Here is a 111,744-nt window from a genome sequence, read left to right as displayed (position 1 = left end):
GATAACTACACAGACAGCAGTGGAGGAGAAAGAGGCAGAAATATGCAATAATTGGGTTTGAGTGGTGGCCAGAGACAAAGCGCTGCATCCTTACTACATTACTACAACAAGGAGTGGACGATTTCTGGGCCTCTCCCCGTGCAACGCAGATGGTTAGCCACTGGGTCAGGTGCAGACATGGGAATACCGAATTAGACCCCCTGAATTAATTACTGTCCACACAGCAAAAAAGGTTGAGAAAAGGGCTACATATCTAGCTTTTATCCAGTTAAGCCAAATGATCCGTTATCCTAAGGCTCTTTTCTAACAGAAAGACATTAGCAGTGATTTTATTTTATTATTTTTTTTGCTTCCCTACTTGCATTACTCTCAAAGTGTCCCCTCATAGAGGAGTTCCCAGCCCCTTCTCTCTCTCTGTCCTTCTCTCTCTCTGTCTCTCTCTCTTTTCCTCTCTCTGCACACCTCCTGCTGCTCCCTCCCATGTGCCTGACTGTATGGTAAGTGCTCGCTGAGACATGCTGTTTGGACTCATCTATAATGTATCCCCTGCCCCGGGACATCATGTGTGACAAATGACCTATTTTTTGCGCAGACCCCCACAGGGCCTTGACCCGGGGGGTTGCGAGGTGCAAGTGTGCATAAATTACTGCAGGTTTGTTTATTTGTGCGTGCATTTAGAGCTTCCATTCCTGTAAGGAAGTGAGAGATATCTTCCTTTTTTTGTCGTTACAGAACTGATTTTGTACAATCTATCAATTTTGATGGCGTGAACAGGGCTGCTGAGGTCTTCCCTTTCCTCTCCTCTTCTTAGGTGACCTTGAGGAATCCTCAGATGTCTCTCGGTTTGAAGAATAATGTAAAAAGAAAATTGTTTGCATTATTGATGCTGGCCACTTGCCCTCAATTGATCCCAGGATCCATATTGGTGTATAAAGAGCGAGAAATCAAGTAACTCGCAGTCCAGGCCTCCAAAGGTTTTCCTGCCTGTCCATCTATTTTACTGTCCTGCAGCTCTTTTCCAGCAAGCTTCTGAACATAGGCTCTGTCTGATATTTTACATAATTGCCTTACATAAGTAGCAAGCTTGGCTCAGAGCTTGGATGATATTAGTGAAGATGAATATTGCATGAGGAAAGCACTCGTTAAGCGTTAATAAGAGGATAGAGATGGAGCCCCACTGTCAGTCTGTCTTAACCCCGCCCCCACCGTTCTCTGACAAGCAGTGACTCAACTCAGCCTTGGATGCGTTGGAGCCCTTGAGTCAGTTTGCTAGCGAGGGAGGACAAGTGTGTTGTCCATGTGTGGAAGCACACACGTATGTGCCCTTGTGTGCATGTGTGTATGTGTGTGTGTGGTTCTTGTCAGCATCCTTGGCTGTCGGTGAGGAGATGGAGAGATTCACTCATTAGGTGCTTGTGTTTTTTCCCTTTTTGTGAGCTGAATGAAAGCGGCTCTTGTCACACAAAAGCAACCAGGTCTGTCAACTGACTGCAGTTCCACTTACAGTTCACACTTAATGTGAATAAATGGGCTTAATTGTGGCCTCTCATTAAAGCCCCTGTTTGTAGCATGGCAGCTGAATCCTCCATGTGGGTAAGAGGGCATTTAAAGCATCTATTGTATGTCACTGAATCATGGATCAAGCATTAGTTTTGCTTAAAAGCTTTTTTTGTCTGTTAGTCTACTGATTATCTTCTTGTAGTTGAGGGTTTCTCTAGTAATGGTGGTCAGGAATCTTGAAGAAGTGGCCCTTTTCTTTTAGCATATTGTGGAATGCACATTAGTAGAGTATTTTAAAATGAATAAACTCAAAAATCCTTTAATCTTAAAAATATTTCATTGGGATTATATGTAATCAACCAACACATAGTAAGACATAATTTTTTTCATGGAAGGAAAACAGTAGATAGGCAATTTTTTTTTCCAGAAATCAACATGTGAATACAGTAGCATGCATTTGCATTCAGCCCCCTTTACTCTGATACCCCTTTTAAAAAATCCAGCGCAATTAATTGGTTTTAAGAGTTTGTGAATTTGTAAATATTGTCCATCTGCATTTGATCAAGTCTCTTTAATCAAAATGTTACATGTTGTGGAAAACAAAGGGTGCACTTTACCTAAACATAAAAATAACATAATGGTTCTTCAGAAGTGACCTATAGACTGAAACCAAGATTCAGCTTTTTCAGGATAGTGACACTAAAAGCATCACCAGAGTTAGAATCTAATGGTTAAGATCAAAGCATCTGAACTTTGATTTAAGTCAAGGTCCAGACTTAGATCCAATTCAGAATCTATGGCAGCTCCTGAAAGCTAATGCTCACAGATGCACACCTAATTTGACAGAGAATGAGCAAACATGCAGGCTTTGTACATGTGTAAAACCTCACAGAGACATACAACAAAAGGCTTGGAGTAAAACGTTCTTCCACAAAGTATTGGCTCAGGGGATCCAAATACAAATGTGTGCCACTGCTTTTTTAGATTTTCCTTCCACATAGCAATTATGCTGTAGTTTGTGTTGGTCTGTCACATAAAATGTAAACAATGTATACATTGATGTTTGTCATACAATCTCAAATGTACTGTAAATAAAACAAAGAGGTAGAAAACATTTATGTCATTAAATTGTATATATTTTTTTTAAAATACCACTTGGTGAAACTCAATATTCAGTATGTGTAGGAAAGAAATTCCTGCTAAAGCTCTAAAATATCAGAATTCCTTCCCTGTTCCTCATTATTATTTCATCAAAATGACTGCCTGTTGCCATTGCCCTGCGGTAAGGTGGAGGCTTTGTCCACGCATGGGAAGAAGGGAGAGGGAGAGAGACGAGCAGAGTGAGCGAGTGACACTGTGACAGTGGATCTGGGGGATGGGAAAGATGATTCAGCCTCTGGTCTGGTTAATTCAAGGGTCTCTCTCGACCAGGCCTGGCTCAAGGCATCTCTGAGTTTTTATTGTGTGGCAGCAGCAGTGAACAAGGAAGGAATCCAAAAATAAATTAGCCTGTTTTGTTTGTTTTTTTTTTTTTCTTAAAGGGAAATTTGTTGACAGTGGCATCTGGCCTATTTCAACCCTTTTATGTTTTACTTGGCAATATTCTGGTGATCTCCCTCATGGGTTCACTCGCACTTTTTCCTCTGTCTCTATGTCTCCTTCTCTCCCTCTGTCTGTCTGGATTCATTGTCTCTGGGCTATTATTAGAGTAGACAGGCTGGTGGGAGGAAATCTCTGAAGTAGACGCTCTTGTCATTTTTTTTTATTTATGTATGATATTCTGCTGGATAATTCTCCGCGTAAGCTAGGTGTTTTTGTTTGCATGTATTCAATGTTGAACAAAAAGACGTGCAAACAAATCGGCAATCTTGTCGTTTGTTTCCTCTTCTTTGGTGGTATTCTCATTAATTTCTGTATACATGATCTTGTTGTTCTGGGTTTTGATTAAACAGAGCAAACCCCCTTCACTGAAAACACCTTTTACTGTAAACCTTTTAAATATAAAGCCATGCTTATTAATCTTTCATCTTGTCCTGTCTGAGTTGGTGTCAAGGGAGAAACCTTAAACACACTTTGGCTCTTTGACATTCTCTTTGTTTTTCCCTTTTCCTTATTTTACTCTCTTCCTTTTCTATCAAAACATGTGGACACAAAAGCAGTTAGAGGAGGCACAGGTAATCTTGCTTTGTTGGGTTTGGCCCCAGTCGCTGAGTAACTGCCTCGATTTAATGAAAAGTAAATAAGACGGGGCACATTTTGTGCCTCAGCCTCAATTTTCCTTCTTGTTCTTTCATGTGGAAGTTTATGTATTTATTTGACTGTGTGAAGCAGATTGTTAGAGAGATAATGCAGGCTTGCTGTGTGGAATATTTTAGTGTTTCATAGAAGAGCTTGCTGCTGTAGCTGTTTGTTTCCATTTTCTTCCCTGCTTCACTCACCCTTCCTCCTCTCCCTTTTCACTCTCTTGCTTTTAGTCCCTGTGGTCCAGCTCTCTACCGTCATGGCCTTTTCCACCCTCCTCCCCTCTCCAGTAATAGGAGGCCTGAAATCAATAGCACATTAGTCTTCCCGGAAACTCTAGCAGAATTAAATATGAATGACTGAGATTGCAGCTTTACCTGCTGCTGAGAGAGAGAGACAGGGAGAGAGAGAGAGAGAGAGAGAGAGGCATCATCGCTCCTGGGAATCTGATTTTCTTTTTTTTTTATTGATTTCTTGAAGTAAACAGCCTGATCATTTTGTGATTTCTGACTGCTTTCTAGATTACTGAGCTACTTAGTTTGTGGTTATTAAGCAGCGATGTGGACTTTCCCCGAAAGCATGGCCTGATTGAGCAAATGGGATCACAGACGTCACAAAGCCGCGACAGCTGAGGAGGCAAAAAGAATCAGTCAGCCACACCCATCCTCCAAAGAACAGCAGCTATAGCATTTGAATATGAAAGAGCATTTTGGTTATTACCAGACTGCATCTTTCTCATTTTTCTCCCTCCTCCCCCTTGTATTTTCTCCACAGGCGTCATTAGCATTTATTACGCTTTCAGGTTTCCGCTTTAGTACCTTCATTTTGGAAGTTTTTACATGTAAAATGTTTTTTGTTTGCCTGCACATCCCCTTAGTTCCATTTTCATTAAGTGCCTCACTGTGTAAAGTGGAACAATTTCTTTTAACATGCTGCTTGGCTTAAAAGCGTAATTTGTGAGCTGGATGGAGAGTGCTGGCTGGTGGGAGGAAGGTAATATGATACAAAAAGCTTCTGCATGTACGCTTCGGGGAATTGGTAAAGACTTGGGCACTGGTAAGCTAATACACATAGATGATATGGAAGAATATATCTCTGGAAGCTATATTTCACTCCATCAGAGATGAAACGGTTTGTGACAGATGGAGTGATATTGTTCCCCTGTACAGCCCATAAGTGAGGCCCCTCCTTCTTCTCCTCCCTGGCAGATGTAGCAGGAGGACCACAGTGCACTCTTTTTTCTTCTTCTTCTTCTTTCTTTCAATTGATTTGGGTGCTCAAACCCTCAGGGATCAGAGGATGATGGTTTGACAGGATTGTGGGGGTCTAGGTAATGTGCTGTAGGGGGTTAACTTGTTTCCTGTAGATCAAAAAAAGTCTCAATATGGCAAAGAACGCAGAAACTCGTTATGTGCATATGAAGTGCCGGTAAGCTGTATGTATAATAATCTTGGGCTATTATCGATGTATTTGAATCAATCTTTGTCCAAGATGGACTAAAGACACAAAATATCATTCAATGTTTTTTAAAGCAAAAATTAAGTCCCTGAGTTTGAATTTAATAAAAATGTTGCCTTATCCCCGCAGGCTTAAAATATGCATATGGTCTCAAATACACACACTCACTCAAAATGACATACTTTTGTAACCATCAGCATCCAGGCAGAATTCCTACTGGATGTTTGACCACTTTTCTTCACAGAAATGGTTCATTTAAATGTTTTGGTTTCCTGGCATGGACCTACCTGAGTTTTAAACAGTTGCCACATTTTGAATAGTTTTGGAGTCAGTGTTTTCTTGGAGTCGATGTTGGTCTGTTGTGTATATTAAAAACTAGTTTTGATTTGTGTTTTGGGTCATTGTCCCCATTGGAATATCCAGTTGTGTCCAAGTTTTAACCCATCTAATTATAGAATTTGGAGGTTGTCTTTATTATTCCACTTTGGGACTATATTCAAAGACCAGAACCACTAAACCTGAATCAGGCCTTCAGTGTGATGCTTCACAGTTGGTACAGTGCTCTAGCTTTGTGTGCCTTACATTGAGAAAAACAAATCAGTGGTGAAGTAAATTTAGCATAATTGAATCTGTGAAATCAACAATAAAACTTCAAGTTAGTATCTTTACCCAAGTTTATGTATTGAGGTCAAAACTATTTGTTCAAGATACAAGACAATGTATTTTTCTTTCAGAAAATAAATTGTTTAAGTAATAAGAGACTATCTTTTTTAAGTTCATTCACACAACAAAAAACAATCTGGCTATCTTTACTGTGTTTCATTCAGTATTTCAAAACACCAAATAAACCATCATCGAGTCACTGTGGCCAAAAAGCTTAATCTTCGTCTTCTTTGACCGTAAAGTCTTTGCTATTAAAAGTTTTTTGCTTGTTCTTGTGGGAAGACGCAAATTTCAAGGTGCTAAATAATTAAAGTTGTTGACTTTTTGTCATCACTTCAGGATGGAAATTCACGTTTGTCCTCCAACATTTTCCAGTGTGGGAATGTTTTACGCATGAGTCTGTAGGTTGTTCCTGAAGATCCTAACCAATTTTCTTTCATCTGAGGGTTACAGTTTTGGTCAAATGGTTGAAACTCGGAGACCTTCTGGTGTTCCAACAGGATGATGGATTATAAAAGATATTAATATCAGTTTTGAGGGCTTGCATTAGGCATCCTCAAAGCCCTGACCTCAGCCCTATTAAATGTTTACACATTATGAATAAAAGCCAGATCAATGTCATGGAGTTAATCAAGCAAAATAAGTCACTTCTGCTTAGAAGAATTGTCACGTTTTGGAACTTGGACCTGGAACCTGCTCCAAGCAACAAGTTTCATTCCAACTCTCTTAAAGACATTTAGCCAAATAGCTACGAGGTTAGAAAGACAGTATGTATTTGAGCCTTTGTGTGCAATTTTGAGATAGTGTGTGAATAAAATTCCCAAATGGTTAAAATATATGCTGAAAACTTCAAATTAAGAATAGATTAGGCCTGTGTAAGTAAACATCTGTACATGCACATTTTAACAAATGTGATTGTACAAGTAACGCTGCATTTTGTGCAACGTATCGTCTAGAGCTGGAGGATCCATTACCATAAATCTTGATCAGTGTGTGACAGCATATCTTATATCCATGGATGTAATGGAGACAGAGGAGAAACTGTGGCTGCTCATACTAATCAACGTTCATTCTACTGATTCACTCTAGTTTATTTGTGAATACACAAAGAACTACATTAGCCAAATGAACTATTTGGCTTCTACCAAGAGGGCTGGCTTGTCTTCTGGTGTATTTCAAGGAAAGTAGGGTGAGTGATTCAGCAACGATTACTTTAAACTCTCATTCCAACCCCGACTGTTGGATCATCATTAGGAGGCTTAACAGCTGTCTTGTAGCAGATGTGCCCTGTTGCTTAGGCACGCTCCCCGTCCCTGGAGGGGAAAGGTCAAGACACTGGGTGGAGGTTGGAGCAAATATTCTCCTAAAAAAGACGCATGTTGATGCTTTTAGAAAATTAAACAAATGAGCATCTGCCTTCCCAGTGTTGTAGGACACTAATTTGGAATGGAGATTAATGTGAGCATTATTTTGCGTTTGCAATTTATTCTTTTAATAGATTTTCTTTTCTACAGTTGAAGGCAGATCTTTACGTGAACGGCATAAAATGCACATATCCCTTTTTTTTTTTCTAACTGTTCCGTTAAAAGTGTGAGGCTTACCAAAATCAATTTGATTTGCTCTCCCAGGTTTGAGAGTGAGACAACAAGAATCTTGACATCATAAGAGTTTGTTTTGGTGTGAATATTGAATAGGGCCACTCAGTGAGGAAATGTCACTACTTCAAAAGCAATATTAAATGCTATATTAACGTTTAGATGCATGCATTCAGGGTTAAAGACTTAGATTGTCATCCTATGGCCTGAGGAAATAAAAATTGAGTGTTTGACCACAAGGACCATGGTCACACTCGTAGTATGTGGTTGTTTTGCTGCAGGAGGGACTGGCGCACTTCATAAATTAGATGGCATCATTAGGAAGGCAAACTATGTGGAAATATTGAAGCGACATCATACAGACATCCTCCAGAAAGTTAAAGCTTGGACACAAATGGGACTTCCACATGTACAATGGTGCAAAACATACAGCTACATTATAAAGTGGCTGAAGAACAACAAAATCATTGTTTTGGAGTGGCCATCACAATGCTCTGAGAGGAGTTCTATAGAAAGATGTGCATATGTGAGACAGTTATACCTTTTCTTTAAGGAGGAACTGGCTAAGATGAAAGCAAATTGTCAAAAGCCTGTAAAACATCTGACACTTCGCATGGCTCAAAAGGTAAATATGCCAAATACTAAAAATATGTATTCTTTATTTTGAATTTGTGAAATATAAATAATATTGGTGATCCCAGCTGACCTAAAACAGGAACATTTTAATATGATAATTTCAAACTGAAAAAAAACAACAACAATGTATTATATTTTTTATGTACAACTGTACCAACAAAGCGTAAGTTTGCCTGTTAAATTTTACATTTTCTTGGTAATAATGAAAAAAATGGTCAATGGATTTTAACAGGACTCCCTGGTGGGACAGAATAGCGAGGGGACGTGCCCTGGCCATGGGCGCGTGGCGGAGGAGCAGGTGGATGACGGGCAGCTGAGACGTGGACTCCGAGGGGGAGTAGGGGGGCTCCATTTTGGAGGACTCTTGGGGTTGAGAGAAGCCCTGAAAAAAAGGCAACCCCATCTGGAACTGAGGTGGGGGCTCTGGTGTGAAAGAGATCTAGTGGGTGGTGTCTGACACTCACTCTTTTGTTCTTCGGCTACACAGCAGTGATGGTGATGGTGATGGTGGTGGAGGTGGTGGGGCTCTCACTGCCGTGGGGGCTGGGCATTCGAACAATAGTGCCGATCTAGGATTTGAAAGCCTTCGATGAACAGAGGCAAGAAAGCAAGCGAGGAAGGTGTGGACAGAGAGAGAAGCAGGCGTTAGCTCACCCTTGTTTTCAGCACGGCAATGATGCTTCAGTCTCATTCAAAAACACAGCATGTCGTTTAAGTGAATTCATTATGAAAACATTAGTGTTGACTGTGATTTTCTGGTATGCATTGTATGTGCTCTACATATAGTATTCTTATATTGTATAAATCATGCATAAAAATTGTGCTGTAGATTATAGATTGGCTGAATGTGAGAAGAAGATGAAGAAAGATGAGTTTTGTTATTGTGATGGAAGCGTGCCTATGCTGGGAGGAGATCGAGAGCATGAGCTTCATTTATTTTCATCAGTGGCATCTGCGGTCCAGACTGTTAGCCCTGATGCAGCTCTGAGCGCTATTCCACTCATAAACATATATCCCAGAGACGCCTGTCCTTGCTCAACTCGAGCCAAACCTCTGTCATGCAAGGTTATCTTTTCTTCTTCTCCCCAACTATATACCCTCTCACCATTTTTCACATCTCCCCTACACAATTCCCGCCATTCATCAGCCAAGTCACAAAGGACAGCTGAGTACCTGCAGCAGCTCTCCAGGGTGCTGAATAGGGCGACTGCGAGGTGCAGGATGAGGGGGTGGAAGGTTTGGGCTTCAACACTGTGAGTAGCTACAGGATATTCCTCAGAGGACACATGGGGGTTTAGAGTGATTGCCAGGGAAGATTGAGACCTTCCATTACCATAAACTGACAAGTCCTCTATTAAAGGGAAGAATCACTGACAATGTCTTTCCGTATTTTCTCAAACAGGACAGAGAGAAAGCCTGTAAATGCACAAGCTCTGACATACCTCCTGCATCCCTTTACATGTATTTGTTTTTTTATATCACTCATGCATTATTGAGCTCCCCTGTAGGATTTCTTGTCACTATGCATAACGACACTGTATATAAACTTTTTTTTTCTTTTTCTTGGAAAATGACTTGTGTAGCCCAGGGAGAATTTTGCAAACTAATTATTTCTACCTATTACTGATGAGACCAGTCATTTTCCAATCGTGGTGAATAGCTCCATCTGTTGGCGGGGTCGTGGTATGGTCACACTTTTATTAATTATAGAAAAAATAACAATGAGGTGAGCATTCTATGAGAGTTTTTGCATGCTGGTTTTACACAATTTGATTGCGAATGGAACTAAAAAAAAAAAAGCACAAGACTTAGTTAAATTACAGTAACCATCGAACACGGTATTTCACTTCTCTTTTGATTCAACAATAAGTGAAAGTGCCAAAGTCAGGTTTCCAGTGAGAGGGATTGGCTTGGAAACTTTATCTAGTTTACTTCCTATATTTTAAACAGAACTGAAACCAAAGAAATCTAAAACTGCGAGGCGTAAGCGCCATTGTCAGGTCGACATTTAAACCGGTCGGGTGAGATTTGGGCCGGTGGGATGGGTAAGGTAGCCTACTACAGAAGCCGCTTGATAGTCAAGTTTCCGTAAAAAGAACAAAAAAAGAAAAAAAAAGAAAACCGGATGTGAGGAGCAGAAAGTAAGCTCGTCATGACGACGTCATGAAATATTAAAATAAAAGTAAATAAAACCTTGCACAGTGCCTACAAATGCAGTTTGATAAATTATAATACCATTGAAAATTTTACTTATTCCTGGAATAGAACATTTGTTTTATACGAGAAAATATTTGTTAATTTTTATGATATCTGAAATTGTCCACCCGGATATTGATTTACAAAAGAGACACAAAAAGAATTTTTCTCTGCAAAGAGAACTTTAACCCAAGTAACACTCCAGTCATTTTTTTCTTCATAGTTTATGAGGGAATCATAATAATTATGGGTAATTATTACACCCATAATAATAATTATGGGTAGTGTTAACACGGCTGTTAATCAGCCGTGTTAACCAGAGACATTGGCATTGTCAGGTTCAGGAGTGACTCAGCACAAGGAATGAGACAGGCGTATGTTTTTTTCTGGTGTTTCTTGAAGTGCTGACTCCAATTTTGCCTCAAAATCCTTCCAAATATGCAGTCATTCCTGTTTCTTGTGCAAACCAAACCCTTTTTCCTTCTACTAAACTTTCTATTAATATGATTCTGCACAGCAGTCACCAACAAGTATAAGCTAGCTGATTGTTCAGGCCATATTTTTTGTATTAACATGTTCTTTTTGTTATTTGACTTATGTAATATTTTCACTTTTCTTATATGCCGAGTTTTGGGTTCTAATTTCATCACCAAAATGATCAGAAATAAATGTTGGAAAAGTAACAGTCCATTTGCATCTGATTTATACATGAGGTGTACTTTTTGAATTACATGATTTAAATAACTTAAGTCATGAGATAATATCTCAGATAACGTTTATACTGCAGTGCTTCGGTGTCAATTCAAGATGTCAGCGTTCATAAACAAGAGTGGTATTTTTATTTTGAAGGGTAACCGGATGTGGTATTGGTGTTGTACGTCAGCTTGGTGCTGACGGCCGCCTCGGCTCCCGGCCACTAGGAGGAACAAGGAGGGCTCCTTGTCTGGTCCTGGTGTGGAGAAGGAAGAGGTCCGCATCCCAACACAGGACGGGGCAAACCCAAGCCGCCACGGGAGGAGAACACTTTTACTTTGACTTTCGAAGACTTTCTTTACATGGAGGGCAAGAAATGACATCGTCAGCGTGCGAAAGGAGGGCGTTTGCTCATAAAATCAACCGGTGAGGCTGAAACAAGTTATTTTTTAACAGCGACAGTGAATAGTGTGACCTGCTGGACCGAGTGCACACATAGCAACTATGCTAGGACTCGCAATGTATCACATAATATTATCAGCTTAGCTTAAATATGTAACTTCCCTAATTCAATTTAAAAAAAAAAAGAACAATTAACTAGATTCGCTCCCAAATACTTTACAGGCTTTAACAACCTGTTTGACAGGCGGTGTCGTAGCACGGTAGCAGCGTTGTCAAGAGCCACTTCGGTGAAGCAGAGTTACTGGGCTGAAAGAGCTTCTCTGCTGCTGCTGTGTGTCAAACTGGGAGTATTATAATGTTGTAAAACAGAGAGAAGTGCCGTGATAAGTACAAATCTACCCTTTCTCACTACACTTATTAACTGATCAGGATTCCAGGAGGAAATAAAGCTTCACAGCCATGTAAATGACAACTCATTTTTGTGTGCAAATAACTTATGTTAGAGTCTGATTATGTACTTTAACCTTATGCTTGTATTTGACCTGGATTCACAAGTATTTGCATTGTCTTAGTACATAAACCAGATAGTTCCTCCACATATCAGAAAACAAACAAGAACATGGATTCTTATAATTAAGTTCAGTAACGGCAAGTGTAAAGTAGCTACTTTAAGCCGCATCAGACCGTGAATTATAAAAGTGTACCATTGCATTTTTCGGATTGTGTCTCCTGTAATAGGTCTAACACTATTGTTTTGTCCCGGATGCAGGAAAGGGTGGGAAGCCCGTTCTGGCTCTGCCTCTGCAGCCCTTAGCTTTCCTTTTTCCTGTTTTTAAATTGATTTGTCAATTGTCCATGTCTTAAAAATGACACAGAGCTGCTAAATAAGTGTGAAATAAAAAGTCTTACACTTAAAAAAAAACAAAAAAGGAAAAGTTGAGATCCTGGTATTAAGGGAAGGGTTTGTTTTTTTTAGCTTTTATATGTGAGAAGCAGACAGTTTGCACATCAAAAGCAGCAGCTGTTTGTTGTCTCTGAGAGGATTGGGGTTTTCTCCTGCTTTGTCTTTAAGCTGGCCATTTGCTGTAAGTTCTTAGCAGCCAGAAACAGAGATCTGGCCCTGTTCCCGGGATCCAACCCGTTGCTGCTCTGTGAGGTTTGAGTCATTAGGTGCAACAGCTGCTGTCCTTCAATTACAAATAGTTTATAGATGATGTCTCTGAAACCTTTATGCTTAACTATAGAGGAACAGATTAAGGTGTTACTTCTCTAAAAAGAGCTTAAATAAGGCAAGTGATGAAAAATGTCCTGTCAAGCATGCATATGTTGACATTGAAATTCAGGACAAATACAAAACATTTATTCCTTGCACACATTCACTAATAAAAGTTCAATTATTTTGCCTCTTTTAAGACGGGGCCAGGAGACAACAGTATGTGATTTTTATAGTATCATAATAGATAAATGCAGTAGATAATTTGACTTTGAAACATTGACTTTAGCAGAAGTATAGAGTAACAATGTGGAATATTCGAAGTGCTTAATGTGCAGAATGTTCTACATTTTTTCTTTTCTGCTCTGTAAAGAGAACAATCAGCTGATATTTGAACTTGCCAGGTTTGAAACCCTAACTTTTTACAATCTCGTACCTCCCTAACATTAACTGACCCCTGTCATCTCCAGGTGCCATATTATTATTATTATTATTTTTTTTTTTTGCAGGACGATTGCAGCGGAGGTCAGAAAACAAGTGACCAGAGACTATGGCTCACCTCAGCTGTCTAAGAAAAGAGGAGGAGCTCATCAACCTGTAAGTAAGCCTGTAATTAACATGCCAGTTTAACAAGCTGGCATTTTTAAACAACCTGTAAAACTGTTAGATATTTTTGGTTTTGAATTACTTTTTACATGTAAATAAAGTAAAGATTGGGTCTGTGGGAAGTTTGTTTTGGGAATAATTACCTTTTGAATCTCAAGGATGCTTCTTTAGATTTCTGCGGATGCACAAGGAAAGCATTGCTTCTTTAATTTTTGAAATCTTTATGAGAGCTGCTCAAAGATAATTGTCCTATTGTAGCATTGGTTAAAAAGCAAATAAGATTCATTTAAATTATGTAATTGCCCAGACAATTAAATTCTGTTAACACAGACAGAACCTACACATTTCCACACAAAAACAAGGCGTTGATCAATTAAAATGTTTTCAATTTCTGGTCTAAAAGTATCCCCGAACATTTATTCAGGGGAAAATGTATCAGACAAACAATGTGTCCAACTTATATTGCACCCTGGAGCTGAAGAAAACTTTTGATGACTTTGTTTTGTTTCTTTGTCTGCTCATTCATACGCTCAAACATCGATCTTGTGCTGCTACTGTATGCAAATAGTCCTTATAAAGAGTCCACACTTTCCTTTTTTTAATCATTTTTGGTCATTGAAGTACTCCCATACTCCTTAGATTATTAAAAACATTTGTTACAAAGTATTTATCCCTTTAAAGATTTGATCTGCTTTGATTTGAAGTCACTCTTAAGTCTTTTAGATCATCAAAGACATTCTAATGTTGTGTAAAGATATTCAGAGTAACTCCACAATCCTGTTTTTGAATGATATTTTATTTGTTAAAGGAAAAAACGATCTTGATTAGATATATTTTTTTACTCCTAATTATTAAAATCAACATTTGAAAAGGACATTATTGTATTTACTGTGATTGTCTTATTTTAAAATGTGCTTGATCTGAGAGATTTTTGACAAGAAAAAGTATAAAAGGAAGAACACTATAAGGGGGAAATCCTTTTTTCACTGCGACGTATTTGTTTTTTCAAAACTCCAGCTTGAACGAAGTCGGCCAATGACTGGAGTCAATCTCTGCTGACGTAGGCTCTACACACACAGTGCCTGCAAAACACAGCCAGAGGCTCCTCCTCACACACAGAACATCAGCAGAAAAAAATAACTGTTAAACATGCATTCATAAAGATTATTCAAGAATGGATTATAATAGTTAACCAATTGAGATTTCTTTTGATGGCTCTAAAATATATAGGAATGATCTTCCTTGTTTTTTTTTTTTACATTTAATTGGGGAACAATATTAGTGTATTACTAACTTATGTACATTTTAAGTTTAGTCAGAAATGTTCTAAACCTCCCCCCTAACAAGATAAGACATCCAAATGAAGAGTACTGTTTTGTCTTGATGGTGATGTCTTAGCGATGGTTAAGTAACCATGGCCTGATGTTCTCTGACAGTTACCCCTGACGGAGGTGGTTGAACCAGTGGACTTTGAAGAATATGTGAGCAGTCATGCTCCAGGGGTTGAGGCCGGCCCCCTCAGACAGCTGATGGAGTTTCCCCAGGATGACCTGGAGCTCCTCCCGCTGGACAAAGAGTGCACTACACTGGAGCCACCTCTGCCTGAGGAGGAGGAGGAGTAAGTCAGAGGGTCTGCTTCGACTTCACAGCTCATTATATTATCTACAAATCCTCTTCTGAACTATACATTACTGCACAAGCAGCAGCATCGAGTTTACTGTAATGGGAGACAGGCATTACTAGAGAGAAGAACAAAGCCTTTCTCTTTAACACTATGTGAACATAAATAATAAAGGCATGCGTTGCTCAATTATTCAAGTGTTTTTCTATGCAGCTCACTAGATCCCAGAGTGAGAGATGCCCTGGCTGTCTACACAGATGACTGGCTTGTCATACATAGAAAGTAAGTGTCAGTTTCATCGACTGCCGTCACTGGCGCGCTATCACCATTTCAACGTTTTGATTTTCTCCTCCAGATTTCAACACTACAGCACCACTTACACCCCTCAAAACTCTGAGCGACAGAGAGAGAGGCAGCGAGGGCTGGTCAAACAGACCTTTGAACTGGACGAGGCTGCTGTGCACGATCGCCAGGACGACCAGGTAGTTGGTTGTGTTGAAAGCATTTACTGTTTTAAACACTCAGATGCAATTTCAGTCAGTTTTAGGGTCATAAGTGAGGTTAAGGGTTGCTGGAAGTTTAAGAGGAAGCTTTAGTTCTTCTTAAACTTCCATCATCTCATCCCTGGACGAGGAGATTAACATGATAGTCTGCCATTATAAATGGCTAAGGGCAATGTAAGCTGTTTACAACTCAGCATCCATAATGGATAAGTGGCTCTAGCTGTTTCCTTATCAATTACTCATGCTTCTTAGAAATTCAAATATTTGGGTGACCTAGCAAGTGGAGTCTTTAGTGTTACTGCACAGCTGTTCTGATGAGGGAAGGGGGAACTAATGTCCCCTCCTGCGTGTGTGTTCCTCAGGATGACTCGAAGCGGAGGTCGGTTAGCCTCGATGAGACCCCCCGAGGCAGCTGGGCCTCCAGCATCTTTGACCTGAAGAACTCCTCCCCGGATGCGTTGCTCCCGTCCGTGCTGGAGCGGACAGCTGCAGAGGATATGGACCGGAACAACATGGAGGCACGCTCTCAGGAGCGCCACAGTGACCTGCTGGGCCTCTACCCTCCCCCTGATGAGGTTTGTGTGAAAATAGCTGCTAACATTTAACTGTATTAATCACCTACACATAATGTATAGCGTTTTATCAAGTACAAGGTTTATCTTTTTGGGATGCGCTCAACTCAAACAAAATTGATGCTTTTATCAATTGGAGATGATAAATATAAGCTAGTTGGCCTTTTCTTTCCTCAATATTTGATTGCTTTTTTGTCCTTTTTCTCTCTCGATCCATGTCTCTTTATGTCTGCGTACAGATCGCTGTTTGTCTGCCATGGCATTACCACAATGTCTGTTTAAATGTTATCTTGGTCTGTGGATTTGTTTTTTGTTCTTTGTGTGGCAGGATGAAGCAGTGGAGAGATGTCCTCTACCTGAGGTGCCCAAAGAGCACTGCGGCCAGAGGATTATGGTCAAGTGTTTGTCACTAAAGTAAGAAACATAATCCCTCATGTTTATGACCTCATTCTTTCTATTAGTGGCCAAATTGGATCAAAACTTCCTTAGTGTGATTTTTATGTGACAGTAAGTGCATATTATAATTTTTTTTTCAGATTTGAGATTGAAATTGAGCCAATATTTGGATCACTTGCTCTTTATGACGTTAAGGAAAAGAAAAAGGTAAATGTTTTTTTCTTTGTTTTTTTTTTGTGATTGTTTCCACAGTCAATAAAGCTGAGTAAGGCCACTTAGTAATTCTGAGCTCATATTTGACTAATTGAGTTTCCCTTCCGTCTAAAAGGTTTAAGTGTGTTTTATTTTGTTAAGATCACTTGGGCAAAACTCAATTAAATTCCTCTGACATAGATTTCCATTATCATTTCTCCATGCCCTTTCCTTTCCTGTTCCCCATTTCTTTTCCTCTGACAGATCTCAGAGAATTTTTACTTCGACCTTAACTCAGATCAGATGAAAGGACTGCTGAAACCTCACACACCTCACATAGTTATATCCACGCTGGCTCGTTCCGCCATTTTCTCCATCACATATCCTTCTCCAGATATCTTCTTGGTCATTAAGGTACATAAAATTCATTTCAATCAAATTAAAATGTCTTAATTAGAGCACCCCATGTACCTTTTGCACATTTAATAATATTTTTTGACAATCCAAAAATACTTCCAGTCATTTAGCCTGTTAATGTTTATGTAAAATGTCATCTTGAACAACAATTTCTGGTGAATTGACATTTATTTATTCCCATTTTAGCTATCTTTGTGAGGTGCCCTAATTTTTGTGAAATGTGGAAAAATAATGGTTCTTTTGTTAACAACCCTGCATATAAAATTTGTTTCAGCTTGAAAAAGTTCTTCAGCAGGGAGACATTGGTGAATGCTGTGAACCCTACATGGTCATGAAAGAATCGGACTCCTCAAAGGTAACGGAGTCAAAGTGCGTCGCTGTTGCAATGTTCTGCATTGGACGTTATGAAAGTTGAGCCACAAATATTACTCAATTCCGTCTGGTTGATTTTGCAGTTTCCACTGTCATATTTAGTTTGCTAAATCTTTGGCTGTTGCAGAAATGTCTTGACAGTTCAGTGCCCTTTGAGCTCAATTTGATCTCTTGTTGCTCCACCGCAGCACAAGGAAAAGCTGGAGAAGCTCCGCCTCCAGGCAGAGCAGGCGTGCTCTCGTCTTGGACGTTTCCGCATGCCTTTTGCCTGGACAGCCATTCACCTCCTCAACATCGTCAGCAGCGTTGGTGGTCTCGATCGGTCTGACCCAGACTCTGACTCTGGTACTGAGTGCCCCTCCATCCCCAGTTCCACCTCTAATTCCTGCATGTGCACCTTTAGCATTCTACAAATATTTTTAGATATTTACGTGTTTTGTAAATCACTTTTGGCAGAACGAAAGAGCCACGGGACCTGGAATGAGAGAAAGAAGAAGGGGTTTGAGAGAATGAGTGTTGGGGAGGAGATGTGTAACTTTGGCACTTTCCGCCCAGCAACGCTCACCGTCACCAACTTCTTTAAACAGGTCAGACTCAATGCAACAGTATTATCTGAGGCTGGTAAAAACCTACAGGCTGACATTTAAATACACTACATATGAGCCCAAAAGTATTCACACCCCTGGCAGATTTAAATTAATAATTATTCCCATTCAGCCCAGGTGGAAATTTCTCAAAACATCGGAAAGCAAAGTAAAAGAAAGTTTCATTTTAATTGAAAAAATGATCATTACAGCTATTGAACACTTCTTATAACTGCTAACTCACCGTTTTTAGCATTCCCGCTCCTTTAGGCAATTTATCTTTGGAGACGAGGTCCAAGTTTTTAAGAAGGGAAGGCCTCCTTGCCATAACCCTAATCTTTATCTTGCTCCACAAATTTACTATCAGAATCAAGTCAGGACTCTAACAGGGCCAGACCAAAGCATTGTTATTCCAATTTTTTTGTAAGAAGGAACACGTTGATAGAAATGAAAGATTAGCTAGAACTTCAGTCTTAATAATTTTACAAAAATCTTGTTTTCTCTATTCTTCTGGTCTATCTCTTTATTTCTATCCCTTTTTGTGTAGTTTGGCTCATTAAAAGCATGGAATCATAAAACAACAAAGATTCTCTAGATTATTTTGAAAGATCCTAAAACCATAACTTGACAATATTATGATTTGATTCATTTGATAAAATATTGGATTAACATTTGTTTAACCCTCCTGTTATTTTCGTTTCTGAGGAACAGCAATAATGTTCGTGGGTCAATTTGACCCAGGGAGTGTTTGTATCTGATTATTAACTCCAATACTAACCATTTCAATCAATATTTGTTCAATGATATTTTTTTATTTCTCACAAATAAAGGATCAATGATGACAACTTACTCATTTGGAATGGAATTCCAAAAATAAAAAAATGGAATTTACATTTTTTATGTGCACTGAAAAAACCTACAAACAAAAAAAACAATAATTTCCTTGAAATTGATCTTTTGTAAAAAAAATTTATATTACATTTTGATTTTTTTTCTATGGGTGATCTTTATAATTGAACTTGAGACACGTATACTGTTCAGGGTCAAATTGACCTGCTGATTAAAATCAAGACAAATGACTCATGCAGATAGTATTTATATTTCCCTCCACTTCTGCTGAGTGTCCACTCAGTGTGGATGGAGTTTGCCCATGGGAACGGAAAAGATTCCCGTCAAAAGTTGTATGAACACCTGCTTTCTTGCAGTTTCCTAGTGAAATAAAGAGAATAGTGAGAAAGTGGGCACGTGTGGAGTGTGTGTGTGGTGAAATATGGTTCATAGCTGCAAGGAAACATATAGAATTGGACATTTTAAAAATCTTTTTTACCCTTTAACTTGACTGCAGGGTCAAATTGACCCAAACAGTATCTACGTAAAAAGTAGACGCACGGGGGGTTGTAAATGTGCAAAATGATTAAGTTTTCAATTTATATGTAGAGTGCACCTATTAAGATAAATAGAAAAAGTTTTATGCAAAAAAAAGTACTTCCAAGTATGTTTTAAAAAATGTTAAACTTTAAAATGGGTCAATTTGACCCACAACATATTGGGGTTAATCTGTGCTGTGATGGGTCACCAGATGGGTCACCAGATGAACTATGATAAATAGTTCAGTTTTTGTTTGCACAACAAACAGAAACTGAACTATTTATCATAGTTCATCTTGAACTATAATACATCATGGATTAATACTTGACTTTGAACTTGTTTTGTTAAAAGTATTATTTGTGTTAAAAAAAATCTGCTGTAACATTAATTTCTCCATATTCAAATTGAAATTGTATTTATGAAAAAACTGGATGAAGAAACCTCTTTTTTTTACTATCATTTTTTTTGTTAAAGGTGCAGCATCATTCTGCTGCTAGAGTGAAATGAAGAAGCTCTTCCATTTCTTCCATTTCACTACTCATATTTATTAACTTATTGTCATCCCCCTCTTTCTTCCCTCCTGTGTCAGTGTGCTGCATTAGCAATACTGAGGGCTAGATAACATGTTGCGGCAGTAAAAAAAACAAATGTTGCTTCTATAAAATAAAGAGGCAGCTTTAAATACTTTTTTGGACTTTTGAGGAAATAATTTTATATTCTGAATTTAAAACCTGATTGTAACCCTATTATCCTATTTTTCTCTGTGTGTTCTTACCAAGGAGGGGGATAGACTGAGTGATGAGGACCTCTACAAGTTTTTGGCAGACATGCGCCGGCCGTCCTCTGTTCTGCGAAGACTGAGACCTGTCACTGGTAACTCTGATGTACTCTAATGTGCCAGTTTGCATAAAAAGATTTAAGAGAGTTTTTTTTTTTTTTTAATTCTTCTTATTATTATTCATTTGATGTCTTGTTGTGCTTCGTGTGTCCCTCAGCTCAGTTGAAAATTGACATCTCTCCAGCACCGGACTCACCACATTACTGCCTCTCACCAGAACTCCTTCACGTGATACCTTATCCGGACCTGCGCGTCCGGCCCACCAAAGAGGTGCTGGAGTTCCCTGCTCGTAATGTGTACACGCCGCACACCACATACAGGTGGGCGTTTACTATTAAAGACATGCCCGCAAGCGGTGGCTTGACCTCTTGTATTGAACAAGCACAAGTTCAGCCACTCATTGCATGCATGCTTCTTCCTGAGTGATTATTGATTGATTTGACTTTTTTCTTTTTTGGATGTTTTTCTTTTCTTTTTTTGTTTTACGCAAAAAGATAAAAAAAGTTTCACCCTATATGGTCAAAACTTAGAAAAATTCACAAAAAAAGAACCAGGATTTTTTAGGGTTTTAGTATTTATTTACAAATAACAAAGAAATGTGTATAATTTAACTTCATTTTTAACTTAATTTCTATTAAAAAAGTTGTTAACATGAACTAATATCCATATATAGGAATGATGGAGTGCAGTAACGATGAGGAGTTGATGGATTTTTTCTTATTCAATGAACTGATGAGTCTTGAATGAGCTATGGCATAGCTTCACTCTGAAAGAAACACAGAAACAAACAACATTTTTAATTGAAATAAACAAATAGAGTAAGTTCTGCATGTGAAATGTGTTGAACCAGCAAGTTACCATCTTTTGCAGTTTGGAAAGCTGCTCATCCTGAGTCTCAATATCCTTTTTCTGGATCTTGTTCCAGGTCTGTAAACCTTTCAAGATTTGGAGATGTGCCTCCGCTTTATTCTTAAGAAACAAAAAGCAATATAGATGTTTAAATGTGATGAAAATAAGGAAATAACATTTAATTTACAGTTTGACAGTGAATGAGTTAAGTTTTCAGATTTACCTGCAGCTCCTTGAGGCTGTTTGGTACAGTGTTGTTGATGTACATCTCCAGCTGTTGAACTTTTGCCTTTAGTTCCTCCTCATCCTTCTCTATGCTGTTCAGCCAGTTTTTTGTGATATGGGTCTGAGCCTGTTGTTTTGCCATTTGTTCCTGTGAAAATAAGGATTTAGCCTTATTATTCTCTTTAACAGCAGTTTCTATATAAACTAGATCCACCTTACTAAGAGTCTAAATTTAATTTTTCTATAAGTCACTGAATAAAATAGGTGCTTTACCTTGCTTTAACTGTAACTCTTTTAGTCTTCCCTAGCTTCTGTATGTTATATCTACATAATCTGAACTGTAATCGTGCGACTATTCAGCTTCACAAATGGAATCCAGTGTTTACGTTTATCCCTGCTCCTACCTGCAGCAGCTGGACGACTACTTTTATCTGTTGCTCCACTTCTGCAGCCTGTTCAGTCTGCTGCCCCAGCTGTTGGAGGGTCTCTTCACGACTCTTCAGAGTCTTGCTGATTCTCTCCATCTTTGCCTCAGTGGTTTCAAAGACGTAGTTGAGCGACTCGCTCAGCTGTATGACTCCAAACGTGAGCACATTGACTTCCTCCTGAGGCGCAGCTTTGCCCTCCATGCTGCCCGTCTTCCTGATGGGGCCGGCAAGAACCGCTCCGAAACCCCCAACTAAACACACGAGACACAGGCTCCAGATCATTTTCATAGGGACTTTCGTTTTTCTTAAACCCACTTCCTCCAAAATATTTACATTTAAGTTAAAAGACGAAAACTGTAGGAGGAGGATATGTATCTCCTTTTCATCCAGAATTTCATCATCTACAGCTGAATCTTCAGGCCTGCTGCTGCACCTTTTATAGGGACTGGACACGCCGCACTGTGGTGAAACATTAGCTCGTTTGTGGTTCGATCCTAAGTTTAGTTTCACAACCTTGGTCTCGGTGACCTTCTCTTAAAGCTTAACCATGGAGAGTCTAATTTTGTCATTTAGGTCATGCACTATTGCACCATGCATATGATGTATGGAAGAGATGTACTTGAAGCTATAAATGCAAACATTTGCAGCATTAAAATAAGTGCAGCAGTATTACTTTTATACTGTGGTAATCTTTCTCCTAACGCAATTTACATCAGATATTTCAAAATATGAACAGTAGTAACCTGTGTGTGTTTAACTTGGAAAGAAGTTGGTGACATGAGTGAGAATACGGTGATGGGTCAATCGTCTCTCACGTACGCACAGGACTCTCATTCTCTAAGAGGAACATACTTTCTGAATCTTGTAAAGAATTTGTAGGTTGTAAAATACCTTGTAGATATATTCATGTTTGATGTCGCATTGAAATCACAATCTTTAATGTATTTTATCTGAATTTTAGAGCTAGACTGAATGGGCCTGAGAACGTTATATTCACAGATGTTCCCAACCAAAGGGACTGAGCTGATCTGGACTCATCCCAAGACTTAAAGATGGAATTGTAGCAAAAGGTTCATTCTCCCAGTGGCATAAATACAAACAAAATGTATACCACTCTTTTAAGTTCTAAGACATATAGAAAAATTATAAATCTTTTTACTTTCACTTCACAGTGGCTCACTGCTTTGTGTTGGTTTGTCACAAAATCCCAATATGACAACCCGAAGTTTATGATTCGGGTTGTCATATTATAACATGACAAAATGTAAAAAAGAAAAGTTCATTAGGTTTGAATACCTTTAGAAGACAATCTGTATGCTTTTCCTAATGACAATATAACAAAAGCGAGGAACTTTATTTCACTTTTACCTTCACAGATTTTTTTCTGTATTAAATTGTTCTAGTGTTGTCTCCCTCTGCTTGTTCCTTACGTCTCAGGAACTTGCTCTATGTGTACCCGCAAAGTCTGAACTTCAGCAGCCGCCAGGGCTCAGTCAGGAACATTGCTGTGAAAGTTCAGTTTATGGCAGGAGAAGATCCCAGCCAAGCTTTACCGGTGAGTCCCGTTCAAAGACGAACATAATTGTTGTATCCTAAAAAAAATGTATTTGAAAAAATTGCTCAAGGCAGAGATATCCACTTAAAACTAGTTTTTAGTTGGCTGTCTAATTTATTGGCAACAAGAACATTGAATTATAATAGAGTTTATTCTAGGTTTGCTTGCTTGTTCTCTTAAGTGGATCTTTGACGTGAGTGCAGCAAATTAAATAGCTTCTTCTATAAACCTGCATGCAACAATAGCTGGTTATTTAGAACGAGTGCTCCATCTTAGTGGTTGAAAATGACCTTCACACTGGGCCTTTTTGACCAGGTCATCTTCGGAAAGTCAAGTTGTGCCGAGTTCATGAAAGAGGCATACACTCCCATCATCTATCATAACAAGTAAGGCTCTTTCGCTCTTTTACCCTCTCGCTGTTTAGCTCTCTTGAACATTAACTCTTGCTCATAAGGTCCCCTGAGTTCTATGAGGAGACGAAGATGAAGATTCCTGCCAATCTGACAGACAACCATCATCTGCTGTTCACCTTCTACCACATCAGCTGCCAACCCAAGCAGAACACTCCTCTGGAGACCCCCGTGGGCTACACTGTGAGTGTGCTCTTGGCTCAGGTTTAACACTTTCACCCACATGTTAACTTGTTTGGCAGCTCTTTTTGTACTCTCGCCATTTGGGAGAGATCACATGTCTTTCCGCCCGCAGTGGATACCTTTGATGCAGCACGGCCGACTGCGCACCGGCTCCTTCAGTCTTCCTGTGTCTGTGGAAAAGCCTCCACCCAGCTACTCGGTGCTCACCCCCGATGTAAGTGATGTACACAAGACTGTGTGGATATCAGTTCGTCTGCCAACAGCAATTCCTTTGTGATGTCATGGTGCGCTGTTTAATGAGTCGAATTTCAATGCGTGGCAGGTTCAGCTTCCAGGCATGAAGTGGGTGGATAATCACAAAGGAGTTTTCAATGTCGAGGTGACAGCAACCTCCTCTGTTCACACTCAGGTACATAAAAATGCTTATTTAACTGAGGGTTAAGCTTACCAGTTTGCTTTTCTCTCAGACTCATAAAATCTTTAATGTAGGGCTGAAACGATTAATCACCATGAATCGAATATTGAAATAATTGTCAACTTAGTAATCGATTGATCGTAACTAGAGTATACAGACTCAAAAAAATGCCATTTGGTGAAAGAACAACACACTCTGAGCAGTAATTAAGCCAAAGCTAGAAAAAAATAAGTACATTTTCCACTTAAGATAAAGAAATAATAAACTTTTTCTGTAAATATGTTCTACCCAGACCTGCTAGTAACCTAATTTTAGCTTTCCCTGGTTCAAATTTGGTAAAAAAAAAAAAAGAAAAATAAACCTCCTCTAAGCATCTTTTGCTATCCAATTATTAATTGGGTAATCCAAAAAATGTAAAAATTCCTCAGGAACTTTTACATTTGTGTTTAGGGCTGCGAACGCCTGTAATTTAATTCTTATATGGATTTAAAAAGACAAAATATTGCCTTAAATGTCTGCTGGATTTCTGTGTTTATTCTAACAAAGATAAATCTGTGTTTTATTGGCTCTACCTTTCAGGACGCACACCTGGATAAGTTCTTCACTCTGGTGTATGTTCTCGAGGAGTACTCCTTCCCGTTCCGACTGAAGGATGTGATTATTACCGAAGCAAACATGGAAGGCGAGCTGAAGGCCAGCATCTCAGCGCTGAGAGGGTCTCAGCTGGATACTTGTGTCAGATTTTTGCATCAGCTTTTCAACAAACTCATTCAGCTAATCGTGTACCCGCCAGTCATTGCAGGCCAAATTGGTGAGTGTTTTTTTAATTAGTTCTAATCCAGTAGAAAACGTGTGGATTATTTTTTAGTAAATTCCCATGTGTCATTTAAATCTGCTTGCCTCCTAGATCCATTGTTTTGTGCTCTGTAGTGTTTTAAATTGGTGTTAGTCAATAGCATTGAGGGGTTTTTTTTGGTTTGAAGATTTTAAAAGATTGACCAAAGACTCTTTAAACTTTAAACAGTTTTTCACTTTTTTACCTGTCCAGTCACTATACTCACCACGACAGCAAGACAAACTCACACTTAAAGACAGCATAGATTTGTCTGTCAGGTAACAAATAAACACCAAATCATTCCTCTGTTTACCAGATTCTCATTTATGAAGCATTATTATGAAGCAAACCTGAATAAAGTTTAATAAAGTAGTGACTCTTACAACCTATCAAACGTAGTTTTCTGACTGATCTCTGATCTACAAAAAGCCTGGCTCCCCAAGTCCAATTTTTACCGACCTAACATATGCATACGGACAGAAACAATTCTCTCAGTCATAGTTTACTGTTATATTATCAGTTGCATATATTAACACTTTCTTTACATTGTAGAGAGACCCAAACATCTCCACAGGCTGTTTTCACTTTCAGAGTTTCAAACATGTAATTATTCAGTTATAAAACAAAAAAGAAATCTGTACAGTTTTAGAGTTTAGCACATTTATCCAAATTTAAAGTTAGAGATTATTTAAAATCTTTCTGATTTTCTAAATTATCATCAAGATTATTTCTACAAAGGACTTTGACATATTTTGACAAGAATTCAGATAAAACATCTTTATTTTGACCACTCGTGCATATGAGATTATTTTGGCCAGACCTAAAAGGACCAGCTTGGATATTTTAAAGAGACCTGGAGAAAAGCAGCTCTTCTAGGTGATAAGGTCATTTGATGTGTTGATGTGCTCTACATTTAAAAGCTCTTTTATAAAATCAGCCTTTTTTTAAAATTAAAAATAGAGTTTAACATTTCCCAGCTTGTATTATAGATAAAATTTTCTCAGGAAATTTAGGGGAGAGACAGTAAAATTTTCGGTTTAAAATGAATATATTATTATTACTTACTGACTTGTATATTATGTTTTAACAAACAAACTGGTTTATCTATTGAGTTTAAGAACATTTTATGGCTGTATGATTTGTGTTTCAGAGTTATGTGGCGCAAAACTCAAAAAAGAACATATCTTTCTTTAAAAAGAATGAAAATCATTTCAATAGAAAAGTCTTGATTCTTGTCATTTATACCTGTGTTTTAATTTGCTTTTTTTTTTTTTTGACCTGTAGTGAACCTCGGCCGGGCTGCTTTTGAAGCTATGGCGCTGTTGGTTAACCAGATCCACAAAAACCTGGAGGGAAACCAAGATCAGCACGGTCGCAACAACCTGCTGGCATCTTATGTCCATTACGTTTTCCGCCTGCCCACCGCTGAACCCGTCATGCCTCCAGCAGGTGAGCGACCAGTCAGAACTGACTGTTTATGCGACTTTGCAAAAGCCCTTTCAGCCATTAGTATGTTTCATTTCTTTGTGCGTTTAATCTTCCTCCTAAAACGCAGGCACCCATCCCTATGAGATGCCGGTGCAGTATGCTACCTTATCCAGGGCGACAGGCCGCCCGAGCAGCCTGCATCTGTCCCGTTCAAAGAGCATCAGCAACTCCAACCCCGACCTGGCCACCACGCCGATTTCCCCGGATGAGGAAGTCCAAAGGATCATAGGAAGCAAGGTGAGTTAATATTCTCCATATTGTGCTGAGAGTCTTTATTTTATGTTTTTATTAGAACCACTGTGCTGTTCTTCACATTTTTCATAATTTTATGTTGATTTAATTATAGTGTCTTAACTCTTCACAGCAGATTCATTAAAGTCAAGTCGACTAAGAACTGTTCCAGTAATTAATCACTGCTTAATTTTTACAATTGTGCTTCTTACTTTTCTCTTTTGTTTCTGTTGGCTCCTTCAGTTTTTCTTCCCTCCCTGCTTTTCCCCTTTATTGCCCCTTTGAGCTTATTTTTTGTTTCTTCCTGATTTTCAACCTGAAATAAAATCCTGTGTGATAATTAGCCTCCCTTTGCTCACTGTGTCCTTGCCTCTTGCCACTCTGTGTGTGTTTGTGTGTGTGTTTCTTCGGGTGCTTATGGCAGGGCATTGACCGCTCCCACTCCTGGGTAAACTCTGCTTATGCCCCTGGGGGCTCCAGATCTGTGCTACGCCGGAACCCCAACTCCAGCTGCGAGCTCAAGCAGGTGCCAAATCCTTCCTTCCTCCTCCTCTTCTACACCTTCATCGCTCACAGCCCCCGATCAGCTCCTCGTTTTGTTTTTCTTATCCAGTTTCTCAGAGGTTGCTTTTGTCTCTGCATGGAATCATTCTCTGCAAATCTCATCCTACCTCTTTTTTTTTTCTTTTTAAACTACATTTCCTCGATCATTTCCAAAACATTTTCTCCCCTCTGTCCTAACAAGCACCTAATTGACAGAAGCTCATCCTGGAGCTCGTTAGATTTCCTTTCAGCCTCATCAGAGTTCTTAAAAAGAACTCCCTCCACCAGCTCGTTCTCATTCACCCATTTTCACGTCGCTGTCCTCATGTCTGTGTTCACTTCACCACCACCTCATGTCAGGCAAGCGACCACAGCTGCAATCGCATGTCTGCCTTTCTGGACAGTGTGGCCTTGTTAACTGTTCCCACCAGACCGATTACGAAGAAGGTAAAACAAAAGTGGCATCTAATGTAAACAAAACATTCACATTCTTCCCTAATGCATACCCACATTTTTTGTATTTTTAAAATGTAAGCTTTTTAGAGCACACATTGTTTTTTCTTCTTATTTGTGTTTTAGATGTAGTTGCATTTACAAAATATTCATATCTGACAGAAAAGTGAAAGCGACATCTCATTGTTTCCTCCTGTGAGCTAAAACCTGCTGTGTTGGTTCACGTCTAGTTGCTCCACGAGGAGCTGGCGCTGCAGTGGGTGGTCAGCACCAGCGCAGTGAGGGAAGCAACGCTGCAGCAGGCTTGGTTCTTCTTCCAATTGATGGTCAGTCTTTCTGTGAATTTTATTGGGCCATATAATTCTCGTGCATCCAAAGCAAACGCAGTCAAAACACAAGTTTTAAATCAGGAAAAAGCTGCTTTTGTTTAAGAGTTTATTTTCTTTCCTTTCTTCAGACCAAGAGCATGGCTCATCACTTATTCCTGACTTCTAAATTGGATTCTCCCAGGCGACAGCGCTACCCAGACCGCTTCGTTGACGACATTGCAGCACTCGTGTGTGCCATCAGTGCAGACATTGCAAGCAGACATCACAAGGTAAATGTGTGCAACAAAGATATAACAATCTGCTGTCTAGGTTTTTAATAACACTAAGTTAAAGTGCGTGGGGTGAATTCTAGGTGGGGGAAGAGCTGAATTCTGGAATATTAATGTAAGGGGAAAAGAATATGCAAAAGCAAGAGGAATTGCTGCAAGTTTAAAAAGATTGTGAAGCAAATAATTTTAAAGGAGGGAGATCAGAGAGGGATGAGCCAACACACACAGGCATATCCAGACTTGGGGCTAAAACTGCAACTTGACTTATGGTAAGCCACTTCCGAACCAGAGATAACACCAAGGCGACTTTACTGATATGTAGAACTCCTCTTTTCAAATCAAAGTACATATATCATTTAATTCAGAAATGAAGGTTCCTGAGTCTGAAGGAAGAGTGGAAAGGTACATAATTCTAGTTGCTTGAGGTCCAATGAGAAGTCACCACAGTCAGGAATAGTTTTGGGAGATTTGGGTTTTGTTTTATATAAAGTCTATGGGCACCACATTTTTCTGACAGAACATTTTACATCATTTCATGCTCCATTATCTTCCTCAGCACAGTCAAAAATAAGATCACACCAAACATTCAACACCTGTCGCCACACCTTACTGTTGCAGTATTTCAGGCCCAACCACACAGTGTATAAACTGTACAGGAGGCTTAAAATTCTATAATAAAATCCTTTTTATCGGTCCTATAAAACATATTTACATTTTCTGAGAAAGGGATTTTTGGATTTTTTGTTGCTATAAGCCACATTCATCCAAAGTAAGCATCAAATGTCTCACTCCATTTTTAATCTAAAGGATTACTTCCAGCTTTTCAATTGAATTACTGAAATAAATGAAGCTGAAATTTGTTGAAGCTCACATTTATTGAAATGCACCTGAAAACTCTCTTCTTGTTATTGATCCTCCCTCTCCCTGTGAAATCCCTCCCACCCTCTCAGGATGTGGAGGTTGTGGAGAGGCTGAACAACAGTCTGGCCTTCTTCCTTAATGATCTGCTGTCTCTGGTGGACCGGGGTTTTGTCTTCAACCTCATTCGCTCCTATTACAAACAGGTTTCTATTGATCTCATCATTTCCCCGTAGCTTCAGACGACCCAGTTCTGCTCTCGCTTTTCAACTTCTTGCGCTCAATGATTCTGTGTGTTTAACAGATCGCTAACAAGCTCCACACGACGCAGAATCCCAGCTCTCTGAATGCCTTGAGGATGGACTTTATGCGTATTGTCTGCAGCCATGAGCATTATGTCATCCTCAACTTGCCCTGCTCAACTCTGAGCCCTCCAGCGTCCCCCTCCCCTTCTACCTCATCCACCACTTCACAGGTACTCAAGTAGGCTCCAAAGTGACGATCTTTTTTGTACTTTTACATTTATGAATCTCAGTTTTCAAGGCTTTTCTATTTACAAAATTGTATTCACAGAGTTTATATTATCTTATTAATATCTGTTTTGTTTGGCAGAGCTCAGCATTTTCAAGCATGGTTCAAGACCAGTGTGTGGCCACCATGTTTGAGCTGTCGGTCCCTTTCCGCCAGCAGCACTTCCTGTCTGGCCTGCTGCTCACTGAACTCGCTCTCATTCTTGATCCTGATGGTGAAGGGTAGGTCCTTAATATTTTCTATATACAGTGCCTTTCAAAAGTATTAATCCTCATGAACATGTTCACATTTGTCACATTGCAACCTTGCACTTTTGTTGAGATTTGTATTTTTATTCAGTCCCAGTGGCGCCACTTTCAGTGAGGACTGAAACAGAGGTGGTTCATAAACTCTTGTCGCCTGCAGGGTTTTCTTCCTTCATAAAAAGGCCATCAGTGCCATTCACTCGCTGCTGTGCAGCCATGATGCGGACCCTCGTTACCAGGACCCTCAGGTTAGGGCGCATGTCGCTCAGCTCTACCTGCCCCTGCTACCCATTGTCATGGAGTCGCTGCATCAGCTCCATGATTTCTGTGGTCAGTGGAATGTTTTGTGCGCCATTTAAAAAAAGAAAAAAATCTTTTATTTCAGAAACACGACATACCTAAGAGTCCTTTTTGTCTTTTAGATTCCTTGCTTTCTCGCGCTCGCCTTTCCTCTGCCTACTTTGAAGACACTGACCCAGACAGTGGCAACATTATCAGCCAGTCTGTTGCCATGGCGATCGCTGGCTCCCCTTTACCGCATGCCAAAGCTAACCCATTTGCTCTCCCCTCTGTGGTAAGTGATAATGGCAAGGGTCAGCCTGCTCTCCTGGGCCGTACAGACTTACGGGTCGCAGGTTGGCTGATGCGTAGAAAGTCAGCTCCTTCATGCTCTATTTTTGTCCTTTTTCTTCTTTTCTGAAGCGGATCCCAAGCTTTGCTCTTGAGTTTCTGTTTTTGTCCGTTCTCCACCAGGCCGGGCGCCAGAGCAGCTCTCTGTCTGCCGAGTGCAGCCGGACTCTGCTGGTGTGCTTCCTGTGGGTGCTGAAGAACGCAGACGCATCTCTCCTGGAGCGCTGGGTGTCGGACTTATCTGTCTTGCAGATCAACCGCTTATTGGATCTACTTCATCTGTGTGTGTCCTGTTTTGAATACAAGGTAAAGTAACGAGGATAGATAACCTACTGCTGTGTATAAGCATTTCTTTACTATTCATTTAACACACAGAAATGGAAATCTAATATATTTCTGCACCTGTTATCTGAACCCTCGCTGTCATAAATACTTACATCCAATTTAAATACTTTTGGATAAGATGGTAGTGTTTATGCATTGGGCTGTCTTATTTATTGCAGAATTAAAAACATGACATATAGCTACTTTCTTATTTATAAAACTGTACATGGTAAGATTTCCAGCTAAACATTTGCTTGAAAAACAATATTAGAGCTTAGCTTAGCTTAGAGGCACAACATGGGCAACTTCAACTTCAACTTCCTTATGGTAGCCAGAAAGTTTGGAATCAAAATTCATAAACTCTGTTTTCTTGTTGACACATTCAGATTGGTGTGTAGGACTATAAAGTGGTTTGTTTTTGACTGTGCATTAATATAATCGTGATGCTAATTTATCCAAAAAAACAAATTGTAAATGTCATTTTTATTAGGCTTATCTTACTTTTTTTTCCAAATCTTTCATGGATTGTTATTTTTGCCAGTTTTATGTACTCTAAATATATTTTGTTTAATGTCCTTTTAGTGTGCTGGTGACATTTTCTGACAAAACTTTTCTTGCAGGGGAGGAAAACACTTGAAAGAATAAACAGCCTGACATTTAAAAAGTCTCAGGACATGAAAGCCCGACTGGAGGAAGCCATTCTGGGAACTATAGGGGCTCGTCAAGAGATGGTCCGCCGCTGCAGAGGTGAGGAGCGTGAGAACATGATGGTTCATGATTTGTCTACAACTGTTAAAATCTCACATATTCACTTTTTTTTTGTTACGTTAACAGAAAGGAGTCCTTATGGTAGCCAGGAAAATGTCAGGTGGAAAAAGAATGTCACTCACTGGAGACAAAATACAGACAGAGTCGACAAGTATGTTAATTGCAGTGTTGAAATTGGTAATGAGTAAGCTTCTCTGATGCTTTCCTATGTGATACACTGATGAACACTGAATAAACTTACAGGAGTAAGGCTGAGATGGAGCAGGAATCTGTGGTGGATGGAAACTTAGCTACTGAGGTGTCCCTCATAGTACTTGACACACTGGAAATTATAGTAAAGGTAACACTAAACGTTTTCTTTATCTGTCATATTTAGCTGCCTTTTTATTTTTTTTAAGTTTCAGCATGTCGTGTCTTTTTCCTCCTTCAGACTGTGGTTGCCTCTGAACTGAAGGAGAGTGTTCTCGGTGGAGTCCTGAGAGTGATTCTTCACAGCATGGCAGGCAACCAGAGCGCCCTCTTTCTGCAGCATTGCTTTACTACACAGAGAGCACTGGTTTTCAAGGTGAGAAACCAGTGTCGTCCTTTTTAGGAATTAAACTACTTCAGCAGAACACAAACGCATTCCTGCTTTTTTTTTTTTATTTAATCATTTATTTTTAAGCGCTTTAGATCATTTTCAATGCTTCAGCTGACACCTCAGTGTAAATACAGTAGTAAATTGAGTTAACTGTATTCGTATTTTTGAGCAGTTTCCAGAGATGCTATTTGAAGAGGACACTGAGCTTTGCGCAGACCTTTGTTTGCGTCTCCTCCGTCACTGCAGCAGCAGCGTCGGCTCCGTCAGGAGCCAGGCCTCCGCCTCTCTTTATCTCCTCATGAGGCAGAACTTTGAGATCGGAAATGTAAGTTTAGCACCGTTTTAATTTATTCCCTCAAATGCCTTTCATTGTTCCTGTACCAACATCTCAGTTAAACAGAAATACATATGCATTGCATGTGGAATATAATGTTGTTATTTACAACTTGCCTCTTTCTCTCTGGTCTTGCATCAGAACTTTGCGCGAGTAAAGATGCAGGTCACCATGTCTCTGTCCTCTTTGGTGGGAACGTCACAGAACTTCAACGAAGAGCATCTTCGTCGGTCACTAAAGACGATTTTGACATATGCTGAGGAGGACCTAGAGCTGCGTGAAACGCCTTTCCCAGAGCAGGTAGTTCACACGTAACCCTCTTTTTAAAGCAGTCTTCAAATTGAAAGGGTGTGATAATGAATGTCGGTGGATGTTTTTCTTTTTTCAAAACTACAGGTTCAGGATCTGGTGTTCAACCTGCACATGATTCTTACCGACACTGTGAAAATGAAAGAGCATCAGGAGGATCCTGAAATGCTCATTGACCTGATGTACAGGTATTGGGAAAACCAAGAATGAGTTAAAAATGGGGAAGAAAAACAGAAGAAGAAAAATCTTATCTTTGTTTTCTGTTTTAGGATCGCCAAAGGCTACCAGAACTCGCCTGACCTGCGCCTCACGTGGCTGCAGAACATGGCCGGAAAACACTCTGAGAGAGGGAACCACGCCGAGGCGGCCCACTGCCTCGTTCACAGCGCAGCGCTGGTGGCAGAGTACCTCAACATGCTGGAGGACTGCCGCTACCTGCCCATCGGTTGTGTAACATTTCAGGTGATCAGTTATGCTCTTTATAATGTACAGACCCTGATTCAAGCTTTTATATCTCTGGGTGTTTGTTGTATTACAACAGCAAAATCTAATGTATCTTATTGGGCTTTAATTTTTTTAGACCAACACAAAACACACATAATTATAAAGTTAAAGGCAAATGATCATGGATTTCAAAATTTCCTACAGATAAAAATCTGAAATGTGGTGCCTGTTTGGACTAGTTTATACTGAGTTTATACTTGGTTGAACCAACTTCTGCTATATTTGCTCTTTGACGTGTTTTGGTGTCTTTCCTTACCAGACTTGTATACCTTTAGATTTGTCTGTTTTTGTTTGCAGGAGAGCTCAAACTCATGTTGGTTGGGGAGCATCTGTAAACATATATTTTCAAGCATCGTATCAGATTCTAACCTGGACTTTGGTCTAGATTTTGATTGAGCCATTCTAACACATTTATAGGCTTATATCTAAGGTTATCCTTCCATCTCTTACTGTATGTTTAAGTTTCTCTCTCCTGCTGGAAGGTGTCTCAAGTCTTTAGCAGCTTCTAACAGGTTTTCTTCCAGGACTGCCATGTATTTAGTTCCAGGTCCTTTCATCCTTTGTCATCTCTGACAGACTGTAAAAGAAAAGCATCCCATTTGTTTCTGTAGGGATGATTTGTAAAGGATAATGTACAGTAATAGTCATCATTTATCCTAAGATTTAATCAAACACAAACTCTATTTACTAGTGTCTTCCAAAGGCAACTGAATTTCTGATGTGACCCTTTTATATTTTCTCACAGAATATCTCATCCAACGTGTTAGAGGAGTCGGCAGTTTCAGATGACGTTCTGTCCCCTGAGGAGGAAGGCATTTGTGCTGGGAAGTATTTCAGTGAGGTCGGCCTGGTGGGCCTCCTGGAGCAAGCAGCTGCCTCTTTTAACATGGTACGACTCACATTCTCTGGCTCCATGACGACAGACTGCATGGGGTCAGACAGCTCAAGGTTACAGCACTGTATATTGAAATAAACATAGTTGATTAAAATGTATTAGTAGATGCTGTGATGCATTATCTTCAAACCACAGGCTGCCATGTATGAAGCTATAAACGAAGTGTACAAGATTCTGTTGCCCATCCACGAAGCCAACAGAGACTTCAAAAAGCTGGCGACTGTCCACGGGAAGCTGCAGGAGGCCTTCAACAAAGTCTACAACCAAGTTAGTTGACTTTCAGATAAAAAAAATAAATCCTCTAGCCGATAAAAATGCACCTGAATCCTGTATCTTATGTTGTTTTCTTTTTCACTTTTCAATGTTTCTAGAGTTCAGGATGGGAGGTAACAAATTAATTTCAGTAATTAAATACAGTAATTTAAATATTAAACACGTAATTTTAAGTTTTTACACTAATAATCTTTTCCTTTTTCTTATAATTTGTTTTTGTGCTCCTGTGTGGATGCCACATTACTGGTGAGTGTGAGAAAACTTTCATTATTTAACTTAGTTGAACTCCGCCTTTATCAGCTTTCAGATTGCATTCCTTTGTGCTTCATGGCCCTATCTCAAATGTCACGTCACTGCCTCTTCAGTTTCATTTTGTTATTTTGCCTCTCTGTTTCTAAATTAATTGAATTATCTTAATGTTTTTTTGTATCCTGTCTGCAGTCTACAGAGAATGTTTGGGACCTATTTCCGAGTTGGTTTCTATGGCTGCCACTTTGGAGATTTGGATGAGCAGGAGTTTGTCTACAAGGAACCTTCAATCACCAAATTAGCTGAAATCTCCCACAGGCTTGAGGCAAGTTGATTTATCACTATCCTAATAAAAGTGTCACTAGAGATTTATGAGAAACTTCAAGATGAAACTCTTTGTTGTGTAGGAGTTCTACTCAGAAAGGTTTGAGGATGACGTGGTTGAAATTATCAAGGACTCTAGTCCAGTCGACAAAAGTAAACTGGATCCCAACAAGGTAACCTAATATGTTATAAATAAAAAAGTAGATGTTTTTGAAAAAAATGAACTAATTCATAGTTTTGCTTTTCCAGGCCTACCTCCAGATCACCTACGTCGAGCCTTACTTTGACACATACGAGTTGAAAGAAAGAATCACCTATTTTGACAAGAACTACAACCTGCGAACCTTCATGTACTGCACTCCCTTCACTCTGGACGGCCGGGCACACGGCGACCTGCATGAGCAGTACAAACGCAAAACGATCCTGACAACGTCTCATGCCTTCCCTTACATAAAGACACGCGTCAACGTCATCCACAAGGAGGAGGTAGATATCTGCAGGATAACGGAGCAGATGCTGCATTTTGCAACAACTGCTTCAATTAAGGTTTTTTGTTGTTATTTCTCCAGATTATCCTTGTTCCAATGGAGGTGGCGATTGAAGACATGCAGAAGAAGACGCAGGAGCTCGCCTTTGCCACGAATCAAGACCCGGCGGACCCTAAGATGCTTCAAATGGTGCTGCAGGGGTGTGTGGGAACCACTGTCAACCAGGTGCCTGACTTTAAAAAAAAGATTTCTAACTGTATTATGTTTAAAATGTCACAAAGCCAACCTCTTCTGAAGTATTAAGTCGCTTTAAATCTGGCCTAAAGTCTGGTTCAGTCTTTAGACATTCCTCTGCCGATATGTAACGGTTTCTCCCCCTCACAGGGTCCCCTTGAGGTGGCGCAGGTCTTTCTCTCCGACATTCCAGAGGACCCAAAGCTGTTTCGCCATCACAACAAACTGCGGCTTTGCTTTAAAGACTTCACCAAGAGGTGACGACACGCTCCACACCTCAGACTCCAGACCGCTGTGTAACCAAGAAAAATAAATCCCGGCCGTCGGCCTCTCCTCTGCTATTTGTGATGCAGGTGTGAGGACGCCCTGAGGAAGAATAAGAGCCTGATTGGGCCAGACCAGAGAGAGTACCACCGAGAGCTGGAGAGGAACTACCACAAACTAAAAGAAGCTCTGGGTCCTCTCATCACCCGCAAAATCCCCCAGCTGTACAGACCCCTGCCCGTGCAGACTGTGCAAACACAACGGTAATTTGAGATGTTAACAGATGCGCGGGGGTTCACAGAATGAGCTCATGCTGCTTCTTAAACTGTAGCAATGGAGCAACATGAAACCACGTTTCATCACAATTACAATGGCTTTGACTTTTTCACATTATTTTGTGCTACATTCACAAACGTTCCTGTATGTTATTAGGATTTTATGTGTTAGACAAATACAAAGCAATGGAAGCAATGTTGTGAAGTAAAGAAATATATATATTTCTAAGATAATGTTGTGGTCAACTGTGTCAAAAGCAGCACTGAGATCTAACAAAATCAGAATAGATACCAGTCCATTATCTGAGGTCAAGAGAATATAATTTGTAACTTTCTCCGGGGCTATTTCAGTCCCCTGATGAACTCTGAAATCAGACTGAAACTCCTTAAACAGATTTTTACGCACTTGATTAGCAGAGTTTTCTCAAGAATTTTAGATATGAAAGATTAGATACAGATCTGTAATTTAAATCATCCTGACTGAGAGAAGGTTGTTTTTTTTAAATAAAGTTTCATTACAGCAATTTTAAAGGCCTGTGGTATGCATCTGTTTACTAAGGATAAGATTTTTTAAATACTTTGGTTGGGATTGTATCCAACATTCAAGTTAAAAGATTAGAAGAATCTAATACTTTCTAACTCAAAAAGCTCAACTAAATCAAAACGCTCCAAATGAAAAGCAAGCTATACATTTATCTCCAATGCTACCTCACTTATAGAGGAAGAAGTAATTACATTTGGGAATATGCTAATGATTTAATTGATAAAAGAATCAATTTAATTTGTTTTATTTATTCTCTTCTGTTAATGATGAAAAAATGCTGTTCTGTCTTTGCACAGAGTATTTTCATACAAGTTAAACAAAATTGAAACTGGTGGTTGTAACGTGAAGCTTTCAAAAGGTGTAAATATTGTTTCAAGAATTCATAGATTTTTATGAAGGTGGCACAAAGATTTTTTTTAAAAAAGAGAAAAGGATAAAATGAAGCCCAAACTGAGTCAATTTCATTGGATGTGAAATAAAGATAAAAGTAGGCAGCTGAAAACATTTATACAGCATTATCTTTGTTTAAATTGTTTAAATGAGACCAAAATTACTTGAAGACTGTTAAATAAACGTTTGCCTCCTTTTAGCCTAATATCAGTGTCACTCTCTTCGTTGTCTGTGTTTCAGGAATTCCTATGGCAGATCGAGTTTTCGCAAAATTGAGGCGTAGAAAACTGGACAGCAACTCAAAGCAACAAGCTGTAGAAACTAGCACCATCCCCTCCCATCTGTCCTTTCCCCCCCCCATCCTATTGTGCACCAACTGTCACCATCACACTCTCACACACACACACACACACCCCATCATTCCTCATCTTGGTCGTTATTTTATCCCCATCCAAATGCTCATTCCTTAACCCTCTTTTCCCAGCATAACCACTACTGCTACCATACACACACTGATAGATGTTACCTCTTTTTTTCTTTCTGAACCATACCCCCGTCCACCATCACTACAGGCTCACACCACTGTAGGAAAAAATCTCATCTGTTTATACTTGAAGCTTATCTGCTTAGTAAACATTGTCATTTGGTGTGAGGTTCTTTAAGAGGTCTGCTTTTAAAGAAAGTTGTCTAAAGTAATCTCCCAAACCCAAAGTAATCTGTCTGAGCTGATCTGGCTCTAGTGGTTTTACCAAACATTACGTTTCTGAGTTGCTTAAGGTTTATCGGTTTTGCTTTAGAGAGACTGTCGGTGGCCTGTTTTTTGTCAGGCTTTTTTAAAAAATTTGTTAGGTTATTCTAAACCAACTCTGTTGGTAGTCACTGCCAAAGTTTTAAACAAAAAAAAAGTCACCTCACTGTGAGTTTTCTTTTGTTGTATGTGGACCAAATTACATTCCTTAGTCCTCAAGTTGTCACTTATATTAGCTCATCTCTTTCTAAGAATTTAATATAGAGACTTGCTGGGCACGTTCCATGCAAGCTCACGTCTCACTTGTAAAAAAAAAAGTCCAAACGTGATCTTTTTCTTTTTCTTTTAACTGTGAATTCCTCTCTACTGCAGCCGTATGCGATGTTTTATCACAGAAGCTCTGCCTCTAGTGGAATCATCTCCTTTATCTACACAAATATGTTCAGACTGTTGCATCTACTGTCAAACTGCAGTGTGATAACTGAATAAGCTTTACCTGTGTGGGCAAGCCCCCTTTAGACTTTGGGATCTGCTGTTAGAAAGCACTCTGTGCTCTTATGCATTCATCATTACTTGTTAAATATGTTTTTTTATTATTATTATTATTTTGTAGACATTTATTAACTACTGTATCTTTAAAATTGCACTATTGTAAACAACCTGTGGCACATAAACTGTTATAACCAAACAAGCTGTGCTTTTATTTACAACTGCTTTTTTTTTTTACCGGGTAGTTTTGTATTTATTTAGTCTGTATTCTATTAAATATTTCTTTCTTCAAACCGTTTAGCATTTCCTTTTGGGGTTGGGGAGGTGGGTTGAACAATTTGGGGCTCATAAATATTTTTGATCAATTAAATATTTACCAGTGAATACGACTTTTTATAATGTGTCCTGTCCTAGCAGCTCAGAAACAGTGTGGTGGGTCAGGTTCCTATACAGTGTCAGAGGGACACTTCAAAAGGGGAGAAAGTATTTTTTATTTATTTATTATTTTTTCCCATTTTGTTTAATTATCAGGTTCTGGTTTCAAACTGCACCGGCTATGGCAAAGAATATGGAGAGAGAAAGGAAAAAAATAGTGGGATAAACACTGGACATTACACCAACAATGACAAAAATAAGAAGCCAAAAAGACAGTAAAGGAGACTTCTACCATTTTAAAACAGCCTTAATAATGTAATTGTACTAAGTGTAATTTAAAAATATATATAATGAAGAGAGCCGCTTTGCATTTTGATTGTTTCCACTTTTTTTGGACTTGTTCTGAAGAGCTTCCTCTATGGTCTCTGGGTTAGCCATACATGGCACCTATGTGAGTCAAAATGGTTTTCCAGCTTCTTCTTTTTATTTTATTCATTCATTTATTTATTTATTGTTGCCATGCAATAGTTTTAATAGTTGTGTGACGTGTAATTCTGTAAACTGTTATTTCTACCCTCAATGTTTATTTTTGTTTTAAATAAATTTAAAAGGAGCAGTATTATGTATTTTCCAGGCATATGGATTGGAGTAACTATTATCTTCACTCTTTATGAAAAAAGCCATATATGTCAAACATGACATAAAGCATATTTGATGTAATTCCTTGAAATTAGACCTCTGTCTCTTTAAAACCTTTTGAAACGCCACCTTCAGGAAGTCATGACATCGGTCTTCTATTAACTATTTTACAATGTTTTTTTTCCAGCATTGCACTGAGAAATAGCCGGTCTAATGAGCTCAGCAGATGCCAGTTCCATCAGGTGTTTGCTAATTGTTGCTGGCTAGTCTGAAGGAGCTGAGAGGGGGTGTCTTGGGGAAGGGCTGCCCTGCCAGGGAATGCCGGAAGCTGCTGCTCTGAGGAGCCTCAAAGGTGGCGCTTGGTCCCCCAAGGCGTTTTACAACAGCTGCATGGCTGCCACCAATTAAATTCTCAAACTAGCAAGAAAGAACCAACATTGCAGGTATGTTTTTGATTAGGCGATAACATTATAGCATAATTTAACGCTCAAAATAGTCGATTTTACATCGTTTGAAGCTGTTGAATGTGTTTGTATCGTTTTATTTCATATTTCAAACCTGTCAGATCTGTCCTACTGTAAATGACCAAAGCCTGCGCCTGTCCTGGGGGCTGCTGGCCCTTTAAGAGGAGCAGCAGGGAGGGAGGAGGGTCGGAGCATCTTGGCTGCAGTGTTTTTGTCTCTCAGTGAGCGCTCCTGGGCCGAGAAGATTGAAAGGATTTCCAGAGAGGGGCCAGGTAAGCGCTGTGAATAAGTTTCATTTCCTCTGTTGGAATCATTTCTTCGCGTCTCTTTTCCGAAACGGTTTGAGGCACTTCAGACAACGCGCCTTTTGGAGACTTTCTTTGTGAAGCGTCGGCTCTGCCCATTCCGCCGGGGTCTTTTCTATGAAGTAACGGGCTATAAATGTACTAAAACGCCCGTAAATGCAATGCTACGTTTGTATTAATTTGCAGAATTGAGACAAGGTGGGTTTTTATCATTTCGCATCTTCGTTTCTGTCTTACATTTAGAGGAATTTGAGACGGAGCCTCGGAGTCGTTTGCCCCGTTTTTTGTTTGTTTGGAGCATTATCTGACGCGCCGCAAAATTTAGCCAAAAATATGTTTAATTATCCCCATTTCACCGAAAAATGAAATGCACTTAGGAGTGCGTCTGTCATTTTGTAGAGAGAATGATGCATTTAATTTAGTTAAATTTTCTATTGCGTTTTTCTACAGCAGCCCAAATTCATGGTCTGTTTAGATATTTTGGATGAAGGCTCATTTAGCAAGGACTTTTTCTCACAGCCCTAACCTCCGCTTAATTGACTAAAGCTGTTTCAAACGTTGTGAAAACGAAATAATAAAGAAACTTGACGCCTGTATATTTGACAATATTTTACATCTCCAGCCAGTTTTCTGTTTCACAGTAGAGAAAAGATAGAAACCATCAGGATTGCAAAACTTTTCTCTTGCCAAAAGCCAGTGAAGGATTTCAAAATTTTAAATTCATTAGGAGATTAAAACCAGTCAATTGTCTGGAGTACTCTGGGGAGAGGGTGGGTCCAGGCATCCCTCGACTTCTCATTACTTCCAGATGTGTGTGTGTGTGTTTTTTTCCCCTCGCCTTACTTTTTGCTCTCAGATTTGCTGGTCGGTAGACTCTGCCACTGGGATGAGGTTTTATGGATGAAGCAGGACAGGTGGAGCGTAAAACACCCCAACTTGACTGCATTTATATGAATATAGTTCAGATTTTTCTCATGAAGCACTCTGGTGACTCGACTTATCAAGTAACTACTATCAGCTTGACAGATATAATTAACAATTTCCTAGGGAAATCCTCAAATAGTAAATGATTGTATTATTTCCAAAGCTGTTTACTTCCTGGCCCTTACATGACATGACACTTCAGAGTAGAAGCTGTGTGGCATTTTGTTCAGATTAGTCAGAAAATACGTCAGATGTTGTTGTGGAGGACATGAAGGTCTTGGCAGGATGTGGGGGAGTACTCATTGGCCTGTTACACTTCATCACAGTACTCCACTGTTCCACTGTTGTATAATGACTTACTGACTGTATGTAATCATATAACAGGGAATAGCTTGTGGCAGCTGCATGGCATTTAGACTTGGGCTCTGACTTCACTTTTGGCTTGTCACATGGAAAGAGAAGTTGTGTAGGTCTTACTAGTGAACCTCATTAAGCCGATTTCATGTTGCTTCTCAGTGAAGGCAGGAAATTCTGCTGATCTTGAAAGCCGGAGAAAAGTTTTCTATCCCTGACTTGTTAATCTGAGAATGTTTTGGTCAGGTCCGGAGTTTCCCTCACCAGGTTTTGGAATGTGGCTGTCTCATTACAGCGTTCGGGCCCAGGGGTGCTGCGGTGGAATGCAGAGCTGTAAACCCCATTTGCACACCAGGCCACACGCCGGGCATTTAAATGCTTTGCTGAGACTAATGAAATTACAACTCCTGGGCGGGTTTGTCACTGTCTTCTGGCTTTATTACAGATTAACTTCTCTAAGTTTTATGGAATGCCCTGCTTTTTAATGTTTTGTTTCAGTCTGTAGTTTTGTTTGTGTTAAATTAACCTACAAAGGCCAACTTTTCTGGAAAACTTCAAGCTTTTCTCTAAATTAAGTAGAAGCTCAGTTGACGATGTTGATTTGAGCCACTCTAACGACTTTCTTTCTTTCTCCAAGATCAAAATACAAAATTGCACATTTATATGTTCTATTCATCTAGTGTGCTGTTTTCCAACAGGAGCTTTTCTTCCTAAGTTTGAAGACTGATGGATAAGGACTGGATTGTTTATAAACTAAGGGAAACTCATGCAACTCTGTAAAACCGGCTGCAGAAACGACAGCAAAGATAATGCGCCAGCACAACATAGATGATTAACGATTCCGGTGGAGAGATGCTCATTGTGAACATATGGTCTAAATCTTGGTTTTGGGTCCTGGAAAAAGTAATTTATTATCTTCCCAAATAATCTGTCTGATCTCACCTAATACCTTGATGACTCAGAAAAGCCAGCTTTTCTGAGCTGGCTTTTCATCTTTAAGCCAGTAAATGGCTTAAAGATGTTGGTATAATTGGCATAGAGGGTGTTTTGCTGTCCTTCTTGCAGAGCATTTTCATCAGCATTTCTTCTGAAACCAGGAAGTAATTGATGAGATTCATGAGAGGAAACGACTTAACCAAACCGCAGTAGCATTACATCTTATTTTGCTACAACACACCGACATGATCTTTTAACCCTAACTTTGCTCTGACCCTCTCTCCACCTCGTCTCATTTCCGTCTGGAGTTTGTCGTTCTCCACCTCCAAAAGACCTCCGCAATCTTCTTCACTGGCCCCCTCCCCACCTCTGCAACTTGCTCAGGAATCTTCTCCAAAAAGATTTTTTTTTTCTTTTAGTGTGTATCTTTTTTCCGGTGCTGTTCCTTGCCTCTCGGCCCCACCCTTGCGCAGTTTCCTGTTGGAGGTCAGCACAATGACCAATAAGCTAGACCGGCGGGTATTTATTCTGCTCCTGTTCCAGGAGTAATGTGAGCTGGATAGCCCCTCCTTTTGGCTTTGCTCTATAGCCGCCACCAGACGACTTCAGCCCCAGTTACTGTCTGCTCCTCCACATCACTGTTTAATGTGAAAAACAGGCCTTTAAGTTTTTTGGGTTTTTTTTTTTCTAAATGGACATCCCTTTAGGTTAGGATTTCACTGTCCCAAATTTCAAGGCTGCAGTAGAGAGCATGTCCCTCCAAAAGGAGTGGAACACACTGTATTACCACCATAATATGAGCTCATCTGGCTTCAGCGCAGTTTGGCAAAGGCGCTTTGTGTCAGGCAGTGACGTACTCATTTTAGCCACGTTTTTATGCAGTGACAGATTTGTTGCAATTTGTTTCAGTTTTTTTTTTGTTTTGTTTTTTTTTAGCCTCGAGACAAATCTCTTCAGCTTTTAGTTTTATCTCTGGAGCAGAGCCATTTTTATTGGCTTTTGTGTAACTTTTTGTGAATATCTGAGATGGGTGTCTTTCTGGGGGTTTTTTTTAAGTCTGCAGAAATGCAGGTTGTTTTTTTTTTTTGGTTTGTTTTTTGTTGCATGTTGGGTTGCCCTGTCGTCAGTCTATTTTGGGTGGGTAGAACATGTAAATGATGGTATTCTTCTAGGCGTAACCTTTAAAGACAATGAGAAAAGTTTGTTTATGCTTTGTGAGGAGCCGTTTTAGTCCTTTTGTGATCTTTCTGATGTTTTTTTTTTTTCTAAATTAAATGCAGCAGAAGTTCAGCTGGGATTCATTCTGGAGGAGAACTCTCATTTTCCTCTGACTTAAGAAGATTTCTTCCTTTACTTACTTCCTTAACATTCCCACTTTTCTCTCCCCTCACATGCTGCTCTGCTCTAAGCACATTTCTCCCTCTCTTGCTTTGTGTGTTTTTTTTTCCTTTTTGCTCATTTTTGCTCTCCTTCTTGTTACTCTTTCTCCTGGGCTGGGAGGAAGTGACTGGGTTGTTTTTGTGTCCTTGGGGAATACAAAGATGAAAACCCCCTTCCTGTAACCCGTTTCTTCATCAGATTTCAACCCATTATCTCTATTTTGCAACATAAATTAGCTTGCAATGATGACACCAGGACATAAACTGATAAGAGGCCTTTTTTTTTTTTTTACTTGGCTGACCTAATGAATGAAAAATGTGCCCTTTTCTCAGCAGCCTGTTGCTGATGTTTTCTCAGTGAATTAAAAACAGCTAAATCATTTGGTTTTTGTATAATTAATGCGCCTTACCTGAATAAATCAACTTAATAGCTACAGCTGTTGGGCGATATGTGGGAGTTTCGGGCCTCAGACAGCGCTGATGTGTTGGCGGATCTGTGTGTTTTCATGGGAGGCGTGGGAGGTTTGTCAGTCTCTTCTGTAACAGTTTGCATTTGTTATTGTTCCAATGCTGGCTTTCTAACAAAATCATCTCCACACAGTAGTCTGTTGTTGATTTCGTAGTGGGAAAAATTTAAAAATGCTTTTTGGACATGACCAAATCAGTTCCGGACGTCTGTCCCCTCGGTGCCGGTTGTTTGTTTCTTTTATTTCCACTTACTTTCAGCGTGTGGCTTTTGTAGCAGCAGTTCGTCAACTGTTTGTTTGTTTTGAGGCAAATTTCCTTGCCGCATGCTCATGCACATACAGTTTCTCTCAGCCTCTCTGTCTCTGAGATGCCCCTCCTTGCTTTCTATTAGAACCAGCTGTGGAACTAGCAGCCGAATGAATGGCTCTTTGTGATTTGGCCGTCGTTCCGGGTCTGAAACGATCTGTTTCTCCCACTACCTTCCCACCCCCCCTTTCCTGCACCTCTCACTGGTACTGGCATGACAACACTATTAAACAATGGACTGAACAACCAGGGCCTCTGTTATGATATTATGCAAAGGTCACCCTTTGGTAATTCTGAGGCCCTGCAGACAAAATGTCCGGCCTGAATCGTAGCTGAGAATCTGCAGGCACTATCATGTAGCTTATCCACTGAACGCTCATGCAGTGGTTAAGTCTACATAATGAGGAATGCAGTAAAACCCTCATGAAATCAGTTTGGGTTGCATAGGTGATGGCTGTTCCCACCAAACTTGGAGGGTGTGTGTCCGTGCCGTGGGATTTAGGAGTGTTAGTCACAAGAAAACAGAACACATTGCCTAATCACATGGGAAGGCAACTCCCGCATGTAGCCTTGAATTGATTAGTGTACCCAGAGCAGAAGTGTGGAACAGGGTGGGGAAAGAGGAGCGCTTAAACACGGACCACAAGGTCTGAGCAGCTCATCCTATAGGGGTGTATTCTTTGCATCTGAGTTGTCAGTCAAACCACTGGAATGTTTATGGATGCTTTTATTTTTCCCAACCTGTTTTAAGTGTTGCGGTGCGGTGTGTCTGTACACCATTTAATGGTGTGCAGACAAAAGCTTATGTTTCCTGATGACTTAGTCAAGATATTGCCCTTATTTTTGGTTTTCCAGTCTTCAGACTGCTACAGTAGAGCGTACACAGATAAAGTTCAGGTTTCCTTTGCTCATATTTCCCACAGGTGTTGACTGTTGAGGGAAAGAGAAGGGAGGAAGAGCGAGGATCCTAGGGAGGAGACATCCCATCCTCACAGTGCAAGCAGCTGGTATGGAGCACAAGAAAAACCTTTTTTTTTTTTCCTAAGTCAAAACCCACTTCCAAACCTTCAGCAAAATAGACATCATAATAAAACCCAAGAGTCGTAATGCAATGAAAAAATCCATAATCTTTAGTCCAGAGGTAATTCTTTGGCAACAGTGCCACTTTTTAATCTTTTGCAATAGCAATAATATTAATAAAATGACTATTAGTCTGTTAAACTTAGTAGAGCTGACTTCAAAATGTGGCCTGGTATGTTAAATGACTCCTGAGGGTGGTCTCAGTCCTCTGACACACCAAAGAGACAAGAGTGTTTATGCATGCTGTAAATCAAAGCCAGTCTTCAAATTCCCAGATGGGATGCAAGAGTTTAGTTTTAAAAAATAAATCTGAAGCACAAAACGGTTTGCACAGGAGGGTGATGAAGTCGCAGCGGTTAGTCTCGTGACATCTTACAGGACATGCCACAGACATGTAATTTGTGCTGGATGACCTGCATCTTACCCCCTGAGGCCAAGCTTAATCTTAATGGCAGAGAATGGAGGGAGTAGACCGGGCAGTGAGAGCTTCCTTTGGTATGGATTTAATGGGGGGAAGAGTCAGGATGGTCAGGGAGAGGCATCTGAAGAATGGTAGTAGCTTGAGAGCTGAAAATGGTAAGAAGGTCAGTAGTGCTACGACGCTTATGGGAATACGTATACACACATGGAGACGCAGCTGAATCGCCCCCATTCACCACTGATGTAAAAACAGATGTGGAGGCCTAGTGGTGTGGGCACTCGGGGAGGATGATGTGGGAGGAAGAGCTTCCAGAGAAGGAGTGAAGGGAGACTTTGAAGCAGAGAGTAGCTTGAAGGATAGAGGGGGAGAAAAAGGGTTTTGGAATCGGGACAAATTTAGCGGACGTCAGCCTTTGTGTCTGGATGGGATGTTTGGTGGCTAAACTGCCGGCTCTAATTATATCTCATCAACTTTTCCCTTTCTGTCCTCCGCCCTCCTGCCCACAAACTCTCACACTCTGTCACAGTCACTGTGTCGCTTTCTCACACATTTGGCCATACTGACACCACACTACAAGTGCAGCAGATAATCAGTTTCACACTTACGCTGGAGATAAACAGACCTAAAATAAATCCTCAAGGAGGCAGGTCAAATTTTTCTTCTTTTTCTATCTTTATATAATTTAAGATTACCAATCCATCTTTTTTTTCTCTCCATAGACTCCCACAGTATGAGGAATGTTCATGTAAGGCTAAGTAACATTTTTTTATCAAGGATTAAGAATCGGCTACTAAGAGATTTTTAAGGGTTTAAATGTTTTTGAAAAACAGAAAAGCAGGGCAATGCTGCTGTAATGTATTCTCCTTATCTGGTGAACTTTAACTCCCTGTTTAAAGGTAGAGCCATGAATGAACAGCTGACACAGAAAACAGTTTCTAAGATATACTAACAGCTTTTGAGCATTCTCTGGCATGTTTTAAAACCGCACCAATACTGAAATACCCAACTTTCCCTCTTCTTTCCTCTATGAAAATGTCCACAACAGTAAAATTGCAAATGGACAGAACTTACATAGTGCATTGTTGACCTGTTTGAGATAATGTATAGTGCATTCACAGACCAGAAATAAGATTTATGTATTTATTTTTACGTTTCTGACTTCATCAAAACTGTCAACTCCTGTTTTTCTGTTCTTCTCTTTACAAAGTAACAATCTGATATTCGTTGGTTAACGAGCTTGACTACCTGCTCAAATTCAGTTTACAGTGGGCTGCTTATCAGACATGTGGGTTGCTCCTGGACAACAACGGTTTTAAAACAGCAGTATCCTAATGAGAGTGTTGACTGGTTCCCCTTTGATTTCCTATTAAGCCTCTAAACATAGCAAATTATGCTGGATTATAAATTGCCCCAGCAATTATTGAGATAAATGATAATATTGTTGATCTGAGACCATTTTCTAGTAATAAATTGGTAACGGTATTACAATGCCATTTTCACCCCCTCCAACATCAATAAACTTACATTTTGTAAAGAACGTTCCACTGTGGAACTGGAAGATATTTTAAATATCCAAAATAAAACACAGCAACCAAAACTAAAAACTAAAACAGAAATAAAAACCACTTGCAACCAAAACCATAAATAAAATGTATTATGATGTCTCTTTAAACAAAATTACCCTTTGAAAGTATTTATCATCAAACTGGAAATTATCAAGCTCATTTTAATTTAACAAGCGATTTGCTGATTAGATACTTTTGCGACACTTTTATTTTGAAGTCATGCATATTTTGACCAATTATATTTCCAAATAGCCTGGTTGTTTTTCCTTTAAGTCTGGGGGAAAAGTGCTAGTGATGAAGCATCACCACTTTATACAGGCAGAGAAAACTCATGTCTAGCTCTTCTTCTAGCAACTTATAAAAAAAAAAAAACACTTTTAATTGTAGGGCCAGTATTTTAAATTTGAGCAGTTTTCAAACCATAGCTTCAAAAACCTTGATGACCAGCCCATGTCCATCTGGGGCATTTAATAATTTAACTTTTTAGATACTAAATGTTGGTTCTTGATGCACATTCCAGTTTACTGATTCTTACAGCAGTCTGATAAGGAGGGCTTTCAAATATCACATTGCTGCTGTGTGCATGAATGCATACCATACTGTAACAAATCCATGGTATGTGGCCATTTCAGAATGTATGTGATGAAGGAGCACAGATGAGGAGAATAACGCAGAGGAAATTTAAGTGAACACAGCACTTCAAAAATACCAAGTCTGCTCAGTCAGTGTTTCCAAGTGTCCTACTTTTCACAAACGAGCAAGCACCAGTTATGGTCACAAGACAGACAAAGGGAGGGAAGAGAAACAACCCAGTGCTGAATCAAATTGACTATGCCTTAAGAAATAAAGCAGAGTTTGTTTTGTTTTCGCTAAAATGTTTGATCTTAGCTTCTTAGAGCTGCAGTAATAAAATTAAGTTGAACTTTTCTGTGGCTGACTTAGGAGTACCCGTTCCCACAAAGTGATGACCTAGAAAGTTAATCTTTTCCAAGAAGATACAAACTCTAAATGACTGGCATGAGGGGGACTCGGTGCTGCCTCTGCCAGCACGATAAAGGCAAAAAGGAAATCTTTTGCTTTTTCAGAAATCAAATACATCACCTCTGAAATAACAGAAACATTCAAGTAGATTTGAGGAATAGTGGAGAAAAGCAAGAAAGTGAGCAATCCCAAGAACCCCTGATCATCAGCTGACACCAAGCAAGCGAGACAGAAAAGAACTGATGTGGAAGATTAAAGGGAAAAAAAAGTAAGAGTGAGAAGGAGCAGAGACTGGGAGGCAAACCTTAATTTGAGAGACAAAGTTGGTGTGCGCAGATGATTCCTAATAAGGCTGCAACTGGCAAATCTCCGTGCTGGATTCAGCTGCCAGGAAAGTTTCGCCCTGTAGCTCTTCTCAGGCTGCTAAGAACAGAAGCAAATACACAATCAGCTGTATTTCAGAGAATAAACGAGTAAAATTAGAGGCTGAGAAAGCCGTGCAATGTAAGAAAGAAAAAAAAAACCTACACTGTTTGTGTTGTGCAGCTCATTCATTGTAAACAGATCATTTAAATAATTACTTCAACTCTGTACTATTGTTAGTGCAGGAGACATCCAGTCTGCTCATTATTAATTGAAAGCTGTGTGTCTTCTCACAGGTGAGAGTTTGTGTGTGACTGAAAAGCAGCTGCTGGTTCGTCATGGCTCAGGTGCTGCACATGGACCCCGGCTTTCCAGGTTGGTTTTATATTTACTGATAATAATAACAATAATGACTAAATGAATGCTACTACATTAAATCTTTATTTAAAAAACCCAGAAAAACTACACCCATGCAAGAGTTTATATCGCTGTTTAAAAAATAATCATATTTTTAAAAGAATTCTTCAAAACGATAGTTTTATCATTTCATCTTTCCTGGTGCCACATAGATCACTGAGTAATAGTAGCTGATAAAAGTTTCGCTTTGTCTGAATTAGACCAACAACAATGCTATAAATGGGTTTTGGCAGACACCAGAGCTAATTTAACCCCTTACTGACTTGTCTGATTTAGTTAAAGGACGACACCCAACTATCTGGAGTGAATGTAAGACTTTAAAAATTATGGTTAGATTTTTATTTTAACTTGCATATTTGTATTTACTTTGAGGATTTATTGCGTTTCCATATAGTTCATTTTATATGTATTAACCTTAGCATTTCAGAACTTTAGGTTTTTGGAGGATCATAGTCTAATAATAAATGCTCTGAAAAAAAGTTTTAAAAATGTCACAGTTTATTTGTGTCATCATGCCTGTTTGTTTAATTTAACATTTTATTTTTAATCTTTTTTTTTTTATTATTTATTTAGGCACTTCTTTTTTACAGGCACATGCTTGCTAACTGAATATTTTCTGTGTTATTTACTATTTTGTGTTTTCCTAAAATTATTTAATAATGTTAAATTTATTGTTTGAGTTAAATTGTCTAAAACTCGTTGTATTTGCTGGTTCAATAATTACTTCATTGACTCATTTAATCATCTTTTTTTTTTTTTGTCAGATATTTTGGACCATATGTGCACTTCGTCTTAAAGTGAGATTAGATTTAACAACAATCGCTTTGGTGTCTAATTAGTGGAATTTTACAGAGTGCATTACACAGGACTCCAGAGATTATTCCAGTTTTTAAAGTCTGAGCCCAAGATTAGACAAAGATTTCCGTTTGTTTAACGTTGATTTCCTTCCCCTGCAGGGAAACTCAACTCGCCTGCTCCTCCGACACTGCACACCAAAGAACAGGAGGCGCCCTACTCAGTGGAGACCCCCTATGGCTACCGTCTGGACCTGGACTTCCTCAAATATGTTAACGACATAGAAAAGGGTAACACTATTAAAAAGGTGCCTATACAGCGCCGGCCGCGCTATGGCTCCCTGCCTCGGGGGTACGGCTACACCGGCTCCTGGTGGACCTCCACAGAGTCTCTGTGCTCCAATACGAGCGTGGAGAGCAGGCATTCCTCTTATTCCTACTGTGCCCCAGGCTATCACACATTACAGAGACCCAGCTTTAGCACAGCTCGGGTGGAGAAGACCCTTTTAGATGCTCGCAGGAAGCTGGAGGAGGAGAAAGAAGGGAGGAGATTCTCAAACCTCGGCAGCATGAACAACAGTATGGCAGGGTCTAACACCTCTCTTAGCAGTGCGCACAGCTTCAACCGGGCACACGGTGGAGGTGGGACTTTCACTCCTATGAGCTCAGGCCTGTCCACACCAGTGACTCCGACCCCTGCGCATTTGCAACATGTCAGAGAGCAGATGGCCGCAGCCCTGAGGAAGATAAAGGAGCTGGAGGAGCAGGTGAAGACCATCCCTGTGCTGCAAGTTAAAATCTCTGTGTTGCAGGAGGAGAAAAGGCAGCTCAGCGTTCAGCTCAAAAGCCAAAAGTTTCTTGGACACACTCTGGGTTTTAGCCGAGGTCGAAACCGTGGGGAGCTGTACATCGACATTCCTGAGGAGGAGGTAGGCACGGGAGCTAAAAGCACCAACAAGACAACAGAGTCATTGTCTCCGACTGAAGTCTCTAAGCAGGATTCAGGCTGTGAAATCGAGGACACAGTGATTGTGGGTGGAGCCCGACCAGATGCTAAGAGAGAAGTTCGCACCATTGGAGTTGGACCAGAGGGGTCTAGAGGCAGTCGTGATGTGGGGGTCTGGGTTCGAGAGAAGGATCTGGGTCTTCGCCCAGAGGCTGAGGTGCTCAAAGATCAAGTTGGTCAGCTTGAGGGGAAGCTAACGAGGACTCTGCAAGAACTGCAGGCTGCACAGCTGCAAAAGGCTCCACAGGCAGAGCATCCGGTAATGGAAACCAGCATTGGGTGGCAGGAACCACAAGGCAGCAGTCTGCACACTCTGGTCAGCTTCACACAGCAGCCACAGCAGAGGGAACAGAGAACTGTGGGGATCCAGGTGTACACACTGGAGAAACCTACAGTAGTGGAGGTGGGCACGCTGCTCCGAGCAGAAACCTGCAGCTCTCCCTCACTTCAGCCAGCGGGTGGAGTTACAGAAGGTCACCACAAAGGCCAAACTGAAGGTTTGTGTTAAACTGATGACGTAGGGAGAAAAAGTGAGGGGCTTTCCACCAAAGTAGAGACAGTGCTCTGTTAATAACATTAATAAACTTAAAACTATCAGCTCCAGCCCTGGCGCTAACTTAACATTTACCCTTTGCTGTTGTAGGTTTGAGTTCTTTTAGAACAAATTTACACCAGCCCAGTTTAGTTCGCTTTAATTGAACTATAGTTGGTTTGCCTAGAAATTCTGGCTCATTTAGAGAGATGTGAATGTGCAACCAAACACTAATGTGGACCAAACGTTGGTTCACCTAAAAGTTTTGGTTCGGTTGAAGTGAATTCTGGTGTGGTTTGATAGCATATATGAAAGGCAAGCAGGCCGGAGATAACTCCAAAAGCTGTTCTACCTGACTATGTGTGTAAGTGTGCCCTTACAATGAGGGCTTGTGGTAAATTTAATTATGACCAAACAGACCTAATATAGAGACCTCCATGTTAAAACCATTCAAAGTTAAAGTTGCCTAATTCATGAAAACATGACCTTGCTGTTTTTCATTTTCCTGCAGTTTCATGTAAATTCTACCGTTGCCGCACAATTCTGCATACAGTCATCATATTTCAACTGAACGTATAAACACAATTTACAACTTTGTTTATAAATATCGAGTCTTATTATTGCCATCTGGCATTTATCAATCTGCTCAACTATGAATTGTAAGGATTCCTTTAAACTGAACGTTCATGAGTAATGCTAAGAAGTCGGATATGCTGGTTTGCATTGTGAATAATTTCAGCAAACAGAGTGTTTGTCTTAGTCATAATTTATCCACCTTCTTACAGGAATAAAAAGACAAACCTTGTCATATGTATAGCTGATTCACTGCAGCACTACGAAGATTGATTGAAAACATCACTGGGAGGAGGAAACAAGAGAGTTGAAGTGCAAAGTGACAAAATGACATGATTCTTCAAAAAATGAAGCCAATTTTTAGCTGTTTGTTTAGAACCATTTAACGACTTTCTCTTGAAGAAACGTGAAAACTACTTTGGTCCAATTAGGGCTTAAGTTCCCAGTTTCTAATCTTTAAAAAGCCAAAAGTTTCTTGGACACACTCTGGGTTTTAGCCGAGGTCGAAACCGTGGGGAGCTGTACATCAACATTCCTGAGGAGGAGGTAGGGACGGGAGCTAAAAGCACCAACAAGACAACAGAGTCATTGTCTCCGACTGAAGTCTCTAAGCAGGATTCAGGCTGTGAAATCGAGGACACAGTGATTGTGGGTGGAGCCCGACCAGGTGGTAGCATTTACTTATAGAAAAATTTTCTGAAAGTTGTAAGCATTTTCCACACAAAAAGCTGGATAGTAAAACTAAAACAGATTGGGCAGAATCAAATCTTATTAGGATGGATGTTCAGTACTGTTTTTTTTTTTCTTGTAATCTTTAACTTATTGAAGTTTCTCCCATGTCTCAAAAGTTCCCGTTGAGTTGCCAATTGCAGTCAGCTCCAAGCAGGTCCGTGACGTCCTGAAAAGTGGGCTATCCACATCTGTACCTGTCAGTAATCCTGCCATCGTTGTAGCATCTGGTGATCAGATTGGCTTGGTGCAAACCAAAGAAGAGTCTCCCGAGGTCTTTTCTAAATCAGGTCTGTCGATTGAGTTAAGTAAAGTGTGCTTGCTTTGTTCTCCAAGCATCATGTTTTCACTTTAACTTTGATTGATGGTTTCTTTTTTTAGCCTCATCTCCCCAGTCCTCGCTGAGATCAATTATGAAGCGGAAAGCAGAAGGTGAACCAGGCTCCCCCTCTACAAAGAAAAACCTGCAGTTCATTGGAGTCAATGGAGGGTAAGTGGCTATTACATAAAAGCAGCACTGAGCCATTTTTATCCACTTAGCACTGCGATCATTAGAGCCAAAGCGATGCTGTAAATGGAACTAAAGCAGACATAACTTTATTACTTTTCATGAACTTTGTAATAATACAGTATTTCAGCGGTCTAAAAGATGCATTGTCTCCCAGGTACGAGTCCACCTCTTCAGATGACAGCAGCAGTGAGAGTTCAGACGATGGGAGCGACTCCAGTGAATATCATGAAGCAAGAGAAAAACTTCCAGACTCCACCAATCAGCTCCAGCGTATAACTGTTAATAAAACTTCCCAACCCCAAGAAGAAAGCACCAGTGTACCTCAACAAACTGCCATAAAAATGCCAGCTATAACCCATTTAGAGGACACAAAACTGCCGGAAAATGCTCATCATTCACCAGCGACTGACTCTGTTGAGCGAAAATGTGCCTCCCACACATCGACGATAAACTCCACCTTAACACCTCAAGCCAAGGATTCTGCCTCCTCTGTGGACCAAATAGCAGATAAGCACACTGTTACCCAGGAGATCACTTCCACATCACCCAACACTGAATCTGCACCAATCACCATTAAGTGTTCTTCAATATGCATCACTAAATCTGCAGAGGTAAACGCTCTGTCACAAATGTCTACCACCTCCTGTCAGCCAGAGTCCAAAGCAGCACCTGAGAGCGTTAAACAGGAGTCCTCTAAACCAGTCAGGTAAATGTACACACACTTTAAGGAGAATCTGTCAGCGAGAATTCTCTCTGATTTGTCTGTTTTGTCTGTGCAGGCTGGAGCTGAGTGAAAGCTTGATGTCAGCTCTCTATACTCTGCAGAAAGCCCTGGGGGACCCCAATGCTTTCAGCCAACAAGCAGCAGTATGTCTCCACACTAATTCACTCATTAACTATGTCTTAGAAATCCAAGAAACTAATGATAGCTTCTCTTTCTTGAAACAATAGGATCATATGCTTTGTGAGATTTGATCTGCAGTGTTTTGCAAAAGCATTCATTCCAATTGAGATTTTTTTTCTTAACATCTTACATTACAACCACACATTTTAATGTATTTTAGAATTCTAATGTGATGGAACACAAAGTAGAACTGTAGAGTAAAAGGAAAATTATGCTTCTTTCACTAATAAAAAATAAATAAAAATTAACACTGGTTTCTAGTGGTATTCATCCCCAGGAAATCTGTATTTGTAGAACAGACGATTCTCAGTCATACTGGACTGATATGTCATATGACTTTTTTTTTAAGTCTTCTCAAAGATTCTCAATTGGATTTAGGTCTACCAGTTCGTATACATGAAAATGTTTCGACCTTAATCATTGCATTTGGCTTTAAGAGGGAGAGAGCTTTGTTTGATTTTTCAAGGAGGAGTGTCCTCCTGCAGCCTTTAAGAGGTTTTTGCAGGATTGCCTTGTACTTATCTTGACGCATCATCCCATCAACTCAGACTAGCATCCCTTAATCAGTGACAGATTTCTGCCAGATCGATCTTTACATTTAGGCCAACATGTTCAGATTTGATTTAATCTGACCAAAGCAGCTTTTCTACACGCTTGCTGAAAATTGAACTTGTAAACATTTCCATAAAAGGTTTTCCTTTTTCTACTCATCTAAAAGAGCCAAATTGGATTGGTGTGATTCATGATTATTAGTTGTCCTCAACGTCTTGTCCCACCTGAGCGGTGGATCTCTGCAGCTTCTCCAAAGTTAATCTGGAGCTCTTGGATGTTAAAATGGATTGAACAAAGCTCTGGGAGTTACTTTACTTATTTTTATTTTTTATTGAACCTGACCCTGTTTTAAGGCTGTTGGTCAACTTTACTTCTAATGGCAAATGGTTACACTTCATTGCATTTAGGGGTATCGGTGAAAAGGGGTTCTACAACAAATGGATATTATTGGATTTTGTCGATTTAAAACATATCAGAATTTGTGACAGTAATGTGACAAAATATAAAAAAGCTCAAGAATGGATCATTTTGCAAAGTGCTCTGTATTTAGCTAAACAGCTAAGCATCTGTATTATATTTATTGTTTTCTGCAACTAAAATCTCAAAGAATGCCTTTTGCTTTCACTGTTGAGTTCATTACCCAGTCATGTCTTTGTACTCAGCAGTCCGTTAAATGATTTTCTGCCTTAAGCGTCCTCATTGTGTCTGCTCACAGAGGACGGCCTACACCATCGTCCTACAGGAGTGGCTGCGTGTGTCCTGTCACAAGGCAGCCAACACAGCGGACGTCAAGACCTACATGGACACCTTCGCCTCCATCTCCCTTCAGCTGCTGGAATTTGTGATCAACATGGCAGATGGCAATGGGAACACGGCGCTGCACTACACTGTCTCACACTCCAACTTCCCTGTGGTCAAACTTCTGCTGGACACTGGTGAGAGTTGAGATATAATGCGACCACAGATCCTGACTCTTTTATTTATTTATTTATTTATATACAGTGTGTGTATATATATATATATATATATATATATAGATCAGTGTTTGAAATGGGGTAATGTGACTTTGTGTGCGCAAAAGTGTTTCAGATATTACTGTGACGTTGTTTCATATTGGCGTGACAGCTCTGTAGCATAAGAGCTAGCTGGGAAGTTTTGAACAGTTTGGAATTTACATTAAGTATTTTTCAGGTCTGGAAAAGTATAAAAAAAGATTATGGGCAAATATCCACATTTCCAGGCTTTATCGTCTCCTTTACTTCCTTGTTTCCTTCCTTATTCCATTCTTCTATGACTTTGCTTTGTTTCCTTTCATGGTACCTAGTATTCTTCATTCTTTCATTCTGTCCATCTTTGTTTCATCTCTTCATACTCTTTCCATCTTTCTTGTGTTCTTCCTTCACTGTTATTTTTCCTTCCTCCTTGCCTTATGTTATTCCTTCCTCACTTTCTATCTTGTATTTTACCCTTTCTTCCTTCCCACCTTGTGCCCTCGCAAAAATATCTGCCCAGCTATATGTTAAATTGATTAAATGAGCTAAAGAATATGGGACTGGACAAATACTGAATATGTAAGCAAAAATGTGTTTAAGCCCAAATAACAGCACAATAAGAGTAGAAAATTCATATTACGGTATTAATCTACTCTAATGATGACTAAGAGAGATGATGTGTCTTGCATCTCAATGATTAGCCTGTCTTTAACATGTTGTATGATGGGGGTTTTTCTGCTGCTGCTCTGCCTTCTGCCCCACTGATTGCCCTCTCTACCTGACAGGCCTGTGCAATGCTGACAAGCAGAACAAGGCCGGCTACACAGCCATCATGTTGACGGCTCTGGCTGCCTTTCACTCTGACAGCGACCTCCAAACTGTCCTGCAGCTGCTGCGCACTGGGGACGTCAACGCTAGAGCCAGCCAGGTGCGCCCTCTGCTGCTGCTTACGTTCTACTGCACCTTGATGCCTGCAAAAACTCCAATCCGAGTCAAATATTCTTTATGAATAACTTTCAATAGTTTGACTGTCACAGTCTTAGTGTTCGGATCCACATGTGTGTTTGCAGGCTGGTCAGACAGCGCTGATGCTTGCCGTGAGTCACGGGCGAGGGGATATGGTCCGGGCGCTGTTGTCCTGCGGAGCTCAAGTCAACATCCGTGATGATGATGGCTCCACTGCCCTCATGTGTGCCTGTGAGCATGGTCATGTGGACATTGTTCGTCAGCTACTCTCTGTCCCAGGCTGTGATGCGACACTCACCGATAACGTAAGCAAACCTGGTCCACCTCTCACTGTTCCCCAGTGTTTACTACCATCTAGTTTTCATCTCATTGTGTCATGCAGGACGGCAGCACTGCTCTGTCCATCGCCCTGGAGGCCAGCCAAAACGACATTGCTGTACTTCTGTATGCCCACCTTAACTTTGCCAAGCCTCCTTCACCTGTGAGTACTGAATTAAGCTGGTAAAATATTATTATAAAGCTATGACTTCCTATTTTTCAATGGTTCCAAATGAAGGTCAATGTCGAAGTACAAAATGTTTTAAATTGTTTGCCTTGGAAATTCGCTTGTGGGTAGGAATGTGCCAGGCTCAGGTAAATTAGAAAACCCCCAAATATTGTACTGGTGTACTCTTCAGCCTAGTATGTTAGCATGTTAAATGTTCATTTTCAGGAAGGTAAAGACAAAGGAGGACTGAACAAGAATAGCTTGTAGGAAAAATGTGCTTCACTTAAAATATGGCACCGCAGCTTAAATTGCTGTGAAAAGGTTTTCCTTACATCTGTTTTTGCTTAGTTGTTGTTTTTTTTTAATTAAGGTTCAGGTTGGTTGGAATAACATTTTTCCTTAAAAATGAAATAATCTATTAAAAGAAGTTGTTTTTTTTCGCATCCAAAAGTAACAAAAAAGTTAAAAACAGAAGAAATCTATACAGAAGCAAAAGCTTGTTTGCAACACTTTACATTTCCAATGGTACATCTGAATAAATCAAAATGTCTCAGGAGAAATGGAAACATCAGGAAAAAAATACAAAGTCCCATCTTTGTAAAAAAAAAAATAATAATAATAATCAGCAGATACATCAAACACAAACTGTCAGACAGGGTGGAAGAGGAATGATGATTTGTTGGCCACAGGACCAACGTGCTTCAAGGTCACTGTCGACTCATTGACTGCTGGACGCCTGGGTCTTGAGCTGGAGATGCAATAAAATAAGAAGGATGAACCCCATTGGACTAATTCTGTCCAAGTCTTTTATTATTCCTCTTTGTATATTAAGAAAAGCTTAAATCTGGATATTCACATTTATTTATATTAGAAGTGGCATACAATTTATTACTTCAGATGTTGCACATCTACTGTAAATGTATGTTTTAAGGACACCTAGCTTCTTGCATGTGCACAGAAAATATAAAAGTTCTCTACTTCTGTTTATGTGTTGACTGATTTTTAGTTATTTATTATTTGCTCTTTCTAGGTGTCACCTATGTCTCCTCTCTTGGGTTCCTCTCCTCCATCTGGTGAACCAAAATAAACTCGTCTCCTGCAGCTCGCAGCAGCTTCCACTCATGTTTCTCCATCCACGTAATTTAGAAAAAACAGTGTGTCTGTTCATGCGTTTGTTTCACTCTGAAAGTTTTAGGTACATTGCATTGTGCATATAATAATAACATGACAGCTTAAAACATTGTCATATGTTAGTTTTGTTCTGTCTTTGTCATTTAGTCTCATCAGTCTGACATTGTAACGTTTCAGTTCTTTACACTGTTTTTTTTTTTGGTGGCACTTAAAAGTCAAAACTGTTAACAAATTTCATTATCCTGATTATGTTGAGTCATTTCTCATTTTATTCATAATCTGTCTCATTTGAGATTCTATTAGGGGAAAAATCTGTTCTGCAGTATCATCATTATGTGTGATCATTACTGCCATTTGGAATAACAAAAGCCAGTCCTCTCATAAGTGTCCTTGCATCAACTAGCTCACTGGTGCTACTAAATAATAAAACAAAAGACGCCACCTCCACATTCTGTCGATATTTATACACAGGATTTATTTACAGAGTATTTTTCTATCTTTTTTTTTATTATTCTTTTTCAGGACCTCTGATTCTAATCTTGTTTCCCACGCAGTGGGAAATGTCTAACTAGACGATGAATAAAAATTTTATGCATTGGCAAATTATACCAAAAGATTTGTCTCTTCCCTCAACTTTAAGACTGTGTGTAATACACAGTCTTTTTTTAATTTATAGTCAGGAAGGTATCTTCAGCAGTGGTAAGAAGAGATTAGATTGTATCTGTTTATGCAACGTGTTTTTGTAAGATTAACTGGGTTGATCAGTGACTGAAGGCGTTAGAGAAGCTTGTAGGTCTCGTCAGGGAAACGGCAAGTGAGTGCTGAGTTTTAAGTGTGTCTTGTGTAAGATATAAATACTGAAATAATATATGTCAACGCAAACTCAGAATGGTAATGCCTAAAGACTAACGCAACAAAAGTGCATAGGCTGTTGATGTCAAAATGTCTTTTACTTTTTAAAAGTTTTTTCCGCTTTTTTCATATCCTCTTTTTAGTGGAGAATTTTTGATAAACTTTGGAGTTTTTAATTTAAGTATCTATCTTTTTTATACATATCGAGTTTTTAACCTCACTCCAATTGTATGTAATAGCACAATTCTGTTTTTTCTCTGCTGGTTTCTGTAAATTATAGACTCTGTCCTCTGTAATATGTGCGTTTTGAAAAACTACTTAATAAATGTGGAACACGTGCTTGTCTTCTGTTCATTCAAGATTCAGGGTGTCTGTGCATCCTTCAATTTGTACGTCTGAAATTGAGGCCTTAAAATGTTTGAAATTCATTGAAAAACTAGTTACCTGGAAGCCTGACATTTCAACACAAAAAAAAACAATGCTTAATATAATATATCTCTGAATAGTCTGATTTAAAATATTTAATCTGTATCCGGATTTTAGACAGGTCCCCACCAAAATAACGTATACTTTAGGGGTTAGATGACTGCGTCCATTTGACCCCTTTTCTCAAACAACAATGAAGTCATCTTTGATAAATTTACACGAGTTGTAATCTTTGAGAAAAACTCTGGCAGCAGCAGCTGTTGGCTCTAGACAGCTGCTTGTCATTGGGAGGAGCTGATAAGATAACACACTACTGGATCCATAGCAAGTGAGTTTACATCACTTGAAGTTTGAAACAAAAAAACTAAAAGTCAGCAAAATGAGTGAGCTAATATTTGTATTCATTCTGTCTTGTTAAAAGCACAGTTACTGCCCATCCTTATTTTTATTTATTTTTTGTTTTTTTGCTTCTTCAGAGCTTTACTCCTCTTCTACAAGAACCCAGGTAAAGTATATACATTTTTTAAAAATGGTTATTTTGCCTAATTAAAGACAAATGGAATCACATGTCCATTTGTCTTGTTTTGGTGTAACATCTACAGTACTTTACTTGTGTAAAATGAGTTGACCTATGCCTTTGCTCTGTGTTTAAAATGGTCAGTCTTCTTTAAAAAGTTTATTATTGTATCTAGGGTCGTTATTTGATTTTTTTGATAAAACCTAAATCAATTTTATTCGAATCATTTTATAAACAATTTCAATAAAAGGTTATGTAATGTCAAATAAATGTTGTTTTATTCAAGGGAAGATCATTTTATATGGTATAGCTTGCCATTATTATTTTTTGTAATAAAGAGGTGTCCACCCTCTTTCACAGGCTTATAAGCCCTGGGATCTCGATTCAGCACGGTACTCAAAACTCCCAAAATGACTAGCCTTACTGCCAAGGACAAGGACACTGTCGAAGCCTTCTGGGGAAAAATTTCTCCCAAGGCAGCAGCCATTGGAGCAGATGCTGTTCACAGGTAAATGTGACAAAAATCTTCAAATTCCAGCCTCTCACTGTTTTAAATTTGCCCACCCACTTTTTTTGTTTTCTGACCTTTTAGGATGCTAGTGGTGTAACCACAAACCAAGACCTACTTTGCCCACTGGAAGGACCTGAACCCCGGATCTGCTCCTGTGGCAAAGCATGGAGCTACAGTGATGGGTGGAGTTGCTGAAGCTGTGGCTAAAATCGACAGTCTGACTACAGGTCTGCTCAACCTGAGCGAGCTGCATGCCTTCACTCTGAGAGTGGATCCTGCCATCTTCAAGGTCAAGACTCAGAGCTTTGAATACAACCTTATTGTCTCCTTCTGTCACATCAGACGGGGGTTAAGTTTACTTAGATAAACTATAACTTGTTATGTTTACCTTGCAGGTTCTCGCCCACAACATCCTTCTGGTTTTGGCCATCAGCTTCCCCAACGACTTCACCCTTGAGGTCCATGTGGCCATGGATAAGTTCCTGTCTGCCTTGGCTCTGGCTCTGTCCAAGAAGTACAGATGAACACCTGGAGAGGAAGTGAACCTACATCAGTTCATTCTTGATGTGATAAATAAATGCAATGAAAAAAAAATGGTTATCTGGTTCTTTTTGCTCTGTGTGCAAAATCCTTCATGTCGGTTTGAAAATTCACACATTCATAGTCATATCAGATAAAATGAATTATTAATACTTGGTTTAGTCAGCCTTCAGATCTGTAAAATTGGGATAAAGACTGTAGATTTGCGTTTAAAATGTTTTGCATCTTGTTTTTACAATTATGCCTATGAACTGTTTGCGTTAATGGTACAGTGAAGGTGTTTGTCTGTGTAGTATAGCACTGGACTCAAATAATAAATGAAAACATTACAAAATTTCCCAGTGTGTTTTGATTAGTCAATTGGTTCAATAAATTATCCTCCTCAGTGAAATCTTGATAACAATAGTTAGTCATAATCAGAGCCGCAACTTTTAAAAATACTTTGTTTGTAATTGAGGCCATTTACATTAACAGAACAGGTAAATCTCAATCAGTATCAAATGTAATTGAAAATGGATTTAATTCTAGTATTTCAATCACACAAAAAAGAAAAGCTTCATATTAAATGAATTCATTACAAACATGTTGAACAATGTCTTGCAAAAGTATTCACATGGTTTAAATGTTTTCCCAGATTTGATGTAATAACAAAAGCTGCGATGTATTTGAATGGAATTTTATGCTATTGACCGCATACTAAAATTAAGCTGCAAATGTGAATGATTCTTTCTGTAATGTACTGAAGCCAGTTTTCCAAGCTGCAAGTGTAAAATCATTACATATTTCTTTAAACAAGATGCAAATGAGAGAAAATTAGAAAATGAAAACCTTTAATTCTAACAGTAAAATTCCCATTTTCTAACTATCCTGACCATCCACACCTTTATTTTTTTGTGTTATTTTTAAATATTTTATCGAGTAAGTTTGAATAATATTTTGTAATTCAAAGAAATTTCAGAGACACTGAAAGATTTTATCTCACAGAAACCGTTGATCAGGATTACTCAGACCACCTCTTGTGGGCCGTTTCAGGGGAGGTGCTGCTGGGTGTTTCCTCTGCTGCCTCTCAGACAAATAGCCCTCGCACTTAGTTTGTTAGTTAGTCGGTTATTGAAACAGCCAAAATGACTAGTCTTACTGCCAAGGACAAGGACACCGTCAAGGCCTTCTGGGGAAAGATTTCTCCCAAGGCAGGAGCCATTGGAGCAGATGCTCTTGGCAGGTAAATGAGACCTGAAACCTTTGAATTTCAACAACTTTTTGCTTAAAATTTTACCCACCCATTCTACTCTTCCATTCAGGATGCTGGTGGTTTACCCACAGACCAAGACCTACTTCTCCCACTGGAAGGACATGAGTCCCGGCTCTGGTCCAGTGAAGAAGCACGGAGCTACGGTGATGGCTGGAGTTGCTGACGCTGTGGCTAAAATCGACGATCTGACTGCAGGTCTGCTCACCCTGAGCGAGCTGCATGCCTTCAAGCTGAGAGTGGACCCCGCCAACTTTAAGGTGAAGATTCAGAGCTAAGAGTGTGCTTTAAGCTGTGCATTGGTCCTTTTTTTCTGCTTGTATGAAGTCTAAGTGTCGTCTCATCACTTGTCTTTCATAGATTCTTGCCCACAACCTCCTTCTGGTTTTGGCCATCAGCTTCCCCAACGACTTCACCCCTGAGGTCCATGTGGCCATGGATAAGTTCCTGTCTGCCTTGGCTCTGGCTCTGTCCGAGAAGTACAGATGAACACCTGGAGAGGAGATCCAGACATATGAATTCACCTTGTGTGATCAATAAATGCATGGCTGAAAAAACGCAAAATGTTGACTTCTGGTTCTTTACTGGAGATTTCTGTTCTGTTTTCACAGTAAAATACATTTTTAAAAAAAAGAACGGTTGCAATATCTTGGTCTTGTGTGAAAAGGAAATTACTCATGATCTTAAATCATAAATTAACTCTGATTAATTATGTTTTTGTGTTTCTTAACAACTAGGCTAAGAGATTTCATAAAGGAAGATCAAATAAAATATCAAATACAACCTCCAACATCTATCGGTTTGGGGAGGCCTTATTAATAAAACAGAAACGAAGGAGCATAGGGGATGATTTCCAAGAAAAAAAACGTATTAGTGATCTTCAATATTTTGGGGAAAATATTTCTTAAATATGAACTTCCTGTACGGTGCGTGTCTCATTACACTGAGACAACCAGCGTTTAAAATGAAATCAGAAATATATTTCCATCTAAACAATTCTCTGGTGAGTTCTGGGTTAAAACAAACTTATTCTTCATTCATTGAAGTTCCTCTCGGTAGATCGAGCAGCCAGGAATTTTACTCAAGTAAGAATAACGTTACTTCATAATTATATTACTCAAGAAAAAGTAAAGTAAACAGTGCTCCAAAACTGCTCCTAAAAGTAACCTACTTTTTTCACAATATTATTAAAGTAAATGTAACTGAGCCGCCGAGTTTAACACGAAGATTTTAACAACTGCCGCCCTGGACTCGTCTTTTATGGCTTTTGATGCGTCAACTCTATAGTTTTTTCACATGATTTGTGAGTTATTTGAGATGCACATTCAAAGAATTTCATACTTTGTTTATATATTGAAAAAGATAAACAGTAACTGCAATCAGAAGTTTTGCTTTTCTACGTGTATCCGCGTTTTATTGTATAATTGAAGCCTCTCTGAGGCCGTTTGGTACTTTGGCGCTCTCCAAGGTGCTGCTCTTCCTGTCGCTTGTTTACTGAATTTCAGCCAGCAACTAGAAGAGCTCCAGAGCGCACGGTGTTAAATGACTACCAATGTAAAAGTCTTTCAACTGGCTCATGTGTGTCTCGTTTTTCTTTTCACAGCCATGAAAAAGATCAAATGTATCTTTAGATTTTTATCCTACTTATCATGAAAATGCTTGTTTGAAACAGAGGAAGTAAAGCCTGCAAAATCTCTTTATAATCCGTGTAAAATGTTTTGATTATTTCCGTCATGTTTATTACCACCGCATGTACTCAGCAGCAAGTTTTAGACGTGGAGCATTTCAACCAATTCATGTGTAGCATTAAGATCCAGTCCAGCGTCGTTTTAATATTTCCAGCAGAGGGCGCCCTAGCATCATTCAACTTAACTAATAGGATTCTTGGTTTAACCCCTGCGACGGGTTTCTAACCTGCTGGGTCCCGTCTCTCACCCAATGGCTCCTGGAAATAAGCACTAGCAAGGAAAAGTAGATTTAGGTAACGAATGGAATGGATGTTTTCTTATTTTTAATTTTTTTAAAATCAACTAAGAGTAAGAAAAGGGTTAAAAGAAAAGCCTCAATTAGACACAACTTTGTTGCTACTTGTTAACTATTCAATAGGTTCAACATTTGAAAGACAGATTCTACTTGTTTCTTTCTTGTTTTTAAATGTAATCCCCTTTACCTTTGCTCCTTTACTTCTCTGTAAAGCACTTTCAATATCCCTTGCTCACAAATGGCCTATATTGTGCTCAGGTCCCGAATTTGAGTGATTGCAAAATCATACAACTTTAATTATTGAGTCAAAAAAGGTAATCAACAAAGCAGAAAAGTTAGGCACTTTTGAAGAATGAATAGGGGATTATATGATAATATTTTTGTCTAAAATACACACTTACTGACACCATGAAGTAGATCCTCACTCAGTTTAATTCAAAAACTGAAAAAGTAATGGATGACCTGAAATGCCACTACATTTTTGTCTGTATTTACTCTATATTTTTACACATAAACAAAGCAAAACCGTTATGTATTGACTTTTAAGCTGCAAAATGACAGAAGAGCAACATTTATGTGTGTGTTTAGGACCTATTGTGTTTCTGGTAATGAAACTGACTGGAATAGCCTGTTTGCTTATTTGTTTATTTAAGGATTCCCATTAATCTTTACCTTAGTAGAGACTCTTCTAGCCTGTTGCCAAACTAAATTAACTGAACCCAGTTAAGAAGACAGAGAAAACACCATCCAGACAAATCTAAAAAGAATTTAACATTAAATAGCAGATTTTGACTTGGTTAGTAAGTTTGTCTGAAATACAGAGGCATCAAACAAAAATGGAAGGTGCCCCTGACTTAAACCTATGTAGTAATCGCACATTAATTAAATAATAATAAACGGAGATGTTAGCATGAAGGTGGGGATGTTTTTCTCTGGCAGGAGCTTAGAAATGGAAATAGATAAACATAAACTGGTTCTCATGTTTTTGTCCTGTAGAAACAGTATAATTTCTTTCTATCATTTATTTACATTTTAGCAATTAAAGATCCAGGTTCACTTCTGAAACAGATTCTTCTTGCTAAGGAACTCTTTGTTTGTGTCAGTGGTGTCCAGACATTTTACCATGGGGGTAGAAAATATCATGTTGAAAATATTCAGGAGCCACAAAATTGTAATTCTAATTTGCTTTTAATGAAAATTGAAGAAGATATTTAAATCTATGCTGAACATAATTAGAGTTAATAGGGGAAAAATATAAAAACAGGATATGGCTCATACAGACTTTATCTCACAAGCTTGGCAAATTGGCACATCCAGTTTGCGCTTTAGTAAAAGTCTGTGGGTGTTTGTAGTCATATTTAATAAAAATAAAAGCATTAGCATCACTGATAAAAGAGCAATGTTTTGTGTTGTGCCTTACATCTTCAAAATATTTAAATTTTCTGTATCCTTTTTTTAAAGACCTCACATCGATTAAAATGGCACTCTAACATATTTCATTTAAATGTGTATCTGCATCTACCGCCTTTCTGGCAAACCAAGCAAAGGTTTTGAATTGTGATGGAGGCAGAAATTGTTTGGCAGACCCCCAGACTGGACACCACTGGAAATAAATGTTTGTTCAAAGCTTAAATTATTCCCAAAGTCTGAAAACCCATCGTGCTGCTTGAGTATTTATTTATTTATTTATTATAAATATTATTTTTAAATGAATAGAAAATGAAAATGTCTGCCTTTATTAATTACTAAAGTCATTCGAACTGTGATGCGCTTTTCCCCATGTGCATTTCAGTGCAGTTTGCACTTTGCCTTTTCCAACAAAGTTTGTGCAAATACCTTGAACTCTGCAGTTGCAGACCCAACCAATTTTACTATGACAAAAAATATATATATCACACAAATCGGAAAGAACAGCAGAAAACAAAAACTGAGAATTGGACATCCTCGGATGTATTTTTTTTTATTGAACGTGTCTCCACATGTCTGAAAGAGTGTTGAGGATGTGGGAGGGTAAAACTCCTTGTTCACACAATCAGTGCGTCTTTAGCGGTACTTCTCAGACAGAGCCAAGGCCACGTTCTGCAGGAACTTTTCCACGGAAAGGTGAACCTCAGGAGTGAAGTCACCAGGGAAGTACATGGCCAAGACCACAACGATGCTGTGGCCCAGGATCTGAGGATTACGCACACCCAAAAAAAAAAATTATTTAATATAATTGAGCAGAAACTAAATGCACACATGATCATGATTATGTGAGTAAAATTCAGAAGAGATTTGAAGTATACCTTGAAATTGGCAGGATCCACCCGGAGTTTGAAGGCATGAAGCTCACTGAGGGCGGCCAGAGTGCCAGGGAGATCGTCGATGCCCTTCACAGCTTTTCCCAAGGCACCCATGATGGTGGCACCATGCTTCTTCACTTTGGGGGACTGGGGGCTCAGATCTCCCCAGTGAGAGAAGTAGGTCTTAGTTTGCGGGTAGGCAACAAGCATCCTATAAGTAACATAGAAATAGGATTAAAACAAACAGCAACGACACATTTTGAAAGGGTTTTGTATAACTTGATGTTTACCTGCCCAATGCTTCACCTCCCAGTTCGCCGGCCTTCCCTTCGGCTTTGGCCCAGAGGGCCTTCACCCTGGACTTGTCTTTGTCGGAAAGACTCATTGCTGCCTTTAGTTTCTCAGCGAGAAAATATGAAGATCAAAAAAGCTGCTTTGATGAATTTGTCACTGCGTCTTTATATCAAGCCTAAATGCACCACGCCTCAGAATCAATCCATGCCAAAACCTTGATAACAAAACTGCCAAATAACCCCCTGCCAATGTGGCTCGATAAAAGCTATCACTCCTCAAATTTCACGTAATCCCTACGTAAATGCTGGATGGTTACAGGAATTACACCAAGGCGCTGCTCTGGATAACGCTTCTGTTTTTTTCTACTTATCTAACTGACTTCTTGAGTTAATACACAAGATTCACTTAACAAAATGTTAAAATCTTTGTACTTGTTTTCTTTATTATTCACCAACGTGCTTTTTTTTTTTTTTTTTTTTTTTTTTTGCAAGTAGAGCTTTTTGCAAAAATAAAACAAATAAAAATAAAATATTGAACCAATATTAAATATTACACACTCCCGATTTTAAGTATATTGAACTTGATTCTACAAACTGGTCATGAGTTTGTAGAACTCATGACTCAAGAAGTCATGTTAACTCAAGAAACGGTAACGGACTCTGTTAACGTTTCAGTGTTAAAACAATCTTAACAAAAGAAAGGGTTGACGATAAAGTAAGAAAATGCATATCATTTTAGATAGATGACGCAACATTTATTGGCATTAATTGGTGCCAAACATGACGGACGTCATTTTATTGGCAAGTGCACCTCGTCCAATCACAGCCCGTCTTGTCTGGGGGACGGATCATTGGGCTGTGAATAAATGCAGGGCTCGTAAACATATTCACACAGTCTTACACCTTTGATCACCAAACTCGTTTTTTTTTGCGAAAAGTCAGAGGAGGCTTTCACATCGTCATCATGGTCGAGTGGACAGACGCCGAGCGCACCGCCATCTCCACCCTGTGGTCAAACATTGATGTGGGTGAAATTGGTCCCCAGGCCCTGTCCAGGTAACCTTGAGAACAAATTTCATTCCGCGGAATGATGATCTCTTACATCCTGAGGATCGGGATTTCTCATTGTCACTTTTGTGTTTTCAGGCTTCTGGTCGTGTTCCCATGGACCCAGAGGTACTTCCCTACCTTCGGTGACCTTTCCACCCCCGCAGCCATCGCCGCAAATCCCAAAGTGGCTCAGCACGGAAAAACTGTGATGGGCGGCCTTGAAACTGCTGTGAAGAACATGGACAACATCAAGAACGCCTACGCCAAACTGAGCGTCATGCACTCCGAGAAGCTCCATGTGGATCCCGACAACTTCAGGGTATGTCATCCCTCACACCAAGACGCAATTACTTGTTTTTTTTTTTAAAATTCGTGTCAGTTTATTCATTCTTGTTGTATTCTGTCTTACGGTTGCAGGTGCTTGCTGAGTGCATCACTGTGGTCGTGGCCGCCAAGTTTGGACCCAGCGTCTTTACCGCTGGTTTCCAAGAGGCCTGGCAGAAGTTCCTGGCCGTGGTGGTCTCCGCCCTGGGCAGACAGTACCACTAAGCGTCTGAAGTGGCCGACCACTGAAGAGGTGCAGCGAGACATCAGTTTCTGAGCAATTAAATGCTGCCAAAAATACATCAATAAAAAAACTCAAATCATATACAAGTGTCCTCTGTAATTATTCACCCTGTTTTTAAATAAGATATCAAATGGATATATATATATATATATATATCTTTGGTTTCCATTACAGTGAAATAAATAATGTATACATATATATATATATATAATAAATAATGACCAGTGGGGAAAAAAAGTTGAATAAAGTGAATTCCCATCCGAATGTTGCGTCTGTAAATTACCCGAAACACCAGCGGGAGAAACAGAATTAAAACAGCAAAACAATAATAGTATTTTTTTTTAAAGTTCTCTGAAAAAGACTGCAAACTGCAACGCTAAAAAAATATACAATTACGCAACAATATTCATGTTCAGATTTTAACTTTACACCCATCTTTCTTCTCTTTAACTTGATCAAAAATAATTTGCTCATCGTCATCTTTTTTAAAATGTAATTTAAAATTTAGATCTGACCAGCTATGACTGAACATATTAACCAAGCATATAAACTCCTCTTCATAACACTGGCATCATTTTTATTTGGGCGTGGCTGGCCTGATTATAAAGATTATTAACGTATATGGTTTAATCTGCTGCGAGCAGCTGGTGAAAACTTGCTACGACCATCGGAGGCGGACAGAAGAGAGAATTTATGCTTGCAAGCATTTTAGTGTTGGTGTCAGGTCATCCATCATGTCATCAAATCTTTTGTCAAACTGACAGTTTATTGATTGCATGGCGTCATGGTGAAATGGACGGAAGAGGAGCGCCGCATCGTCAGAGGAGTTTGGGAAAAAGTTGATATTGATGAGATCGGAGCAGAGCTTTGGGCAAGGTAGAGTTAGATTTTAGTTCAAACCGAGGCTTAGCAAGTCTTGTTTGGGTAAAGCTAAATATATACATATATGTATATATTCCCTGTAAGGTCCATATTTAGTGTGATGATGTAAAATTTCCCTCGAATAGAAGCGATTATTGTTTTGGTTGAGAGACAATACAGAAATTGAGGTGACTTTTTTGCATGTTGGTTCATCTGCATGCTATGTTTCAGCACCAGTCGCTGTCCGTCTATTGCTGTTGACTCTTGTTTTTGAAAATTACTTCCAAGTTGAGGATATTCTTAGAAATGACATGTCAAGAATAGTTTTCAGCTTTCCATGTGACGGTTTACCCATTTGTATAAAATCGAAAATAGTGTGCATAACCGGCATCATGTTTCTCACATCGACAGAGCTTTGATTGTTTACCCATGGATCGAGCGGTATTTCGGCTCTTTTGGCGACATCTTCACCACCACAGCAATTTTAAACAACCCCAAATTGGCCGCCCTGGGAAAGGTCGTGCTATCGGCTCTGGACACAGCCGTGAAGAACATAGACCACTTCAAAGCGATGTACGCTTCCCTGAGCAGGCAGCACTACGAGAAAATTAAAGTGGATCCGGATAACTTCAGAGTAAGCTACTATCCTGACGTTTAAGCCGCAAATAATTCATGTTGGGAAAGCCGTTTGAGAAGTTTATTAGATAGGCTATAAAGAACGGTTCGCCGTTTTTGTGAAGTTTGAGATCAGCTCGTGATACTTCAGTGTCTTGAGGTTTGGTTCAGTGGTCCATTTGTAAATAAATAAATCAAATACAAAAATTCAGCCAATGACAAGTGACACCAAAGGTACAAGTAGGGCTGTTTGTTCTAGTGACTCGATACGTTTTACTAATGTAGAGAAATGCATCTCGGTTATTGTTCCCGAAATTTATGATTGCTTTTTTTCCCTCCAGCTTTTGGCCGAATGCATCACAATTACCATCGCCTGCAAACTCAGAGCTGAGCTGAACCCTCAGGTCCAGGCCACCTGGCAGAAATTTCTGTCTGCTGTGGTGGAGGCTATGAGCAGTCAGTACAAATAATAATAAAAAAAAGCAGACCCAATCAAGCATGGAGATAAATTTTCCATTGAATAAAACTCGCTTTTTCAAAAGCTCTTATGTGCTTGTCAACATGTGGAAAAACAGAGCAAGTGCTTGAAGATTTGCAGAAGCTGTGTACCATGGTAGTGTCGTGTGTGTAAGTTGAATTTTTACGACCCCTGGAGGCAATAAAGTATATAACATCACTATGAAATTAGTGTTGATTCTTTAAATGTTTACGGATGGAGAAATTAACAAAGGTGGATAGAGTGCCCAAAAGTTGCACTCAAGCAAGAGTAGCATTACTTCAACATTATTTTTATTTTTTATTATTTATTTTGATCATAATGTATGATTTAATATTTAAAAACAATGTTATTTGGCAGGCAGAACAAAATAGTGATAAACAAATTCTGACATTTTGAATATACACACACACGCCCACACGCACACACATTATATATATATATATATATATATATATATATATATATATATATATATATATATATATATATATATATATATATATATATATAGTTGTTATATGAAAACAAATAATTACAGAATAATTCCAGGTTGCTGAAACACCTTTCTCCATCAAAATTTTCAACATAAAACTTATTAAACCAATACGTTTATACATTAGGACAGTCCATAGTACGTCTTGTGTCAATATCTATTGTTTACTATATCTTCTTCAGCTAAAACAGGTTCAGCAAATAAAATAACAAAGCTTATGTAGAAACAAGAAGTCTCACTTCAAGATAAATATGCGTCTGTCTCATAAGGTTTTGGTTATAACAATTATTCTTCAAGTCATAGTGACTTGCAGAAGTTAGGGTATCCAAAAGTTTTACTAAAGTAAAATACTTCATAATAATATTACTCAAGTAGACATGAAAAATACAGTAGAGTTACTCCTGAAAGTAATTTTGCGTCCTTAAAACATTACTCCAGTAAGTGTAACAACACCTCTGGATATTAAATTGAATTGAAAATCTTCTGAGAGGCTATAATCCCATCAAGAACCATAAAAAATGTTAAGGCTTTACCCAAAAATATTTAGGTTTGACATTTCAAGTCTTATTTTCCTTAGTCAGCATGAACAAGAAAATAAAATAGTTTTTTTTGTGTGAAAATGCAACAATCAGTTAGTAACAACAATAGGTTATATAGGAAAGGACAGTAGGAACAAACAAAAATAAATAACTAACATAAATGAACTAAGATGTTCGTAATTGCTCTTCATCTTTAAAATCTTTATTAATTTTTCCACTTTTTTTGGTTGTTGAAAGTCTATTTAAGCTTCTAAGTGAAAAACCTCTCATGACAGGAGTCACCCAAAAAAAAAAATCAGCTATCAAATTTCTAAATCTTTTAATGTTTGCTGGTTCTTCCACAAGAGGGCGCTAAAACGCCGTTGCAGAATTTAAAATATGTCTCACAGACTGAGTTTTGAATATACATTTTTGCTCCAAAACTATCTGTATTCAAAATACCTGTTGCCATGGCGTTTTTAAAAAATGTCTTATATTGATATTTTAAAATAAATATATTTTGTACTTATTCACTGGCCATAAACTGCAATTCCTAAAAAAATAAAAAAAAATAGTATGGAAACAATAATCTAGTTAATTTAACGTTATTTAATTTAACTTAATTAAAATTTTAACATATATGGATGATAACTATTAAAGAAGTTGGGAAAATAACGTTTGACCTCCAAATATCATTATCTATCTTGATACAACCATTTATCGTTGTTTTATTGTAATACATAATTGTAATAATAATTACTACTATTACTAATACTACTAGTAATAAATATAATTATAATAATAACTTTTGTATTTACAATCACTACTACTGGCAGTAGTATTTTTAAATGAAGTTCCAAATAAGACAAACTGGGGACTAAGCAGTTAGACATTGTGAAATACCATCAACAAACAGCAGAAAATCTACCTTCACCAAAAAGTCATTAAAACTCTGCCTGTATGCATTAGACAGGCAGAGTTTGATAAAAAGCCTGAGATTGATAAAAAAAAAAAAATCCTTGATGTAATCAAATGAAACAGGCAGGAAGTGAAATGTTTAACTGAAGCTTGAGCAGCGGTCAGTGAGGCCTCTGCTTGCCTATCTGCCTCCTTTCTGCGGCTCTGCCCCTTTAAAGTTCAGATAAGCAAAGAAGCATATTTGGTGGTAGCAACTTATACCGCATCAGAAAATATATTGCAACCCACTGATAACCAGGAATGAATTAAAAAATGGTCAAGATTTTAAATCAGTACCACAGGACTGTCCTTGATAAGACACTATAGATTTATCATCTATCATTTATGAACCAAATCCCATTAATACGTCCAGGCTCTCTGGTTTTGTGTGTTTGGGTTTTCTGTTGTCATTAGTTTATTTTGACCTTGTAAAAATGTATTTATGACCCTTCAAACTAGATTACATAACTTGTGATGTCAATGATTTTTTCTTTTTAGTTGTATGTGTTTTCCAAAGTACTAAAAACCATGTGTATTTAAAGTCAACAACATGCATAAAAGACACACTTAACTAAATGATGATACAATTTTAAAACAATCATTTAACTTGTTTAAATTTTCAACTTGATCACAGTGAAGAAAAAAAGAAGTACTCTTTCACGTTTAATGAAAAGTTCAAAGTGAAGCCTCTGTATTTTCTAGAGGTTACAGTGAGCTGCTCCTCAGAGCCCCGTCTCTCGATCTTGTTTACAGCTTATCTCATCTAAGTTGCAACACTTTGCTTGGAAGGCGTCCAATCAGAGATAACTCGGAGGTGTCCCTGCCATGCCCAAGCCCCATTTGTTTCCTATAAATACCCCCACCACTTGCCTCTGATCGCGGCATTCAACCCAAACAATCAACCAAGAAGATGAGTCTCACTGCCAAGGACAAGGAAACAGTCAAAGCCTTCTGGGCTAAAGTGGCCCCCAAGGCTGAAGACATTGGCCAGGATGCTCTGTCCAGGTAACAAAGACCTCTATGTCACTGATGTTACCTGAACTGTATTTTTCTGGGTTTATTTATACACTCACATTCCTTTAGGATGCTGGCGGTTTACCCACAGACCAAGACCTACTTCTCCCACTGGAAGGACATGAGTGCCGGCTCTGCTCCAGTGAAGAAGCACGGAGCTACGGTGATGGGTGGAGTAGCTGATGCTGTGACCAAAATCGATGATCTGACCTCAGGTCTCCTGAGCCTGAGCGAGCTGCATGCTTTCACTCTTAGAGTGGACCCTGCCAACTTCAAGGTACAGCTAGTGATCAACAGTTGGGACTGTAAAGACATCCTGCGAGCTATTTCGATGAATTTAACGCAGCGACTTTGGAATAAAACAATAAAGTTCCTGATATACTAAATTGTAGATTTAATTTTAAAAAAAAGTGACCTCAGTGGTGTTTTAAGACTCCACTGATACTTACATTTGTGGGTCCAATAAAATATTAAAATAATTTACATGAACAGAAATCAATTGAATTTTAGCATGAACTATTAAATTTTCATGTGAAGTTTCAATTAGTTTACTTGCCGTTTTCTCAAATTTTTCCTTTTCATGATTTTCTGTAATGATCATTACTTGAACATTTCGTTTATTTTGAAATGAATAAATATGTGCTAAATCTTTATGCGCTATTATTTGAATTTTATTATTTTGATATTATTTTGATACTTTTTTTATTTTGATATTCGTTTATTTTAAAATGAAAACTAGAATAGTTACTATTTTTATACTAAACTTATAGTACTGTATTTCAAGATAGACTCCGTGGCTGTTTAATTTAATTTAATTTAATTTAATTTAATTTAATTTAATTTAATTTAATTTAATTTATACTTTTTACGATTTATTTTTAGTTTTTTATGCCATTTATGCAATACGTATGTAGGAATGTAAAATATTCTTTCTCTCCTCCTTCCTTTATTTGTGCTTTCTTTCCTTCTTTCTCTGTTTCTTTATTTTTTGCGTTCTTTGTTTCTTTCTCTTTTTCTTTTTTTCTTTTTTTTTTGCAAAACAAAATTGCGATTATTTTTAAATAATCAACTTTTCACAGATCCTGGCACACAACATCCTTGTGGTCTTCGCCATCAAGTTTCCCTCCGACTTCACCCCTGAGGTCCATGTGTCTGTGGACAAGTTCTTGGCTGCTCTGGCCCGAGCCCTCTCCGAGAAGTACAGATAAACTGCACACCTGGAGAAGATAAAAGACATGATACTACAGCTTCTAACAGTCTGAATATGAATAAAAGACCAAAAGCATTTAAAGTGTCATTTATTTCTGGGTTTTGTGTGAGTTTGTGTGTCTCAGTATATCTCTAGTTTTTTTTGCTGGAGCTTAAGTTTTTTTAGTACATCTACATTTTTTTTTTTTTTCAAATCAAACAGATGATACACATGGGGTACTCTAAACCAGAGGTTCCCAAATCTTTCTGCTTCCAATCTAAACAAAAATAATTGTTATGGTGTTTATGTTTTGATGTAAAGTGAAAAACTGATGGAGGAGCCTTAATCAGCCAGTACAATGCTAAAACTTTTGCTGCAGATCTGCATTGAGTTTATATGCATTTCAGGGAAGATTTCTAGCTGTTGCTTCTTTACTGAAAGACTTGGTGTCTTAAAGTTTCTTTTTTTATACTTAAACCTATAAATGTGCTTTCTGTATAAAGGCCCCCATGCTCATTTGATATTTCTTCCATTTTCCAGTAATTGCTTACATGAACAGAAGGGGGATTTAAGGTGTGTTAATGTAGTTCAATTATTAAAAACTATGATAAGAAAATGCTCACTTGTATTGTTTGCAATTAAACTGAATACAAATTACTTCCAATTGCAATTTGAATCAAAACCAACAAAGACATTTACAAAACAGTGCTGATATTTTACTGGTGAGGGTCAACAGTTCAGAGAAAAAAATTAACTCTTCTTTGCTTCTCTCTGAGTTAATGTTGGGACTTTCAAATGAATGAAGATGAATGTTATTAATTTCTTTGATGAAATATCTTACTCAGTGTGCCCGTGGAATGAAACCACACTTTCTTGAAATCTAATTCTTTGAGTGACGTAAATATTCAGATCTGACTCTCTATTAACAGTCAGACTGACCTAAATTCAGCAAAGGGCCTGATTATGATACTTTCCACTTTCATATTTTGATGTCTGTCTTACCAAGTAGGTCACCTCCTCAGGCCACTAGTGACTTGTGAGCATAGCTTGTTCAGAGTTCTTCTGATAGCGAACTTACAAGTGATCCTGTTTGTCATTGTCATATTTAATCATAATGTGTTTCAAAAGCACACTGAAATTTAGATTAAAAATTCAATAACTTGGTTTGAAGTCAAATTTTTTATTCAAGTTCAGTGATATTGTCTCAACTTTAGTGCCTCATGTCCTACTCTTTCTTTGGTAGCCCCTTAATTTACTATTATGGATTATTAATATTTTTTACACCACTAAAAATATTCAGCTTTGTTTAGAACAAAGCAGACGGGTCTTCACAGACAAGAACTCACATTTTTTCCGATACTACAGCGCAAGTCAACTGTCTTTTTTTTTTCTTTTTTATTTGTTTTTCAGTTCCTAAAAGAAACTAAGCATTTATGTTTCGGTTTATTGAGGAATTATTTCCAGCTTCTTCTTCTTTTCTTGTTGTTGTAATTTTACTAATCAACATAAATGTTTAATCTGTTTTCATCAACTTAAATAAGTCTTACTGATTGGGATTTATCCATGTAGACAAAGTCAGACAAGTCTATATTTTAATGAGTGAAGATCATGGAGCAGTCTTTCCGTTTTGAGAACAATTAGCTTAATCAGATATAAATTACCCAATTATATATTATTTAGCATTTAAATAAGGAAGCAATTTATTGAACATCAAAATATTCAGTGTATTTCAGTATTTCTTCATGACCAGCTACATCTGATTTAGATTTCATTTACGTACTACATAAGAAAGTTATAAACATGATAATGAGTAATAAAGACAGAGACAACAAAATAATTTGTTAAATGTGCTAATTTATGTATCTAATCATTCATAGACCCCTCCTTCTAAAAATGAGGAGAAACAGATCTTGAGAGCATCCTGGCTGAGACTCTCTAGTGGTACTGCTTCCTCAGAGAGGCCACCACCACGGCCAGGAACTTCTGGAAAGCTCCATGGACTTCAGGGGTGAAGGCTGCCCCCATCTGACCAGCTACAACAATGGTCAGGCAGTCTGCCAGGAGCTGCAACAGAACACAACATGGGTCAGAAAGCAGCAACAGCATTAATACCCGTGGTGTAATGACAAAAAGAAAACAGCTTTACGTTGAAGTTGTCGGGGTCCACTTGCAGTTTCTCAGAGTGCAGCACGCTCAGGTCTTTGTATGTGGTCTTAATGTCGTCCATGTTCTTCACAGCTTTCTCCAGACCTGCCATGATGACCTTTCCGTGAGCCGCCACTTTGGGGTTTGATGTTATGGCCGCAGCGTTGTAGAGGTTTCCAAAGCCGCCAAAGTACCTCTGAGTCCAGGGGTAGACAATCAGACACCTGAAGAGACAAAAAGATCATTAAAGAGAATAAAACCTCAAATTAATACATTTTTGGGTAAAGAAAATAGATTTTTTTTTACCTGGAGAGAGCTGCACAGCCAACAACATCATAATTGATCTTGGAGAAGATGTCCTGGATGGCGGCACGCTCGAAGTCTGACCATTTGACCATTTTGGAGTTTTGGTTTGGTTGTTTCCTTTGTCTGGTGTGGGTCTTCAGGCCCAAGAGATCCAACTTATAGACAGCCAAGTTCTGCTCCTCCCAGAATTATCAGATGGGTGGAGCTGAGCAGAGAGCTGATTTATTGATCTTCTAAAATTATAGAGATTAAATAAACTGTGGGGTAAATTCTGCTTGATGCCTGAGAAAAGCTCACTGGATTGATGGAATGTTGTTGGCTGGTGTGCTTAAAAAGAAAAATCTGGGGAAATAACAACATACTAGTGTCATGAAATGTATATAATGTTTAAAATTACACATCAGTTTGTATTCAAAATAGCAATTTTGATAGATTTTATTTAACCAAATTCAATTCAGTTGAAACCTTTCTACTTTTAAGTATTGAAAAATTAACTAAAAGAACAAAACTTAAATTGATATTTAACTTTAGCTTTATGTTATTTGTAAAAGCCTTATTGTTTCTGAGAGTGAAGCTCTGCAACATGTTAACAATGTAATATAAACAAAATTAACTAAGCTGGTAATGAGCAGATTCAACCCTGAGAGTGTTGCAAATTAAGTTCAGAGTAAAACGTTCTTGTTATTTTCATGAACATGATAGATTAAGCTCCATTGTGGGTTACTTACTTTTAAAGAATAAATGTTTTCTAATTTTTTTAAGCTTGACTAGAATAATAGGACTTACTTTCATTCATATTTGTGAAGGATTACATTATTTGATTCTCTTAAATTAAAACCAGAGAGCTATATCTCTCTCTGGGCGTTTTCAGCATTGAGATTGAAACGTTTTTCCTGCCCTGCTGTTCGAATCTGATAAAGACATCAGGTGGGGGGAAAAGGTAACAGACAGTTTGGGTTTGTCTAACTTCTTCTGGATAGTAAAAAGGAGGAGGGGGAGACTGGACCAAATTCAAAAGAATGCAGGTTTCCTTCCACACACAGCAAAAATAAATGCAAATAATTAAAGACCCACAACTGCTTTTAATAAATGAAAATTTTATGGAAATAATTATGGGAATTGCTTTTTTTCCCCCTGTGAAATAAATAATTTCCTGTAGAACAATTAGAACATTAGTGGTTTCTAAAGTTTCTAAAGTTTTTGTCATCATCACCAAAATAAATCTATATGTGTTTGCAAACTAAAATTACAAAATGTATGTTGGGTATTTTGTTTATTTGTTCAACAATAAATGAATCATACTATGTGTTACTTCAATAAAGTATACCTGCTTTTTATAAGAAGGAGGTGCGGAAATCCTGATAGTCAAAATACTAAAAGGGTTTTGCACATTTATCTTGGTAAAACAAAGGAGTCCCGTTTGCAAATTCTTTAAGGCTCAATTGAAAATAAATAAGCAAATTAATATAATCTATTCTTTACACAAAAAAAAAAATTCAGCAGCTGTTTCTTTAAAAACACTTGTTTAATTTGGCTGATTTAAACAAGGATTTGAGTGCCCAAAGATCTGCTGAAAGTCATTAGATAGATGTGGCCCTTTTTACTATGAAATTATAGAGATGGCAAGAAGTGTTGTTATTAAAAGACGAATTGTAAGAAGACCCAAATAAGCAGCAATTACCACTGACGGTGGGCAGAGTTTGTGTTAAATTTTGGAATCGCAGTTGGGGACACACAAGGCAGCCTAAGGGCCACAAATGGCCCTGAGTTACACTTTGTTCCTCTACACATCATCCCCATACTTCTATTTTACAGTTTCTAATTCTTTTTCCCCAACTTGACATTCTAATAAATAAATTTAACCTTTCAATTTCATTTCCTTTAATCCAGTAACAATAACACTGATGTTAACAACACACTTATAACATACATTTGACACGAATAGTACATTTTATTTTGGAGATTTATATTTACCGCCTTTCAAAACACAATGAGACATGTTCAATCAGGTGAACATCTCTACATAAGTAAGCTAAATAGCACATACTTTTATTTATTTCTATTCACAGATATTCTTATTAAAAATCTACAATAAAGGCCAACCGTTAAAATTTGTTATCACTCCCTTGTCACTGTTACGTCAACGTGCTCTCCAGCGCCTGTGTGACAAAACTGATTTTTGTCTTTATCTAGTTTGGGAGACGTCAAACACAGATATCTCCTAGGTGTGTCCATGTCCATGTGTCATAAAACCCCTCACGCTCCTGCAGAACGTTCAGACTAAAAATAAAAAAAACAAGCAAAAAGTCATTCACTACAAAGATGAACCTCACAGCTAAGGACAAGAACACAGTCAGGACTTTCTGGGCCAAAATATCAACCAATGCTGAAGATATCGGCACAGATGCTCCAGATAAATACCCTAAAAACATAGATTTTAAAGTTTTGTCTAAAAATTAAAAGCTTTTTTCCCCCCTTTTTTAGGATGCTGGTGGTTTACCCACAGACCAAGACCTACTTCTCCCACTGGAAGGACCCGAGCCCCAGCTCTGCTCCAGTGAAGAAACACGGGGCCACGGTGATGGCTGGAGTTGCTGACGCTGTGGCTAAAATTGATGATCTGAGAGCAGGTCTGCTTAGCCTCAGTGAGCTGCATGCCTTCACTCTGAGAGTGGATCCGGCAAACTTCAAGGTACGGCATGGTCCTACTTCAGCAGAGCTCTTGAAACATATTTTTGATCAGCTATATTCATGTACGTTGCAGCCGGACTTAATTTATCTGCTCTGTCCAGGTCCTCTCCCACAACATCCTTGTGGTTTTGGCCATCAGCTTCCCCAACGACTTCACCCCTGAGGTCCATGTGGCCATGGATAAGTTCCTGTCTGCTGTGGTTTGGCTCTGTCCGAGAAGTACAGATGAACTTCACCTTGGAGCAAAATGGTTGAACAGAAGACATGTTTATGTTCTAATAAAGTATTTAATACAATTTTAAGTGGTTGTTTTAATGAATCTGTCTTTCTCAAGTCACATATGAGTTTCACTTAAGCCTCATGTCAACTTAGAAGTTAACATATCTGTCTGCACCTTCAGTATGTGTATAAACCACTGAGAAACGCAACAAAAACTCAAAAAAATCTTTCCTTTATTACTTGAACAAAAGGATCTGTGTAATTACTCTTAGAGTATTTACACAGAGTATTGTAACTTCAAAGTAACTTATTCTATTGTTTTCTTTTTTTCAATGTCTAAAAGCTGAAATATGATTAAATGACCTGATAAGAGCTTTACTATGAAAATATTCTTTATTCCCCCTAAAAGTATTTTTAGTATTTATTAATGTTATTATTACACCTTATTACTCACATGAAGTTAATTACAATGTTAAAGGAAATAGTTATTCAGTTCAATTCAGTTCAGTACAAATAACTTTATTTATTCCCTGGGGGTAATTTCAAAGCAAATCATTAGTACAAGTAGACTCAAAGGTAATAGCTCAGACAATAGAATGAATAAAATTCACATAATATGTATACAAATTTTGATGTATGGTTTTATTTAGTATGTCACTGGCCAGCTATGCCCATTTTTGATATTTTGTTCAGGATCCAGCAATTAGTTCAAATGAAGGTAATATTTTGAAAAACTAACTTATTCTGTAAATGAATAAATTTATGAAATCATCTTTGGTGACCATAACTGTTGTTTTTTTTGCCACAACTTCAAAACTCCTGCATGCTAACTGTTTGTGCAGTGTCCAACTACTCATTTCCAAGATTTTACTACCTTGACCGGATTTGGAAAAGGGTTATTGATACAAAAAGTAAAGCTTCCTAAATCCTCAACTCATAGTTTCATTTGCACAAACAGTGAGCACAGGTCGTGTGGAACGCCTAGAATAAAATCTCACTATTTTGTATTTTCTATATTGGTGAAGTAATCGGGATATGCTACGTTTCTACCACTTTGATTTTTTTCTTTCTCTGTGCCCAGAGTGCAGCTGTTAAAGTTTGCCTTCAAAGTCACCCTGATTTACTGATTAAATGAGAGGATAACTTGAAACCTGTCATTCTGAGCTCATATCAGCTTTTCTTTTGACAATAAGGATTTTCTTGTTTATTCATTGGGCATTTTTGCCTTACTCTCACTGAGCCTGAAAACAGACATTCTGACTTTTTATGCTCCAACTCTCAAGTGCCAAAATTAACAGGGACTTGAGAGTTGGAGCATTAGTGTCAGTAAAGCTCGACTTGCCTATTCAGTCACGTAATTTCTCAAATCATGACCTAGGATTTTTCAAAAGCGTTTTATGACAGTTTTTACAGTTGACCACAGTGGATAGTACATTTGCCAAACTGTATCCACTGAAAGTTTTTGCATGTGAACCTAAATAGCTGCTGAGCTTCTGTCCATTATGTCTTTAGACTTTTACCTTTTTTCACCATGGACTTGACATGTAATATCCAAGTATAGCCCTATTATTTTACCAAATTTGACTGAAGATGAAGATCAGTGTGTATTAAAATATATAAAGAAATATAAACAAATAAAAAATATATAATAGGCTCATTAGAATACATTATTTTCCAAATCACTTTTTAGTTATCGTATAAAGATGCTGCACAGCGTGGAAACATATGGCTACATATGTTAGACTTTCTATCACATAAACCATATTTTGAAGTTTTTGTACATTTTTTCCCCTTTTGGAAATAACTGAATGTGCAAAACAAACATCACCACACAAACTACAACCGACAATTTAACTCAGATTTTTACTTATTTATTTATTTTATTAAGGTTGAAAACAGACAAAACAAGGGGTCCGTGTTGTCCGTCGCTTCCTGCTTTATTTGCTGTTCATCTGTACTTCTCGGACAGTGCACGGGCCACAGCAGCCAGGAACTTGTCCATGGCCACATGGACCTCAGGAGTGAAGTCGGTGGGGAACATAATGGCCAAAACCACAAGGATGTTGTGGGAGAGAATCTGAGGAGAAAAACCAAATGTAAAAATCTTGCTTTTTGTGTAAAGTTTGAAGTGCAGTAAACAACCTTCTTCTTACCTTGAAGTTGGAGGGGTCCACTCTCAGAGTGAAGGCATGCAGCTCACTGAGGCTAAGGAGCCCTGATGTCAGATCGTCGATTTTGGCTACAGCGTCACCAACTCCAGCCATCACCGTGGCCCCGTGCTTCACCACCGGGGCCGAGCCGGGGCTCAGGTCCTTCCAGTGGGAGAAGTAGGTCTTGGTCTGTGGGTAAACCACCAGCATCCTGTACAAAAACAAACACTTTGAACACATGCAATAGATATAGCTGCTGTTTCTTCCTTCAGAGCCATCTTTACCTGGACAGAGCATCTGTGCCGATTTCCTCGCCACTGGAAGAGATCTTGGCCCAGAAGGTCTTCACTGTTGCCTTGTCCTTTGCAGAGAGACTCATCTTGTCTGACGATTAAGTTTGAATGTGGAGTTTCAGCACGAGAATAGGAGGTTTTATAGATGGAAGAGGACAGGGACACACCCTGGTCACCTCTGAGGTTATCTGCACTCAGAGGTGTTCCAGCTGAGAAATGAGATAAGGATAAAACCGAACAGTAACGGTCACTCTGAGGACCCATGCAAGAATCAAACACCACAAGTTACAAATGGGTGACTACACAAATAACAAGAAAAGTTAAATTTATCAATATAAAGCAATAATGTCGTTTTATATAACTTTTATTCTTATGAGTTGTTCACAAAGAGTATCAGCAAAACAAAATACAAATAATTAAGATATTTAAGAATATGTCTATATACTTTATAAATATGCCAGCTAATTATTTATTTTATTCATTATTCCTCCAGAAATGAAAAGAGTGTAATGTCTCTAAACAAGGCAATAAAATGTGGGCAATAAAATCTGCAAATAATGAATATTTGCAGATTTTATATACATATTCATTACCCTGTCTGGGCATAGTTAGATCTGGGCTTCCAAAGCTTTAGGTTCAGATCCTTTGCTACATTTTTTAAAAAGTACTCAAACTCAGTTGCATATCCCTTGGTCCGACATTCATATTTCTATTTTATTAAGTTAGACTCATACAATGAAACAATGACTGATCTGATGTCTTCAGTCCCAGACATTGTTTCATTGATAAAACAGTGTTGCTTCAGTCATAAAATAATTGTCATGCTCAAAGACCTTTTGCTGATTATCATGCACTATTGGCTTCATAGTCATTCAGTGTTTTCCCATCAGTTATTAAAATCGATGTATCAAGAAGGGAAGATGTGAGTTTCCCTCAACTCCACCCATCTGATAACTATGGGAGGAGCACAGCTGGATGTTTATAAAGTGGATCTCCTGGGCCTGCTGACCCACACCAGACAAAGGAAACAACCAAACCAAAACTCCAAAATGGTCAAATGGTCAGACTTCGAGCGTGCCGCCATCCAGGACATCTTCTCCAAGATCAATTATGATGTTGTTGGCTGTGCAGCTCTCTCCAGGTAAAAAAAAATCTATTTTCTTTACCCAAAAATGTATTAATTTGAGGTTTTATTCTCTTTAATGATCTTTTTGTCTCTTCAGGTGTCTGATTGTCTACCCCTGGACTCAGAGGTACTTTGGCGGCTTTGGAAACCTCTACAACGCTGCGGCCATAACATCAAACCCCAAAGTGGCGGCTCACGGAAAGGTCATCATGGCAGGTCTGGAGAAAGCTGTGAAGAACATGGACGACATTAAGACCACATACAAAGACCTGAGCGTGCTGCACTCTGAGAAACTGCAAGTGGACCCCGACAACTTCAACGTAAAGCTGTTTTCTTTTTGTCATTACACCACGGGTATTAATGCTGTTGCTGCTTTCTGACCCATGTTGTGTTCTGTTGCAGCTCCTGGCAGACTGCCTGACCATTGTTGTAGCTGGTCAGATGGGGGCAGCCTTCACCCCTGAAGTCCATGGAGCTTTCCAGAAGTTCCTGGCCGTGGTGGTGGCCTCTCTGAGGAAGCAGTACCACTAGAGAGTCTCAGCCAGGATGCTCTCAAGATCTGTTTCTCCTCATTTTTAGAAGGAGGAGGCTATGAATGATTAGATAAATAAATTAGCACATTTAACAAATTATTTTGTTGTCTCTGTCTTTATTACTCATTATCATGTTCATAACTTTCTTATGCAGTACGTAAATGAAATCTAAATAAGATGTAGCTGGTCAGATGGGGGCAGCCTTCGCCCCTGAAGTCCATGGAGCTTTCCAGACGTTCCTGGCCATGGTGGTGGCCTCTCTGAGGAAGCAGTACCACTAGAGACTTGTGTCTTACAAAACTGAATGAATAAATAAAAGAGTAATTTTTAAGAAAAAAACAACATCTGTCTCTTTTAATTTTTTTCTCACTGACATTAGTAGTAAAATAAACTTTATCCTAATTTAAGGTATTCAAATATATTTATGAACTACCTAAAGGTCTTAAAGATTTGCCACATACAAATGAAAGTATCTAAAGAGAATCCATCCAATAAAAGTAGTGTGATCTTTCTCTGTTCCCATGTATGTTAGAAAAATTCAAATTGTCAACTTTTCTTTCTGTAAATGTTTAATTATTTGCGCTGGTCTGCTGATGCAGACTGTGTCTGTCTGCACACAATTCTTGGGAATATTAAGTAAAAGGCAAAGATTGTGTAAACTATAGGAACGTTGGTGATCATGATAAGTTTTCACACATTCAAATTTGTCTTTCCATCTTGAATAACAACTGTTTTTGACTACAATGTAAACTTAAAAAAAAGCTCTGAATATATTCTGAATATAAAGAAAAGTTGTGTATTTTACACTGAGTTACTTTCACATGTAATGCCACACTTCTTAAAAATCTCATCATCCAATCTAACTAGATGACAAGTTCAACTCAAGTTTAAATATATGAAACAAAATTTTTATTTGTTTATTTATTTTAAACATGATCAAAGACTGTGTAACAAAAATATTTTATGTCCAGGTTTACCTGTTCTCTAGACCAGACTTTTTTTAATCACCTAGAAAAAACTCCCCATAACATCCATATTTATCCTCAGTCTTCACATTGCATACTGCAAGTGCACAATATAATTAACTTTTAGAAAGAGTTTAGTCACTTAGTTCTATTAAGCTGTTTTAAAGAATTAACTCTCTTTTTTTCTTAACTTTATTTTTAAGTTATTCTTTAAGTTTTGATCAATTAAAAAAGTTATTCTGGCTGATTTACTTTGGATTGACAAGCATACTTCTAAAGACAAGTTCAGTTTTTTTAGTTAATGAGCTGTGGTAGATTCATAATCAGTCTTGAAGGAGATGTCCTGCTCACATGCTCACAGTCTGTACACTTAATCATTTTGTTGTGTTGTTTATTTATTTTGTGGTATTTAGATTTGCTCCTTTTGTCCGGTGTGTCTCCACTCCTCCCATAGTTATCAGACAAGTGGAGTTTGACAGGGTGTCAAATACAAGTTGATTTATGGATTTGCAAACCCAGAGGTTGGGGCAAGAAGTGCACATTTTAAGTTATCTCTGCAGCTAGAATCTTATCTATCTGTGCTGCTACTTGTAATGCTCTGCCTATGGACACTTGATGCTTGTGGAAAATATAGTTCAAAGCTTTAGGTTCTTTTCTTCGTCTAACAGCACAGTTTCTGGATTTTCTATCCTGTTGCATATTTTAATTTTAAAGCTACGACCACATTGTATTTAATTAAACCAATGTATTATTTGTCTACTTATTAGAAGCATTTTTTTCAGTGGCTTTGCATCAGAAATGGAATTCATAATCATTTTAGGAAATTTTAACATTTAAGTTAAAATATCTTTTATAGGTTGAGGACTGAATGCAAGAACATGTTTGTTCATTAGATATAGATATATGCATAATGTCCATACAAAACAAGTATATTCATAACACAAAGAGAAGAAGAAGAGAGTCAAAGAAAGCCGAGCGCTTAAAAGACAAAGTAACTTAAACAACTTTAGTACATCTGGTAGTGTTTTTGTAATTCCTCAAAGACTTTCCAGTTGTGAATGTTGATGCTGTCTTAAGTTTTTAGCAAAAAATGCACCTTTGGATTCACAATATTTTAAAATTAGACATGCACAACTAGGTTTTAGCTGCATCACTTTGCATGATTTAGATGTTTTTAATTCTTTGACATGCAGTTGTCACTAGACATGACATCCAAAGAATGTCTTTTTTTTATATATATATACTGTATATATACGTATGTAGTTAATTTTCAGGCTGAAAATGAGCTATCTAATGTTATTTGTTTTTGTCTACCCCCAATTCTTTTGTCATGAAAATAAAACAATTTAAAATACTAAGTTAATACGACGTTGGATTGTGTCCATGTTTATTGTAAAATGATAATAAGCGCTGTAGTGGGTGCTTCTGCCAAGGTGATTGCAGATAAGGATCACTAAACAACTTGCATTGCTGTTGGCAGCTGGCTGTCATTCAGAAAGCTGCATGATAAAACCGTACAAAAACGTTTGTGTGGTTCAAGATTAAGACCTGTAAGTACACACTACAGTCTTTTTGTTTTTTCTTCTTGATATTGACCATCTTTACAGTAATGTTAACACAAATCGGACAAGTTCTGGCTTCCACATGTAGTTGCTACTTCTCTAACACTTTCCTTTTTATGGCGCCTTGTGCTGCTTATCTGTTTATTAAGCACCACAGAGTCAGTCAGTGAAACTATGGGGCTGTCCAAGTTCTCCCAAACATCATCAAAAGTTCTAATTATATAATTAAATTAAATAATTTAAAAAATATATATATATATATATATATATTTTTTTTTTTTGTAAAAAATAGATATATATATAGTTTCATTAGCTCTTGACTTTATTAAATTTGCTGTGTTTAATTTCTAAGTTCTACAACCTGAAATAATTACTATTTTACTCTTTTGTGTGAAGATTAGGAAACCATTTGTTTAAGAAGTGAGGCGCAAAAGACAAAAAAATAAGACAGCTTTTATGGACAATTATATCTTTAATTTATTCAGCCAACCTTTTGAATTCAAAGGTGTTGATGAATTTTTCTTTTGGATGACATGCAGTTTTTTTGTGCAGTCGATCCCCCTGAGAGGCTGGATCTTAGCGGTACTTCTCAGACAGAGCCAAGGCCAGGTTCTGCAGGAACTTGTCAATGGAGACATGGACCTCAGGGGTGAAGTCAGCAGGGTAGTACAAGGCCAGCACCAGGATGATGTTGTGAGCGAGGATCTATTGCATGAGAAACAAACAATGAGTTAAGGTGAGCATGTTATGATTGTCCATGAAGCTTTTTAAATGTTGATGTTGCTTTAACTTTTAACTCAACAACTTCTACCCACCCTGAAGTTAGCGGGGTCCACTCGGAGCTTGAAGGCATGCAGCTCGCTGAGCTTAGACAAGGCACTAGGCATGTCATCAATCTTTGCGACGGTGTCTCCAATAGCTGACATGATGGTGGCACCATGCTTCTTCACCTGTGCAGACTCTGGGCTCAGATCAGACCAGTGTGAAAAGTAGGTCTTGGTTTGCGGGTATGCAGTCAGCATCCTAGAAAATACACACAAGATTAAGTTAATCCGGATTAAAGAATAAAACATTTAACAATTCATGGTTGAAAACTAAAACAAAAACAACAATAAGAGAGAAAACCCACCTGCCGAGAGCCTCGCCCCCAATCTCAGCAGCTTTAGGGGCCACTTTGTCCCAGAAAGACTTCACCACAGTCTTGTCCTTTCCTGAGAGACTCATTTCTGCCTTTTTTTCTCCAAGTTGAAAGAAAAGAAACTCTGCTACAAAATTGCTGGTAGTGAAGACTTATAACTGTCTTTGTTTTATATCAAGCCAAAATGCACCACGCCCTCTATCAAACATAGACCCCACCTCTTTGGCAGAAATTACTAGAAGTTTCTATAATTCTTGAGATAAAAGATAACCACTCCCTGTCTTTGACCAAATGTCTGTCAATATTTTATTTCAGTTAAAAAAGTGTATTTTTAATTAAAATTTTTCAAATTCATATCCAAGGAAAAATACAAGTCCACATAGGTGAAATGTTGCATAGTGTGAGGACTGTTCCAATAGACATTACTCATATAATTTGAAGGTATTCTAAAGATATTTAGAGAAGCAATTGAGGAAACGTAAGACAGGCGTAACTGCATTTAATTACATCTGCACATTAAACCATGTTAAATGTGTTTGATCAACACCAAGAAATGGTATTACTCACTCTAGATAAATCATATACTTTGTATATTACACAAACAGCAGATGAAGGTTTTACTTATCTTTATAGTGACTGGTGAAGTGTCCAACTTTTTTAGCAACCAATATCAGTATGAAATAACAATTCTGTCATCTATTCTAGAAACTTTGCAATTTTCAGTCTAGATTTCAGGTACCAGCATTCCTTTCTAGCTGCTCTTCTTTTATCTACGCAAAGTAAAAACATATATATACGTATATGGAGAGAAAGTGAATGTGACAGCTTCCAAGCTCTTTGTGTGAACAATTTCTGAGCTTTTGTCAATAACCTGTCTACTTGTCTTTTGTCAAGTTTAGTAGAAACGCAATTCAGTTAAATTCCAAAATCAGTGATGGGTTGACAAAGAAATGCAAGGAAGAATATGGTCTATATCAATCATTTCTGTCCAATAATAGAAATAACTTATATGTATGTGTATGAAAAGAAGGCTCATACAGCTGAAAGATATAACTTTACAGGTTACTTTTACCTTTCGACATTAAGGGCTCTACAGTTTCTTGGGTAGTGATAAGTTATTTAGTCAGTGACATCCCTACAAGTGTCAGAAACGCTATTGCTGATTAATATGGCTTCTCTAAAAGTGCATGGTTTGATATAAATGGGTGCGGTCATCTGAATTTAATGATAACCAACCCATCAAAACTACTGAACCCTCAGAGCGGCGGTGTAGAGACCATCTTATCACATTCATTGGAGCAAGTTGCTTCATTGATAAACTTTTGATGTCTCATTCTTTCTGTTCTGCACATAAATGATGAAGAAAACATACTTTTTGTTATTGGCATTTCTTTTTCTTTTTCCACTGACATAATTCCCAAAATATTATAGTTAGAATAATATTTTTGACCCTTTTCTCATATCGTTGCACTTAGGTTGTTGAAATAATCAGAACATACACACTGTCAAGCTTCTTAAGCTAAAATATCGCTCTGTACAGTTGCACAACATACAGAAACCAAAAAACAATAATGAAATCTATACTCTTCCATTAAATTTGATTATTTTTCTTGCTTGGATGTCATTAAAAGAGCTGCAAAAAACAAAGTTGGATAAAATGTCACCCTTGATTATATAAAACATTTATAGTTATTTTCTTCTTATCAATCTTTTCCAGGAAGCCCCCCCAGTGATCATATCGACATTGTTAAGGGTATAACCCAACATGGCACTGACATTTGTCCAATCAGATGCCTCCTAAACAGAGAGGAGTGGCACTGGGAAATTAATAAAAAGCTCTAAGATTATCATCCTCAAAAGGGTTGTGTCCTGAGGCATTTAAATTATTTTCTGTGGCGTAAAGACAAATTTAGTTCATCACCATGGTCGAGTGGACAGATGAAGAGCGCAGGGCCATCACAACTCTGTGGGGACAAATTGATGTGGGTGAGATTGGACCCCAAGCTCTGACCAGGTGACTCTTCATAAAATTTTCATTCATTTATCCATTTCCTTCTTCAGGTTTAGCACATTCTTGGAATCAGCTGGTAGCATGCCCAGACCCCTGAATTCAGTTTCACATGTTTTAATTTAGTATTAACCTTTAACATGTGTCCCTTGAACCAGGCTTCTGATTGTGTATCCCTGGACTCAGAGACATTTTGGAGCCTTCGGAAACCTGTCCACCTACGCTGCCATTGTCGGAAATGCCAAAGTGGCTCAGCATGGAAAAACTGTGATGAGTGGACTGGAAACTGCAGTGAAGAACATGGACAACATCAAGAATGCCTATGCCAAGCTGAGCGTCATGCACTCTGACAAGCTGCATGTGGATCCCGATAACTTCAGGGTACGTTGTTATAAATTCACTCGTCATTGAGTTTTTCATCAAAGCTCCCTTGGTGAAAAACAACTTTTAAAGTTTTAATTTAATCAGTAATAACATGCTTGCTTTACTTTTTTCCATTTCAGACTCTTGCTGAATGCATCTCAGTGGTTGTGGCCGCCAAATTTGGCCCCACTGTCTTCACAGCTAGTTTCCAGGAGGCCTGGCAGAAGTTCCTGGCTGTGGTGGTCTCCGCCCTGGGAAGACAATACCACTAAGCAAAAATAAAGCACACAACAGTCTTTCACATGAAACAGTTTTTGTAAAGTTTCTAAAATGAGCCATTTGCTGGTTGGAAGCTGTTGCAAACCCCAAATAAAAACTGAAAATCATAGTCTATGGTTCTGTTCAATGTTGCTTGTTAAAGTAGCTTTCAATTTTACTTAGTTGCTTTGCAGGCTGTTGATTTAATATTTTTTCAGTTAAAGTATATATGCAGATTCAATAGAAAATAATTATCTTTGGAAGTCCGCCCCAATTAATTGACCACACATTTTATGAAAGAAATATGAAGGAATATGCCTGTGCCACTTAAGTTACTTGCTAAAACACATATCAGTCTGAGAAAGTGTAATGGGTTAAATATATTTAGATAATATCTTCACATGATCAAGGAAATATATTTTACTGAATGATAATTTAACATTTTTAGTAAACTGGGCTATGAAAACTACAGATCACAGACTTGGTATTTTGATGTAAAAGGGTGTGGCAAACTGAAATTAATGATAATTTTCCAAAAATACTGCAGGTCAACCTGAGTGCTAATTAACCACAAAGCAAAGCCTTACACACGTCACATAAAAAATATCAAAATGTCAAAGTACATTTTCAAAATATTAAATGGCTCTTGACCTATTTCGCAGATACAGTATAATTAATCTTTCCGTTGGAGTAATAATTTTCTATTTAGTCTTTCTTTACTCATAGACAATTTCTACAAGTTGGAGAAGTTAGAAATAAACGATATGGGGAAAGCGCCATCTAGAAGAAACACTGATCCCGCCATTACGTGTTAAAATCCAGATAAAATTGAATGAATTGGAATATTATTGAAAATGTTATTGTCTAAACTAATTAAATTGAAAAAGGTGAACAGCTAACCTTTATACCAATGAAGGTGACTTGCTCTTCATGTAAAAGGTTCCAACTGTCAAGTCAGCAGTATTTGCTATATTGTACCGGTAAAAACATGACACCTCGGTATTAAAATTCTTCTTCATTTATTTTTTGTATTGGGTATTATTCGCTGAGTAACTGAGTTGGGGATTTTGTCTCTCAAATAATGTTTTTTTTTTTCATTTTCTTTTAAAGAATTTCGTCAGCAGACATAAGAAGTATGTATTTGCAATCTATTGCTGTATTCGTAGAAGCAGGTTGGTACGGAGCCCTCCAGGGGACATGGGATTTTTTTTTCTCTTCTTTAACTCGGTTTTAAGTTCCATAAACTTTAGATATTTCACAAAGAGATATTAACATTCATGGAAAAACCTCACATAACCTTATATTAAAGCAGAAAGTACGGTGGTCACCGTAAGAGAGGCTTACATTGTTCAATTATGCCACATGAACTGATCAGTACAATATTGCGAGGGAACGCAAAATATTTTCCTTCCCCATGTCCCCTCAATGGCTCCGTAGGTTGGAACTTAAAACCGAGTTCATGTTTCCAGCCGGGCATTTCTCAAGGCAACACACAACAATGTCAATAACAGCTTTCGAAGATACTTGCGCAATTTTATATAGGCTGCTAAGTTAATTGTAAAGTGTCCCCGTTATTGTTACCTTTATCTCTTTATTGAACGCATTAACGGTGATAGGAGCTGTAGCTAAATCAAGCTAGCGGACACTTTTAGAATGCTAACATGATGCTAAGCCCGTCGGCCGAGTCACCAGATGACAGAAACTCCCTATACAGTCAGTCACGGAACAACAGACATAAAAGCGGGGATAAAACTAGTCCTATAAGCGTCATCCTGGTTAGTTCTGGGAGTAGAGGGAACAAACTTCTCTTTCGGTATCCTTTTCAAAGAATAGCTGATTGTCCGTCTTCTCTCTCAGGTAGGTTTCTGCATTGACATGAACTCAAACAATGACTGTCATGTTTATCGATTTACAGCTGGTAGTGTATTTATGTTGTAGTTGAACCCACGACACTTCTGCTGTAAAGCAGCAGTGCTTCAAACTGCACCACTGTGCAGTCTAGCTTGTCAAATGTTTAATTCAACTCAGATGTCTTTGATTCAACCATTACTCCTTTGCATGTGGTACAGTCAGATGTGAGTCAATCTGACAACTTCACTCACAGGACAATAATCTCAAATACAAAAGGTAACCTGAACCTGAATGTTGTGATTGTCCAGACCTGGAAGAGATTGAATTGTAGTGCTGTGTTAATAACATAAGACCGGTGCAGAATGAAACATCTCCACAAAATATAATAAATAAAGAATAGAACATCAAAATTCCCCCAGATAAAATCATACAGACAATGAAAAAAGATGATTATGCAAGTTATTGAATCGTGAGGTGTGGGTAGGTTTTTCAATCATGCTGTGTTATTTTAATGAGCCATTTTAGTTGGAGATGTTGCTAAAAATCTTTATTTAAATTTTTGTATCACATTTATAGCAACAGTCTGGGATTTGGTAAAATATTCGTAAAGCTTATTTGACAGATTTCTAGGCTCTAAATTCTACATTAGTTAATTCACTGGTCTGCAATTATCTTTTAGCTTATAAAAAGGGAAAAATGTTTAGTTTTTTTTACCTTTATACTTTAATCTGTCTTCAGCAAAACAGCGTAATCCATATGCACTGAACACAACTGGGGATGTTCTGGAAGATCCGGATGGTGATTCAAGGTAAATAGCTTTTTTTTTTTTTCATCTTCTTTCTTCTTCAAAAAAACTATTAAAAGACAAGTAAATGTACATTCTGTGTATGTTTATCTGAAAATGTACTGTTGAAAATGTAATTTCATCACTTCATGAGTCTAAATGTTACATTTTCAGCTGTTGTTTGACTGTGCCAGCTAATCACAGGACCCAACCCATGAATCTTCATAGTGTCTGTTTTATTCATTTTTATTGTGCTGTCACCTTACAGATGATGAAATCAACTTGTCATTTTTGTTGGTTTGAACACCTTAATAAATATCAAACAGCTCAGTCTGTGGAGATATAGTCATAGACTACTTATTTTTTAGTAGGTAACTAATATCTGTACTTGAGAGTCTTTCAATAGATAGTAGATGATTAGATACGAGACTCTTTATTGACCAGGAAGATGAATATCTTTATTTTTGTCCTTCAGTTCAAAGCTGAACAATATATCTAATCATAGTTTATATTGACGTGTCAGTATGTGCAATTTCACAATTGCAAAGGTTTGGTTAGATGCAATATTTGATTTACTGTTCTATTTCTAGTGCAAGGCATTCAGACTTTGCATGCCGATAATGTATTTGGACATTGGGGGGATACTTCACTGCTATTGATGCCCTAAAACAATGGAGATTTTATGGATCCCAGATGGGCACAACATGATGATGGAAAAGAAAATTCAACAGTAATTGCAATAGCATAAACTTGATTATCATTTGATATTGTAAACTCACCATATCAAGTGCAATGTCCACTACTGGTATACCTATATATGCAAGTGAGATGTACATGCAGAGCAGCATGTTTACATCACTGTGTCACATGTTTTTTGGGTTTGTTTTAATGTCCATTTTCTGCATTTAGCCCAATTGTGTGTTGCATCTTTCCTTTTGTTTGCTTTTTTTATTCTTCTTTTTTTGGGGCCCAAATCCCATTTCAGGGAGCAATGTCCGCTAACTGACGAACAGTTGGTAGCAGGGTAAGACCGAAACATTCTGAACCACCTCTCCTTCCCCTAGATCACCCCCCTGTTCTTTTATTTCACCCCATCTTTCCTGTTTTTGTGCCCTGTATCAATCTCCAATCCCAATCTCTGTGCCGTTCCTTTTTAATGATGTACAGAAGATGAATCATGCTTGCACTAAAATCATCGGTTTAAATGTACGCTCATAATTCAGGGCATGTAGACTTGGCAAATAAGAATGAAATTCAAATCAGTTACAGCAGTTTGAGTAATACTTTTCATTGCTTTTTAAAATGATGGTGGTGGAAAAGGTCCATATTGTGTTTAATTTTTTTCTAGTAGATAACACCTTAATTTGTATCCCCTTTGACTGCAGCATGAGTTACATCAGTCAAACCAGCATGAGTTTGTCACATTTCTCATTCATGTATCATTCACTATTTTCTGCTGGGAAACCTCTTCTTTTCCTTACCTCACAGTTGCCAAATTAGATTTCCTTGTTATTATTGAATTATTTTAAGTCAAATCCATCCTATAAGCAGGAATAAGAGCATTATAGCTAGATAATCTGAACCTTTTTCACTCATCTCTGCTGCTCCCAGTTTGCAAGGTTTTTCATTGAGTTTGTGCTTCCTTCCTCGAGGTTTTCTGATAGCATCCTGGCCACCATCCTGGCCACCAAGAACGATATGTGTGGAAAGAAGTTTGAACTCAAGATAGATAATGTTCGATTTGTGGGTCACCCGACTCTTCTGCAGCATTCTCCCCTCATCCAGGTAGGAAAAAATAGAGTCAGTGAAGCAAAGAATTAAGGTTTTCTCACTTAAATTGAGAAACTGAATTCGGGTTTTCTCGATTAAAGAAAATTTTAATTGAGAAATTTTACGTTTTCATAGTTTTACCCATCTTCATTACCACTATTAACATTTAATTTATGTGCTAATTTCAAGGTCCATGTTTCACAGAGCTTTTGTCTAAACATTCTCTTTCTTTCTTTAGCTGCATCTCTAATAAGCCATTCTTGTCTTGCCCTAAGTATGATTTTGACGTTTTTAGGACATGTTTGTGTTGATTATTTTTTCTGACACTGATTTACATTGATGATCTGGCACTGATAATGTTTCAGAAGTTACATTTTACATTTTTAGTTCCAAGTCTGTTTATAGCTATTCACATCTTAAAAATACAATAAATAAACACAACTCTCTGCCACTACAGTTTAAAACTGTTTATTTTTCAATTAAAATTTTACCAGAAAATGTATGTTTCTGTGATACATTGACATTAAAGTGAAGAAGGTTAGCTTTCAAGTATGTCAATATATGTACAAAATGCTGAATATAAATGGTCACGCAGGCCTACTAATGAAATCTTACTACATTTGGATAAATCCACAACTTCTGCTCTTGCTAATACATCCTTTGACCCATCAGTGCTTGTAATTGCTGTAATTATTGTTGTCTTAAGTATACTCTTCCTAAATTAAATCCATTGTGATTTTCACTCATTATTTAGTGGCTCCATGCTTTCTAGGGTAAATTTAATGACCTCACATGGCGCAACATTTCCATATGAAATACTAATAAACAAAACAAAACTGAAGAAATACTAATTCAGTTTTTTTCATAGTTCTCTGTCATATCTGCAAAATTGCTTCCTTTGCTTTCTCCAGTACTTGACCATAAGACATTTGTTAATGTCTTGCTGAAGACATTTGTTAGTTGAAGCAGAGTTGAAAATTCTGCTTCAACTCTCATACCACTGAGTGTTTTTTTTTTCTAATGCCCAGAGATCAGCTCCCCCTATAGTACTTTTTTGAACAGCCTGTGTTGTTGAGATCGTTACTGTTTTACTGGCAATGATGACGAGGCAAAAGCAAACTGAGCAGCACAAAGCTCTCCTATATGCAGAAATGATCATGATTTCTCTGTGTTTGATACATTTAGAACTCTTGATAGCGTTTTGTAGACTTTTGCATCTGGAAATAACTGGAAGAGCTTTCGATGCACTTTAATGTGATAAAATAATCCCTTGAATTGAACTGGGGTTTTAGTTCACATTTTTTTAACATCTGATGCGGGCTTTTTTCAGTTATGTTTTGTTGACAGAAAGAAAATGTTTTCACTATTTTAAAAATCTGGCCATTTTTTCACAAATGTGTCAGTTTTTTCACAAATGTTTCTGTGTGTCTATACCCGTCTTTGTATATTTGAAAACTGGGTTTCTACTTATTTTTCTTTGTTTGAAAATAAAAAAAATAATATTTGATATTATAGAGTTTTTATTGCATCTTTTTCTATTTTATGTAATTTTTTTTCTTTTTTGAGACAAGTTATTCAATAAATGTAAACATAAATTTGGTTTAAAAAATTTTTTTTATTTGTAATGCAATATTTAAAAGTTGCTCTTATTTGCTTAGCTAAAAATTTTAGTTAAATTTTAACTAAAAAATAGATGTATTTTTTTTTGGAAAAGCTTAATTTTATGGACTTTATAGATACATGGCTTTTTGTCATTTCAGGTTTCCAAAACAGATCCTTCGCCTAAGAGAGAAATGCCCACGATGATCTTGTTTAATGTGGTTTTTGCACTAAGAGTAAGGAAATCTTTAATAAAATATTTCGATTTTAAATATATTGTGTTGAAAATTGAAAATAATAAGTGAAAATAATAATATGGCTTTTCATGTTGTTCATTTTTATTTTTTATTTTTTTACCAAGTCTTTTAAAAATCTTTTAGCTGACTGTGGGTGGGACGCTTAAAGTTAGTTTTCTGTTAATCTGTATTCCTTGGATGGGAGGGGTGTGTGTGTTTGATAACGCTCAGTTATCAGTGACAGCATGAGAACTCTGGGAGGAGAGGGCGGTTTATTCTGCTTAATCATGCTGCTCAGCAAGGCCCAGCCCGGTTCCAGCCCATGCTGAGTCATGGTTCTCTGCAAGTCCCAGGAAGGCTCAGAAGATGTGAAAAGTTGCTCTGTCATGCTTTGTCCATAATATCTGCTCTGCAGCTTCAATTACTGTGCTGTAAACACACTTAAAAAAGAAGCAGAAGTACTTTATAACTCTAGAAATGCTTTTTTTTTTTTTTTTTAAATGTGCATTGTTTTGTTTTTTTTAGTGGCCTTTCAGTCTGAAAATGTTTTCTAGTCAGATAAGCAACACAAAAGAGAAATTGGATGTAATTAGTTAAATCTTCAAACATAAAAATTATATATTCTGCTTGTCCATTTGCATCTCCAGGCAAACGCCGACCCGTCAGTGATCAGCTGCATGCACAACCTGTCTCGGCGCATCGCCATAGCCCTTCAGCATGAGGAGCGCCGCTGCCAGTACCTGACCAGAGAAGCCAAGCTGATGCTTTCCATGCAAGACGAGATCACCACTACGACTGAGAGTACGATATTCTCTCACTATTCACACCTTCTCTAAAGCTCTGTCTCAGTCAAACTTTCCAATTTTGAATTATAATCAAGTCCTTTTTTTTATTCCATGTCTCATTGTTATAACTGTGCTTCCTCTCTGCCGATGTTAGCAGATGGAACCCCGCAATCCCCATTTAGACAAATTCTTCCAAAATGTAAACTAGCCAGAGACTTAAAGGCGGCCTATGACAGGTGGGAAGCTGAATAAATTCACCTGCTTTGTTACCTTTCTCAAAGCTTTGAACAAATCCACGTTTTCATTAAGTTAATTGTGATATTTGTGATTTTTCAGCCTCTGTACAACAGGTGTGGTACGATTACATATCAACAACTGGCTGGAGGTCAGCTTCTGCTTGCCTCATAAGATCCACAGGGTTGGTGGGAACTACATTCCCCCAGAGGCACTAGAGCGCAGTCTGAAGGCCATAAGGTAAATTCAATATGTTACACACTCTGTTCTGTATTAGAAACAATATTTAATGTTACTATCAGTGTACACGAACAAACTTAATTTGTTGTAAATTACAGAGGAAAACTGCTCTGTGTCAAATAAAGCAGAAAATTCTTTTGATGCTTTAATTACTACACATTTCAAAAATATTTTTAAAGTTATTATGAGAAGTTAATCTTTTTCAAGTATAGTCAACTTTTGTGGCCTATCTATTAAGCTCCATCTATTCATTGAAATATTTCCTGTGGGCCACACTGCCACCTGTAGGTAGCTTTGAAAATTGCTGTTTTGAATAACGTCTCATTTTAATGCCTTTTTAAAGCTAAAATAGAAGTAAGGTACAAAGTGAAGATTTTGTAAAGAGTTTTGAAAAGTAATTTGGTTTTGGCCCTGTAGGCCCTATCATGCCCTGCTGCTGCTAGAAAGTGAGAAGGCGCTGTTGGATCAACTTCCTCTGGACTGCTCACCTGCAATGGTGCGCCTGATAAAGACCTGCTCAGCAGTGAAAAACCTGCAGCAGCTCGCCCAGGACGCTGACCTGGCCTTACTTCAGGTGCACAGCATCGCTCTGATATCATGCTTTTTCAAGGCATGACTTTAATAGGGACTACAATTCTTTTGCATTTCTCATAATGTGCCTTCAGTTGCACACATAGCGTGTATACAATAGAATAAAAAAATAAATAAAAACAAGTCACAACTGAAACTTAAAGAAATACTTTGGGTTTAGAAGCTTCTTCGCGTGTTTAGTGTGAGTTACCACTAAAATGCATTTCATGAAAAATCCACCCAGTGTGTCTTGTATATTTAGCTACTTACTGCCATCTAGTGGTGAATATACGGAATGCAAAAACATTCATGCAAACATTTTTTCTCTCTTTTCACACCACTTTTTCAGGGTTTCTAATCAGACCTTGTAGTTTATCATTATTTTTTCTCTCTCTCAGATCTTCCAAATTGCTGCTCACTTGGTTTACTGGGGCAAGGCGATCATCATCTTTCCTCTTTGTGAGAATAACGTCTACATGCTGTCTCCTCATGCCAACATCTCTCTGTAAGTGTGTGAAATCTTCTCTTAAGATTTGATCAAACATATTAAAGCCAGACAGGGACTGTGTTAAGTTGCAGTGTTTGTTCTTCCTCCCTGACCAGATACTCCACTTTAGCTAAGCAATTTGCTCAGCAGTTCTCTGGCCACGATCTGCCCTCCATGTTGGCCAAGTTCTCTCTACCGGTCTCATTGGCCGAATTCAGAAACCCCCTGGAAGCCCCTGCACAGGAGGTAAGATAATCCCTAAAATTGCTAAAATATTAGCATTTTATGTGGAAATTGAAATATATGACATAGATGCAAAAATTTGCTAGCAATATTTTTGATTATTTAGGGGGAAGAAAGGCCAGGCAAGATCTCTGAACTAAACTAAGCACCCTTTCCCTGAAGGCAGACTAATAAAACTAATAAATAGACATGACTTTAGTGACATGGACTACTTGTTTGTTGCCTCATGATGTTTGTGTTATTTTTGACACTCTTCTGCTTGTTTTAGACTTCCTTCCTGCTCCAACACACGAGATTGAGACTGATGAGTCATTTCACGATTTTTAAACCTGTACTGTAACATTTTCCTCCACGAAGCGCGCCCTCTGCTGGCCATTATGTAGATTGCAGGTTCAAAACTAAGTATCGATCGTTTGAGATATTATGTGCAGATGGACAGCTGATACAAAACATATTTTACTGTTGGCATAATCAGTTTTCTACATAAAAATAAATAAACACTTGAGAAATACATATCAATATATTTGCAGAAATATTCTTCTAATGGAAGCAGTTTTATAGTTTTTATCCAAATTCGAAGGCAAATGGTAAGTTGAATCAGAGGTCTTTTGGATTTTACTGTAAGTTAAGACTGGATTGTAATCACTAGAATACTTTCTCATTGGCTGTTGAAGATGTGTTATCATTTTCTGAAGCACATTATCTGTGACCCACTGCACCATTTATTCTAATTTCCTCAATAATTTGGTGTCTTGTTTTTCCTCTATTGCGTCTCTACAGGCCCAGCTCATCCAGATGGTGGTGTGGATGCTCCAGCGCCGCCTGCTCATCCAGTTGCACACTTATGTTTGCCTTTTAATATCACCCAGTGAAGATGAGCCTACACCCAAGGGTGAAGAACTTCCACTGGCTGCACGGGTTGGAGGCCGCAGTCTCAGCACCCCGAGCGCTCTCAGTTTTGGTTCTCCAAGTAAGACCCAACCATCAACATCACTGCTCCCTTCTCTGCTCTCACGGCTAAATAAGAGGTCAAACAGATCATTGACCACTTCCTTCACATCCTTCATGTTTGCAGCCAGCAGTGACGACATGACCCTAACCAGTCCCAGTATGGAGAATTCCAGCGCTGAGCTGCTGCCTGGCGGAGACTCTCCTTTGAATAAAAGGATGACAGAAACACTCCTGGCAAGCCTGTCGGAGCATGAGAGGCAGGTTATACTGAACATCCCGGCTGCGCAAAATCCAGAGGATCTGCGGATGTTTGCCAGGTAATCAGGCTTTTAAAAAAGTTTTTTCTTTTTTTAATTTATAAGCATTTCCTTTTTTAGCTGCACAGCAGAAACACAAGTTCTTACCAAGTATGTTTGGTCTAGGTTCTAGTGCAAATATCTTAGTATACTTGAAAAAAGAGAAAACTAACTTACATGTATTTTTTCTGTAAGAAATATGAGCTTATTTTAGGTCAATAACTCCTTAATATTGACTAGTTCTACCGGCAGACTATTTCACTTCACTTAAGTGCCAGTCCTAGTACTTTTTTACATCAAGGTTCACAAATTATTTACTTAAAATAAGCTCTTGTATTTTGCTGTAAAGTTACTTGTCAGTTTTATCTTGAAGTAGAAACTAGACCAAAAATACTTGATTAGATTTTGTGTTTTTGCAGTGAGGACCGTCTTTTACATTGCTTTGTTTGCATATTAGTATATTCACTGAAAATGCTTACTTTGCCTTAGTGCGTAATGTAAAGATTGTATCTATTCTGATCTTGCACAAGAAATGTAGACATCAGAGTTGTCATTTAGTTGATAAAGATTCACCGTTGGGATAACTTCAGCTGAGGATTTAAACTCTCATGATCAAAGTTAATACTTTGTACCTTTTTGCAAGAGTCTACAAACTGCAGCTGACTGAGAAAAAGTTCCTGCTATTAAAATCATTTCATCGTGTGTCAAACTGCTTTTTAGGCTGCTGCACTATTTTCGGGGACATCACCACCTGGAAGAAATCATGTACAACGAGAACATGAGGCGATCGCAGCTCAAGACGCTGTTCGACAAGTTCCGCAGCGTCCTCATTGTGACGAACCACGAAGATCCTATTATTTCTATCTTTCAGTCTCCCATGGAGTACACAGCATGACTGCCCACCCACTGGTTCATCTGCAACGTGCTCAGGACCAAGGAGGCTCTGCGACTGACATGACGGCATTAGTGTGTGAAGAGTTACAAAATATAGAGTATTTTTTATCTTTGAGCCAAACCTTTGTTTACAGTATTAAATTATTTTATATATGCCAGACATGCCTTATGGGTTCACTGTGAAAAGTGGAAGCACTGACACAATCGCCCGTGCCAGCTTCAGAAGTGCACATCAAGCACTGATCGTTCCAGGCCTCCAGCTACCTCTCTTTAGGCGTCCCAAAGGTGGAGATGGAAACACTGCAGAGCAAAAAAAAAAAAAGATGAAGAGTCTTAGCAGCAAACAGCTTGTTTTTGAACAGGCTCAGGTTGGATGGAAAGGGGCTTTCAAAACATCTGTAAAAATCACTGAGAAGAACATTTCCCCCGAGTGAATGCTTATTGGAAAACAGATGGAATTATATGAGACAGACTACTGTATGTAGAAAAATGATTTTCTTTTTCAAATAAACTCAGTCAGGTCTAATCTTTTACCTTACTGTACAACTTTGCTTCAATAAACTGCATTTCAAAATAAACTTACAAAGTGGGAAATAAAGTTTTTTTAATTTAAAAATGAGCTTGGAATTGTTAAATTAGTTTTGATTGTCCCAGAACTGCTAAGACTTTAAAGATGAGGTTCAGAAAAGTATTTCCAGACTTTATTCCCTTTTCCTATTCTCTTAAAGTTTTTTTTCTCCTAATGTATTATGTAGCATACCTCCACAAGACAAAATGGACAAGACTTTATTTTATTTTCAAGTTTAAAAAAGGGAACACATAGAAAAGCAGCTTAAAACACTACAGTCTTTTTTTTTTCAAGTTGACTTTGTTCTTTGTTTTGCACATTTCATTCATCTACATTGTCTGTTTCATTTCCAGACAGAGACAGTCTCTCTGCCTCTTTATTCACCACACTAACACAGGGATGCCCCCGCAGATAAAAGCGCCACGGTTTCTTGGCCCACTCCCCGTGGGACTCGATACCGACGCGTGGAGCTGAAACTATATCCTGGGGTTTTGGGGGACTTGTGTTTTGATCGTCCTCGAGCCACACCTCGGGGTCAGAAGCCAAGTCTCTTCGGTCAAAACAGCGAGGTATATTTAGAGCCTGGCACAGCTTCGAGGGCCCGTTGCAGAGCTCTTTGTCCTTCAGTTGCCGGGCTCCCTCTTTGCGTCGAGCCGCTCTCAGCTCCCTCATCGCAGGCTGGCCCAGCAGGGGCTCCAGAGAGCGCAGCAGCACGGCAGCACCCTCCCCTGAATAAACAGAGCACACAATCTGCATCAGTCAGCAGGGCTCTGCTTTGTTTCCTTCCTTTGCTCTCTACTAACCAGTACCGAAGAGCAAAAACCGCTGACTTGCTTTAATGTTAGATAAATACTGCGTGGACCTAAACACAATGAAATGGAAAAAGGCTCTCTGAAATTTTTTTACATCATATTTGCATATGCAAACATTGTGAAATGCGGATAGGGCACATGGCGCCGTTGGTGGGTAGTGATTGTACCTTCACTGGACACATTCATGCAGAGGTAGATCCCATAGATCGGATACACGTAGATTGTGCCGGGCTTCATGAACATGGCTGTGTTCCTCTCAGTGCGTTTGCCCCCTGCTGAGTGAGAGGCTTTGTCCTCCCCTCCAAGATATGCTTCAGTTTCCACTATTCTCCCTCGAAGCTCAGAGCCATCGGCACGCCTGCGGACCAGCACCTGCATGGAAAAGTCTAATTTTATAATAGCAACTGAAATTTTAGCTTTTAAAGCTAAAGAGTTAATAAAAAACACTGAACTGATCTGGTCGCACGACAAGATACATTCTAGGAAATGTCATAGACAACACTAGTTATGATAACAATGCAGGTGTAAAAGAAGTGTTGTTTAGGAGGCTGTGTAAAAGTAAGTTGAAATATGTATTTTAAAATATTTCAGGATTGCTTTACACAACTTCCATTAAGTGGGGCTTTTTTCCAAGTAATTTTTCCCCTTGAAACACAAACTGCATAAAGTATTTCTTGCTCAACCCCTTATGTTTCAGTGTGTTCACTGTAAACCTTCTAGGTGCCACGCTTACATGCTTTCAGGTTCCACCTTGGGCCCACCTTACAATTAGGTTATAAATTAACACTTAAGATAATGGAGTTTTGATATTTGGTCTATGATCCATGCTCATCATTTTTGTGAATTTGTAATAATCAGGTCTGTTATATTTGTTGCCTGAACCAGATTAGCTTTACTTTAATAAAATATTCTGTTCTCCCTCTTTTATAGAGCAAATCTTCCCCCACATTGTAAGGCAACCCAACCCACCATGCTGTTTAGCTGTCAGGACAGTTGAGCCTAGTGATGTTGCAGATGAGGGTATTGCCAATAACAAATTAAAAAAGACTGGTACAGTTAACACGTTTATTAGAAAGTAATGAAATGTGGTTTTTACTTCCTATTTAGACGAATACTGCGGCTTCTAAAAATTGCTGAGCTACTCTAGAAAGGTTGATGTAACAACACCCCTTAAATAAATAAGTCCATGTAAATTTAAAGACAGATTTCAAGGGTACCTTGCCGAGGAATGCTTTGGCCAAACTGATGCAGGGCTGATTGAAAAAGTCCTGCCCCAGTCTGCGCTGAGGCTCGTTGTAGTTGAAATAATGGCTTCGCTCCGGCTCGAGACTTTGAACAGATTCACACAGAACTGGTTGGCTCTTCAGCTTGGCAGGAGAAGCTCTACAGTTCAGTTCAGTCTGGTTTCTACGCAACAGCAAGCCCGACTCTGTGTGTGCAGCAGCAGCAGCCACTGCCAAGTCTTGGACCTTTCTTTTTCTTCCTGCCATCATCTTTGCTCATGTTACAGCGAGCTTTGAGTTTAAATATCTCTACGACACGTTTTTTATGTACTCAATATATTTCCGTATTTCAAAGCATTCATTTTTACCACCGGTTGTTATGAAGGCTACATTTGCTGTGGCGTTCAGGAAGTAAATATGTTTCTTAAAGGGACCGCTCACGAATTTAGGTCAACATCTGATGGGAATCGCAGCTCTTTTTTTGGGATCTGAATCATTTGGCTGGGTTTGGGTTAAAACACAACCAATAGGTTAAAAGCTATTGTACTAGCTTTTAAAAAATGGTTGGAAAAAATGTCAATAAGTATTTACATACAGTTTTACTATTAATCAAAGCGTGTTTTTTTCATACTGCACTGCATACCACAACACATACATTAAAAAAAGACAAAGTATAAAGCACAAAAAGGCTAAGTACATGTCTGTGCAGTCCTCTTTTAAATTTCTGTTCTTTGTTATGCTTTTCAACTGGTTGGTATGAGTCTATTTTCACACTATTTACAAAACAAACCCATTTAGAGAAGAATTGACTCCTATCATATGTAATAATTCCAGCACAATTACTACCTAAAATAGAGTTGTCTCCATTAGTTCGCATTTCTGACACACACACACACACACACACACAAATACATATATTTCGGAAAGCACTGCGATTTCTTCTTGCTGAGCAGTCTTTTTCTATCTTCATTTAACTAATGATGAGATAGATATCGTGTTCTCCGCTGCCTGTTTCTAGGAAATGGATGGTGCCTATTTGGCCCCAAGCAGTGTGGATCCATGTGACTCTCAGGAACACTAATTGTGTGTGACATGGCTGTGCCACAGAGTGCCGTTTCACTTGCAAAATGGTGGCAGTAGAGAGCTCAAGAGAGCATTAATCAGCAAGAAATTAAAAAATATATATTTTTAAAAGCTACTTTTAGATAGATACTGAATTCCACACACCACTGAAATTTAATTGGGGTTAAATAAGGAAACAAATCTCATTACCCTATATACTATAAACACATCCATAACTCTTTGATTAAGTATTTTTTGAGCTGCCCAAGATTGGTGAAGCATTTCACAGCAGCAAAATTATTAATAGAAGCTCAAACTCTCATACCCTGTGTAGACTGCCAGTTTGAATTTGAGAAATATTTTTTATTTATACCACCTCTTTTGGAGTCTGTAGCAGAAGCTTTGCACCACAGAAACATTCTTCCAGCCTCCCTGTGGTTCTGATATTCCTCTGCCTGCTGTGCTAAATGTTGGCAGCGCCCTGCTGCAGCTCCTTCTGCACATCATTTGTTCATATTCCCAAGTCTTTTGCTGATCTCTTGAGCTCAAAAATAGTTACACACAATCAGCTTTCATCTGTTTTCTAATATGCCGTAACAGCTCAAAATATTTTGCTGGGAATTATTCTTATCAATTTTTACCAAGCATATACCTTTGCATAATGTTATATGTAATAATGTATATTGTAAGTTGAAAATAATTATATTTTTGAAATGCTCACAAAATTCTATTCAAAAATGACAAATAATACTATTAAATGAATTACCAGACAAAGCACTTCAGATTAATGAAGCTTAATGTCATGCATTGAGTTTTTAAGGATACATTCCAGAAAGAAAAACGCTGAGCGTGTCATGTCCAAGTCTTTTCACATGGATTGTTGACTTTGTTCAGACTGGTAGACGAGGGAAGGCTGTCGTCTGGGAAGCTGCCGCTGATAATCTTAGCTGAAACATTTTGGCAATGCTTTAGGCATTCTGGTTTGCTTTCATCTCCTGCTGGCTCCTCATTGGCTGTGACGCCAAGCAGAAACTCCAGAAACACGTCTGATTGTGCAGATGGAAGAGCAGAATGCTGCCTGACTAAAATTATCTCACTAAAGCATGAGTCAGAGACACGAATCACAAAAAAAGGTCGTATCTAGAAAATTTTGGGGGTTTTCTTTAAAATATATTTTTTTATATTTTTCAGTCTTTCTTTAATTTTAAAGAAATTAAATATTTGATTTGCTTCGGCTAATATTATTAATAAAATTATGATATTAACTGTATCTTATACTATATAGATTATATATTTGATCATATAACATAAAATATCTTAAGTGACAGAATGTTAAAGAATATTTGTAAAATTCAACATTTTGATATTGTTGAAGATATACTGTATATTTACTGTATATATAATATTTGAAAGCAATAATTTCTTGTAGTTTGTATAGTTCTTCTTACTGAGCCTTTACTGCAGACTACTCTTAAATAAAGAACTAATAAAGAAGAAAGCTAACAAATAAAATAATAACCAATAATTTTCTATACACCTGTTATGTATTGGATGTTTTCATAAGTTGTCTTCAAGTGGCTGGCTGTATTGAATTCTTTGTTACTAAGAGCATGTTAGAGCCCAGAGGCCAATTATATGCGATGAGATTAATAATTGATGATAATTAATGATTCAAGACTCCCCTTCGTTGTTTACTGCAGCCATTTGCACAACTGGATGAAGTCTCTCTGGGAGATGGAAATATGACTTCATTTGTGATCCATTTCACAGACCTACTTAACAAAGACATGTCTATAAGGAAACAGGCTTGTCTTTGTCCACATCTTGAATGTTGTCCCCACAACCTTTAACTATACCACATAATTTGGACCATATGTAGACTGTTAATCTGGAGTGCATACATAAATTACATACAATTATAGATGTATTTATTTAGCTTGAGAGTCTGGAAGTTTGTTTTTTTTTCAGTTAGAGAGACATTTCTGCAGAATCATGTTTATTGTAAACTTACACAGTGCATTAATAAAGATTTATTAACAGTGCATTAATAAAGATTTATTAACAGTGCATTAATAAAGATTTATTAATGCACTGTGTAAGTTTCCACATACTTTTCAAAGTGAAAGGCCTTTTAAGACTGCTTTAGTAGATCATTTAATAAAAAAAAAAACGTTGAGCAGTTTGTTTTATTGTTTTAACCTGCTCCAGTCCAGTAACCCATCAACCATCGCTGATAACAGTTTCATGTCTCAAGTCACACCTGTGGTTTTCATAAATAACAGCCGCTGAGCCAGGTTGAGGTTTCTCCGCTCTTATCAATGAAACAAGGGAGAATAAATCTGCACAACCATGAACTTTATTTAACCTCCTAATTCTTTTCCTATCAGAATAAATTTGCCACATTTTCCAAAATATATAATGTTTTGTTCTTCATGACACATGGATGTTATGATCTATGCTAACAACTTAGAGTTGTGTCTCTTTTTGGTGTTTCACGCTGATCAATGGGGTAATCTATACATGTTGTCAACACAATTTAACCTCTATATACCATGTCACTCTTACATGAGCAGAAAAAAAAATCTCTGTTCTTATTCCAGAAAGGCTTGTGTTTCTTGTGTCTCTTTCTGCAAAAGGAAGCATTTTATGGACCGTCTGACATGGCTCTTTTGGTTAAACATTATCCTTTCACTCAGCTCTTTTATCTGCGACTGACTGATGGGCCTTCAGGGGGACGTGGGAGCTCTGACAGGTCCTTCATAGCTTCCGTAATGCTGCCTTTGACCCAGCTTTAACCCTCTGCAGTCTCATGGGAAACTTCACCATTAATTACTCGCTTCATGGTTTGTCAATCAGGGTCTCCCTGTAGGCCACTAAGTATTCCTTACACAGATGAGTACATGTAGCACAGTTAAAAAATCTGACATATTCATTTAATTTATGATATTATTTTTGCTTAGCATAATTTGAATAGAGTGTAAACTCTGGTTTCAAATAGTTAGCAGTAAAAAAAAAAGCTTCTTGTACCAGATTGTTCTTCTGGGAAGAGAGCTGTGGAGCAAAAGTTACAAAATCTAAACCACACAGTTAATTCCTGTAAATGGAATGTATTATACCAGAAAGAATGATAATGTCCTACATAATAGAGTTACATCATAGATTTAGCATAATTGAAAGCAAACAAATGCAATCTAGCATTGTTCCAGTGCAGTGAAGGAAATCCTTCTAACTATGTTTTAACACATCTTTCACTCATAAGTGTCTTTCTGTTGACAGAAGAAAATAATGTACATTAACATATAAACGTTAGAAAATTACAAAAGAAAGAAAGTCCTTCTATTTAAATCACTTCCATTCAAACTGTGCAAAAAAGTATGGATCAATATCTTTAGTCTGTGGTTGAGCTGAGAAAAAATTTACTTAATCTCTTCTTCCTGTGTTGCTCCCCTCCTCCCTCCACTCCCTTTCTCTTGGTACTTAATTTAAAATTTTAGATGGTTAAACTGTCCCACATAAAAATTGCAATCTCCTTTAAAAAGCTAGTACATTATCAGTTCTTGCCAAATGCTACGATGTAAACACATGATGCCCGCATGCTTCACATAAATGGTTAACAATCATGCAGCAAAATGTTACATTGTATTATTAAGAAACAGCAAAAATGTAATCTTAAATGTACTAATGTAATAAAAAATATCTACTTCTAATGTGAAATGTATTCCATTTTTTTATGTATTGCCAAAATACCAACAATAATATATATTGTGTCTTACATACTTTCTGCAGATTATTCCAAATATATTAATTTATTAACTACATGTCCAGATAGTACATCTAAATACAGTGAACTACATAACAGTGATGGGTTTTTCTTTTTCAATTTAATGCTTGTGAAAACGTAATTAAAACGAATAGCAAGTAAAACTGAACCAATCAAACATCACATTATAATTGTTGCTGTGATGGTAGTATATTTTGAATTAAGAAATATGTATCTTTATCTGTATCTTTGCAACTCCTATAGAGATTAATGATAATTTTCAGTCGTACTAAATGAAATGTATTGGAGAACTTGGTTAAGCTTACTTTAATGGGTTATATTTACATTTATGAGTGTATTTCTAATTACTTGAAATCCATGTCTTTCTACTCTCTCCTTGCGCTACAGAGTGATCTGGGGAAACACTTACACCATAAAAACTTTGAATTAGGGGCTGATAAAGAAGGCCAAATGGAACAAATAGCATTTGTGAAACAGTTTGCTGATGAATAATTTGTCCTTGAAATTTCTCAACAGTTGCCACGGTTATTTCATTCTTTATAAACAACAAAGAAAGGAATATGCTGATGTGTCTAGCTTGACAGATTGAATTTGCATCAGTGTAACAAAAAACCTCCAGAATATTGTTACAATTTGTGTGAAATGAAGATAAAATGTATTCTTTATGCTACTAAATGGGAATAACATACCAAATTAACTGTAATCTAAAGTTTTGTTTATTCTAGTATAATTTGTCTAATTATATGAAAAAGAGTTTAACTAATGTAACCAAATTCCATGTAAATTGTCACGTTTAGAGCCCCTTGTCAACACCTAAAGGCTCTCTGCTTCTTAGCATCCGCCTCCCGCCTGAAGACTATTCCCAGGTGAATCTGAGCTTTCACTGATGGAATGTACTCAAATGGGCTTTTTATTAAATGGAGCAGCAGGGTGTGTTACTGGTGCCGCAGAGGAATCTTGTTCTCCTAAGTCAAATATTTGCTTTCGAAGAGACTTAAATTCAGCACACGGCTACAACTGGCTTTCTGCTCCTACAACAGAGCATTGAAATCAAATTGCGCTAAAGTCCAGTTTTGCACGTTAGCAACCACTGCATGAACAAATACTCAAGGGTCATGTGCTATTAGGGTAATAAGCAGAATGTGGATTCTCCGTTGTTTTCCTTACTGGATTCTGTGTAATCCTACTGTCTAATCTTTGCTAAAATGCAGCACTGAGCAAAATCCATGGGCATGTGATGTTTACTCATCATCATTGAGTCATGTGGACAGATTCCATTAAGAGGCCTGAATCATAAAAATGTTTTTAGTAATAAATCTCTCATAGTGTTTTAAGTTGTTTGAATTAGTAACAAACAATAATTCATATTAGACCCAGAAACTCAATTGCATACCCGCCGAAATATAGTTTTTTTCATTAGTTTCAAGAGGCATTTGAGAGCATATGTGATTTGTGCCCTTAAGCTATTTTGCATACATGGGAGAGTTTCCTCTAAATAATTAAAATGAAACTGAAACAATTAGGATTGTGAAGATTCAGCCAGGTCTAAGACAATACATAGAGCTATGCTCTAAACTTAATACTATATATTAAATAAGGGGATAAACAGTTTTATGTTTTTCCAGTTTGAAGTCAATGCATCTTCCATTCATGTCTTGAAGATATTAAGATCCAAACATTAAAGTAATTTATTGCAGTCACATACAAATTGGTGGAAAACTTTTAAAGGTGACATAGTGTGGAAAAAAAATAACAGTTTTAACTAGCTGCACTTGTACTAGCTAAAAAAAAAAGACATTTGAATCTACCTTTTAGTGTGAGTTAATTCAAAGAGCCATTAATGAGCAGGTTTCTACGTTGAAGTTACAAAAGTTATATAATTTGATGTGACATATGGAGGTTAAAGTAGAAAGAATTATCCACACATTCACCCCCCACTTGATCTCAAGTGCGTGAGGCGTTTGCATGGGAAATGTTGCTGTGGTCAGCTGTACTGGGCAGCCTGTTTTCAAACATCAAACCCCACACTCAGAGGATATGAGAGCCCTGCATACATGACTGCATATGAAGAAATTATTTCACCATGAAACAAAAGATTGTTTGGGTGTAGCAGGCCTGTGAGGAGTAGGACAGAGTGAGAGATGGAGTGAATATACTCCTCCTCCCCCACCTTACATTGTTTGCTCTGCAGAATGTTGTTTTGATCATGGGGAAAAGGCAGCTGCTCTGTACAAGTCAAACTATGTCACTGATATTTCCATCCTGCCTAGAAAACATGTCAAATTAAGATAATACATATTCTTTAAGATAATATTAACAGAACATTTTTTTTGTTCAAGCCAACAGCCTAAGCATAAGGCATATTCTTTAAGCCTTAACTTTTCCATTTCTTCTCCCTGTAACCTGCAGGTGTTGCAAAAGTGTTTATTCTTTCACATAAACAAAATACTTTTAATGTTTCATTAGGATGTTATGGAGTTAAAGACTTGTGACAA

At 38.2% G+C, this 111,744-nt stretch overlaps 14 protein-coding genes and 2 pseudogenes across 23 annotated transcripts; 11 read left to right on the top strand and 5 right to left on the bottom strand.

Moving 5' to 3' along the window:
• The first annotated feature begins 11,198 nt into the window (after positions 1-11,198).
• On the top strand, positions 11,199-38,363 carry dock6 (dedicator of cytokinesis 6). 5 transcript variants are annotated; one of them, XM_028041571.1, is made up of 50 exons: positions 11,209-11,408; positions 13,107-13,194; positions 14,640-14,821; positions 15,038-15,106; positions 15,180-15,306; positions 15,690-15,902; positions 16,228-16,313; positions 16,436-16,502; positions 16,752-16,901; positions 17,179-17,259; positions 17,465-17,621; positions 17,733-17,863; positions 20,008-20,101; positions 20,224-20,386; positions 23,006-23,123; positions 23,439-23,509; positions 23,578-23,716; positions 23,829-23,930; positions 24,039-24,125; positions 24,711-24,942; positions 26,251-26,415; positions 26,522-26,691; positions 27,110-27,211; positions 27,589-27,675; positions 27,912-28,007; positions 28,139-28,279; positions 29,230-29,343; positions 29,442-29,612; positions 29,750-29,889; positions 30,074-30,243; positions 30,336-30,487; positions 30,667-30,849; positions 31,488-31,614; positions 31,702-31,786; positions 31,879-31,975; positions 32,066-32,200; positions 32,388-32,540; positions 32,691-32,849; positions 32,946-33,046; positions 33,128-33,320; positions 34,108-34,251; positions 34,393-34,524; positions 34,629-34,643; positions 34,979-35,104; positions 35,187-35,276; positions 35,353-35,589; positions 35,673-35,816; positions 35,976-36,082; positions 36,179-36,352; positions 37,539-38,363. In XM_028041571.1, the coding sequence occupies exons 1-50, from the start codon at positions 11,359-11,361 to the stop codon at positions 37,579-37,581; spliced, it is 6,360 nt and encodes a 2,119-aa protein (XP_027897372.1). In that variant the 5' UTR covers positions 11,209-11,358; the 3' UTR covers positions 37,582-38,363. The 5 variants fall into 5 exon arrangements, with proteins under 5 accessions (XP_027897375.1, XP_027897371.1, XP_027897373.1 ...); XM_028041570.1 differs by having other exon boundaries at positions 11,208-11,408; positions 31,488-31,786; XM_028041573.1 differs by lacking the exon at positions 27,589-27,675.
• Positions 38,364-40,133: 1,770 nt separating this feature from the next.
• kank2 (KN motif and ankyrin repeat domains 2) lies at positions 40,134-59,879 on the top strand. 2 transcript variants are annotated; one of them, XM_028041575.1, is made up of 13 exons: positions 40,134-40,285; positions 45,609-45,692; positions 49,392-49,470; positions 50,469-51,809; positions 53,266-53,436; positions 53,528-53,636; positions 53,812-54,363; positions 54,437-54,524; positions 55,829-56,048; positions 56,891-57,033; positions 57,176-57,376; positions 57,454-57,552; positions 58,589-59,879. In XM_028041575.1, the coding sequence occupies exons 3-13, from the start codon at positions 49,434-49,436 to the stop codon at positions 58,643-58,645; spliced, it is 3,018 nt and encodes a 1,005-aa protein (XP_027897376.1). In that variant the 5' UTR covers positions 40,134-40,285; positions 45,609-45,692; positions 49,392-49,433; the 3' UTR covers positions 58,646-59,879. The 2 variants fall into 2 exon arrangements, with proteins under 2 accessions (XP_027897376.1, XP_027897377.1); XM_028041576.1 differs by lacking the exon at positions 45,609-45,692 and having other exon boundaries at positions 40,179-40,285.
• A 169-nt stretch (positions 59,880-60,048) lies between these two features.
• LOC114159597 (hemoglobin embryonic subunit alpha-like) lies at positions 60,049-61,588 on the top strand (annotated as a pseudogene).
• A 931-nt stretch (positions 61,589-62,519) lies between these two features.
• LOC114159596 (hemoglobin embryonic subunit alpha) lies at positions 62,520-63,348 on the top strand. Its single transcript, XM_028041594.1, has 3 exons — positions 62,520-62,757; positions 62,837-63,044; positions 63,145-63,348. The coding sequence occupies exons 1-3, from the start codon at positions 62,660-62,662 to the stop codon at positions 63,271-63,273; spliced, it is 435 nt and encodes a 144-aa protein (XP_027897395.1). The 5' UTR covers positions 62,520-62,659; the 3' UTR covers positions 63,274-63,348.
• Positions 63,349-66,695: 3,347 nt separating this feature from the next.
• On the bottom strand, positions 66,696-67,598 carry LOC114159599 (hemoglobin subunit alpha-like). The gene is made up of 3 exons (XM_028041596.1): positions 67,340-67,598; positions 67,053-67,260; positions 66,696-66,939 (listed from the first exon to the last, which is right to left on the bottom strand). The coding sequence occupies exons 1-3, from the start codon at positions 67,432-67,434 to the stop codon at positions 66,811-66,813; spliced, it is 432 nt and encodes a 143-aa protein (XP_027897397.1). The 5' UTR covers positions 67,435-67,598; the 3' UTR covers positions 66,696-66,810.
• A 613-nt stretch (positions 67,599-68,211) lies between these two features.
• LOC114159592 (hemoglobin subunit beta-A-like) lies at positions 68,212-69,041 on the top strand. Its single transcript, XM_028041589.1, has 3 exons — positions 68,212-68,398; positions 68,489-68,711; positions 68,810-69,041. Exons 1-3 carry the CDS (start codon positions 68,307-68,309, stop codon positions 68,939-68,941), a joined length of 447 nt encoding a protein of 148 aa, XP_027897390.1. The 5' UTR covers positions 68,212-68,306; the 3' UTR covers positions 68,942-69,041.
• A 560-nt stretch (positions 69,042-69,601) lies between these two features.
• LOC114159594 (hemoglobin subunit beta-1-like) lies at positions 69,602-71,120 on the top strand. Its single transcript, XM_028041591.1, has 3 exons — positions 69,602-69,836; positions 70,233-70,455; positions 70,778-71,120. The coding sequence occupies exons 1-3, from the start codon at positions 69,745-69,747 to the stop codon at positions 70,904-70,906; spliced, it is 444 nt and encodes a 147-aa protein (XP_027897392.1). The 5' UTR covers positions 69,602-69,744; the 3' UTR covers positions 70,907-71,120.
• Positions 71,121-73,688: 2,568 nt separating this feature from the next.
• On the top strand, positions 73,689-75,204 carry LOC114159600 (hemoglobin subunit alpha-1-like). The gene is made up of 3 exons (XM_028041597.1): positions 73,689-73,908; positions 73,987-74,194; positions 74,997-75,204. Exons 1-3 carry the CDS (start codon positions 73,814-73,816, stop codon positions 75,123-75,125), a joined length of 432 nt encoding a protein of 143 aa, XP_027897398.1. The 5' UTR covers positions 73,689-73,813; the 3' UTR covers positions 75,126-75,204.
• A 1,788-nt stretch (positions 75,205-76,992) lies between these two features.
• On the bottom strand, positions 76,993-77,708 carry LOC114159595 (hemoglobin subunit beta-like). The gene is made up of 3 exons (XM_028041593.1): positions 77,558-77,708; positions 77,253-77,475; positions 76,993-77,170 (listed from the first exon to the last, which is right to left on the bottom strand). Exons 1-3 carry the CDS (start codon positions 77,647-77,649, stop codon positions 77,042-77,044), a joined length of 444 nt encoding a protein of 147 aa, XP_027897394.1. The 5' UTR covers positions 77,650-77,708; the 3' UTR covers positions 76,993-77,041.
• Positions 77,709-79,845: 2,137 nt separating this feature from the next.
• Positions 79,846-80,477, top strand: LOC114159603 (hemoglobin embryonic subunit alpha-like; annotated as a pseudogene).
• A 1,906-nt stretch (positions 80,478-82,383) lies between these two features.
• LOC114159601 (hemoglobin subunit alpha-2-like) lies at positions 82,384-83,255 on the bottom strand. Its single transcript, XM_028041598.1, has 3 exons — positions 82,902-83,255; positions 82,621-82,828; positions 82,384-82,544 (listed from the first exon to the last, which is right to left on the bottom strand). Exons 1-3 carry the CDS (start codon positions 82,994-82,996, stop codon positions 82,416-82,418), a joined length of 432 nt encoding a protein of 143 aa, XP_027897399.1. The 5' UTR covers positions 82,997-83,255; the 3' UTR covers positions 82,384-82,415.
• Positions 83,256-83,353: 98 nt separating this feature from the next.
• On the top strand, positions 83,354-84,668 carry LOC114159591 (hemoglobin subunit beta-like). The gene is made up of 3 exons (XM_028041588.1): positions 83,354-84,051; positions 84,134-84,356; positions 84,439-84,668. Exons 1-3 carry the CDS (start codon positions 83,867-83,869, stop codon positions 84,565-84,567), a joined length of 537 nt encoding a protein of 178 aa, XP_027897389.1. The 5' UTR covers positions 83,354-83,866; the 3' UTR covers positions 84,568-84,668.
• Positions 84,669-87,548: 2,880 nt separating this feature from the next.
• Positions 87,549-88,394, bottom strand: LOC114159598 (hemoglobin subunit alpha-A). The gene is made up of 3 exons (XM_028041595.1): positions 88,226-88,394; positions 87,912-88,119; positions 87,549-87,801 (listed from the first exon to the last, which is right to left on the bottom strand). Exons 1-3 carry the CDS (start codon positions 88,318-88,320, stop codon positions 87,673-87,675), a joined length of 432 nt encoding a protein of 143 aa, XP_027897396.1. The 5' UTR covers positions 88,321-88,394; the 3' UTR covers positions 87,549-87,672.
• Positions 88,395-90,002: 1,608 nt separating this feature from the next.
• LOC114159593 (hemoglobin subunit beta-A-like) lies at positions 90,003-90,993 on the top strand. Its single transcript, XM_028041590.1, has 3 exons — positions 90,003-90,248; positions 90,401-90,623; positions 90,746-90,993. The coding sequence occupies exons 1-3, from the start codon at positions 90,157-90,159 to the stop codon at positions 90,875-90,877; spliced, it is 447 nt and encodes a 148-aa protein (XP_027897391.1). The 5' UTR covers positions 90,003-90,156; the 3' UTR covers positions 90,878-90,993.
• Positions 90,994-92,314: 1,321 nt separating this feature from the next.
• Positions 92,315-102,385, top strand: nprl3 (NPR3-like, GATOR1 complex subunit). Of its 5 annotated transcripts, none has more exons than XM_028041581.1 (14): positions 92,316-92,720; positions 93,453-93,522; positions 94,484-94,522; positions 95,151-95,283; positions 97,029-97,103; positions 97,751-97,904; positions 98,046-98,124; positions 98,225-98,362; positions 98,780-98,936; positions 99,331-99,437; positions 99,536-99,665; positions 100,443-100,632; positions 100,738-100,930; positions 101,630-102,385. In XM_028041581.1, exons 1-14 carry the CDS (start codon positions 92,525-92,527, stop codon positions 101,802-101,804), a joined length of 1,836 nt encoding a protein of 611 aa, XP_027897382.1. In that variant the 5' UTR covers positions 92,316-92,524; the 3' UTR covers positions 101,805-102,385. The 5 variants fall into 5 exon arrangements, with proteins under 5 accessions (XP_027897384.1, XP_027897385.1, XP_027897382.1 ...); XM_028041580.1 differs by having other exon boundaries at positions 98,043-98,124; XM_028041583.1 differs by lacking the exon at positions 97,029-97,103 and having other exon boundaries at positions 92,315-92,720; positions 98,043-98,124.
• Positions 102,386-102,575: 190 nt separating this feature from the next.
• On the bottom strand, positions 102,576-106,455 carry mpg (N-methylpurine DNA glycosylase). The gene is made up of 3 exons (XM_028041586.1): positions 104,401-106,455; positions 103,351-103,555; positions 102,576-103,099 (listed from the first exon to the last, which is right to left on the bottom strand). Exons 1-3 carry the CDS (start codon positions 104,674-104,676, stop codon positions 102,693-102,695), a joined length of 888 nt encoding a protein of 295 aa, XP_027897387.1. The 5' UTR covers positions 104,677-106,455; the 3' UTR covers positions 102,576-102,692.
• Positions 106,456-111,744: the final 5,289 nt, after the last annotated feature.

This window comes from Xiphophorus couchianus, chromosome 16, assembly GCF_001444195.1.
Source record: "Xiphophorus couchianus chromosome 16, X_couchianus-1.0, whole genome shotgun sequence".
Classification (NCBI taxonomy): Eukaryota; Metazoa; Chordata; class Actinopteri; order Cyprinodontiformes; family Poeciliidae; genus Xiphophorus; species Xiphophorus couchianus.
The sequence above is the reverse complement of the archived record's forward strand: the minus strand, read 5'-3'. Positions and strand labels throughout refer to the sequence as shown.

What these genes read in the sequence shown, in the direction of transcription:
- dock6 (XM_028041570.1), top strand. Translation starts at nt 11,359, where the DNA reads ATGACATCGTCAGCGTGCGAAAGGAGGGCGTTTGCTCATAAAATCAAC. An exon ending in TTGCAAGCAGACATCACAAG is followed by an intron (nt 28,280 to 29,229) that starts GTAAATGTGTGC and finishes CCACCCTCTCAG; the next exon opens with GATGTGGAGGTTGTGGAGAG. An exon ending in CTTGATCCTGATGGTGAAGG is followed by an intron (nt 29,890 to 30,073) that starts GTAGGTCCTTAA and finishes TGTCGCCTGCAG; the next exon opens with GGTTTTCTTCCTTCATAAAA.
- kank2 (XM_028041575.1), top strand. Translation starts at nt 49,434, where the DNA reads ATGGCTCAGGTGCTGCACATGGACCCCGGCTTTCCAG. An exon ending in CATGGACCCCGGCTTTCCAG is followed by an intron (nt 49,471 to 50,468) that starts GTTGGTTTTATA and finishes CTTCCCCTGCAG; the next exon opens with GGAAACTCAACTCGCCTGCT. An exon ending in CTTTCAGCCAACAAGCAGCA is followed by an intron (nt 54,525 to 55,828) that starts GTATGTCTCCAC and finishes GTCTGCTCACAG; the next exon opens with AGGACGGCCTACACCATCGT.
- LOC114159596 (XM_028041594.1), top strand. Translation starts at nt 62,660, where the DNA reads ATGACTAGTCTTACTGCCAAGGACAAGGACACCGTCAAGGCCTTCTGG. An exon ending in GGAGCAGATGCTCTTGGCAG is followed by an intron (nt 62,758 to 62,836) that starts GTAAATGAGACC and finishes TCTTCCATTCAG; the next exon opens with GATGCTGGTGGTTTACCCAC. An exon ending in TGGACCCCGCCAACTTTAAG is followed by an intron (nt 63,045 to 63,144) that starts GTGAAGATTCAG and finishes TGTCTTTCATAG; the next exon opens with ATTCTTGCCCACAACCTCCT.
- LOC114159598 (XM_028041595.1), bottom strand. Translation starts at nt 88,320, where the DNA reads ATGAGTCTCTCAGGAAAGGACAAGACTGTGGTGAAGTCTTTCTGGGAC. An exon ending in GGGGGCGAGGCTCTCGGCAG is followed by an intron (nt 88,120 to 88,225) that starts GTGGGTTTTCTC and finishes TGTATTTTCTAG; the next exon opens with GATGCTGACTGCATACCCGC. An exon ending in TGGACCCCGCTAACTTCAGG is followed by an intron (nt 87,802 to 87,911) that starts GTGGGTAGAAGT and finishes CTCATGCAATAG; the next exon opens with ATCCTCGCTCACAACATCAT.
- LOC114159593 (XM_028041590.1), top strand. Translation starts at nt 90,157, where the DNA reads ATGGTCGAGTGGACAGATGAAGAGCGCAGGGCCATCACAACTCTGTGG. An exon ending in GGACCCCAAGCTCTGACCAG is followed by an intron (nt 90,249 to 90,400) that starts GTGACTCTTCAT and finishes CCCTTGAACCAG; the next exon opens with GCTTCTGATTGTGTATCCCT. An exon ending in TGGATCCCGATAACTTCAGG is followed by an intron (nt 90,624 to 90,745) that starts GTACGTTGTTAT and finishes TTTCCATTTCAG; the next exon opens with ACTCTTGCTGAATGCATCTC.
- LOC114159599 (XM_028041596.1), bottom strand. Translation starts at nt 67,434, where the DNA reads ATGAGTCTTTCCGACAAAGACAAGTCCAGGGTGAAGGCCCTCTGGGCC. An exon ending in GGAGGTGAAGCATTGGGCAG is followed by an intron (nt 67,261 to 67,339) that starts GTAAACATCAAG and finishes TGTTACTTATAG; the next exon opens with GATGCTTGTTGCCTACCCGC. An exon ending in TGGATCCTGCCAATTTCAAG is followed by an intron (nt 66,940 to 67,052) that starts GTATACTTCAAA and finishes CGTAATCCTCAG; the next exon opens with ATCCTGGGCCACAGCATCGT.
- mpg (XM_028041586.1), bottom strand. Translation starts at nt 104,676, where the DNA reads ATGATGGCAGGAAGAAAAAGAAAGGTCCAAGACTTGGCAGTGGCTGCT. An exon ending in CCAAAGCATTCCTCGGCAAG is followed by an intron (nt 103,556 to 104,400) that starts GTACCCTTGAAA and finishes TTTTCCATGCAG; the next exon opens with GTGCTGGTCCGCAGGCGTGC. An exon ending in CATGAATGTGTCCAGTGAAG is followed by an intron (nt 103,100 to 103,350) that starts GTACAATCACTA and finishes CTGTTTATTCAG; the next exon opens with GGGAGGGTGCTGCCGTGCTG.
- LOC114159595 (XM_028041593.1), bottom strand. Translation starts at nt 77,649, where the DNA reads ATGGTCAAATGGTCAGACTTCGAGCGTGCCGCCATCCAGGACATCTTC. An exon ending in GGCTGTGCAGCTCTCTCCAG is followed by an intron (nt 77,476 to 77,557) that starts GTAAAAAAAAAT and finishes TTGTCTCTTCAG; the next exon opens with GTGTCTGATTGTCTACCCCT. An exon ending in TGGACCCCGACAACTTCAAC is followed by an intron (nt 77,171 to 77,252) that starts GTAAAGCTGTTT and finishes GTTCTGTTGCAG; the next exon opens with CTCCTGGCAGACTGCCTGAC.
- LOC114159591 (XM_028041588.1), top strand. Translation starts at nt 83,867, where the DNA reads ATGGGAGGAGCACAGCTGGATGTTTATAAAGTGGATCTCCTGGGCCTG. An exon ending in GGCTGTGCAGCTCTCTCCAG is followed by an intron (nt 84,052 to 84,133) that starts GTAAAAAAAAAT and finishes TTGTCTCTTCAG; the next exon opens with GTGTCTGATTGTCTACCCCT. An exon ending in TGGACCCCGACAACTTCAAC is followed by an intron (nt 84,357 to 84,438) that starts GTAAAGCTGTTT and finishes GTTCTGTTGCAG; the next exon opens with CTCCTGGCAGACTGCCTGAC.
- LOC114159594 (XM_028041591.1), top strand. Translation starts at nt 69,745, where the DNA reads ATGGTGAAATGGACGGAAGAGGAGCGCCGCATCGTCAGAGGAGTTTGG. An exon ending in GGAGCAGAGCTTTGGGCAAG is followed by an intron (nt 69,837 to 70,232) that starts GTAGAGTTAGAT and finishes TCACATCGACAG; the next exon opens with AGCTTTGATTGTTTACCCAT. An exon ending in TGGATCCGGATAACTTCAGA is followed by an intron (nt 70,456 to 70,777) that starts GTAAGCTACTAT and finishes TTTTCCCTCCAG; the next exon opens with CTTTTGGCCGAATGCATCAC.
- nprl3 (XM_028041580.1), top strand. Translation starts at nt 92,525, where the DNA reads ATGATGCTAAGCCCGTCGGCCGAGTCACCAGATGACAGAAACTCCCTA. An exon ending in ATGTGGTTTTTGCACTAAGA is followed by an intron (nt 97,104 to 97,750) that starts GTAAGGAAATCT and finishes TTGCATCTCCAG; the next exon opens with GCAAACGCCGACCCGTCAGT. An exon ending in TCTCAGTTTTGGTTCTCCAA is followed by an intron (nt 100,633 to 100,737) that starts GTAAGACCCAAC and finishes TCATGTTTGCAG; the next exon opens with CCAGCAGTGACGACATGACC.
- LOC114159592 (XM_028041589.1), top strand. Translation starts at nt 68,307, where the DNA reads ATGGTCGAGTGGACAGACGCCGAGCGCACCGCCATCTCCACCCTGTGG. An exon ending in GGTCCCCAGGCCCTGTCCAG is followed by an intron (nt 68,399 to 68,488) that starts GTAACCTTGAGA and finishes TTGTGTTTTCAG; the next exon opens with GCTTCTGGTCGTGTTCCCAT. An exon ending in TGGATCCCGACAACTTCAGG is followed by an intron (nt 68,712 to 68,809) that starts GTATGTCATCCC and finishes TTACGGTTGCAG; the next exon opens with GTGCTTGCTGAGTGCATCAC.
- LOC114159600 (XM_028041597.1), top strand. Translation starts at nt 73,814, where the DNA reads ATGAGTCTCACTGCCAAGGACAAGGAAACAGTCAAAGCCTTCTGGGCT. An exon ending in GGCCAGGATGCTCTGTCCAG is followed by an intron (nt 73,909 to 73,986) that starts GTAACAAAGACC and finishes ACATTCCTTTAG; the next exon opens with GATGCTGGCGGTTTACCCAC. An exon ending in TGGACCCTGCCAACTTCAAG is followed by an intron (nt 74,195 to 74,996) that starts GTACAGCTAGTG and finishes AACTTTTCACAG; the next exon opens with ATCCTGGCACACAACATCCT.
- LOC114159601 (XM_028041598.1), bottom strand. Translation starts at nt 82,996, where the DNA reads ATGAGTCTCTCTGCAAAGGACAAGGCAACAGTGAAGACCTTCTGGGCC. An exon ending in GGCACAGATGCTCTGTCCAG is followed by an intron (nt 82,829 to 82,901) that starts GTAAAGATGGCT and finishes GTTTTTGTACAG; the next exon opens with GATGCTGGTGGTTTACCCAC. An exon ending in TGGACCCCTCCAACTTCAAG is followed by an intron (nt 82,545 to 82,620) that starts GTAAGAAGAAGG and finishes TTTTCTCCTCAG; the next exon opens with ATTCTCTCCCACAACATCCT.